General features: G+C 46.9%; 1 protein-coding gene across 1 annotated transcript; it reads right to left on the bottom strand.

The window, feature by feature from the left end:
* Positions 1 to 27,023: 27,023 nt before the first annotated feature.
* On the bottom strand, positions 27,024 to 101,375 carry SLC43A2 (solute carrier family 43 member 2). The gene is made up of 14 exons (XM_086955212.1): positions 101,212 to 101,375; positions 97,316 to 97,515; positions 86,339 to 86,546; positions 82,975 to 83,030; positions 82,553 to 82,629; positions 69,396 to 69,488; positions 67,199 to 67,332; positions 65,103 to 65,305; positions 63,481 to 63,627; positions 52,003 to 52,141; positions 50,437 to 50,569; positions 49,643 to 49,716; positions 33,750 to 33,873; positions 27,024 to 27,348 (listed from the first exon to the last, which is right to left on the bottom strand). Exons 2-14 carry the CDS (start codon positions 97,473 to 97,475, stop codon positions 27,187 to 27,189), a joined length of 1,710 nt encoding a protein of 569 aa, XP_086811338.1. The 5' UTR covers positions 97,476 to 97,515; positions 101,212 to 101,375; the 3' UTR covers positions 27,024 to 27,186.
* Between the last annotated feature and the right edge of the window lie 42,804 nt (positions 101,376 to 144,179).

Genomic DNA, 144,179 nt, shown 5'->3' with positions numbered 1-144,179 from the left:
TTTACTTGAGTTTTTAGTGCTTTTCATCTTCTGTTCTCTGTTCTCTGTTTTTACCTTTAATTTAGTTTTTCCTCTGGAACTTCTTCGGTGTCCATAGAGCTTGATCTTTTGCTTCCGGTGGGGGAACACAGATTTGAAAATAGTAAAGCTCACAGGGGTCTCAGGGATGCACGTCTGACATAATGGGAGGATGGAAATATAGAAAACTGCCTCAGTTGAAGACATCACAAATATTATCTGAAAGGCTACCATTTGGGCAGCATTACATATTTCCACTAAGCACTATAGAGTGGCTATTGAAGCAAGGACTGAGGCAATCATTGTAAAGCTATCCCACAGCTTGTTTTCTGTTGATCCCTTCTCAACTCACAATGGCAGAGATTTTATGTTGCTTTAAGAGATGATATGATGAGGGGCAATCTATACACATCATATGGTGAAAAGCTACCTGCCAGTGGATGTCGAGTCCAATCTCTTGATATTTGCAAATTACCACTTGACTACAGAGGACTAATGTGCAGTCTTAGACAGACTTTTCACACAGACAGATAATCTTAAACTATAAGAATGGATCATTCATTTACAATCACTTCAAATAGCCTAAAGATGCAAGGAACAAAGTACATATTCCAGTAGGTTTTGAACGTGCAGCTGCAACCGGGAAACCTGTGTTGCTTTTTTCTCCTGATCCTCATAAAGGTATACCGGCCTCTGGCAATGGGACGAAAGGGATGAGGAAAGGTGCAAGAAAGGAAGTGAATTGCACATAAGTTGATCAGTAATTGTTTTAGAGCAGCACAATGGGCTTTTTTATACTACCCTGGCACAGCTGGCAAAAGACCACCATCTACGTTGCACGTGTCTCACTCTCAAGGCCTGTGAATGTGTTGCCACACTGTGGAAGCAAGCAAACCAGGAGTTACCGTCATCCACGTCTCATGAATGCTCATATTTCTCCAAGAGGTAGAGGGTTCCAGCCACTCCAGAGAACCCTAGCGGTGGATTGAGCCATACCCCTTCTCAACATGAAACTTGGTTCAGAATAGGGAAATGTACACATTACAGTTTAGTGAAAGAAGGGAAAGCAATTTCTCATTGTTGCAAAGGCATCCTGTGCACTGGGCACCCCCCAAGTTTTTGCTGACTGATGCTGGTGGTAACTGATTTTGACTACCCAGGCCCAGGGCCAGTGCTGAGCTGAAATGAACACATTAGAATACAGTTAAAACACCCAACATACACTAGGGTACACTATGGTATGGTGGGGTACCCCTGTAATTGGCATGACCTACCCCATAGGCCCCTAGTATATAATAGGGCAGGGGATTGAAACAACCTAGAAGTCCCCAGTACCCTGGGGTATGGCAGTTTAGAGACCAGCAGCTTTTTACGCACTAGCATGTGTGCAGTGATGAAGCCTGAGGTAAGTTTAAAAGTAGCACTGGTTGCCAGGACTGCTTTTAACCAGTAAATTGTGCCCAAACTCGACTTTGGTGGTAGCGACACTTAAAAATGGAAAACCTACAATGTTTGGGCATATTAGGGACCCCCAGGGTCTCTCCTAGGTATTTCAGGGGTGGAGGGTTAGTTATCTATAAGGTACACCCTTATAAAATGAGTTTTTATATGCCTTGGTAAAGTGAAATTTCACATTTCACTCCCCACATTGTGTTAAAGTGCTGCTCAAATTCGAATTTGATGCTAGGAGCACTGGGTAAGGAGGATCTACAATTTTTCTGCAGATTCAGAACCCCTAAAGTCTCCCCTAGTTGCACAGGGGGTGGGGGCCCTGTAGAAAGTAGGGAAATACTTATACAATATGTTTTATACGCCCTGGTGCTAGAAAACTGGCCCAAGTCATTTTCCCAATTGCAAATCCCATGGCCCATTGATTAACATGGCAGGGAGTTATTAAAGAACAACACCTGATAGGAAGGAGATAGAGCTACCTTTCAAACTCTTACTAGAATGGCAGGGAAACATCCAACAATATTATATTGTTGAATTTCTCCTCAAGTGTACATACAAGAAGTTATAAGACTTTCTTGTTTGCAAGTCCAAATTCAGCCATCCAGTGGTCTGCCCTGATTGGTCAGAGTTAAGTGGATTAGCCAGGCTGCTTTGAAGAGGTGATAAAGAACCCCTCGGGTTAACAACTCTGCTGGGAGGGCAGTGGGCTGGTCTATAGGAATACCGGGCCAGGGGGTGGAGTCGTAAACCATGCTCTTTAAAGGTAGAGGCGAGACCTGAGTTTCAGTTTCACTCTTACACTCTTGACCCAGAGTCAGGTCTAGGCTTAAGAAAGGTCTGTGCAGATGTTAGGGGGAGAGTCCATGGAAATAAGCCATCCCAGGGGGTGTGCTTAGCCAGCTTTTACCTCCTTGCTGGAAAATCAGCCATTATGGATTTGGAAGATTGGTACACTCTGAGACAAAATAATGCCACACTCTACAGGATGTGGTCATAACTATGAGGAGTTACCCCGCTCTCATTTGTCAGAAGCGACATGGTGCTTGACCCAGAGAATTTTGAATAAGTATCTGAGAGGGGCAGATCCCTCCGATCTGCTGCTTGAAACTTACTGAAGCAAGAAGTGCCCTGTTGTGAAGTTTTACTGTGCAAAGATTTCTAAGGCCTGGCCTCTGAAGACTGCACCAACTGAAACTGCAGCCCTGTGGATTACCTTGCTGCAAAAGGACTAAAGAGTTCACTCCCTGCAAGCTACAGGTTAATAGAGCTCACACCTGGACATCCCCACAAAGAATCCCCAGCCTGGAGTACCAGTGGATTTGCACAGGTTTTGTTCAAGTGGATTGCGTAATTGAAATTTCCCACTTTCAAGGACCCTCTTGGAGATTCCAGAACCTTGGATTGTGTGTTGGATACTTTGGGACCCGCAGGCAGAACTTCAGGAAGGGTTTGTAACTGGACCGCCTGCTGGAGAAGGCGCACAACACATTTGGTGAGATTCTCCAGAACCATTTTTAAAGGTGTCCCTGTAAGAGAAAACAAAAAGACTAAAAGGGGCACTGTTGGTTTCTAAGCACTAGAAAGTGACTAATCTTTAAAAATTCATATCTCTGGTTCCCTACAAGGGATTTTTTGCATTTTGGTGTCATTTAAAAGATAACAATATTACCTATTTTTATGAAATGGTGGTGGATTTTTATTTTGTGTTGTGTCTTAATTATTTACTGAAATTGTGTTTTTCAATTCTTTACATACCTGCCTTTGAAGTTAAGCCTGTCTGCTCGCAGCCACGTTACCAAGGGTTGAGCATAGGAATAATTTTCTAAGACCTATGCTGGGTATTACCATGTGTTAGTGACCTTATTGCTAGTGACAGACCTACATTTGCCCCTACCAATAACCCACTTTCCAACACTCATGCACGCTGAAAAATAGAGGGCTCTCTGCATTTTCAGTGTCCCAAAACATGGTGCACTGAAAACAAAGCAGGGTGGGTGGCGATCCTCTAACAAACTAGCACAGAAAATACAATACCACCAGTCAAGTGCGAAGTGTCAATATGATAGGTTCAAAAAACCTTTTGGCCATGAAACAATGTTGAACTGTATTGTATAGCCAGTCACCAAGGGGCTTTCCGCGCAGTAAAAAAGAAACTAAGTTTAGTCAACACTGGAAACGATACAAGCAAACAGTGGAGTAGCTAGGAAGGGGGTGGAATGGTGGTCCGCCCCAGGCGGCACTATTTTGGTGGCGGCGGTCCTTGGCGGCAGCCTTTATAATTTATTTGGGGACACTCACTGACACCACAGTATGAGTCTGTCCTCAAAAAAATTATAAAGTCCGACACCAATGGGGCCCGTGCGCGGCCCCCGTGCGCATCTGATTGAATTGGAAAGCATGCTGCCTGTAGTGCAGTATGCTTGAGTACCCTGTTTGTGGCTGTTGTGAGTCTAGTGCCAGGGTCTGCTATCTTGTAGTGCGCGAAAGCGCTACCAATGACAGCCCAGGGCATAATGTTTGGTCAGCCCTTCCGTGCAGCGTTGCGCTGAAAAGTAGCGCAGCCGTGAAGTCACTCGCTCCACCACCACGCGCTCGCCTCTTATCCGGCACAGGCACCACAAGGATTTTGCTGCAGGCATCAGGATGATTGTCTGATCACGGCGGTTCGCGTCGGGTGATTTAGATGAGTCAAGTTGTTTCAGGTGAGCCGTGACATGGAAGTCAAGTCATGGAAGTGACACCAGAGTGAATGATGAGTGAATGAGTGTGTTGGGTTGAATGTATGTTAGAATGAGAACATTGGTTATGAGGGGAGTCGTCTTATGCTTGTAGTTGGTATAATTAGATTTTGTTGAAACGAAACAAGCGTGTTATTGATTTGGAAACAATGATTATGTCACAATACATAGAAATAATCGCTGAAACATATAGGTAAAGTGGTCCAACAAATAAACTGTTTATTTGTTTATTTATTTTTGCACAGGCAGCACTCCCAATCATAGTCATTCACTCCAAAATTAGGGGACGTTCACCTGTCAGTTTTAATGTAAGCGATAAAGCGGGTTGATTTTGCGTTATTAGATCTCCCCCTTAGTGAGTTGCAACAGCAGTTAACGGTGTTAGCTAATTATGCCCAAAAAATAATTTAATACCAAAGTTAAAACAAAGTAATCGTCATTGGAGCAAAAGACTTGCAGTCTCATTGCCGGCACATAAGCAACAAACTCCGTAGGTGTGTAGGAGTTATCAATGCTTTAAGTGGGATGAAAAAACTGGGGGGAGGGGGGTCTCGAAGGGGCGTAGCTTGAAACACCTAAGGCTTAAAACACCGAAGCTAAAAATCTGTGTTTAGCATAGTGTGCCACCCGACTTGTATTTTGCTGTTTCTGTCATTGTATCAAAATATATGAAACAAGTAACATCATACCTACAAGTCAGGACTATTGGCTTGTCTATGGTTGTTAGTTGCATAAGATAAATAAGCAGCAAATATGGCTTGTATATAATATTGAAAAATCTTACACTTAAACCTTCCTCTTCTGCCGGTAACTGCTTGTTTTAGGTTTCTTTCTGTAGGGACCCCATTGCAATCATTTAGCGCCGGGACACCCCGTTGGGGTAGCTGCGCGCTTTACAAAACACACAATAATAATAAAGCCCTGGTGACACCACGAAAATGTTGCTCCTCCTGAGTTTCAAAAAGGGAAGGGAAATCCAGAGAGAAATGAACTCTTTCAAAAGGATTTCCCTTCCCCTACAATGCTCACCTGGCATGACGTCATGCCGTAACTTCTCCACTAGTGAGAAGTAAGCGCTTTTGCCAAGGCACAAACCAGAGCCCGATAGAGACCTGTTTCGAGGCCCCCTTTAAAAAACTGCAGGTGCTCAGCACCGGTGAGACCCGGCCCACTTAAAGCCCTGAGAGCTATCAATATTTACAAATTACAATAACCAATACCTTTCCTTAGTCCTCTCATGCCCAATGTCGCTTAGCTAAGGAAAATGAAGTTGGGCGTCGTATTTTTCAGTTTTTTACAACTTTATTAATAGAGACTTTTATTTCTTTTAAAAGAGCTCTCACAAAAAATACTGTTTCTTGTGCTCTACACAATTGAAAATCAAATTCCTAATTTCTCAGCCAAATCAGAAAATGTGGAATTCCACCTCTGGAAATGATTTCTGACCTTAAAAAACCCCTGATCAAGGCTATTCATTATGAAATAAGTTTCCTCTGAATAAGATATAGACACCGGATAGAACACCGAAGAGAAGCAAACTGGGAAGAGCTGTGTAATGATGTTAATTTGAAGTTTTCCTTATCAAACATATGCCCCTATTGCTAGATTTTCTCAGATTTACAAAGAATGATCGTAAAGGAACTGTCTAATAGAGCAGTAATGAAATCCTGGCTAATGTTTCTAGTAAAAAACATTGACAAGAAGTGTGACACACATCCTGCATCAGACACAGAGAATATAGTTGCTTATTTCCCCGTTTAGGGTGAATTGAGATATTTATAAAAGCAGAACCAGATGCGTAGTTAGTAAATGTTGTATGGATTTTCAATTGGTGGGTTTGCAATTGGAGAATAATCAAATTGAAAGAAACACTCAAGAGAAAATTGCAAATACTCGGGGTGCTCTGCGCAGCCCTCTACAACTGCAAATTCAGATAGTTAACACTTACTTGTACTAGCAAATAGACCAATAAAAAACTAGAATTCAATTGATACACAGGAGAAATATTTGTGCTTGAAATTTGACAGTGAGGTGAGATTCAAAATTCGAGTCCGAGACTTAAGCTCATACAATCACAGGGCTGCGGATGCCATGGGCGGCAATCTGAGGGATAGCCCCGGGCGCCACAAGCTCTAGCTAAGCCTCTGCAAGCAAACCACAATGGAAGATAAACAAGTATCCTTTGATTGTGAGCAAATAATTTAATCTCCCCCTACCTAAAAATTGAATGTATCCATCTGTAATGCAACTGGTGGTCATGTAAAGCGCTCTGATCCTTTTGGGTTGAGTTTGCACTACATAACACTGCAAAAAAATTAAATATAGGAAAAGCAGTATTTTGGGGGCGTGGGGTGAGGAACAATGTGCTTAAGACAAAGTGTTAACAAAGGCTGCATACACCGGCACTAGTGCACAAGTGAATGCTGAGACTGTGCATGGTGATCAAAAACCTGCATTTACTGAAATGTGTCAATGAAATCCAAAAGCATTCGTAATTTCAGAGTGTAAGCACAATGTTGTGCCTAAACATTCTGAGCCTGTTGCTTTAGGGCTCGTAGCTCCATTCAATACTATAATACTGCTTTTTAGAAATATATTTTTTGTGTTGGCTGTGTGACAAATAACAACAAACATTGGCTAATCATAACTAGGAGTGACCACGTGAGTAGGAGTAAAGAGAGAGGAACAGGTGAGGAGGGAGCAGCGGTCTGATGCGGCATAACAGCCAGAGCGGCCGACATTGGAGCTGGGGAACCAGATTACAGTCTCGGCGTTGGCTCAAGCATTCTGTGATTGTGCGTAAATCATTTAGTCTCCCCGTGCTTGAAAAATGAATGTATCAATCTGTAATGTAACTGGTGCTTATGTAAAGCGCTCCGATCCCTCCGGGTTAAGTTTGTGCTATATAACACTGCAAAGAAATTACATTTTACAAAGCAGTGTTGTGGGAGGCGGGTTGGGGGGGTGGCTGGGTGGGTGGCGGCACAGGAAGATTAAGTGGCGACAAAGGTGCAAAAACCAAAAAATATAACAAGCATTTACAATACAATCGGCCTCGCATTAGAGAAAGTTAGAGCTATTAAGGCTGCAAATGACAATGGGCCCGATGTAGGTAAATCCCATTTACCGATTTTGAAATACCGAATTTTACCGATTCGGTATTTCAAAATCGGTAAATGGGATGTAGGTCCCAACATCTGGATTCGTTACCGAATCCTTAACAATTCTTTAATTACCGATTCGGTAAATACCGAATCAGTAATGCCCATTCATTCCTATGGGCTTTGAAGCCCATAGGAATGATTAGGCATTACCGATTCGGTATTTACCGAATCGGTAATTAAAGAATTCACAAGGGTGCAGGGGGTGTCACTTTGACACCCTCTAGCACCCCCAAAACGGGCATGTGTGCAATGTGGCACACAGACATGCTCTAAGGGCACGTCTGTCTGTCACATGGCACATTTGTACATGCACAGATGTGCATGTACACAGGAATCGGTATTTTACCATGGATTTGTATTCCATGGTAAAATACCGATTCTGTAAGCCATGTGCCATTAGAAAATTGGATACCCACATAGCATTTTCGGTAATTTTACCGAATCGGTAAATATTACCGATTCGGTAATAATAACGATTCGGTAAAATTACCAAATATGTGCACCTACATCTCCCTAGCCCTTTACCGGTCTGAAACGGCCGAAAATCGGTATTTTTGGCCGATTCCGATCGGTAAAGGGCTACCTACATCTGGCCCATAGTTTCTTAGTTATGTTTTTTTATACAAAATATCTCATCAATAGAATAAGCACTAAAAGAAAGTCCATGAAGCAAGGAAAGGATGCAGAACCACAGGCTATTACTCGGTGTCCCTCTTGAGTAGTTTTGAAGGGGCCTATGTGGTCACTGCCTTTTGGTCATTAAGGGCCCTATTCGGTGCGGTTAGGAAGGCCTCTTAACGGCATTTGCTCCATCCAAAACGGATTGGGAATGTGTCTTTCCAAAAGGTTTCCGACCGACAGAGTACGATGCGAGTTAGGCATTAAGCATATCCCAATCCGAACCTGACGGCATTCGGAATGGCCGAGCCGTACCGAGCAGAATTGTACGTCTCGAGGGCTGCGTTTCTTAGACTGATTACAATACTGGATTCAGACAGCATTTCCGAATTGTGCCGTCCGACTCGAATCAGCACCCGGAATCAGAATTTGTGGGCCCATAGCGGTCCCCACTTGCCAGCCATGCAGTGTGGCAGGCACCTGGGAGTGCCCACCACAGAGTGCCCGATTTTCCCCAGCCATCCCTTTCTTCAATGGGAGCCCATGCATTCGGTCGGAACATAGGCTCTGATTGAAGTCAATGGGAATCCAACCAAATCGTATCTGTAAGCATGCGGTTGCACACGTACTCGATCATTCAGACTCTGCAGATCCGAGTTGGTTGGAAACCATTCCCAAACTGATTAGGTCCGAATTATTTGCAAACCGCATCGGAATCGGGCCCTATGCGTGAAAGAAGAGAAGCCCTGAAGATGGGACACACCTTGCTAAGCATAAAAAGGTATCATATGTCTGGTAAACGCATTTTAAGGACAGAAGTGTAATGGTAAATAATTGCATGATGTGTGTTGGAGAGAAAAAGGCAGGTTTCAACAGAAGACGATAATAGTAACAGGGGTAATAAAAAGTGATACGTTAAAAACTATTGAAAAAAAATATTGTATTTGCACTGTTTTGTAGCCTTTTCAAGTCATACCTGTAGAGGATTCCTCTTTGGGTGTGTCTTTAACTAAAGATACTTGACACCATTATCAGAAAACTGTTTAGTTAAATATTTAGTCACCTTTAAACCGCAAAGGGAGACGGAATCATGAAAAAGAAACACAACTAACTTTCTGCTTAGAACATTTATCCCTCATAATGTAATTCCAGGTTGATATTTTTTTCATACAGTCATACGGCTGATTATATTAATTAATGTATGTCGGCACGGTCCTACTATTGAAGACTTGGGGCGGTTACCACCTTATAATTTATAGCTAATGTGCTGAACAACCAAAGACCGTTTGAAGTGTTCAGTCAGTCTGGAAGCCACATAGGGTACTCAGGGCGCTAAAATACAAAATTACAAAGAACTACAAAATGAATGCTAAGCATAAGGGTACCACATGTCTGCTACTTACCCCCTTGAAAGCAACCTAACATCGTTTGCACCATGCTGATATTTTAACATATGTCATTTTGTCCGTAGTTTTAGCAGATCCAGGTTGCTCAGCAACCAATCCCAAGGCGAAAACATATTCCAGAGTCGTCTAGGAGTGGGTGGTACTGAACATTTTAAAATGTTCTAGGATTGGAGTATTGAAAGGCACGGCAGCCAATCCTAGTACAACACATCAAATTCTGAAGTTCTGATTGCTTTAAGGACTTTGCACGTGCTTTTAGTAAAGCCATTCTCCTGTAGACAGTAGGTGGTCTAGATTGGTGCGGGTCTGATTTGATTTGGACATGTATAAAGTGCTCAATTGCTCTAAAGCATCTAGACGTTGCACGGTGAGGTGTCAGAAAGAAAAAATGGGAAAAAAAAATAGTTAGTAAACAGCCAAGTTTTTAGTGCTTTTCTGAAGGAAAGCAACGTTGGGCTATTCTTTATATTAGTTGGGAGTGAGTTCCACAATTTCACTGTCCCCAGAACAAAGCTTCTTCCACTCCAACGTGCCTTGTTGAATCTGGGGGTTTGTAGGAGTTTGCTCTGCGCTGATATTAGATTTCTGGATGGAGTGGACCAGGTAAAGAGTAAAGGTACTGAGAATCATTCCCGTGCAATGCCTTGAAAGCTTGGCATAAGGATTCAAATGCGATCCTTTTTTTTACTGGGAGCCAGTGTAGCTTTCTCAGTCCATGGCAAATTGATTAGAATTTCTGAATGTCCTGTAGCAATCTGGCGGCTGCGTTCTGCATACGTTGTAGTTTAACCAGATGCTGTTTTTGCAAGCCCACATAAAGGGCATTACCATAATGGAGACTGGCCAGGGCTAGAACTGTCACAAGTGTTTTTACGGACTTTGATGGAATGAAAGACCTAACTTTTTAAATTGTCTCTAGAATAAGGAAGACCGTAGATGATAGCTTGTTAATCTGATGTTGATGAATCAGGTTATCATCAAAGAAGATGCCTAGATTCTTCACCTTCTTGACTGGGACCAGAAAATTACTCAGACCAGCTGGCCACCAACTATGCAACCAAAAGGATGTGTCGGAACCCAGCAGGAGTACCTCAGTTTTTCTCCCAGTTCAGTTTTAGGCAGTTCGAGCTCATCCACTGATTCAGATGAGACATACATCGGTTAAAGCAGTCAGCTGCTTCCTCCAAATTGCTAAAGATGGACACCCCTAATGGAGTTTTGTCCGCGTAGGAAATCACAGAGAAGCCAAACTGCCTAATCATATCAACTAAGGGGGTCACGTATATGTTGAATAATGTGGGGCTCAATGAAGAGCCCTGAGGCACACATCGGTTAAAGCATTGGTTAAAGCAGTCAGCTGCTTCTTCCAAATTGCTAGAGATGGACACCCCTAACGGAGTTTCGTCCGCGTAGGAAATCACAGAGAAGCCAAACTGCCTAATCATATCAACCAAGGGGGTCACGTATATGTTGAATAATGTGGGGCTCAATGAAGAGCCCTGAGGCACACATCGGTTAAAGCATTGGTTAAAGCAGTCAGCTGCTTCCTCCAAATTGCTAGAGATGGACACCCCAACGGAGTTTTTTCCGCGTAGGAAATCACAGAGAAGCCAAACTGCCTAATCATATCAACCAAGGGGGTCACGTATATGTTGAATAATGTGGGGCTCAATGAAGAGCCCTGAGGCACCCCACATGGAAGCATGAACTGCTCTGATAAGGATGTTCTGAGCTGAACATACTGAAGCCTATTGTTCAAATAGGATTTAATCAGTTTATAGGCAGAATCCTTAACCCCTGCTTCTGAAAGCCTTCTGATCAGTATATCATGATTTACGGTGTCAAAAAACCGCAGATAAATCCAATAGGATCAGAGCGGCCTTGGCACTAGTGTCCAGGATTGCTCTGAGCTCTTCTGCTGCCATGACTAAGGCTGTTTCCGGGCTATGCCCTTTCCATAACCTTATTGCGAGTGATCTAGCAGATCCGCCGATTATATGAAGGCTGTTTAGAATTTTTTCCAGGACCTTAGCAGGGAACGGTATCCTGGAGATTGGTCTGTTGCTGCTGGTGTCGCTAGGATCCAAATTAGGCTTCTTTAAGAGAGGTAGAATTGAGACTGTCTTCCAAGAATCGGGAAAGATACCAGAGCTGGTGATCTCTATGAAAATTATGCTGAGTTGATCGCTGATGAGGTCAGGTACCAGCTGAAATATTTTTGGGTAGGCAAGGGTCTGAAGATACTCCGGACTTTGATGTTCTGACCACCTGGGATATCTGTTCTATGTTCGGTGGTTAAAAGGACACCAATAAATTGTCAGATATAGGGAGGTATCGGCTGATGTATTGCCAGTATAATCTGTGACCTTGACGGTAAGGGATCTGTACAAGGTCTCCACCTTATCCTTAAAGAACCATGTTATTGAGTTACAAAATTCCTCGCTGCTGTCCACATTGGTTATTTCTGATATATTAACTAGCCTTTTTAATGAATGAATGAATGAATGAATAAAATGTTATTTGTGGTTACTCAAAACCATTAAAATACGACAACAGGCAATAGGAAAACATTGTTATAAAAAGAGTAAAAGAAAGCATAATTAAAATCTGAAGTTCATTAGACCAATTTATGCTCGCCCATCAATTTTGCCTGGTCTCACTCAGCAGGGCGGGTAAGTCTCGATGGTGTTAGAATTCACAATCGGGGCCAGTGGTTTAGCGATGGGAGGCCATCAATTTCCGGCGTGACTGTTCGATGAATTTGCTGAATGTAGCCATGTCTTTCACTGTTTCCATTGTGAATAGGTGGTATAAGACCTCCTTTATAGATCTGATCCCGTGTGTGAGTAAAATTGGCTTTAGGTAAAGGTTACACTCAGGGGACAACGCTGGGCAACAAAATAAAATGTGTGCGAAGCTATCATGTTTATATTTACAAAGCCGACACTCCGAGTGCCTTATCCAGGGTGAGCTCAAAGGATAGAGTTCTTTGAGGGGAAGTGGATGTAATCTAAGCGCTAGAATCCTATTTAACGCTTGTTTCCCCACCGCCTGGGTAAGGTGGAGTTTGGAGTTCTGTGCTGTGTGTGGAAGTTTTAAGGACTCGTGAAAGCCTCTTGTTTCCAAAGATTCCAAGTCCGAGGAGAGCGAGCAGAGGCGAACCATCGCGCTTTTAATGGCGGCGTACTTAATTAACTCAGGGTCCCAATTCTCCATAGCAAGCTTGAGAGCTTCTTTGGCTGCACAGAGGCTATTTGACCACGGGTTATCTGGTTCCCAAAAAATACTTTTTATAGTAAATTTCAGGGTGTTCTCAGTTGCCGCAAGTGCAAGGAAAAAGTATTTACTCATTGAGCCCAGCTCTTCATATTTTTGTTGTGTCAGATTGAATTCGAGCCGCACTAAGTTGTTTCTGGTGTAGGCAGGTAGGTGGAATAGCTTTTTATATGCCGCGCAGTGGATTTTTTGAAGTGTACTAGGTAATTTGCCAGGGAAGGCCTGTTGTGCGTAGTTCAAGGAAGGTGTTAGTTTCGCCCTTAGTACTCTTTGGATTGCTGTTGTTGTTGGGCTATATAATGTAGCATGCAGCTTGCCAAGGGCGTATGTGATGCTTTTCCCTTTTGCCCGTAATTTGTCAAGGTGTACTCCTGGGCGCCCTGTCTCGCTAAGCCACACTCCCAAGTAAATGTAGTGTTGTGTGCAGTCCAAAACCAACTTTCCTATTCTCCATTTTATCAGTTTTTTTTTCGGATAGGCCCCAAAAATTATTATTTTTGATTTGGATGGATTTACAATCAGTTTGTTCTTGGCGTTGTAACTACCGAGAGACATTAGTGCTTTTTGTAGACCGATTTTAGTGTGGTCTAAGAGCACCAGATCGTCGGCATATTGCAGCAGTTGGATCTTGGTGTGTCCGAGCCGAGGTGTTGCTAATGATGCTCCAGTCAGGGCATTGCTCAGATTTGCGGTGTATAAGTTAAACAGCATTGGCGCTAGGACGCAGCCTTGCTTCAATCCGCGGTTGGTGTCAATTTTCTCCGAAGCTGCCCTATTTGAAAGCTTGATTTTGACCCAAGTTCTTGAGTATAGTGATTGAATGGCTTTTAGTAGAGGGGGGTCGATGTTCCAGCTTTCCAATTTCTGCCAGAAAATGGAGCGGTCAACGCCGTCAAAGGCTGCCGTATAGTCGATGAAGCACGCAAAAATCGGAAGGGTTTTCCGCGCCACAGCCTTCTGTGATAGATATGAGAGCGCTATAATGTTGTCCACTGTTGAGGCTCCTGGTCTGAACCCTGTTTGGTAGAAGGGCAGGAGGTCCTCCTTGCTGACCCACTTTGACAGTTCCACTAGTAAAGTACTAGCGTAGGCCTTACCCTCGATGTCGAGCAGGGCGATCATACGATAATTTTGGGGATTAGATTTCGGCCCTTTCTTATAAATGGGGTGAAGTAGGGACCCTCTCCAAGAGTCTGGAACGTTCCCCATCAGTCGAAATTCAGCATATAGCGTAATCAGATTGTCAGTCCAGAAGTCTGTGTCTTGCTGGAAAAGAGAGCCTGGCAGGCCATTGAGTACTGGCGCCCCATTTGGTCTGATTTTTTTAAAGATTGTGTTGACCGTCTTTTTTTCCAGGAAGATCGGCTGCTTCACAGTTTTTGTAGTGTTGGTATAGTTAGTTAGTTGGGGCGCGTTGTCCAGGTCTATGTATAGTGAATTAATGCTGCCTTCCGCATTGTACAAGGTTTTCACATGGGCTGCCCAGGTATCAGAGTCAATTGAGTTATCCCTCTGGGTGCCTCCTTGATTTAAGGTGTTAAGGTATTGCCAGAACTCTTGCGATTTGCTGGGGCTCAGTAGGCCGAAGATCTTTAGCCATTTCTCCTCGATGTAACCCCGTTTTGCGGCCCAAACTTTCTTCGAGTGTGATTTTGTGATTTCTTGAAGTTGTCTTTTAACCTTAGCTGAACCAGTTTTCAGGTAACCCCTTCGCTTAGATCTTACTTGTCTCGCACTTTCTTTAATTGCAGGGATGTGGCCGAAGTTGTGTGAGGAATGTGTATAAATGTTATGTGTTGTTCCTCCTTGTAGATGTAATGCTAGGTTGCGGGCCAACTGATCCCATTCTTCTATTATGCCCCTTTTTGCTTCGTTTATTGGCCCGTCAGCCCATAATTTTTTCCATTCCTCGAACTTGTTAATGGGCGCCGAGCCCCATTTAATCCTCCTCAACAGTGTAAACAGCTCAGCGTCATTTGATGATCCTACATGTTTAGCGTATAGTGATTGTCTGCTGTAGTTTTTAAGTTGATTATGAATGCAGCATGGTCACTTTCCTTGCGTTGTACAACTTTGTAGCCTATTATTAGTTTTTGTAGCTGGCTGCTTACTAGAATATAGTCAATAGTGGTGTGATTGTTATACGTGGGTGGGCATTGGCTTCCTGGAATGTCCCTTAAAAGTAAGGAGTAAGGAGTGACAGCTGATAAGAACGCATACGGGCATTGAAGGCCTCTGTGGCTGAAGAGTTATTGCTTTCAGCTGACCTGATCCCAATATTGTGAGTATTGAAATCCCCGAGGATTATTGATTCCATGTGGGCATATTGTAGGAGAAGATTCTCTATATGGCCTATTAGCTGGAAGAGATTGTCCTTTTCTCCCGAACCGCGGGGGTTATAATAAACGTTGATTAGCAGTATTGTGAGTGGGCCCTTACATGTTGAGAAACCCTTCAGAATGCCTGCCATGTACATGTTTGATGATGTTTTTATTTCGCTAAATTGTATTTTCCGAGAGAGCCTGATGTATATTGCGATGCCTCCTGAGGGTCTGCCAAATATGTTCTCCTTGACGGCTAGATTATGATAGTCCGCGAACCCCCTTATTGAGACCGGTTTAGTAGCCCAGGTTTCTTGAATGCACATTATGTCTAGGTATGGGCGGAAAATCCGTTTCGCTCGCGGATTTTGCGGATTTTCGGGAAATCCGCAATCCGCGAGATTCGCAAATCTCCCGCAAAATCCGCAAATCCGCGAGCAGCAGATTTTGCTCGCACTGCTCGCACTGTTTGCGTGAGTTCGGGGCTTCCCAGTACAACTTCGCGCCCCGCGAATAAGTGCTAAATTGCAGAAATACGATCTTAGCAAAACTGAAACTACTTGCCAGGTTCAAAAGTTCAGGCTCATCATTAGTAGCCATTTCCTGTAGTGCTTCCTGAGGGGCCCCTCCAGAGTTCAGTTGCCAGTTGCAACTATTATGTGACCCTGCTCTGAACCTCAGAATAGTTACACATATGCCACAAAGGTCCTGAATTACAGCTAAGGGAGACAAGCAGGAGCCAGGCTGGAAGTTAAAATCCATTAATCAGCCCCTAATTCATTATTGTCAGTTGGGGCAGGGCAGGTGTTGTAACTAATTTTGCAACAATGAAAGCACTTAGCAAGTGCAAAAGATCACTAATCAGGGCGCACTAAGGAAGCAGGTGCCAGCTAAAAAAATATTCTGTGACACATTAATCAGCCCCAAATTAATTCAGGTCACTTGAGGCAGGGAAGGTGTGCTTTGCTTTGCCGAAAATAATGTACACTGGACAACCAGAGGGTGTGGTGATGAAACAGAGGGTGGCATGGGTGGGCCAGAGGGTGGCATGAGTAGTCAGAGAGTGGCAGTGGTGACAGAGAGTGGCAGTGATGAAGAAGAGTGTCCCAAACAGGCTGGACACGTAGAAACAACAAGTTCGCAAAACTTGCGACCCGACAGGTAAGTTCGCAAATTGCGAAATTGTAAAAACCCTCGCGAACTGGCAGAAACACGGGCGAACACAAAAACAAAAAAAATCCGCAAATTCGCGGGAATTCGCGGATTTTGCGGATTGCGAGTTCGCAAATCCGCAAAATTCGCGAACGCGAGATCCGCAAAATTCGCCCATGCTTAATTATGTCCATTCCTTCAAGGAACGGGGGTATGGCCGGATGTTGTAGTAGCTTTACAATCCCTGCTACGTTCCAGGACATAATAGTGGCGCTCTGGCTACCAATTTTCTCAATTCTATTTCTGGCTGATGGCTCCACTTGTCGGTGGGGTGAGCGATTCTTAATTGCAGTAGAACTGGAGTTAGGAGTTTTGATTTAAGGCCCTTGACAACCAAGACCAGTCCACGCTGGAAGTGTTATGTATTGAGCAACGCCGGGTCCCTTTGCCCGGGTTTGTGGTGATTTTGATTAAACCGTCACTTGTTAGTTTCGTATTTATGTTTGTACCATGGTTACTCCCTTGAGGAATGGATGATGTTTTTGGGAGTTGCTGAGGTAGCTCCAACAAGTATGCATCTGTTCTTGCCATGTAGAGCTGCAGAGTTACACCCTGTGCATAGATCGCCACCTAGTGTAGGGCCCGGATGTTTGCAGTTTTTGTCCTGAAAAGTTATTTGGAAGTCACGAGATAGGTGACTCCTTCTTTGAACTACATTGCGCATGGGCATCGGCTCCATCCTCAGATTGTTTTTCGCCATTAGGGAAATGATGGAGCTTTGCAAGAAAAGGAAGGATGTCCATGTAAGCTGTATCTATTTAAGATAATACTGGAACAGACAAGGGTTGCCGGGGAGGCGGGTGGGCGTGTGTAACTCTGCAGCTCTACATGCCAAGAACAGAGGCATACTGGTATGTAGCATTTTCTGTTTGAGGCATATGAGCTGCAGATTACACACTGTGCATAGATTGTATAGCAGTGCCAACTCTTAGCGGCGACCACCCTTATCTGTTGCAGTAGTTTGAAATAAGGTTTTGAGAACAGCCTGGCCCACATTAGCTTGTTGCTTAGTTTACACATCTACACAGTAGTGTTTTGTGAATGTGTGCGGTGTAGACTATGTAGCTGCTCTGCAGATATCATCTAGGGGAATGTTCCCTAAAAATGCCATTGAACCTCCTATTTTCCTTGTAGAGTGGGCTTTATGTGGAACAGATAGCGTATGTTTAGCTTTGTGGTAACAAATCTGTATGCATTTATCAATCCATCTAGCTATCCCAGGTTTTGAAATGGGATTACCCTTATGTGGTGGTGAGAAAGACACAAAACGTTGTTTGGTCTTACGAAAGGGTTGTGTTCTCTCAATGTAGTATAGCAATGCTCTTTTGACGTCTAGGGTATGAAGAGCTCTTTCTGCTACTGTCTATGGCTGTGAGAAGAAAAAAGCAGTTCCACAGATTGATTGAGGTGGAAAGGAGAAATGACTTTGGGCAAGAATTTTGGATTAGTACGGAGAACAACCTTATTATGATGCATTTGCAAGAAGGGTTCTTGAATGGTTAGTGCTTGTAGTTCACTAACTCTCCGCGGAGAAGTTATAGCTATTAGGAACGCAATCTTCCATGTTAAAAATTGTAGTTCACATTTATGTAAGGGTTCGAAGGGAGGTCCCATTAGCCGTGTGAGAACAATGTTTAAATTCCACACAGGTGAAGGTGGTACTCTGGGAGGGATTATTCTCTTAAGGCCTTCCAAAAAGGCTTTAATAACAGGCACTCTGAACATAGATTGATGCTGTCTGGTTTGCAGATATGCTGCTATTGCAGCAAGGTGCAGTCTAATAGATGTGTAGGCTAGGTTACATCTTTGGAGGTGTAGTAAGTATCCTATGATGTGTTGAATAGACACGTCTAGAGGATTAATATTGTTGTTGTGACAATATATTACTAAGCGTTTCCACTTAGCTGCATAATATGCTCTAGTGGTTGGACGTCTATCTTATTTTATGACATTCATGCAGTCTGGAGGAAGGTTAAGATATCCAAATTATAGGACTTCAGGAGCCAGATCGCAAGGTTGAGCTGAGCTGTGTCCGGGTGACCGATCTCTCCACGGTTCTGTGTTAAAAGGCATGGAGACAGGTGTAGTTTTTGGTATGGTACTACATACAGTTGTAGCAGTGTGGTGTACCACGGTTGTCTGGCCCACGTTGGAGCAACTAGGATGAGGGTCAGAGAATGCTGCTATAGTTTGCGTACTACTAGTGGCATGAGTGGTAGAGGTGGAAAAGCGTACGCAAATTTGTTTGACCAGTTTATCCATATCGCATTGCCTTTGGACAGTGGGTGTGGATATCTGGTGGCAAAGCTTGGGCATTTGGCGTTTTCGTGGGTGGCAAAGAGGTATATCGGAGGTTTTCCCCACATCTGAAAGAAAGGTTGAAGAACTTGCAGATGAAGTTCCCACTCGTGGATCTGTTGTGTCTGATGACTTAACAGATCTGCTATGGTATTTAATACCCCTGGGACACGTTGGGCTAATAGGAATATGTTTTGAGGTATAGCCCACCTTCATATGTTCTGTGCTAGATGAGAGTTGCAGGGAGTGTTTTCTGCCCCGTTTCTGTTTGTAATACATGGCTGTCATGTTGTCCGTGCGGAATAACATAGCTTTGTTTGATACTTGTTGTTGGAAAGCTTTCAGTGCTAGTAATATGGCTAGTAACTCTAGATGATTGATGTGGAGTAACTTTTGTTGCGGTGTCCACCTGCCTTGCATGGTGTGTTGCAGTAGGTGGGCCCCCCAGCCGGAGAGCGATGCATCTGTTGTCAAGATTATCTGAGGAACTGGCACTAGGAACGGTCGCCCCTTGGAAAGGTTTTTGGTGTTCCACCACTGCAGAGAGCGATGAGTTTGACCGTCTACCAATACTAGGTCTGTTAATTGACCTTGAGCCTGGTTACATTGATGTGATAGGCACTCTTGTAGACGACGCATTTGAGGTTTTGCATGGGGAACTATGAAAATGCAAGACGCCATCATCCCTATGAGCTGCATGAACACTCGTGCTGGAAGGGAGTGTTATGGCTGAAACTTTGTGAGAAGAGTTTGCATGCTGGCTATCCTTGCTGGAGTGGGATAAGCTAGTGCTGTTGAGGTGTTTATTGTAGCACCGAGGTATTGTATTTTGGATGGTTGCAGATGAGACATGACGTGGTTTATTGTGAGCCCCAAGTTGTGGAGCAGTTGGATCGTGGTATGAGTGTGTTCTACACACTGGTGGTATGAGCTGGCTTTTATGAGCCAGTCATCGAGGTACGGAAAGACGTGGATGTGCTGTCTTCGTAAATGTGCTGCTGCTACTGCTAGGCACTTGGTGAATACTCTTGGTGCTGTTGTGACTCCGAATGGGAGTAATTTGAATTCATAGTGCTGTCCGTCTATTACAAATCTGAGATACTTCCTGTGAGCTTTGTGAATGGGAATGTGGAAGTATGCGTCCTTGAGATCTAGAGTAGCAAGGAAGTCGTTTCGTAACAGGAGAGGAAGGACTTGTTGGAGTGTTACCATGTGAAAATGGTCTGACTGTATGTATATATTTAGCAGTCTGAGGTCTAGAATAGGCCTTAGAGAGCCATCCTTCTTTGGGATAAGAAAGTATAGGGAGTAAACCCCCTTGTTTTGTTGGTGCAGAGGAACTGGTTCTATTGCACTTTTTTCTAGCAAAGATATTACTTCTTGCTTTAACAGTGATAGATGTTCTTGTGACATTGGACGCTGTTTGGGTGGTATGTTTGGGGGGTAGACGTTAGTTCTAGACAGTAACCTGACTGAATAATTTGTCGCACCCACCTGTCTGATGTGATGTTGGTCCAGACAGGAAAGAATTGTTGCAGTCTTACCCCCACAGGAGTGGAATCTTGGGGGGGAAGGGGAGGAAAGCCATTGGGTAGGGGTGGAGGCAGAGCGGGAGTTGTTGGTTTTGCCTCTGCCTTTGTTGTTATTACCCCTGTAACCCCCTCTCTGGTAGCCTCTAGTGAATGTGGATTGGCTAGGGGTCTTCGAGGAAGTGGAAGGGCTTTCGGATGAGTAGCCTCTTACGTTGCCTCTATATGATGAGCGACGAAAAGAATGTCTGGGAGTTTGCAGCTGCAAGGCTCCCATAGATTTTGCTGTGTATGTGTCTTTTTTCATTTTCTCTAAAGACACATCGACATTAGGGCCAAATATATGTTTTTCATCAAATGGCTGATTGAGGATGGAATTTTGTACCTCAGGTTTAAAACCTGAAATACGTAGCCATGCATGTCTACATAAAAGGGTACTGGTATTGATTGCCCTTGAGGCAGTGTCTGCAGCATCTAGGGCACAACGAATTGAAGTATTAGTAATATTTTTTCCTTCTTGTATGAGTTCATTGGCCCTATTTTTATACTTGTCTGGTAGATGCCGCATTATGGACTCTAGTTCATTATAATGTGCCCTGTCATAGGGGAACAGCAAAACACACAAGATGATGGACGGAATGTTGCACAATGGCAAAACATTCACCCCCAGTCACAGATCTGGGTTTAATCCATTGTTATTTTGCGCACGAAGCCACGCCAGTTCAGACATGGCCGCCCCGCCCGGTTAGCGCTGCGGCGGAATAGCCGCCGCAGCGAAAGGGTTAATGGAGAGGTTGCAATGTCTCTCTTCTTTGGGGGAGGAGGAAGTGCAGGCGCCTCTAGTGGTCTCTTCTTGGAGCTAAGAGCCAGTTGTCCAGTCTTAGGACCCTTTACAAAAGTCTTTTGAGTAGGATCTGGTGTAAAAAGCTCTTCTGTGTCTGGCAGATCCTTCGGCGCCTAAGTTTTCGGTTCCGGAGGTTTCTTCGGCACCGACTCGGTAGCTGGTCTAGAGTCTTTTGGCATAGAAGTGTGACCTTTTGAAATGTCTTTTACCGAAACGTGTTTTTTCGGTTCCGGCTGTTTTTTCGGCTCCGAAGCGTGAGAGTCGGGACCTTTAGGTGGTTTTTTTACTCGGTTCCGAGTGCGGTTTCGGCATCGATGAGCCAGTGCCATTCTTCAGCACCGAGTGCTTAGGTGTCGGAGCAGTGGTCGGCGTGGTTGAGGAAGATGGCTTCTTTATCGGTGTCTGTATGGAATCGGCACCGGGAATAGGCTGACTCGAGCCTGAGCCGCCTGAAGGCTTAAAAGGCTTCCTTGCCGAGCGGCAAGGCAGGCAGTGGGAAGCAGTCTCTCAGTGTGCACCCGGGCCCGAAGATGAGGGTGTGACCGAAGCCTTTTTTGAGGGTGTCGAGGAAGGGCTGGGGTCGACGGTCTTACTTACGACCCGTTGAGCCGGAGTGATGTTCTCGACGTCTACACTTTCTTTGGCCTGGCACTTTTTTCAGCCTGCTGGTGTTCTGGCACGTAGACGCCTTCTTTAAAGATGTCGTCGGGAATCGACGCTGACGAGCGAGTCATTGTTGTTCGAGCTCGTCGGTCCCGAATCGCTTTCTTGGAGCGGAAAGAGGCACAGGCAGAACAGTCTTTGGCCTTGTGCTCCGGTGAGAGGCAAAGGTTACACACATCATGTAGATCTGTGTGGGGAAACTTCGACCCACATTGAGGACACTTCTTGAATGGCGTCTTTTCCATGAGCCAGAGAGTAAGGCCCAGGTAGGCCCGAAGGCCTTCATCCACGACCGGAATTGAAGACTTCGAAGTGGTGAAGAATCGCGTCGATGTGGAGCACGATCAAAACAATACCGTCGAACTGGGTGAGGATTGCGCGCCAAAGGAAATTCGGTTCCAAACCCTAGCGCAGGAAACACATCCGAGCCTGATGGTGGAAAAAAACAATCTGAGGATGGAGCCGATGCCCATGCGCAATGTGGTTCAAAGGAGGTGTCACCTATCTTGTGACTTCCAAAGAACTTTTCAGGACAACAACAAACTGCAAACATCCGGGCCCAACACTAGGTGGCAGTGGCAATCTATGCACAGTGTGTAATCTGCAGCTCATATGCCTCGAACACTGTTTTTTAGCCAGGAGGTCTGTAGAGCAACTGTCCTTTTAAAGTACAATTTTCGCTAAGGGTGATTCTGAAAGATAGCAGTTCATATCTGGGCTACTTCCTATGGCGGAAACCTTTATTGTCAAAGTATCTTTGAGGATGATAGCTAGCCCCCACCCCGTTTGTCTTGTCGATCACTTCTGATGATCGTAAAACCTGTAGGAATTGCTAAAGCCAGATCGGGGTTGGAAGTACTATCAGCCCACATTTCGGTGAAAAAAGCCATGTTTATTTTATGAGAAGTCATAACGCTCATTAGTGCGCTCCTTATTTATTTAGGAGTATGGAGCAGTAGGCCCCTCACTCTGGAAGGAACGGACAGGGGTTGTGGCCCTGGGCCCGGTCCAGGCGCAAATGGGCACAGCCAGGCTTGCCTTTGGCGCTCCTTTGGAGCGCCCGCTGGATGCATCTGCTGCGCGTCCGCTCCGGCATCCTGATTAAATATTGGATGCAGCAGGAACTGGCGCTCAGGCACCGCATGCCCCTAATGACACAGAAGTAGAATCAGCTTCCGGTCTGAAATGCCCTACGCGCAATCAGCACATGCCACGGCGTGACAGGGATAGGACCCGAATACAAAGGGTGCTGCTGGAATGCCTACTAAAAGTCTATAAGACTAGTGATGGTAAGCACTGCTCGTTAAAATATCTACTATGAATTTTATTTGTTAAAAAGTTTCCAAAATGAAAAAAGTAAAATGCACCAGTAGTACAGAGAATATTTTAAAAATGTGCAGTATGTATCAAATGGCGCCAAACCTACTGCTGGTGTCTACGTGTCTGCTCCGGCATCCTGATTAGATACAGGATGCCGCAAGAACTGGTGCACAGGCACCGGATGCCCCTAATGACCCAGAAGAAGAATCAAACAGTTTCCGGTCAGAAACGACCTCTGCGCAATCGGCACAAGCCGCGGCGGAACAGGGCTATGACCAGAACACAAGGGGTGCTGCTGTAATGCTTAATAAAAGTCCATAAGACTAGTGATGGTAAGCGCTGCTAATTAAAAATCTACTATGAATTTTATTTGTTAAAAAGCTTTCCATAATGAAAAAAGTCAAATGTGCCAGTAGTACAGAGAATATTAAAAAAATACGCAATATGAATCAAATGGAGGCAAACCTACTGCTGGTGTCTGTGTGTCCACTCCGGCATCCTGATTAAATACTGAATGCAGCAAGGAAACATTAGAGACTTTCAACACAAAGTTTCTTCCTGATCCAAATGTGGCTTTAATTATCACACAATTATATTCGAAACATTCCAAAAGAATCATATAAAAAAATTCCTGAAAGTGAAACACACTGATATATATATATAAAAAAAAAAAGTAAAGTACTGTGTGGGTAACGTCTCTGAAATGATAAAAGAACAAAGCAAATCCCCCCACATTTTAAATAATGCCTGAAATTACATTTTTAATAAATGCCTTAGTAAAAAAAAAATTATTGTTGGATACTGAAATCACAATGTTCCATGAAATATAATTGCTAAAGGTTTGGATAGAATTCCAGGGATTGGAAACAGGTGAAGAGCTGAGCCCCTCCCCCTTGCTCAGTTACTTGGCAGTCAGCCTTGTCAGGTATCCAAATAAAGTGTAGAGTCCTCCATCATGTGCCATGTCGGACACCAATCAACACTGGATGGTGTCAGAAAAGGAAGATTCTTTTACACAGTGCAAAGTAATAAGGGTAAATACTAGCCCCGAAAGAGACATTTTCAAGCCCCTACCCACCAAACCTCCTCTGTTCTCCACACAGAAGAGTCGAGTCCCAAAAAAGAAGTTTCCAACACCTCAAATATCTGTTTCTTGCCTTCTGCGAGATAAAATAGTTACTTAACATTCCTAACGATGTGACATCTCGAGAGATGATGTGGTACCCAGGAGATCATTCGTGCCTGTTCTCCAGCATTTTCAGCACTCCCTCACCCCTCTGTGGTCTTTCAAGCTGGGCCGAGACATGGATTCTTGCAGCAAAAGTGCAATTTCTGACCACCTCCTTTAAAAAGTGCTGATATCTGCAATGACAAAAAGTGCTCTGAACGTTGAACTACGTTGTAACTCAATTTTGTTTTGGTAGCGTGTATGCTTTACTGTTGTGTGAATCTCGTTCTAAAATGTGTCAAGATGCTCTTTGTTATGAGGCTTGGTAAACGAAGAACTGAACAAGTCTCTTATTGCACAAGATCACACAGAGTGCCCGCATATGGATATTGCAGTGTCTGGGTGGGATTCCTTTACCCGACAGCGAGAAACAAAGCAAAATAATAATGATGCCAGGTGTTGAAAGAGAGGGTTGGAAAAGGATATGTGTGCGGTGTGGGTAGCTCGTCTGGGCCTTGTTAATATATTGCATGAGCCAAGAAACCATCTGCCTTTCCCGTTAGCTCCCATTCATCTGCGACTGGAGTGCACACGCCTGGGTCTGCATACGAATATGTGGAAGCTATTACTCTGTTCGCTAACCGAGAGTCAGAAACTAGCTTCTTTCTTGAGAATCAAAGAGGGATCCCATTGCAGGTACTGGAGGCCCCTCACTGTAGTAACTCAGAAGAATGCAGGTGACTCCAGAGAATGGTGCCGTGCCCCTTTTCTATGCAGTGATGAAAGGGGACAAGCCTTTATCCACGGTTTGGGACAACAGGAGGCAGAGTTTGCTACAGTAGGTTCTTAGCTCAGAATGTGTCCTTAAAACACTGCTGTCAGACCAGTGTGCCTCTAATGATTAAAGGGCTTATCCAGTCTCGGTCTGGGTAACACACAGAAAACTGTACTCTCAGAAGGCACACAAGATGAGACATTCCATGGCCCTGGATCTTCTCATGAAAGACAGCCACACTACCCTTCTTTGCTGAGACCTGAGACTTTAAGCTAAAGGTGCCCATTTAGCCAATGTATGTTGATTATACTTTGCTGTTGTTACTCGGCGCCTATATCTACCATTCAGTCCTTGCCTTTTGCCGCATGTCTGTGTGGTCAGTTCCCTGTATGTGTTTCTTATTGGCAGGCTTTGTGGTAGACCCTGATGACCTTAACTGTACACACCTGAGAAAGACACAGCGCATTATTCTGCGGAAAGTGCTCGTTTCCACCCTGGGAAGGCTTAGCTCAGGTAGAAGCGCTATTAGAACTCTTGAGGCTGTGCACCAGAGGCTCACCCAAAAATATGTCTGCCCTACTAACCTTTAGAAGCCAAGTGTCAGTTTCATTATCACAATAACTGTCATTTCCATGCTTTCTCCCTGGAGTGCAATTTCGGGTTCGCCTGCAGTGAGATTTCTGGCCCTCCACAAATTCCATAGCCTACACCCGAAAGTCATGGATCCAGTCAGACTATGTCAGAAGGCAGCCCTGTGTGCTGCAATGCAGCACTGGCTACACTGAGAGCATCAGTGTTGCACTCTGAGAATAAGAAACTCAAAATGGCAAGCTGGAGTGCGTAATAGATAGGGTTGGACTTGGCTCTAAAAGAATCATGAAATATTTACCAACTAGCAGGTCTGGGACAGTAGGAAGCAACATTATTTCTCTCAATCAGCAGGTCGTATATACTTAAAAAAAATACTACATAGCTGCTTGTGTGAAAGGATGGATATGGCCTCTGAGCCCTGAAAGCACCACAATGCCCTCTGGCTTCCGGGGTGTACCATTGTCCCTTGTGGCCATACAGCCCTGAGCTGAGTGGCTGCCTCCTTCTGCTGGGGGCTGGGGGGCACCTCTAGTCCGCACCCTCGTTCTAATGGGACATTCTAAACCCAGCTGCCTTGCTCAGTTATTAGTTGGGGTCGGGGGCAAGTATCTGTTTTCCTCTGCAACACCCCTCTGCTGATTTTGGTAGGGCTCCAGGTGTAGTTTAAACAGATACACGAGTAAGAGAAACAAAACAAGCACTCAAGTCAATACCCTGCTCTCACAGCATGGTGCCTGACTGCATAATGTTGAAAATGACTGTGTCTCATCTTACTCAGTGGGGCAGTGACTGATGTAGCAGGGAAGAGTTTCATTGTGGTCACTAAACAGAAAAGCATGGGGCTGTAGTGGAGATGAGACTGGTGCAATACAGCTGGACTAGGGTTACAGCGAGCTACACAGGCATAGAGGAGGACAGGGCTTGACACGGTGGGCCAAGGTGTTTCAGGGTGTGTAACTGTGCAGCCAAGCAGAGGCAGGCAGCACAGCAGGCAATCTTCCAGTTGGGCACAGAGCTATAAAGCGGAGCCTCGAGACATGCAGCAGGCAAGGGGCTTGATAGGAAGGTATCACAGATGGGTAAGGAGGCCGAGTGGGGCAGGACAGTATTGCAGAGGTTGGAGAAGCACAGTAGATTAAAGGACTTAATACACTGGGGCGCGTCATCTCAGGGCACAGAATCCTGTAGCAGAGCAGATACGTCTACAACAGAACTGAGTTGTAGAGCTGAACAGTCATTCAGTTGCAGAGCGCGTGTGATGGAACAGCAAGTTGCACAGGCAGGGGAGGTATACAACAGAGTATCATAGGACAGAATGGATACCTCCATGGTAAGGAGTCCTTTGGAAGGCTGGGCAGATGGACAGGTCTGCAGGAAGTGGTGCAGTATGGTCGTGCTGGTATAGTAGGGCGTGAGTTGTACAGATGGGCAAGGAGCCATACAGAAGGGCAAGGCCTCATACAACCCGGCAAGTTGTACAGAGTATCAGGAAGCTGAGCTTTAGTCTGTGGTGTCGGTGACCCAGATTTCCTGGACTCTGCTGGCGACCTTCCAATGGTGGTCCCCAATGAGGGGAGTGCAGTTCAATGAAGAAAGTTCTTTCGAGCAATTGGCAAATAATTCAAGTTGAAAAAAACGACCCTACAACACTTGGCAAAGAGAAGAAGGTAGATAAAGGGTCAGGTTTTCCACTTCTAGGGACCACTTGTGTGCTATCGATCCCAGGTCGACAGAGCCTGGGCGTGGAAGGCCGTGGGGAGCACCCAAAAAGGAGGACAGCAGTCTCGCCAGTGCTACACAAATGCCTCGTGATTGGGCGAGCCATTGATTTTCTGGAAGAGCTTGGCATCCTCGCTCTTCTGCTTCCTCTGCCGCTCCAGGCGCCGGCGGTAGCAGATGAGGTACAGTGGCAGGCAGAATCCCAGCAAACTCAGTCCCAGCAGACCCACGTTCACCTGCAGGGAAGAAGAAGGCATCACAATGAAGGAAGGGACCGTAGACGACCACACAGAGAGCAGATGGGAAGAATGGGCAATAAAAGCCAAAAGTGGCATGGGAGCATTACAGGATGGAGCAGAAAGGCAGAGTATCAGGGACAGGAGGAGCGCAGAAAGTGGGTGATTTCTGATGAAGGGAAAGTTGAGAAAGAGGGAATGGGTTGATTAAGCAATGTGCGGGGAATGCAGGGAGGGAGGCTGGAAAAAAGGAACAGCTGGGAGCATCATATAAGCACAGATTTGTATCTATAATCCATACCCCTTGTCGATAGCCTTTGCCCTTTTGCACCCACCCACACCATTCTTTACAAAAAGAGAACTTCTAGGGCAACGGTTCTTAACCTGGGGCCCAGACACCTACTGTGGTCTCCTCAACTGTTTAATAAAGTATTTATATATAAAAAAGCAAAATGTCTCTGTAAATGTTTAGCAATTATGACCTAGAGGCTACAAATAAAGTTGGTATCCTTAGCTTGATTCAATAAAGCTGCCCTACTAAAGCAAGCAGAATCTAGTATAGACGACATATGGCCTTATTTGACGCACAGGTATGTGCCGACCAAAGGGGAGCACATATTAGGAGCAAAAACCGGAAGCAAAATAATGTGCTAGAGTTTAGCATATTGCTACGTCTCTGAGAAAGAAAACAAAAAGAAAAGCTCGGAACTTCTCATTAAATTTCGATTTATTCTATATTTTTCTTTGAGTTAAATAAAATATTTCATATTTTGTACATCTGTTTTATGTAAACTTGTTTTTATATTTTTGTGGGAGGTTTTGAGATCCAAATCATGCAAATTGCCTTAGCTTGGTCTCCAGCTTCCAGCAGTGATTCAATGTGGATCCCTAAAAGCCAAAAGGTTAAGAACCGCTGGTAAAGATATAGGAAAATAGATTTTTTCAACTCCCTTTCTTAAGCTTACATTCTCACCAGCAAACTGAGGGCCTGATTTAAATGTTGGTGGGAGGGGATTCTGTTGCAACGTCGACGGAGTTCCCTCCCTGCTAACATGATGGCCAGCCCAGCTATTTAGAATCGAGCAGATGTGGGTTTAACGAAGGCAGGGACTTCTATCTCTGCCATGGCCAACCCCTCTGCCATGGCCTGATGGAGGAAGGGCCGTCGGAGGCTTGGCTTTATGTCCGCCCACCTAATTAAGATGGACGGGCATTCAGTCGATTTTCAATGCCCGTCGCTGCCAGGTAAAACCTGGCGGTAAGGGTCATTGAAATGTGCCCCTACTGGTTGGGGTGAGAGGAGTAGGTGGCTGTGTTTTGGTTTCAAAATAAAAATCCTGCTTTCATATTTGAAAGTTGGCCCCATGGCTCTGTCCTGTTGGTGGAGCTGTCTGTCAAACTTACAAACACATTGGCAATAGCCAATGTGACGGTGGTCGCTGTCGAAGCTAGAAATGTCTACTGGGCCAGTGGACATTTCTAAATTTGGCAGGCAGCTCCTCCGTCAGGGCAACTGAATAATTGATTCCTTTGCCCTGATGAAGAAAAGGATTGCCCGCCAATATATCAATCTGGCTCTCGGTCTCTCAGCAACTTCCATAAACATGGATCCACCTAGCTGCCATCCTTACCCTGGCTTTCTCCAGCACCATTCCTACCTACCTACACTAAGTCGCTCCAAGCACCTTTCCATAGCCAGGGGCATGAACTGTGAGGGGGCGAGAGGGAGACCATAGGACTGTCAGCATTGTGGAGGATATATTTTGATCCCTGCATTTCTGTCCTTGTAGTGCAGTGCAGGCCTGCGGGCACACTGGACATATAATTGGAATAGAAATAACGTGCTTTATTTTCGCTGCAAAACTTGAAAAAGAAATTTTAATGAAGTGCCTAAAAACACTCCCTTGCTGCTTAAAATATAAGTGCTTTAGTATACCTTTGGAGGTGGCCATCTTATGCATACCGTTCTTGTGCTTTCATAAAGTGTTGCAGTTCCGCATTAAAGCAAAATGTTATACGGTAAGCACCTGATCATAGCGTGTAATGCTGTAGATTCACATGCTCTGCAGACTACTGCCATCTACTGTTGAGCTCGCGTGTTTGCAAGTTGTTTTTCTTCAAAGTAAGGCTTTCAAGTCACAGGATGCACTGTGAGTCCACCCGTAAAAGGCAATGCGAATGGGCAGGCACCACGTTAGTTTTTCTCGCAGTGGGTGGGAGTAAGTACGGAAAGGCTAATTAACATAGTATGGTGCACCAAGTGTTTTGTGGAAGTACGTTGAAAAAGAAGGGATGTGCCAATCAAGCCACACGCTTCTGAGAAGGATGAGTGCTTGTGAATCTACAGTACAACATGCTACTAACACATGCTTGCAGCATAAGTAACATTTTCTGTTCATAGCAGGTGTTCCTGTAAATAATAGGCTACAGGTGATGACTAGTGTGTGGATGATGCAGATATCTGACATTAACTTCTTGGGACTGTCTGGCCAACTACAGCCTATGGCAGGCAAAAAAAATGTCCACACAATAATTTTTGGTGAAAGCGTGTTGGATTGACCAAGTAGCTACCTGACAGATGCCAGCTAGAAGGGTAGTGCCAAGGAGGCCTGGGTTGCTACATTCTGGCGTGTATAATACGCCCTGGTGGTAACAGGGAGGGCTCTTTTGCCTTGATGATAGCAGATCTTGATGCACTTGACTATCCATCTGGTAATACCAGCCTTGGAAATCGTCTGGCCTTTGTGAGGTTTTGCAAAGGCTTCAAATAACTGGCTGGACCTGCGGAAGGGCTTGGTCTTGTCGATACGAGAGCCCATTTAGTATCTAGGGTGTGACGGGCTCTCTCTGCTACAGAGACTACTCGAGGGAAAAGACTGGCAGCTCTATATTCTGGTAGAGGTGGAAAGGAGAAACCACTCTGGAAAGGAACTTTGGGTTGTTTTTGAGAAAAACCCTTTCCTTTTGCTTCTTATTGGAAGGTTTTTGGAGTGCTAGGGCATGCAACTCACTGATGCACCTGAAAGATGTTATGGCTAAGAGGAAATCTACATTCCAGGAGAGAAACTGTAAGGGGCAGGAATGCAAGGGCTCAAAGAGGGGACCAGGTTAAGGTTACTTACAGGGCACTGGGGTTTCTGGGAGGGACAACCCTTTTGAGATCTCCCATGCAGTTCTTATAACTGGGATACGAAAGAAGGTGGAGATTTCCCTGTTTTGCCTGAATTAGCCCATACCTGCTAGGGGAAGACATAGAGAAGTGTAGGCAAAGCCTCACTTATGCTGATGGAGAAGATAACAAATAATATCCTGGACACCAGGTTTGAGAGGGTCAAAGTGATTGGAGATGCAGTAATGGACTAACCTCTTCTATTTGCAGCATGGCGGGTCCACATGGTAGGGCTAGGGTATTCTTGTGAGAAGTGTAGGTAGACCTCAGGTGCAAGATTTCTAGATTTAGCTGCCTTGGGTCTGATCTGGCCTTGTTAGAGGGTACGATATATTGGGGATCTTCTTGTGAGGGCTGATGGACATTTAAAGGAATGTTACGTATCAGGGTTGTCTGGCCCACATGGGGGCTACCAGGAAAAGTGTTAAAAAGAGATGTTTGCCCCAACTTCTGAACCACATGTGGGAGTAGGAGAGGCAAAAAAGCGAAGGTAAAGATCCCTGACCAGTTGATTCAAAGTGCATTGCTCAGGGACTGTGTGTGTAGGTACCCGGAGGTGAAGCTAGGGATTTTGCATATCCGGGAATGGCGGACAGTTATATCTGTGGGGTGCCCAAGTGCTTGAAGTACTGGAGTTGGACTTGCATGAACGTGTTGATGTGTCTTGATAAGCAGCTCTACAAGGCCCTAGTGGGAAGCCAAGTGCAGGGTCTCCTGTGTTGGAGGAGGACGGTGGAGTGGGTGCCACCATGCCTCTGAAGGGGATACATGCTGATAAAGTCTGTCTTGATCAGAACTACTTTGCCCTGAATGACTAGAAGGAAGGCCTTGAGAGCAAGGTGTATGGCTAGTAGCTCAAGATAGTTGATGTGGTGCCACTGGTGAAGGGTGGCTCAGGTTCCCTGTATTTTCATATGGTCAAGACGTACCCCCCACCGACTAGAGAGGAGTCTGTGGTAATGGTGACTTGCGGAATGGGGTCTGAGAAAGGCCTGCCCTGCATCATGCTGTCACTGTTCCATGTCTGCAGTGAGCAATGTACGCTGGCATTTACCCGTACTAGATCCTCCCAATGACCCTTCGCGTGTTATCATTAATCCAACAGGCATTCCTGTAGTGGGCGCATGTGGAACCAGGCATGAGCGATGCAGGAGGTGATCCCTAGGAGGCGCATGAAAGTTTTAACTGTGAGTTAAGTATTGGGCTGAAAAAGAGGTACGCGCTACTGGAATGCCAACATCCTCTCATCCTCGACTGGCTGGGGTAGGCTTTGACTGTGACTACACTGACTAACCCCAGAAAGGGTTGAACCGGGACGAGTTGTACAGGAGATGTTGTGGCATTTATAGTGAAACCCAGGCCGTGAAGCATGGAGATTGCAGCTTGGGTATGGGCTAGGCAATATTCTTTGCCTGCATGCCTGCACTCTTGATCAGCCAATTGTAGCGACTGGGGAAACCCTGGATGCTCCCACTCCTTAAATTGGCACCCACCACTGCTAGGCATTTTGGGAAGACCCCTGGAGTGGTGCTAACCCCAAACGGAAGCACTTTGATTTGGTAATGATTGCCACTTACCACAAAGAGGAGGCAGTGCCAGTGGCCGTGATGGATGGGAATGTGAAAGGAGACATCCTTCAGGTCTAGTGCTGATGTCCGAGAGGGATCAACATCCTTTGTGTCCTTTTTTGCATCTGAGGGCTTCGTTCATTGCCAACCGGCACACAAAGGTGATGGGGGCCTGCAGGCTGTGATGCTTTGTGCATGTGGCTTGATGCTCAACTCTCATGGGAGCGGTGCTCTGCCTCAGCTTGAGGCTGATTGGGAGGCTTGAAGTGAGTGACGGAGCCAACCCTACTTTCGATGGAGGTCTTCATTCGCAGGCAGCTGGTCTTGGAGGTCAGGGGAACCCTTCTTACTCTGTTGGACGAGAGATGGTGGGGTAGATGACCAAGGGCCAGCGTCCTCACCATCCGCAGTGCAAAAGGGGTCCTGTTTGCTAAACATGGCGGGCATTTCAACGACAAGCTGATGGTGGAGTTGTTCTTTTACCTGCAGTAGAGGCAAGCTTCACATGGGCAGAGTCGTGGGAGAGGTAGAGGCAACAAATGTAATAGTGACCAGACCAAAGATACTTCGCTTCTCACCTGAGGCAGTACTGTAAAGACGACTGACTTTTCCATTGCCTTTTAGGGATTTGCATTCTCCGGTGTCGGAGTTGATGACATGAAGGGACATGTGGGTCATGGCTTTTGGGCAGTCGATCAGTCACGTTGGTCTTGGGATAGAGTCACGGCGAAGACAAATGCATACAACCAAGGTTTATCCGAGTATAGGTGTCAATGGTTCACCATGCACGCCAGCAGAAACACTAAGAACACATCATGTATCTGAGCCCTGTCAGTAGACATCTGAACCCGATGGCAACATAAAATCAAGCTAACATGGCAAGCACTATTTCCATACAGTGATCCATGTCAAATCAGGCCTGAGTCTCTTCTCACATCTGTTACTATTAAATCCTTATTTTTATATATTAGTCAATCACTAGAACCTTTCGTTTATACACTCTCCCGCAAATCTCCATTGCCTACGGAGTGTCACTGTGCACCTCCTTACACAAAAGGTTTTCCAGTGAGTCTCCCTCACTAGAATGGGTTCCTGCCTAAAGACTTGTCCAGCATCCTTTTTTACCCAAAGATCTTCCAGTGCCCTTTCTAATTCAGAGAATATTTCACCTCTCTCCCTTATCCAGGGACTCTCCTTCAAGCACCTTTCCTTACCAGTGCCCTTCCTACTTGGTGACTCTTCTGGTACCTTTCCATAGCAGTGTCTCTTTCAGAACTCTCCCTTATTTATGGAATCTCTCCTGAGCACCTTTCCTTAAAAATATACTATTCCAGCAAACTTTCCTACCCAGAGATTGTTCCAGCACTTTAACTTGCCCAAGGAATCCCTCTTGTGCAACTGTCCCTTCACAGAGACATGTTCAGTACCCTACCTTCTCCAGGGCATCGCTCTCAAGCACCTTTCCTTACCAGGATACCCTTACAGCAGCCTTCCTTACCCAGTGGCTCTTCCATGCCCAGATTGGCATCCGGCATCTCTCTTGCCCAAGGAATCTTTTTCGAGCTCTTTTCTTTGCCCAGAGACTGTTCTAGCACCCTCCTTCACCCAGGGAATCTTTCTTGAGCATCTTTCCTTACTAAGGATTTCCCCTGACTCTTTCTTACCCAGAGAGGGTCTCCTTCTAGTGGCCCCATCATGGCCAAGAACAATGGCTGTTGTATAAGGGCGAAGAGAGCACTTATGAGAGACTGAAGTCCTGTCAGGCTTCCAAACTGCGTCGAGGGATACCTGGAAGAGAAAAAGTGGATTAGCACCTGAACAGCAACTTGCTTTTAAACATCAAGGAAGGACATTGCTATCCTTCCTAAAAACACATCCTGCCCATTTTCCTCGGTAGAGGCAGATCACGGTATCCCATAACATACTCCCATTCACCCCTCTTACCAGAAATAGCACACCTTATCTCAAAGCACTTCACTCCAGGTAGACACTTCACCAGGCATCCCAAAATATTGTCAACCCCCTTTACAGATACTGCACAACATATGCTAAAATGGCATTCATCAATATTTATATGAAGTTGTTTCTCTAAAGAAATTAATTTCATGTGTGTCATTATTTCTTTGATGTGACCTAGCAGCCCAGCAAAGTAGGAGTCCATTGCTAAGAGGCTGTGACAATGGGTCCTTTTGTGTTCTTCTTAATCTCGGTTGATCTGGTTGCCATATTTAAGGAATAGACCCCCTCCTTCCCCCCCACCAACCGGTCCAACACTACCACTAGATCATTCTAATTTCCCTGTAAATGAGTCCAGATCACCCAACGATTCCTACAGCTGGCGCATACTCAGCAGGGATGTATGACGTTACAACGCATACTTTTACAACGCATACCTTTACAACGCATTTTTTACAACGCAACATCCTTTACAACGCATGCATTACAACGAATTTTCAAAAAACTACCTTTACAAAGCATTCCATTACAACGCATACTACCTTTACAACGCATACCATTACAACGCATACCATTACATTGCATGTATGGTAAGTATTGAATAGTGTAGGGGTAAAAATTACTATTCTTACTCCAGGGGGTGCAATATTAGGGTAAGTGTTGGATAGTGTAGGGGTAAACATTACTATTCTAACTCCAGGGGGTGCAACAGTAGGGTAAGTGTTGGATAGTGTAGGGGTAAAAATTACTATTCTAACTCCAGGGGGTGCAACAGTAGGGTAAGTATTGGCTATGCGTTGTAATGGTATGCGTTGTAATGACATGAGTTGTAATTGTATGCGTTGTAGTGTCATGTGTGGTAATGGTTGCGTTGTAACTGCATGTGTTGTAATGGATGTTGCGTTGTAATGACTGTGTTATAATGGTAGTGCGTTGTAAAAGTTGTGTTGTAAAGGTTGTTTCCCCTCAGCAGTGCTCCCGGCCCAAAGTGATATGCCTGATGCAGTGATGCCAAAAGCAGAGTCATTGACGAAGTTTCAAAGAAAGTGATGGCTGCAAGTATGAAAATAATCCACTTTGAAGTGACTTTCATGTCATTGGAAAATAAATCCATATTCCTTACTGGTGTCATGTTAATATTCTGGATGGCACACACTTTCGTTGGTCACAAAAGCAAAGTATGCCAGGAATCCAGGCTTGTACTCAGCCTCGTGCTAAATCAACCACCAAGAAAGGGTCTGTCACTGGCAAATGTCTTCTCAGCACTGATGTTCAGGGTCTTCTCGAAGCTTAGAAGATACCCAGGTTATTGGCTCGAGGGCACAAGTATGTATTCAACTTTAGAGGCAAGGTTAGGAACCCTGAGCCAATCAAAGTTCTGCTTTGTTCAACATTTTAAAACGTTCTCCCTATCAGGGAGAAGAGCACTGAGATCATTTAGCCTTTGTTTTCACAGGTTACTGGTGCAGGTACAGGCCATAACAGGTGGAACTATGGATACATATTTACTCCAGACTTAGCCAAGCAGAAGCCCACCATTGTAAAGCAATAGTTTGCAGATACCACACTAGCTTATGCAGTCATGCACTCTGTGCTGCCAAATAGACACTTTCTATTTTCCATACACAGTAAAGCAGTCCCAGGCAACAGAACCCACCACTGATGATGAACACAAAGACAGGAGTGTCAGTGGAAATGTAAATGTAAATGTATTGGCATTTATATAGCGCACTACTTACCCGTAGGGTCCCAAGGCGCTTCGACCGCTGCAAAACCCTTCCTGGCTTCCCTGAGAGATGGTCCCTTAATGGGTATCTCCAGGGTGAGACCAGGCATCCCCGGCGGTCTGGTGGGGCCGTTAGTGAAGATGAGGCAAGCTAATGCCCAGAGTTGCCGAGTGTGATCGCTGATCAGAGTGGGCACCGAGGCGAGAGAATTATCGAGTCCGCTGACCCTGGTCCAGAAACCTGCCGCGCCGGGAATCGAACCCTGGTCCCGGGCCGTCCTCTGCTCTCGGGTCTGCCGCCTCTAACCAGTGAGCCACACTACTTCACAGAGGTCCGGGTAAAAATGCTTCTGTCATCAGTCACCTCTTACCAGAGATGAGGAGATAGTAGTCATACTCACTCACATTGGGGTGAAACTTGAGTCCAACCTATGTCAGGAAAGGTTAGCTTGAGCCCAGCTTAGCTCTGCTAATGAATGACTATGCCTAAATGTGGAGCTCCTCTTCTGGACTTGTAGTTAACTCAAGGAAAACGTTTAAGCCAGGGGTTGGGACTGGAATGTCCCCTGGATGTCCCCTGGATGGCATATGGGTATGTTTCCCTGCCCCGAGTGCCCTACTGCATATCTATCTGGTGTTCTGACTTATATTTTGGCACTGGTGTCTGGTGATGAATGGCTAAGCAGAAACGTGGAGCTCCTCTTGTGGAGTCACACTTACCTGGAGGAAAACTTAGGCCAGGTGTTGGTATGGGAATGTCCCATGCCAGTTATAAGGGCATGTTCTCATCCCCTGTGTGGCTGACTGCTTGTGTATCCGGGCTTTTATATTGCCTTGCATCAAACTAAACAAGCATGTGCATAGAGGCTTATGCCTACCACTCACTAAGCAAGGTCCAGGACCTGTCTTGCAGCCTGGAGGGGTGCACTAAGCATACCCTCATAATGAACAGAGGACTACTATCCCAATCTTTGGTATAGCACATAATGTAGCGGTGGCAACATACTATGCCTTGAGACTGATAGTGTGACCAGGCCTTTTTACCTGAGTCAGTGACAGGGTGGCCTACTGACCCTGTGGTATAAAGTTTAGCTGTTGAGTGAATTCCCAGACACTTGAACTGACACCGTGCATGTTTGTCAAGTGTAGTGTGAGTGTAGAATGCGTGCAGTGTATGCGTATGAGTACTGAAACCCGTGGAATCCATTTTGGAGTCTCGTGGTTTGCCACGTGGTCTCGTGGTTTGCCATGGCACAAGATGGAGGAGGAGGATAGCTTTTCTAGGCAGTGGGTGTATTGCATGCAATTCTGTGGCTGAAGGGAGAATACCCTCCAGAAGGATGGAGACAGGACTACCTTCAGAAGTATCATGAAGACTTTGTTAGCAATATGCTGCTGAGTAGTTTTTCATTTGATTGATGGTTAGGGTGTGGGAGTGGGACTGACTTTTCTGTTGTTCAAGGTTAGGAGGGTTTGAGGTCAGCCTGGCCCTTTCGTCTTTCCATGATTACTGCTTCAGAGAAGCTGATGACAGACAGCCAGGTGCAGAAACCTCACTCTTCATTGTGCTCATGTTGTGGGTGACATTGTTTTGGATCAGTCCCAGTGCTACCGGTATGAGTAGCATCACATTACACAAAGGCTGCATATGGAGAACAGCCTAAAAAGACACTTGAAAATGAACATCCCCAAGCCGGTTCAGAGCTTTGAGAAAGTGAAGCAACATCCCCTGTTTAGCAAGTGTGTTTAAAGGTGGGACGTGAACCATGCCACCTTGTTTGACTTTCAGGTTTTTAATAACCAAGAAATTAATTGCTCTGCAGAGTACTCAGAGGACTGCTGTGTAACCGGGGCTGGTGTCTGACGGACTCATCCAGGGGTGAGGGGGCATTGTCTGAGGTCTACACTTCCTGCTAGAGGAGCTGAAGTTCTACCTAGTGCCTAGATGCCTGCCTGTTGAGAGTGGGAAGGAGTCTATCAGACCCTGCAGGAGGAGAGACTGACCAGGGAGAGAAGACCAGTGTGTTTCCAGTCAAAGCTGGACCCAGAGAAAGCAAATGGTTGTAGACCTACGATGAGACTTCCTGGGGTCTCATTGTTACTCTGTGTGTTGGTTGGTTGTTGAGTACTGACCTTGTACCCTCTGCACTAGGGATGTACTGGGCCCAGTGTGCAGATAGTAGGTCGGGCTCCAGTAGTCACCAGTGACAAACGGTCTCAAACACCACTGTTTAGGACCGGTTCTGGTCTTTCCTGTGCCCACCAGCACTCACCCCTCCCCCAGGCCCCTAAATGGGTCAGACAGCAGGTCATTAAAAATGCCAAGAGTGGCACAGATTTCCAAGCCATGCAGAGGACTCATCGCAAACCCCTTCTTTTTTCATGGCTGTTGAAAATTCCTCACCGGGGAGCCTCCTTGAGGGTTTTGGCATCAGCTCTTTTCGGGCTTTGGAAACAGGCAAAAATGTTTATGTCTAACTCAACAAATCTCTATTTTTAACTGGGAATATGTTTTTAAAGTTTAGCCATGCTCAGGCATTTCACCAAAAACATTCTCAGAGAAGGACATCTTCCCAAAGCAATGTTACACATCTGTGGTACTCTTCAGATCACAATAAGGTAATCTACTACCGTGTGCTGGGAGACTTGAGAGGAAAAATCTGCTCTTCATTTGGCAACTGACTTCTAGAATTGTTCCGAGTTATGATGGTCATGTTAAATGAAAGTCTAGGACTGGAAACAAGGGGTACTCCAGACATGGAGTCAACCGCTAGGCCTACAGATGCCATAGAAGGGGCCTGTTTACAGACAACTTCAAGTTGACGTTCACCAAATATATTGATTTTCTGTCTTTCGAGGACTATTTCCAATACAGCTACTAGATAGCAGGCTAATGCGACAGGTCTGAACACTCCCAGCACAGCCCCGAAGCCCTCGCCAAAAAACAACATATCAGAGGGAGTGCCCGCCAACCTGGGCCCAGGACGTCCATACGGGGAGCGACAGTAGACCAGCTTCTAGCCTGGAACTTGAGGTACAGCGAATATTTTCCCATTCATGCTGTGTGAGACATTGCTAGAGCATTGAGTTGGACACTGGTGCTGGCAGGAAGGCAGTGAATGTGTGCCTCATCATAAAAATCTTGTTAGCGGCTCTGTGGTGCACCTGTAGCAGGCAGATGGCAATGCTGGGCAAACGATGCACAGGCTCTTTCAACATTACAACCCTGAAAACCTGGTAGCCCGATACACTTGACTAGTGAATGAAGAAATGCTTTGGAATGATCACGTTGTTAACACCACAGTGAAACCTACGTACACGCTCCATTGCCGCCCTTTCTGGTGCGATCATACACGCGTAGCTCTAACATTCAGGACCTGAATCTCCACAATCCAATCATGGCTCACAATTGAGGACCGCTCCAAGTCCACTCAACAACATGGATCCAGGCCGGGGTTTCTGCTGACAAATCCGTCATCAGGTGTGTTTGTACAAATGGTTGCATTGACGATTATGAAGACTGATTTGTAACATGAAATCCCAGGCCTGGAAACATCTGGTGTGTAGTGAGCTGTCTCGTCCGTAGTTAGTGTGCATTAACATTACCAGGTTTGTTTTCTGTAAAAAAAAAACAAAGCCAAACATGTAATGTTGAGATTTGCACTTATTTCTGTTTCGATTCTTTTAAAGGAATTAAAGGTGTTTATTTTGTAGGCATTTTGAATTAGAATGAATGAGAACAGCAAGCTGGCTACAATATGAATTGACATTCATTTTCTGTGTATACATTAATTAGCAGATGAGAAGGGTCCAATAGAATGAAACATTTCAGTAGAACACTGAGGAAGATAAGAACTGCAGCACAACTCTGAAAGTGATGCCTTATTACAGTCAGGCCACACAGTGATATTTACACATGCTACTGGAGCAAATGCATGTCCCTAAAATGGACTGGCTGGAGAAGGGCCAACCACTAATAGCAGATGAGACATTAACTTGGTGCAGCAGCTAAACCCTATTCCTCTTGCTTGGCCCTTGCAGTTCTCTTTTTATGCACCAGTTAGAAATTTTTCAATTCCGTACGCCGTATACAGCACCCTTCTGACATCTCCTAATAAACATTGTCATAACCATCTTCCATACTGAATTTTCTCGTTTGCTATGAGTGGTCGCAGTAAATTACTATCAAGAAGCCAGTAATGTGTCCTGCGTACATTTGACACAGAGATCGGGCTCCTCTAATGAGAAAGAGGAGATATGGGCACATTAGGAGTCTAGAAGGGAATGAAGGGTAGGTTATCACCATCCATCCTCCATCACTAATAGCATGTGGGTAATAAATTGGTAAATTGATACTTGTATAGCGCACTACTCACCCGCAAGGGTCTCAAGGCGCTTGTACGAATACTGCTGTGGAACCCGTCCTGGCTTTCCCTGTGAGGCGTCCACTCCTGGGCACCCCCAGGGTGAAGGCCAGGCATCCTTAGCGTTGTGGGGGCCGTTGTGGAGATTAAGCAAGCTATTGCCCAGAGTTGCAGAGTGCGACTCCATGATTGGAATAGGCACCGAGGCGAGAATTATCAGGTCCGTGGAATTTTAAGCCCAAGACCCGCCGAGGCGGGGAATTGAACCCTGGTCCCGGGCTAGACCTCTGCATCAAGGTCTGCCGTTCTAACCATTGAGCCAATCAGGACCAAGTTTTCAGGCTTCATCAACAGAAAATGTGAAGTCAAAGGAAATCTCTCCACATCAGAAAGGGGGGCCGAGGAAAGTTACACACAAGCAGAACAAGTAAATGAGTTGGCGTATGAAGGAACTGGTAGCAAGGTGAATAGGCTCCACCAAAAGTTCAGGAAACGTGTAAAGGGGTGACATCTTTCTCAACAAACACAGCATTTGGTGCAGAGAGCAAGGGGAGTTAGCTAGGCTTACTGACTGCCAATTAGTGAAAGGGGTAGAGAAAACGTAGGGCAAACAAATGTTGGAAATCAGTGTGTATCTAGCAAATGGTTGTAGGAAGGTACCTCCTGACTATGGTTGCCCCCAACTTTTTGCCCTGTGTTTTAGCTGGTTTTTGACATAGTCGACCTGGGGCCCTGCCAATCAGGACCCCAGGCCTACTGCTCTCTCTGTAAAATGGATTCCATGAACCCTAGGTACATTTCCAATTGGTACTGGGCCACCTTATCAGACCCTGTAACTCAGGGCATAGGTGTACCCAGGGCCTACCAGGAGCTGAAGCATGTATTATGCCACCCCTGGCTGGCCTCCTAAATTTGACACAACTGGCTGCATGACAGCTGGGGCAAAGTCGTGTAATCACCCTTTGCTGTAGATATAATATACCTATATCTAACCCTAAAATGGACACACAGATTCCTATCAGTCACTCCTATGGCAGGCCTTAACAATCCTGAAGGCAGAGTGCTTGGAATCGTGTGAGATGGTGCTCTGGCATGAGCTGAGCCTGTCTGCAGCTTGCGGAACCAAGTCCTAATAGCTGTTCCATGATATCGCATACCATATACTCTTAAGTGCATTATAATCCTCGCGGTTAAATGCTAACTTTGGTATTGCTTTATCAAAACATGTCGAGTAAGGTGTCATACGAATTGGAATACTAACCCCTCGCCAATTCTGGCGACGGGGTTAGCATTCCACCCTTCTAGAGGGACACGACATGTATGTAACTGTGAACCCCGGTTAAAGTTAAACGAAGCCTCAGCTCCACAAAATGGATGCTGCCACCACAGACACGAGTCTGACCCCCTGCAGCTGGGAGTCCTTCCAGCGAGGGGAGCCTGGACAAAGGGTTTCCTGTCAGGGGCGGTGCTAGCACCGTCCCAGACATGGTTTTGTGTATCCTGGGTAGGCAGGGCTTTTCAGGAAGGTGACTGCTGAGTGGCACCCCGGTGCTCACTACGCATAGGCCAGTCTGAACCAGTTCCAGGGGCACACCAGCCCCTGGCCTGGGGACGTCCGGCATGGCAGAGGGGTGTAACCACCCCCCTCCTAGTCCCACCCATAGGCAGGACCTAGTCACCGGGTCAGCCCCCTTTTTTAGTATAAAGATGGGAGCGGGCCCCCTGTTCAAATTAGATCATCTTTGGAATCAAGACTCGACTTTCTGCGAAAGGACATCAAGATTTCTTCTTCAAGATTCTCCCTTGTGGCTAAGGAGTAGTCACCCTGCATCCGCAGGCACCATCCTAAGAACACTGCGGTCTGCTGCAAGTCCTTCCTCACGAATCCGACGACCCAGCTCGACGAGACCCGGCTTCCCTGGCACCTCTGACCTCTACTCACCTCTACAGCAAAGCTGAGAACCGTGAGTGCGACGAGACCTCGAGGGACCGACGATCGCCAAGACTGCACGACTTCTTTGCAACAAGCCCACCGTGTGCTCCACTGGTGAGTGCTTTGGGGTCCGAGAAGCCCCGACCCTGAGCAGCTCCAGCACCGAAGATCAGCCCTCCAGCATCTCCACGATCTGCGTGGGGCCCTTCTGCTTTTGCGTGCTCATCGCGCTGTGTGGCTACTAGCCGGCTGGCTTGTGGCCTTCTTCACGACGCCCGACGACATCACTGCTGCTGGTCTGGTTGCTCCAGACTGGCCCTTGCTTCCTTCTTCAAGAGAGGCACCCCGGACCCTCCTGGTCCACTACAGACGCCATTTTGAGCCTACGTCGTGGGCTTGAATTTGCCAAGGCTTTGTTGCCCAATCCTGGGTCCAGCGACGCCGACAGCTTCATCCATCGTGGGACAGCTCGCTCCTCCATCCTGGTCGCCGACAACGCCTCCTGGTCCGTGAGATCTGCGAGCACAGCGTCACCCACTCACCTAGTCGAGGTGACTACCATCCGGTGCCCTCCTGGTGCCACCTGACTACTGGCTAGTAGTCTCGAACTTGGTCCCCTCTGCTTTCAGGTGTCATCTTCCTTCGATCCAGGCTTGGATCCATCGAACTTTCTTCACTGGTCGCCTGCCAGCAACTTCTTTCTTCCAGGCTCCTGGTCCGTCTACGAGGATTCCCGACGTCTTTTGAGACCTATGCAGCTGCAGCCCCTGGGCTAGGTAACTTCGGCATTTCGGTGCCCCAGCATAGCCTCACTATCCAAGGGTCAGGATCCACTTTCGTTTTCCTCCTACCAGGTCGGGTTCGCCCGAGAACACTAACTTTGTCATTACTAGCTACCATAGACTTTGTCCCGCATCACGCGTGAGAGTGCACACTCTGCACCCGAGTCCCCTAGGCCTCCTATAAGTAATCTGAAGGTTCTATAGTCAAGTCCTAGCGATTCCTAAGCCTATTAGTACTGTACTTACCTGCTAGTAATTTCGCATTCCACTTTCAGAGTATATGGTTTTCCGTGCCCCTCGGGCATTTGTATATACTGTGCTAACTTAAGTATTTTCGTAAGAGTTTTGTTGTGTGCTTAGTACCCTGTCCTCATAAAGAGTACAGGGCTGTTGTGATTCTTAATAAATATCCTGTTTATTTTCATAACACTTGTGTGGTGTCCTTTCACTTGGTATTCAAGGGGTATATGTGTGGTAAACAGCTGGCTTAACACGCCCTCTCGAGTCTTTAGCCTTAGACTGCTCGTATCCATGCTACTAGGATAGCTGGTCTATAAGGTTGACTTACAACCAATCATCAATAAGGGTTGCTGGACTGATACATAGTGTTCACTAGAATAGTGACCACTGCATATCAGGCCACCTTCTCACATTGGTGAGCAGCGGTTGGGATTTGAGCTTGCTGTTGTTTTACCACACGTATCCTAAGAATATCTTGTTGAAAGATCACATAAGTACTGTTAGGTACATATAACTTAGCTTAGAATACTCTGAGTTCTACTGAACCAGCTGTTGCAGCTCCTCAAGGCTTAGCACACCTTGGCTGCAACTCTTAGCAAGGGATCAGTAGGCAAACACATAGTGTAGGTAGGTGCATCACTTACACCACACTAGAAACAGTATGTCAGACAAAGGAGGAAACTCTGAGTCTCCCCTTGTGTCAGTGGACCCTCCACAGGTCCTCACTTCCAGATATACTGTTCTTAGCTTCAGGGAGTTGAGACAGGTGTGTACCTCCAGGAAGATAAGACAGGGGTCTAACCCCACAACTTCCTTTCTGATTGGTCTCTTAGAGACTTATGATGCCAGTAGGGCTGGTAACCCAGGCCCTTCTAATCCAGATGGGAGTATGCCCTCCTTACAGGGACCCTTTGATAGCCAGGACCATCCCCTCCAGGAAGCAGATGATGCTGAGGATGAGGATGAGGATCAGTTGTCAGGGGATGAGGCAGATAAGGGACAGGTAGAAGTCAGCAGACTAACCAGGTCCAACTTAAGCAGACATGAGAATGGTACTAGGGGACCCCTGGGGCCACTCTCAGGTCAGCTTAACATTGGGAATGGACGAGCTAGGTCTCTATCCAGAGGCTCTAGCAGATCCCTTCAAACCAATGGCTCTCAGGACTCTGCTCTGAGGAGGATGACCTCCCCTCAGAGGAGAGTGTATGTAGCTAAAGAAAGGGCAGCCAATCTGAGGATTGAAAGGGAAGAACTTGCCCTGGCCAAAGAGAGGCTTGCCTTTGCTAGAGAGCAACAGTTAAGTGGGGTAGTTCCCACTGGTGGCAGCAATAAACCTAGCAATAGGGAAAGGAGTTTTGATACAAAACACCTGAATAAGATAGTGCCCCCCTTTAAACAAGGGGATGACATCCACAAATGGATAACTGCTTTGGAGAGGGCCTGCACTGTGCAGGGTGTTCCCCAAAGTCAGTGGGCAGCTATCTTGTGGCTCTCCTTTGAAGGTAAAGGTAGAGATAAGCTCCTCACTACAAGAGTGGAGGATGCTAACAATTACCAAATCTTGAAAAATACACTGGTTGATGGGTTTGGTTTAACCACTGAACAGTACAGGTTGCTGTTCAGAGACACCCAGAAAACTCAGTCTCAAGATTGGACTGACTTTGTTGATTGTGCCACTAAGGCTTTTGAAGGCTGGCTACTGGGTAGTAAGGTTACTGATTTTAAAGGATTGTACAATCTAATTATGAGGGAGCAAATCTTAAGTAATTGTCAGAACCAGTTATTACACCAGCACCTGGTAGACTCTGATCTGACCTCTCCACAGGAATTGGGTAAGAGGGCAGACAAATGGGTCAGAACCAGGGTCAGGCCTAAAAACCAGGGTGGTGACCAAAAGAAGGAATCAACCAAGCCTCAAGAGAAGGGTGGGGATAAATCCACAGAGAAGACTTCCCAAGGGCCCCAAAACTCCAACAAGGGTGGTGGGTCCCAGAACACTCCTTCAGAACAGAAGAAACCTTATTGCCATACCTGTAAACAGGCGGGCCATTACAAAAGTGATGCCAGTTGCCCTAAAAATGGCAATAAGGGAAATATACCCCCAGGTAATACTCCTAAACCTCCTGTTACCACTAGTGGTAATCCCCCAGGTGGTGGGAGTGCCCCCAAGAATGTGGTGGGCATTACTTTGGGCAATCAGGAGGACTATGGCCTAGCCAGGTCCCCTGACCACACTCTTGTCTGTGAGACTGGCATGGGGTTTGCCAACTTCACTACTGGACCCCACATCTTGGGGAAGTATAGACAAGAGATCATAGTGAATGGTCAGAAAGTTGAGGCATTCAGAGACACAGGGGCCAGCATCACCATGGTGATTGACCATCTGGTCCCCTCTGCTCAACTGACCCCTGGTTTTACTTATCAGGTGACAGACATTCATGGAGTGAAGAGAAGGCATCCCATGGCAGTAGTCAAGCTCAGCTGGGGTAATGTCACAGGGCCCATGAGAGTGGCAGTGACAGATAACCTACCTGTAGATTGCTTACTGGGGAATGACCTGGAACTCTCAGCATGGGCTGAGGTGGAACAAGAAACTCACTCCAGAATGATAGGCCTATCCAGACAGGTTAGTGGGGCAGTAATAGCTACAGCCCCAGTCCAAGCACCATTCCTCCCTGAAAAGGTTGGAAGGGCAGTGGTAGCCACTGCCCAGGCTCAGACAGACTTTCCAGAACAGGATAGGAGGGCTGCGACAGTCACAGCCCAAACACAAACTGAGTGCCCTCCTGAAAAGGTTGGCAAGGTTGAAATGGTCTCAGCCTCTACTCAAACAGATAGTGAGGTTGTGAAGCCTGAAACAATGGATCACTCCACTCAGAGAGCATTGAGGAGGAAGAAGAGTCTTCCCCCTCCCAGACACTAGGTGAGAGCCAGCCTCCTCAGGGAACTGACTCTACCCCTGTTGAAGGAACTGCCCCAGAGGTAGTCAGGCCTAGCCTGGCAGAGCCCCTGATGGCAGTGGACCCTTCCCAGGTGGGACCCAGTCTGGAGCAGGTAACCTGCACCTCTCTACCCTGCCTCAGTCAGCCCAGGGCTGAAGAGGTCAGGGAGGCCAGTGGTGGACCCCAAAGGGCCCCCTGTCCAAAAGAACCCCTTAATCAACAGATTAGGATCACTGAAGCTGGTAAACCTAGCCAAGTGAAGATCAAACAGACTCCTGAGGGATCCCCCTTAAAAGTAGTTAGGGACCTCCCACAGCTGGACACTGTTGGGCACAGCCAAACATGGGGCCTAAAAACCCCAGACCTGACCTGTCCCTCCAGTAAGCCAAACAGAGGGACTCAGCCTCCAGCTTTAGGTAGCCAGAGGCTGACCCTGAGAGCTCAGTGCATCTCAGCTAAAGAAAGAAAGGCACACATGATGAATGGTGATTGGAGGAAGTTGAGCCCAAAGGTAGAGGAGCCTCACTTCAGTACTCCATCCCAGCATCAGCCTTCTTCTTTCCCAAGACACACCAAAGGCAGAGATTCCCTATGGTGGAGACCCTCAGATACCCTTAGGGTGAGGGGTTGCCTAGTGGACCATGACACAGGGGGAAACCAAGCCAGAGCTGGTCCTTCCTTATATGGCCACTTAGGTAATAGAGGCTTACCTGGACAAGGATAGCCTTATCTCCTTTCGTTTGGGGGGGGGTTGTGTAGGAAGGTACCTCCTGACTATGGTTGCCCCCAACTTTTTGCCCTGTGTTTTAGCTGGTTTTTGACATAGTCGACCTGGGGCCCTGCCAATCAGGACCCCAGGCCTACTGCTCTCTCTGTAAAATGGATTCCATGTACCCTAGGTACATTTCCAATTGGTACTGGGCCACCTTATCAGACCCTGTAACTCAGGGCATAGGTGTACCCAGGGCCTACCAGGAGCTGAAGCATGTATTATGCCACCCCTGGCTGGCCTCCTAAATTTGACACAACTGGCTGCATGACAGCTGGGGCAAAGTCGTGTAATCACCCTTTGCTGTAGATATAATATACCTATATCTAACCCTAAAATGGACACACAGATTCCTATCAGTCACTCCTATGGCAGGCCTTAACAATCCTGAAGGCAGAGTGCTTGGAATCGTGTGAGATGGTGCTCTGGCATGAGCTGAGCCTGTCTGCAGCTTGCGGAACCAAGTCCTAATAGCTGTTCCATGATATCGCATACCATATACTCTTAAGTGCATTATAATCCTCGCGGTTAAATGCTAACTTTGGTATTGCTTTATCAAAACATGTCGAGTAAGGTGTCATACGAATTGGAATACTAACCCCTCGCCAATTCTGGCGACGGGGTTAGCATTCCACCCTTCTAGAGGGACACGACATGTATGTAACTGTGAACCCCGGTTAAAGTTAAACGAAGCCTCAGCTCCACAAAATGGATGCTGCCACCACAGACACGAGTCTGACCCCCTGCAGCTGGGAGTCCTTCCAGCGAGGGGAGCCTGGACAAAGGGTTTCCTGTCAGGGGCGGTGCTAGCACCGTCCCAGACATGGTTTTGTGTATCCTGGGTAGGCAGGGCTTTTCAGGAAGGTGACTGCTGAGTGGCACCCCGGTGCTCACTACGCATAGGCCAGTCTGAACCAGTTCCAGGGGCACACCAGCCCCTGGCCTGGGGAAGTCCGGCATGGCAGAGGGGTGTAACCACCCCCCTCCTAGTCCCACCCATAGGCAGGACCTAGTCACCGGGTCAGCCCCCTTTTTTAGTATAAAGATGGGAGCGGGCCCCCTGTTCAAATTAGATCATCTTTGGAATCAAGACTCGACTTTCTGCGAAAGGACATCAAGATTTCTTCTTCAAGATTCTCCCTTGTGGCTAAGGAGTAGTCACCCTGCATCCGCAGGCACCATCCTAAGAACACTGCGGTCTGCTGCAAGTCCTTCCTCACGAATCCGACGACCCAGCTCGACGAGACCCGGCTTTCTTGGCACCTCTGACCTCTACTCACCTCTACAGCAAAGCTGAGAACCGTGAGTGCGACGAGACCTCGAGGGACCGACGATCGCCAAGACTGCACGACTTCTTTGCAACAAGCCCACCGTGTGCTCCACTGGTGAGTGCTTTGGGGTCCGAGAAGCCCCAACCCTGAGCAGCTCCAGCACCGAAGATCAGCCCTCCAGCATCTCCACGATCTGCGTGGGGCCCTTCTGCTTTTGCGTGCGTGCTCACCGCGCTGTGTGGCTACTAGCCGGCTGGCTTGTGGCCTTCTTCACGACGCCCGACGACATCACTGCTGCTGGTCTGGTTGCTCCAGACTGGCCCTTGCTTCCTTCTTCAAGAGAGGCACCCCGGACCCTCCTGGTCCACTACAGACGCCATTTTGAGCCTACGTCGTGGGCTTGAATTTGCCAAGGCTTTGTTGCCCAATCCTGGGTCCAGCGACGCCGACAGCTTCATCCATCGTGGGACAGCTCGCTCCTCCATCCTGGTCGCCGACAACGCCTCCTGGTCCGTGAGATCTGCGAGCACAGCGTCACCCACTCACCTAGTCGAGGTGACTACCATCCGGTGCCCTCCTGGTGCCACCTGACTACTGGCTAGTAGTCTCGAACTTGGTCCCCTCTGCTTTCAGGTGTCATCTTCCTTCGATCCAGGCTTGGATCCATCGAACTTTCTTCACTGGTCGCCTGCCAGCAACTTCTTTCTTCCAGGCTCCTGGTCAGTCTACGAGGATTCCCGACGTCTTTTGAGACCTATGCAGCTGCAGCCCCTGGGCTAGGTAACTTCGGCATTTCGGTGCCCCAGCATAGCCTCACTATCCAAGGGTCAGGATCCACTTTCGTTTTCCTCCTACCAGGTCGGGTTCGCCCGAGAACACTAACTTTGTCATTACTAGCTACCATAGACTTTGTCCCGCATCACGCGTGAGAGTGCACACTCTGCACCCGAGTCCCCTAGGCCTCCTATAAGTAATCTGAAGGTTCTATAGTCAAGTCCTAGCGATTCCTAAGCCTATTAGTACTGTACTTACCTGCTAGTAATTTCGCATTCCACTTTCAGAGTATATGGTTTTCCGTGCCCCTCGGGCATTTGTATATACTGTGCTAACTTAAGTATTTTCGTAAGAGTTTTGTTGTGTGCTTAGTACCCTGTCCTCATAAAGAGTACAGGGCTGTTGTGATTCTTAATAAATATCCTGTTTATTTTCATAACACTTGTGTGGTGTCCTTTCACTTGGTATTCAAGGGGTATATGTGTGGTAAACAGCTGGCTTAACACGCCCTCTCGAGTCTTTAGCCTTAGACTGCTCGTATCCATGCTACTAGGATAGCTGGTCTATAAGGTTGACTTACAACCAATCATCAATAAGGGTTGCTGGACTGATACATAGTGTTCACTAGAATAGTGACCACTGCATATCAGGCCACCTTCTCACAATGGTGTTCTAGGAAATTCTGTAATCCCAGCCACAGGACTGAAAATCATTCCTCTCGTCTCGTATCCAAGCATCCCAGGCATCTTATACTCCACATGCACCACCTCCCAGTGTGATCTAGACAACGAGTAACTTACACAGCTGCATAGAGACCTCCGACAGCAGAGTGGATAAATCCTCTCACAATGGTGTGCAAAATAAAGGAGAGAATCTGGAACAAAAGTAGGAAAGAGAGGAATTAAACCCTTTCTCCTAAAGGCCGTGGTCCACCAAACAGAATTTGTCATGTCAGCATTTGTCCCATCCTCGCACTTGCTCTACCTCCCCTGTCCACCCTCCTCTGCACCTACACCTCCTTCTACCTCATCTAACGATCTGCTCCGCTCATCTTCCTCAACACACCTGTTCCCACTTGTTAGTGGTGCATGCAACCCTCTCTCTCCTCCGTGACACTCGCTGCTCGTAGCAACCAGCTCTAGGGACTGCGGCTACTCCAGTCTGGGAAAGGGAAGGTCTCTTTGTTAATTCCTTCCCTCCTGTCCATTGCCACCACTCGTCTCTTCCCAGCCCATCAGTTGCACTCCAATACTTACTTATAATCTTACCCAATTCTACGCCTGCCTCTCAAGCACACAATGCAAACCATGAGCCATTCTGCAGCCGTCCATTCAGCAGTGCTGTCCACCGTCAATGCCAATTCCCACCTTAGTCCATCCATCTCCAACCACCGACTATCCGCTAATATCTCCATAAACTATATGTCCTGCACCTCTCTGCTCGTACCCTGCACTCCTCGCCCTATGCTGACTCTGTACTTTTCAGACCTTCATCAGTCTTCCTAATCCATATCCCCTGCACCCTGCATCATCCCCTCATAGCATATGCCTTGCACTCACTCACTGCCTGCATCCACCTCCAGTGCAACCCTCACCTGTAAAGGCAGATTATTGACAAGACACGTGAATCCAAATCCCACCAGCAGGAGGTTGGTAAAAGCAAAAGCTCTGGTTGCGTTTGTGATCTTCTGGATTTGACGGTCTCTTCTTTTTGGTTTCTTGTCGCCACTAGGAATGGAAGTAAATTTAAACAGGCAGTGAGTTTTCAAAATAGGACAGGGAGAAGCAAGCATTGTCCACCCGTGGGAAAGGGTGAGCGGTTGAGGACAAGTGGCACCATGACCATGTTAGGTATACTCTATCAGCTGCCATGGTTCCAATTCCTTGAACTCCCCCACTGACAGCCTCGCCCACCCAATGTTCCTCAGTGACATCACCCAGCGCATCCGTGAAATCTCCTCTCATTACGTATCATTCATAAGCTCCACAATGTCATTCCTTTATCTACGTTCCTTCTCCAATGCATATGAAATGGCATCTCCAGCACTCTTCATTATATCACCAAGCACATCACATCCTGAAGCACTCCAACCAGTCATTCCAAAGACACGCCCTCTGACATCCCCATGGCATCATCCCTCGGCCACAGAACGATTTTCTCCAGCTGCCCAGTGGAACTCACTGTCAAATCCTCAACATCCACTAAACCCCTCCCTCTGTAGCTCTGACAGGCTCTTAGTTTGAACTCTGACCCTATTCACATCTACATGACCTCAGCCCCTTCCCCTGCCCCAAACCTTCCACCTTGTATCCTCCTGGAGCTCCTGATCTCATTTCATCTCATCTCAATAGTGCTTGTGCTAACATGAGCTAGCAGTACACCCGCGTCAACGTCTGGGACTCCTCCTGCATACTTCTGAACACAACATCTGTCCTATACTCCTTCTACTGTACCCACACTGAGTGGCATTCCCAGCGACAGGGCCATAAAGCTCCAGGAGCCCCTGGGCATCCTCTGGCACCAGATGTGCAACCTGTCACCCTCCACCCGTGCCACTCTGTGTATTCCAAGATGAAGAGTCCCATGACCTCGCGCTCTGGTTCCACTCTATATCTTGTGTGCAACTCAGTGGCATGGTGAAAACATTTGGTATGCACAACTGTCTTTGCAGTTCCATGCCTGATACTCCTAGTCCACAGGCATTGGATAAATCCATCTACCCGAACATTAAAAGCGCCAATGCACGCACTACTCAAGAAATGTAAAAACGAATCCAACCTTACACAGTGTTTTGGGCTCCTCTCTCTTCACCCCCTCCCCTCTACCATCTGAAGGCTCTGTTCTGGGCCCTCTCCTCTTCGCCCCCATAGCTTATCCATTAGACACATCATTACTTGATGTGCTGTTTCTCCTTTTCTTATTGATGGGATAGTGTAAACCCCCTGGGCTCTACAAAACCATAATTATGATCCCTTTCCAAGCAAATATTAATCTCAAATGATCATCTCTCTGTGCCCTACATCACAAGCCCTCCTGTGGCCGTGTCTCTAATTCCATGGCAATGCAAAAGTTGCTTCCAAGGATCAAGCAGAAGCCACCTTCTCTAGCAGCACAGTATAGTCTGTGTACAGAAATTAGACCCGGGTCGTTTTCTACGTACGCTGTGGTGTCTTTATCATCTGGCTCTTCTGTGCCGTCCTCGCAGTCCTTTAGCTTCCAGTCCATGATGTACCCGATCACTGGGGCTGTGAGCAGGCAGAGCAGCTGCAGGACACCAAAGATGGAGGTGTACAAACTCACTGTGGAAAAGCCCATCGAGAAATCAGTACAGCAAGAAACAAACTTTGTGAGGTTACATGAATGAGGCTCTACAACAGGTGCTCTATCTTAATGTTAGTAGAAAACCCTGCCTTCTCCAAAATTTTGAAGGCCCTACTCTCCTGTCCCTTAAAAGGGCAGGTTTCCCGTGCCCCTTTCTCCGTCTCTGGCAGGCCCTTTTCCATAGACCCCATCACATGCATCTGCAGTCATGAAATGAAACCCGGGAAGGAAAACGATACTTACCCTCTAAGCATTTATTTGTAGTGTGTTGTGTTGTGCTGTAGATTCACAATCTTTGCATATTCCTACAATCTACAGCTAGGCTCAGACAGTACAAGTTGTTTACTTTGAAGAAGCTTGGAGTCACAGAATATGGAATGACTCCTCCCTTTTTGCGTTTTTTTGGGTGGTGAATAGGTTGATGGAGGGGGTCCCAATAAAGAAAGTACCTCTGGAGGACTTGTGGATGATGTTCCCACTGGCAGACTTGATATGTCATGCTTAAGAGGTTTGCAAAGTTAATGTCTACCCCCATTTATCCATCAAAAGAGGGATATGTAGCAGATTGCCCAGTGCCAAACCTGTTGAGCTAGTTCTAAAAGTAGAGGGGAGTGTATACCCCCTTGTTTCTGTGTAATTCATTGCTGTCATGTTGTCCATGGGTACAAGTACCACCTTGTGTGTCATACCATCGAGTGGAAGGCTTTGAGTGCTAGAAAAATGGCCATGCGCACCAGGTAGTTGATATACCTGTGACTGAGAAAGAGTGAACTGGAGACTTTAGCAGAAGTGGAGGGGATGTGTATTATGGGCATTGTGGGGGCAGTAGAGATGGAGATAGGAGTGAGTGCCTGGGGGTAGAAGGCTGTGGAGGACGGTTTGTAGCCTTGGCAGTGTGTCTCTTAGGCAGTGGGTATAGAGGTTCCTTGAAACCCCGTTCTTCCTCAAAGGTAAGCCTGTGTCTTATGAATTGGGGGAAAATTGCTCAAAGCGTTCTGATGGGGCGGCATGGCAGATAACTTTCCAGTCTCGGAGTGGATAAAGAGCCCAGTTGTCTAGCATCCTGTTCTTCTACTATCCTTTGGAGAATGGGTGCTATAGATCTCTTTGATCTTGGCATAGAGGGTGTATAATTGGGCCCGAGAATGGTTTCAGCACCGACTTCAGCCCCAGCCGTGGCATTCATGGGCAACGGTATCAAAGTGTGGTGGTGTTCGACACTTTTCCTTGGGAGATTGCTCGACTTTGAAGCCTTATCTCGGTGTTTACTAGAGACCAAGGTGGCAGTGCACCAAAAGTCAAGGACTTCTTTCCTGTGTGTTCATGGCTCGATGCACGACTCCATCTGGAGTGGTGCTCTGCCTTGGTGCAAGGGCATTTCAGTGAGTGGATCTCTGCACCAGTGCTTTGGTGCCAGGTGATACTCACTGTGGTCCTAAGGTGTTGTCTTTTTTTCTCAGCCCCATAGGCATCGATGTATAAGGTGTCCAGTCAGAGGGGCTTGAAGATAAGGTCTACGGACTGCGCAACGGCTGGTTTGCTGATACTGCAGTGGGCCCTGTACCTTTTCCTCAATGTCACGAGAGTCTTCTTCGCTGAAGATATGAGGAGCCTCTGCAGCTGACTGTTACTGCATCTTTAGATGTTCCTACTGTTCCTTTTCATCACCTTAGAGCATTTTTACAGCTGAATGCAGTACAGAACTTGTAGGAATTATGATCTGGCTAGAAACAGATTGCAGAATCTGTGGCAATCAGCCCAAAAATAGTTGGCATTGCACTGTGGGCAAAAATGGCAGGGTGCTTGCGCCATTCCTTTCTGCCTTCCCACATTCTTCAAGCTGTTTTCACAGGGATCAAAAAGGACCTGACAAGTCTTAATCTGTTGCATGATGTATCTTCTCTACAGCGGTCATGGTTGGTCATAGAAGTCGGTAAACTACATGCAAAAATTGTTCTCTGATCGTCGGTGTTGAAATTAAAGAACAGTCAAGCCCAAGCAAGCACAAAGAACTTGTGGATCTCTTAATGAACACATCCAAACTTGGTGGCGAAAAAACATTTTAAGGGTGGACTCGTGCCCATATGCATTGTGGACTGCGGGAGGAGTCTGTCCATATACAGTGACCTGAAGCTCCTTTGAAGAAAAGCAACTTGCAATGGCTGAGCCCAGCATTAGATGGCAGGAGTATGCAGAGCATGTATATCTACAGCCACACATGCTAAGAACATATTTCACTTAGAAACGTCCATGACACTGTATGAACCCTGAAAGTCCCCTTGTTTCAATTACTGATTCCTTGACAGACAACATTAATAAGACCATGCATACTACAGTGTAAATCCATGAGAATGTTACACACTGCTGCAACACTAAGCAGCCGCGAAAAGACAGACATACAGTTAACACAACATGCAAAATACTAACGGGTTAGGCAATGTTAGCACGTTAAGAATCTGAGAACTGCTTACCCGTGCTCATCACTGCATCAGCAGCAGTGAGCGAGAAGAGCCGCCACAGGAGCAAGAAGCAAAAAAAGCAAAATTATCAGAAATATCTCAAGGGTGAAGGCATACAGATAGACAGGCAGCTCAGAAGTCATTTCCAGGGAAACAGCGCATAAGCCACTTTAAGACAGCCATACAAAGCAAACTGCATAGGGTGCTGGAACGGATCGAGAGGGAGAGCAAAAGGTGGATATGATTAGGTAGAAATCAATGCAGGGTGAAAAAGATGGTATTTCTTAACTGTCAACACCACCACGTAGCATCAGTGAGACGCATTCATCTCTCATTCAGCTTCATTTGAATTTGATTTGTTATATTTGAGAGTTCAGATCTACTCCAGTCACTGGCACTGGGGGTCCACGCGTCACTTTGGTAGAGGTGACAATCTATATCTGTGCGTCTAATGCTCCCATCCTGCTGTAAAAACTGCATCGGATTTGATGGTGGTGATGACGAATGATGTGCGTTTAACAGATGCCTTCACAGGCTCGCACACTGCTTCTTTCCAACCTTGCTCTAAGACAAACATTTGGGAAGCGGAATCCCTAAGTCTGGTGGTATCACTCGTGTTCACTTTTGACTAGGACTATGAATGTTTTAATAAGGGTATGACATCACTTGTTATTGATAAGTGTCTAAGAGTGTAATTAAAACAAATGATTTTCTATTCATTGGAGAATATTCTCCTTTGTAGACCTCTATCCTCTCTTTTCCGAGTCCTTGCTGTAATCTAGACGCTGGTTGATCTCTTCCCCCAAACTCTGTCTTTTGATGGTACAACTAGGCAAGCTGTGCATCTCAGAAATATTCTGTTGTGAATTGGCCTCCACCCTCTCACCCTCGCTTGTAATACATCCATAGTATTTTATAAGAACTCCTTATGTATTCCATGTGTATGTTTTTTGTTGGTACATTTAAAAAAAATATTTCCGGTGCTTTTCTGAACTTTTTAGGAAAAGGCTTGCTCTATCTGTGATAGGAAGACATAAATCGACTCACTCTTACATGTTACAGAATGACAAATCGACTATCCCAAGGAATCGGCAGGTAATGTCTGTATAAGTTGCCCGATTAGTGCTATAACCAAGCATCAAACCAGTTCAAAACCACTTTTGCTAAATGCCTGGACCTAAGGCTTTATCTTTCCATTATTTTTTCTGCAAATTTTTTTTTGATCCTCTAAAATGTTGGTGACCGTTTACATAAAACCCTGAACCCCTCATGGGCTCTTCCATCAGTTAATGGCCAACCAGTCTGTGACTATTAACCAGCACTACCACAAGCTTAATTTCCTACATTGCTTAGTGTTTTATTCGCCTGCTTTGACATTTCATGTATCTTCTAACTGATACCACTGTTAGCAATTCCTAGAGCAAACTTAACTATTGAATTATCATTGTTGTGTGCTTACAATTGGAGAAAGAACCATGCTCTACAATGCCAAAAAGGAAAGTAGCTCAGGTTAAAGTTGGCAAACTAGTTCTGGAAAGTGCAAGCTACTGGTGGGGCCCTATCTGGCCTAAACTTAGCTTTCCGCTGCAGCTTCCACTCTGCTAGTGATCTCAGTAGGTTATATAACCTTTGCGTAACCAACATATGCCTGGAACAACCCCTGCTTCAAACCATAAGTCATTGATAACACCTTCGACTTATGGTAACAGAAAAACTTTCATCTTTGGATTTCCTATAGGGACCTGTGGGCAGAAAGAATACCACGACTCACAGCAGTTTGGATGGAAACTCTAACCTTAGATACAAAGGACCCCTAGGTTTGTTCTCGGCACAGAACACACATTGGATCACATGCGACCCTCAAAGCGCGGAGCCCACCCGTCCTGAGGTTGAAGAGCACAAAGCTTCTCTGAACCTTGATCTTGGACACCGCAGCATTAGTTTTATTGGGTCGCCACTGAGGTCACTGGAGGGACATGATACAGACTCCAACGGACAATGCCCAAAATGTTAAACTTCAACATAGATGCAATTTATTTGAGGCCCAACAACAAGATTTCAAGATGGTGAACAGCATTGTGAATCTATAACAGATTCATCCTTCAGACACTAGTGGTGTCTGAATTCAAAGTTTAAAAGCGCTCTCATTAATGACCCTGAGACAAAGCACCTCTCTGTATTCGAAGCATAGGGCAGGGCCTCTTTGATTCCCTGATCTCAGGAAACAAAGCTACTTTGGATGTCGGTCTATCCTTTTGACAACTAATTCTCTTTTCCCTCTCCATTGATCATAGAACATGGTCTCAGACACTTGACCTCTGGATGCCTCGGACCCCTGACTTCAGAACCAAAACTCTTAAACCTTTGATGCCAAGACACACAGTAGCTCAGAGCTTGGGTGACCTTAGTATACAGAGTTAAGTCCAAACCTCTTGATAATTCACCTCTGAACCAGGGTCACTATGGCTACAGAGTCCCTCTGAAGCATGACCTCTCTGTTTTCCCCCTCTGGTACTCGGCTTGGCATTGACAGGCACCACTTTAGGCACATGGCTGGTGACATTTCTATCAGTGTGCATCCATTCGTGGTGTATGCGTCACTTGTGGTGTGAACATTCTGATGACACATCAGTCGGTAGACGAAGTGAAGCTCGCACTGCTGAGGTCAGCTGCTCCATTCCTAAAATTGCACCATCACAAAGAGAAGGAGATACAAAGGAGTGGGTGGAGGAGCGAGCGGTCCAGTGCTGACTAATGAGAGGACCCCTGGCTGGACGCCTCCGCCAGAACACGCCGCCCCTCAGGACACGCTCTGTCCCACGCTGACACGCGAGGCCCCTTTCTGGGAATGCCAGAGTGGGAACGGAAGGTTAGGTCCGTGCGAGTAATAAAAGAGAACGGAACTGAGGGCGGAGGCACTCGCTACGCAAGCGGCGTCTGTGCGTCACTGGGGACTGGCAGCTGCTTCACGTGACAACATCTGGAGCACTCCACACACGCCACCCTCTCTCTTCTCCTGCTAATCGCCCAGACTGCCCCTGAACTCCCACTCTCTCCCCCACTTTATCTATTTTCTTTATCTTGCCCTTTTCTAGCTTTATACTCATTGCCCCGTCCCTTCACATCTCTCTCTCTCCCTCCACCACCCCACCTGCCTCCCTCTGACCCTCACAAATCTGCGCTTGACTCATTCCCGGCTCCGGCTCAGACAGGCCCTGGCCGGTTCTCTCTCAATCCCTCATTTCTGCCTCTTCGGCTGTTTTGCAATCTGGATATTTTTAAGACGTCAACTGTTCAGGAACTTAATCTTTCCGTTTGGCCGATGAAATCAACCACTAAAAATACTTCTTCAGTCTGGAGGCGGCAAAGAAGCAGAATGAACTGTCTGAGAGAGTGCAGAGAAAGGAGGCGCAGAGGCGCAGGAAGAGAGAGGACAGTCACGAGACAGCTGTCAGAGACGGCCGACCTGCTGCAGAGCAGGAAAAGACAGGAGGCTGTAGACCTGGGACAAGACCAGTGCACAGAGAGATAGAGAACAGACAGGCAGAGACTGCTGCTCTGAGACATAGCGGATATAGAGACAGACAGATGCCGAGCCGTCGACGCCTGGTACCTGGAGACTATAGACGCGTGCGCCGAGACACAGCAGGCAAAACCGACAGGTGGAGATAGTGGATTTGAGACAGGGCAGGTATAATGATAAACCCTGCCCTGTTGTTACAGGGTAGATTCAGAGACCACTGTCCCGAGACACAGACGGACAGGCCATCACAGAGCGCAGGAACGTGCAGAGGTCACTGCCCGGAGACAGACAGATGGGCAGATGTAGTGACAGACACAGACCCATGCATTGACTAAGGACAGGGCTTGGTAGCTGGAGACAGGGAGACCTCTCAACACTCTGCTTCTCTGCTTACTGTGACTAATAAAAACAAGCATTGGCATAGCCAATAGGCCTCGCCTTTGGGACCTCATAACTGTTTTGACGTGCAGCACATTATCTTGGGTGCTGTGTCATCAGGGATTGAAGAGCTATACAGTTACTACACACTGGGTCATGCTGTCTGGTTCCGGAATACATGCGTGCCTCAGGAGACATTTATGGACACATTCCAAGGCTTTTTAATGCAACACCATTCTCACCAACAATGCACTGCACTCTGAGGCCTCACATGAGTGGATGACCCAAAATCATCTAAAATGTAACTCAGCCAAAACTGAGATTGTTCCTTTTGGCCTCAATAATTGTTTCTCTCCAAAGGACTAGTGGCCGGAAATGGTGGAAGCCCCCCCCAAGACAACTAATTCTGTTCGAAACCTGGGCATCAAGTTCGACAATACCCTCTCTTTCAGACTACAAGCCAAAGAAGTAGCTGGGACTTGTTTCGGAACCATCAAAAGCCTTAGGAAATTTTTTGATTTCCTTCCCCTAAGTGCCAGGCGGACAGTGGCTGTAGCGCTCATAACGTCCAGACTGGACTATTGCAACAGTCTGTATGCAGGGCTGAATAAATCGGCCCTGCACAGACTGCAAATGGTCCAACACGCAGCAGCCAGGCTTGTACTGAAACTACCCAGAAGGTCCTCAGCATCGGCAGCACTGGATGCATTGCACTGGCTCCCGGTGCATAAACGCATCCTCTTTAAAGTACTCACCATCACCTACAGAGCCTACCACAACCTAGGCCCGCTGTACTTGAGGAAGTACTTTCAAGCATATCAGCCGAAACGAACCCTCAGGTCATCTACTACTAACCAACTTCAAGTCCCTAGATTTAGGTTAACGACCAAGGGAGGAAAATCTCTTGCAGTCATCGGAGCAAAGGCCTGGAACAACCTCCCCTTGTCTCTACGCCAAAATACAACGGAACTCAGTTTCAGGAAAAACCTAAAAACCTGGATCTACTCCCTGTCAGAATCAGACTATAAAGCATTGCTATGATCCCCTCCCTGCACGCTCACCAAAACATCATTACCTCTCATCTCTATTTAACATCCTGGAGTCGTAGCGCCAAGATACTCCTTGGAGTGGTACAGCGCTATATAAGAACCCAATCACATCACATCACATCACATCACATATACAACCAGTGCACTGCAGTCAGACATGTCACAGGCACCAATGTGTAATGTAAATGTTGCAAGCACTGACAGCCTTCCATAATGTGAAAAATCACAAATCCTAAAAAAAATGTCCTGCCATCACAGATGCCATAAAGAGGTATGACAAGATGGCTGACTGATTAAAAACTGTCTGCTGGCATCTGCTTTTGTCTGCAGGACATACATTTGTACTGAGGCAAGTCCAATTCAGCTTTCCATCTCCAAGGTCAGTAAATTGAGCACCATGAAATTGGGTAGTACGACTAACACCTGTTATGTGCAGCGCTTAGAAACAGCAGAAGTGCAGTTTGAAGTGATATGTAAAAGCAGGTTATTATTATAAGCTTTGGTGCTGAGCATTTCCTCAGATCACATCACTTCCCTGCCAAGATGATGCCACATACCACACTACATTCCTGTCCCTGAAAATGCTGCTGCCCCTGAGGTGCCCAAGCATCAGCACTTTTAAGCCCCCATAGAGGTCCTGCTGCCAGCCCTGCCTTGCCCACGAGTTGCCAAAGGTGCCAACATTGCCCTACGATCAGACATACCTAAAGTACTAAACCTGATTTCAGAGATGCCACTGACTCAGATCAGAGACCGCCCTGGCATTAAATATGCAGTCATCAGAGATGCTGCAAGCACCCACACTGACCTGGCATCAGAGCTGCCACAACTACCAACGCAGCCTAACAATTGGAGATATGGCAAGCAGTGTTCCTACCCTGCCCAGAGATGCCACACATACCACTACCGCTCTGCCCTTGCAAATGTTACAAGCATTAACACTGTCAGAACGCAGTCAGAAAGCCACAAAATGTTCCCTACCGCTGTTTGTCCACAGACAGCAAGTTCTTGTAAAACACCCAGACCCTAAGGGAGTCATACTGCTCAGTCTATAAATGATGATCTCCCGGAGAGTAAAGCAAGCAGCAAGAACGTACCAGATACACAGCAATTACAAAACAATACAAGCATTGGCCATGCAATAGGTCTCGCATTTGTGAAAGTTAGAGCTATCGGCATTGTAAATGTAAATGTTTTTGACCTATGTGTTTTGGAATGGATGTATGTGGTGTGTAGTGGGATTATGTGGAATGGTGTGCAATGTGGATAGTAATTATGCAGCGTTTAGTGTATTGGAATTATGTGGAGTGTGATTGTGTGTTATGGAGAGTAATTATCTGGTATGGTATTTTGTGTTGTGGAGTGTTATGTAGTGGAGTTTAATTATGGGGTGTGCTGTTCAATTTTGTGGTGTGATGTGGAAATATGTGGTGTGTTATGTAATTGTGTTAATTTGTATTTTGTGGTTTACTGTTAATTATGTGGCGAGGAATGGAAACGTGTTGAGTTGATTTGTGTGGCATGGAACTGTGTGGCGTTGAGTGAAATTATACTAATTGGAATTATGTGGCATGGTGTGGAGTGTATTTATGTGGACTGTTGTTATGTAGTATAGATTGGTTTTATGTGGGGTGTACGTATGTGGTAGGGAGTAGAGTGTTATTATTTAAAGTTAAATTAAGTTGTACTGAGTGCTATTATGTGTACTGTAATTATGCTAGGTGGATCACGTGCCCTCCCACCCGAGAGAATTAAAATAGGTGAATGTCACAAATGCTCGTATTATCTCCACTCGTCAGTGAGGTCTTTTTTTTTAAATTAGAACCAAATCTGAGGACGCCGAAAGCCAATCCAACGTTTTTAGATGATGGAGGCAGAGCTACCTTTGACTCTAAAGAAAGAAGAGTCTCATGCTAATGAACGTATGTTCTAAACTAACTCTGCATACACTTTAGAGTGACAGTCAGAGTGGTTTAACAATGTGGATGTTTAATAGACACTGTACTCAAAGTCTACCTCGAGTAGGGTCAGTCCATCCTGAAGTCTGTGTATAATGGAAGAAAACAATGGTCAGCCCACCAAATGTAAACAACTTCAACTTGAAGGAACTTGAGCTTCAAGTAACTGCTCGTCTTCCTGGAAGTCACTATGCCTGCTTAGGCAATGAGCAGGTGACCATTTTACCACCGCTGCAGCCATGCAAATAAATTCAGGGATGCATTTAACGCCTATGGCTCTGAACATCGCCGTATATTTTCGCTAACCCTGGTGCATACTACAAGCGGGTACACATATGCCTCAACATTCTCTGGTAGTTAAGGTGGAGGTGCCGGCAGAGAACCGTGCCAATGTCACACAGTTACCTTGCTTACCAGGGACCTGTCCAATAATGGCAATTATTGTCTGACAAGACTTATGTCGGCTTGGTCGCATTTTAGCTTTGCTAACTGGCATGAAAGTGACACTAAAGCGATGTCGGAACCCCTTACGTCCGATGTCAGTTAAATTATGGCCCTATAGCTGCGTGGGGCGAAGCTCGGCAATTTGGGTGCCTGCTCGTTGCAGAGGTTGAGTAAAATATGGACAAGTGGCTGCGTGGAGCGCAACGCAGCTATGTAGGGACCACTCGGGTTGAGAGTAAATACTTTTTGGGAGGCAGCGGTGAAGCCCTCGTCTCAGCGAGTGGTAGCTAGGGCGGCCATGGCACCGCTGAGATCTGTATCAGTCTCCTGACTCCAGTAGCGGAAGGGACAGCCATGGCGTTTGGGATCAGACACTAGGATTCTTGCCGCCGCCATTCGAGTGTAGAGTGTGGTTTCAATATGGAGCGCAGAATGACCTCCTTACAAGCAGCGACGGGCGGGGACAGTACAGGGGGAGCCGAAGCTGAACACGCACCAACACAAGCAGAAAAAAGCAGCGACCTTGGAGAGGTGGTGGGGTTGGGCACGTAGTGTTGTGGGTGGGAGGTGTAGTTGGGTGGGGGGTGGCACAGGGAGATTAAGTGATGGGTTAAGCTAAAACACAGAAGAGGGTCGTGAACGTTTCATACATGCAGTAAACAAAACAGAACACTAAACAAGAGCAGAGGTAGGCCAACAAAAATAAGAGTGCTCACAAAGTATCCTAAATAACCTGAACAGTAAGAGCCCATGTAACAGGGGTAGTCCTCATGGGAGGATACAAAAGTCCAGAAGGAGGGGCTACTAAGCATCTTTACCAAACAAAAGCTGGCATTCACAAAGGACAGTAAGAAAAACCAATGTAAAACATTGGGGGGTGCTTTAGGCTCATATTGTAGATACTGCATGTCCAGAAGAGACAGCGCGCATGCACTGCCTAGGCAAGACATAAAACATCCCTGCTGTGAAACAAAAGGGGGTGATGGACGGAGCGTTTGAGCAAATCAAACACTCACCCCCAGTCAACTGATCTGGGTTTAATCCATCACCATTCTTTAGCTCACTCAGCCACCCCAGTTCAGACATGGCCATATGCAATCAGTCTGACCCTGTGCCTCATGGGAACAGTCCAGCCCGAACTGCCAAGCCATGTCTTCCCTGGACCGGAAACAAGCATCCTGGGACCGGTTTCGGACTCATAATCCTCATCAGCCAGGCTATCTTGAATCCAGTGGCCAAGTGAGCAAGGGACTCACGTCTGAGCATACCCTGCCAACTTAGGGCGAACAAAGCGAAACAATAGGGGGGTGAAACAAAACTAGACACAGGCTGAGGCCTACACCATAAAAAGTGGCGGAAACAAAGACAGGACAAAAGTTAAAGGCAGGGACTGCTTTCCTAGGCTAGGGAATGGATAATGGTTGGCAGACCATGCTTCGCTGAGGCAGAGCAAGTACAGTGATGGACAGAAACTGCTACCTTAAATCACAGAAACAAGTCACTTACCGGTCTCCAGGTCGCCTTCCACAAGAAACTCCAGAATGTTGTTCATAGCACCCATGTAGAAGATGAGGCGGAGCTGTGTGATGCACATGGTGATCAGACTGAGCAACAAGATGGGGCTGAAGACACTCTGCATAAAGGATGGTGATGCTGCAAGGGCCAAAACATCAACGCACAACTTAGTGAAAGAGTAAATCAGCACCAAAAGATCACAACGTAACTTTGCACATAAACGCAGAAACAAATGTTCAGTTCCTCCAAACGAGCAATTCCTTAATAATACTCACACAATCCGATTAACATCATGGCGAATTTGAAAGCTTTAGAATTGAGACATGCTGACGCCACAAGACATCTAAGTAGTGTCAACTTTGATTTGTTTTTTTAATTTCATGAAATACTTCAAATTGGCACTCAAAGTAAACCCAAACCATTGTTGGACTATCTTCAATACCACAGACATCCCGCAAACTGTCAATAAACCACCCCACATCATATCTCTAAAACCAACTTCATATGCTTCCCAAACAGAAAAAATATAACCTCAAAATAAAAAATACCAACTGAACAAGCTCTCCCTTAACATCTCTCTAACTGCACAAATGACTCCGACTACGTCTCAAAAATAATCACGGAAATATTCACATTAAAACAATAGTTAGCTATTCTTGAACCAAAACAAGAACTTAAACAGACCTTAAACAAACTCTACATCACTCCAAGAACAGCCATATGGAGAGCCTTAAAACTTTATTCACACATTTGCAGAACTGCAATAGCACGACAAACAATATTTGAAACAATCTCACATTAACTGTCAAACATGCTCCACGAAATTAGTTAAAGATCTGCAGAAGAAACACAGACTCCAAAAACAATACTTAAACATACTGAAACTATATCCTCCAGCACTCCCAAACACTTTACGGACGCCTACAGATATGCTAGAACATTAAAGAAAATATAAAAACAGGTGCTCAAACGTTTCTAAAAAAAATACTCAAAGCCACCTAAGAAGATGTCAGTTTCGTGAGGGAGGTGTTTGAGTGAAATATATGAGTGAGGATACAGGGATGCGTGAGTGTCTGTATGGTGGGTGTTGGAAGTCATGTTGGTGGGCTTGGTGTACACTAGTGATGAATATGCATGCATCAGGTATTTTGCCAGCGCTCTACTCTTCTCACTCACCCCTGAATATACAGTGAACATGCATAGCTTACAACCATCCTGCTAAGAGGGGCAAGTGTGTGTAGTGGTGGTGTGCCCAGCACATGGAATATAACCCATTCCTCACCACTTACTCTTCTAATGTATGTCAGCGTGTATAGTGATATCTCGTTGTAATGGTGGTGGATGTTTTCAGTGAGATAGTGTTATGATTTGCCCAGGGTAGGCCACTTTGTTATGTCTTTTTCACTTTAATTAAGGCCCACTGTCAAAAGGGCTCTGCATGCAAGGTGCAGAACACTGCCCTTCTAAAGAAAATATTTCCTTTTTTAAGGGTTAGTTTTTAAATGTTGTTTATTTTACCCTACGTTTCTCCTTTGGCGGATTACTACAGCATGCTTTTGTGTAGAGTAGGTGTGTTTGGTAATGGTAGGTGTGCACATTGTCTTCCCCTTTACCTGCACTTTGGCTTTCACATTTCACCTCTAGGTCTACCGTGGACAGGCACAACTTGCTGCCATCTTGCAGGGCTGCCAGTTCTTTGGGGTTCTTCATTGAGCTGCCTACGCTCAGTCGCCGGCCCACTGTGGTCACTTGCTTGTAGAACTGCTTGCCCGTTATCTTGTGGTCAAAGCCCAGCCAGCTGAACTTAATTTTCACCCTGGAAAGAGTCAGATATTCTGTGAGCACAAAGCATGGCTTTTAAAGGCTATAGAATATTTTCTGCAACTCTCATTGACACGGCTGGTTGAATCTAGTCCATAAACTGCACCATACTTTACTGTCATTAGTAAACATAATTTAATCTTTCTAACACTCTCCAGCATTAATAATTCCATTTACACTGCATTGAGCTATGTATTGTTGTAGCATCTGTACTCAGATCGGACCATACCCACACAAGGAGAAGTAACACGCAGAGTTATGCAGAGAATGAGACGTTAGATGTTGGAAACGCACCAGAGACATGCTGAAGAATGGGTCCAATAACAAGACAAGCATTGGCGAATTCAATAGATCTCGCCTATGGGACCTATTGACTTTGGCAATGATTTTAGCCAGGCTGTACAGCAGTACTGCAGCCATGGGCTGAAACTAATGCCCAAAAATCAGCTGAGATGTGGCATCATTTTATAGGGCTGTGCCAACACGGATGTGCGCACCTACAAAATCAGGCGTGCATTTTTTCTTTTTCTTTGCCTATCTTAGATGGATTTGTAAATAAAAGATTGCGCAATATAACACTAATGCATTAAAAAAAGGGGGTAGTGGGTTGGGGGAGGGTTGCCGACGGGAGTGGAGCAACATGGATCAGGAAGGGTGCAGGTGGGCTACATAAGAACAAGTCAGAGACAACAATGAGGAAGCACACAGGCAACGCAGTGCAGAGGAGGGGGAAGCACACGGACAATGGAAGGTGGGCGGGCAGAGGTGAGGAAGCACAAGGTCAATGGAGGCTGGGTGGGCAGGGATGACACAGACAACGGAAGGTGGGCAGGCAGATATAGGGAAGTACACAGACAACAGAGGGTGAGCCGGCAGGTATAGGGAAGCACATGCACTCTTGTAGAGTGCTTTATCAAAAAGAAAAAGATAACTTTCCTGACTTTAGTAAGAGAACAGGTAGCGCCGCTGATTTTTAGAGCATTTCAAAACCAGTTGGGGCAAATAACACTCATTTTTAGGGCCCAGTGTTTGATCAGAGATGGCAGCTTCCTGTTTCTAGTTGGTAGAAATATAATTAGGGATCAGGTGGAGCTCTTACGAGCAGTTCTCTTCTAAGGATCCAGCCACCAACACTTGTTGGCGATCTATGTACATTATGTGATCTACAGCTCAAATGCCTCGAACATATAATTATGGATTACGTAGAGCTCTTACGAGCATGTCTGATGCCCGATGGAGCTACCTGGTTTAGCTATAGGGGAGATGGGCCGTGGATTCCCTCTTTGATCGTCACCTACCCAGTCGGAATTTAGACAGACTTCCTTTCGTCTCTCCTTGTTGTCTCTTCCCTTATCCCCCCTTTCTCACCTCCCCTGCCCCCTCCACTACTTTTTTCTCTTTTCTCTCCTCTTCTAATTGTATTGCCTATTTTTTTATGTATTGTGTAATTGTTGATCTTTTTCTGTTACATTGTTGATTCTCATGTAAAGCGCTCTGATACCTACGGGTCTAGCCAGCGCCATATAAAACTCTTTAAATAAAAAAATATATAAAATAAAATAAATGTATTTATTTATTTATTTATGAAGTTTTATATAGGGCAAACTTGATTCCGGAGGATATCAGAGCGCTTTACAACTTAAACACTAACTTTCTCCAGAAAGAAAATACAGGCTCAGTGCCCATCCCAGACTATATCAGAAAACAAGCGAGCAGAGTGATGTAGCAAAACACTGCTCTTTAAAACATAAGCCTCATCATTAGGTGCCCAAATGCAGTGGAAAAGTTCTCTTCTAAGGATCCAGCCACTAGCTAAGAATTGGTACCCGGTTTCTGAGTGTTCCCTACTGCAGTGCTCAGGGCCTGGCGCTCAGAAGGAATCACTTACGTATAGTCCATGTCCTCAGGGCCAGGGAAAGGCTCCAGGGGCCAGTTGAAGAAGCAGTTGAAGAAGACAAGGCCAGCACAGGCCGCCCAGACGATAAGGATGGTGATGAACGGGGCTCCCAGGTCATAGATCACCTGCAAAGGAAGTGACAGAGAAGTCACAATGGAGGGCAGGACAGAATGAGAGATATCTTAATGAAGTGAGAGAGTTGATAGCTGGGCAGAGTCATACACAGACCCTACATTGGTGAAGACAAGTCACCCTAGAAGCTAGGAGACAGTCCGCGACCACAATGACGTCCAGTAGAGCTACACAAGATCAAAGGTAAGCGGAGAAGACCAGAGGATGCACTTGAGTGAACAGGAATCATCTCGTCCCTGCCTGCGCAAACGTGTCTGAGTAGGAAGAGGCATTCCCCAGAGTACACAAGAGTTCCTGTGAGCTGTCCAGGTGTGTAAATGTATGAGTAAGCAGATATGAGAGTAGTAAGGCTGCACGAGTTTGTCCTGCACTACACCATTGTAGCAAAGTAAACATTCAGAAGTTCAACTTTTAATAGTATCCTTTAATCTGCAATTGACACAGCCTTCAGGTGTGGAACTGAGAGTGTGACATTGCGTATGTGATGTTCACACTGTCTGCAAGCGTGGCAACGTGACATAGACCTATTCTTTATTTACTGGAATTTCTCGCCTATTGGTAACTGCGACTTCTGAGACATGGCCGAGGCATTTTAAAGAATTTGGCAAGTCATGGCTCACTTCCACTACTGATCTGGATCAAAAAAGCCATCCGACTGCTTAGGATACCCTAGGGCACCTCTGTCACCGGCCCTCAAGAGGTATAGGTTGCCCACTTGCTGACTGCTGCCCACTATCACTCAGCCACACCTGCACGGGGTGTCTATGATGCATGTGTGCTCTCTATTCCCTGGCACAGGGGAGCCTCCATGCTGTATGTGGTATTTCTTGATGACTCAAGTCTCTTGACTTCAATGATTGCCACACCGCGTGGCCAATTAAAGTGCCTCACCTTGTTAATGATTCAGAGCGTTGTTACTCAATATATTCTTGCCACGCCTCTCCACACCTAGTTGCTGAACGAGGGGAGTAGTAGGGGCTCACCTAACAAGGAGCACTGTGCAGCCATGGAGGTGTTTGTTATCTGGACTTGGCTTCCAGTGGGATATGTAGGGGGCAAAAGGACGATCCAAGCATAGTCATACCCAGGCCATCTCAAGTCACGAAAACTCTTGGCCCTTCAAGGAACTGAAAGAGGCATGCTACCTCGGCCATAGGGATTGATGTGGTGGTCTGCAAAATTGCCTTTTTCCAGTATTTTAAACATTCTTTATGTTCTCCTCCTGCATCACTGTAAACAAAGCTAGGTTTACTGCCTCGATCCTGCCTGCTAATCGCGATTGAGTGCACGCTGTAGAAACTCAATTTGAACGCGATGGATGGAGGAACATGTCTGCTGTGCTGTCAAAATATTTCCCTGGTGGTGGGGACAGTCTTGGGGAAGGATCCCTGGATCAAACGCATCTCCCATCATTAGGATTTCCGAGACAAATACAAAGGGAAGGCTAAACCATTACATGCTGTGCTTGCAAGTTTAACGCTGCCAGAGACTGAGGGCCCGATTCACACAGGCACTTACGTGTAGTAAAGTTACGAGTGCGGAGTCTCCGCACCTGGGGTGGAATCTCCGCACGGCGCATTCTCTACAGTGTGCTGTGCGGAGATTACGCCCAAGTCGTGAATCAGGCACCAGGCGCGTTGCACTCTGCTGTGGAGTGTTACACGATACCTGTGAATGTAAACTGCCTGTAATGATGACAGATGTACACTAGCACAGGTGTGAGAGTTTGAAAGTAGGGCACTCTGCCTATGTGTGTGGCACTGCGCCTGCAGGTGTCACTCGCTATCCAGAGTGACCCTCCATAGCATGTGTGTCTTTGATGGTGTAGGTGTGTTTTGTGGTGTGAGACTACTACAGTGATACAATGTGTGCCAGTGTGGCCCCACCCTGTGCGTGGTCAGTGACTGTGCCTGCCCACTCGATGCTGCTAGGGGACATCTGATAACAGGTGTTCTGCCAGAGATGGCGCAAGTCATTCCGGAACGTGCGCCTGACCGGGCGTCTATTGCCAAGAGTGATGCTGAGCAGGCGTTCAAAGTGCAGGCGGATTGCTCACCTTAATTCCAGGAAAGGTAACTGCGGAGGAGGCGTACGAGCCAATCATCAGCGCTATCAAGGTGGAGCGAAGGTCTCCGAACATATTAGGGAGCTGCAGGAGGAGAGAGCAGAAGTGTCAAAGGCCACGACTGGAACGCGATAACAAAGATTTAATAATCTTTTAACGCCCAACATCTAAACACGCTGCGCGCTGCAAACCTGCAAGATTGTCTATGTGCAGGGTTGGCACGAGCAGCCGTGCTGGACAGTAAAACTTTTAACAATAGCACAGAAGACAGAACACTGTGTACCCTCCATCCCCTCGGTTTGCACAACAAAGCCATCAAATGCTCAGCAACACAGACTAAACAGCTGAGAAACAGGACACTGTGCACGGCATAACATTCAAAGTGTAACCAAAAAATGACAATGCGCTCACTCAAGGACAAACCATGATATTACAAAGACTCAAGCAAATGCGTGGAGCATTCGCAGAGAATCCAGCGAGTTTTCAAGAGGTGAAGAAACCACACCCGGATGGAAGCATATGGTTAAAGGGTGTTGATGTCAGGCACGCCTTCCTTTGCTAAGTTGCTGACAGACTGTGGACTGACTGTAGCCCCTGAAAGCTAACATGCCTTGGCCCTAAGAATGCTAAGACCATGTGTGCACTGAATGCAAGAACAGTCAGAGTCAGGAGTTGTGTCAAGGAGCCCTGATACTGAGGAAATGTTTACAGGTGGCAGCGCACACACGTCCCTAAAGAGACAGTGCCTCCCTCCTGCTCCCTTGATGAGCTACCAGCCCCCTCATTGGTCCAGCAATTGCTGGGCTCCTATTGGATAGCACCCCTTTACTTTTCTGCGTCTGGGAACAGAAGATAATATGGGCAAGAGGACTGGTGGGAGAAGAAATGCGGTGGGTGTCTCAGATTATTCAAATGAGATGCAGACAATGAGTCAATTTACAGTCTCTGAGCCATTGACAGGGTTGGGGAAGGGCTATGGAATAGGACTTAGGATGCCCTCACATTCGCTGTCACCCAACGTCATGTAGGTTATGCAGCGCCGTAAGGGAAGACATCATCCACTTGGTTGGCATATGTCCACTTTCAAAGAATGCTTGTATTTTATTATTGAAAAACATTTTTAACGACAGGTGCATCAGATCCTGTTGGATGTCCATAATAAAAGGGCTCAATCCATCTGACCCTCAGATTAACAGTACATTGATACAAGTCCTGGTTTTATACGAAACATTGTTTAAATGAAACATCCTATTACTGGAAACAATTTTATATGACTTCTGTCGATTTTATGGTAGTGACCTAAGCATAATTTGACCGCTTGATGATTTACTGATTTTCCATCAACTGGGTTACCATACAATAATTAACATACGGCTTGATGTTAAGTTTTAGCAATCACTTAGGAAGAGTTGGACAAAGTTGTGTTTATAATTGTATTAAACCACCAGTGTGTACCACATTTCTTAGAGATATTATGTGCTTCTATGTTTTGCGTACATGGCAATATTGTGATGGTTTTTATTAACTTAAAACAATAAAGTTTGATTGACTCGTGGAGAGAATGCAACTGAACCTGTGGCTAGTAGGAATTCTCCAGTGATCAGGAGACGCGCGCAGCCATCTCAGGGACAGTGCCTGAACGACACATGATACTCTCAGAGACGTCAAAAAGGACAGATATGGCAGGATATTACGGAGTCAAACATCTGAGCCTATCCTGAAGATAGGCAATGTGTAAAGAGACAGAGCCTGGTTATCAGAAAAATTCTCTATAAATAAGCTAATTGTTTCCAGCCATTTTATCCACTGTGTTCTAGATGCATAATTAACTGGATATTGTTACAATGGTTATAATAATGGATGAAATGTCCACAGGCACGAACTATATTGAGGCAATCTTCCTTCTTTAACAGTGGTCATGTACCTTCTCTTGAGGCAGGAGATTCTGGGTGTTCTAAGCAATTCAACTGTCCATCACACCTGACCTCCAGACTCCCACCTCATATTGACAATCATCAGCACCATTTATGGCCAGGCCGGGTCCTGGCAAATTGAGCAGTCGAGCACAGAGCTTTTAGAATTGCAGAATCCTTAGGTTGTTACAGTCCACTTCCTACCTAGCAGACCCTCTGATGCTCACAAATTAGCTGTAGTTGGCAGGTCTGCTCAACTGGTGATATCTTAAGCCACCCACCCTCTTGTGTGGCCTGGATAGATACCGTCGCCTGAGGAAGGCTGGTGATTTACAGCCTTGATCATGAGGCAGACTTGATCTAAACCAGAGCTAACCAGCAAATGAGGGGCCAGTCCAGGGTGAATATTGCTGTGGGTGATTGTAATGGAGAACGAGCTTTACCAGCCCTGCGCCCATCCGCAAACAGCCACACTCTTTTCATGGAGTCCCTAGAACACAGAGGTCCCTGGGATGGTTAGGATGTTTTAAAGACAAAAAGCTTCACAGACCATGGGATGTTAGGGAGATGCCCAAAATACTGGCGCGCGGTCACTGTCGGATTATATAGTGGCCTCAAAAGGCTGCCGGATTGGGGACCCCGGGATGCTGGTGCGCATGAGGAGCTCCCAGGGACCCTGCACACCGACTGACAAGCACACTGGAGAGACATCGGGGACCCCAAAATCCAGACATGCTGTGGTATGCCAGAGGAGCTGCCCTTTTTCCGAAGAACTGTCTAGTGTTAGCAGTCCCAGGGCAGGGCAATCACGGGCATCAGGCAGATGACCCGGGGTGAGCGATCAATAAGGATCATACCAGACCCGGGCAGCTTGTAAAAGACTCGAACTCAGCATCCTGCCTGCAAAGAGTTAATGCTGAGGTTTGCCTGCACGACTCGGGAGGCTTAACCACTGGCCTGTACCAGATTGAGACTGATACCACACAGAGCAAAGTTTGGCCACTTTACAGGAAATGAATGTTTTCAGAGACGGCTAAAAGAGGAAATGAAATGTCTATGCAGCAGCTTCGGATGGACTCTGTCTACAGCGTCCCTGGAACTCGGCTCTTCGTTTAAAAAACAACGTGCGACGTGCAGCAAGTGACAGGTGAACGTGCACTGAAAAACACTGCTCTTCAATAACCAATCCTGTGAACAACTCCCAATGGAAAGAGGTATCTGTCCTAAGACATATGCAAAGATCCCTGTAAATGTACTGCATGGAGGGGAGCATTGCAAATGGTGGTGTAGGAGGGACCCCACATCATTAGCGTTCATCTGGGCGGAACAGTTCCAAGTTAAAGAGCAGCAACCTGCCTGCCTTCGAAGTTCGAGGAGGAACCAAGAAAGAGCATGAAACGCCCCAGGATGTTGGGGGGTGAGGCAGAATAGAATCAAAGAGGCGTGCTGCCCTTGCCTGTGTAACGGCCTTAGAAAGCGGGGTGCATACTACCCTGGGTGTGCAAGTAAGTCAAGAAAAGGGGTGCAGAGACCTGGAATACTGGGGTCAACAACTGCTCGAGATGTTTGTGAGGCGAGCCAATAAAAGAGGGCTCCAGCCAGTCAGAGGCGGGAACCCACCAACTCCCGGAACAGTGATTGAGCAGTTCTGGGTATGTTCGAAATGGAGGGTAGAACCAGGGTACAGGTTGATGGCAAGGGTCTATGCAATAGGGGCACCTGTGCCGAATACTATTGTTTATTTCCAAAGCCACGAGCCCCTCTAAGTGCACACAGTCCAACAAAGTCCTGATTTTAATTAGAGAAATCTGTGATCTGTGTGAGAGCCTTTGAAGTACACAAATGCTGTTTATTCCTCTCCTGATCCAAGACAACCCTCCCCCCACCCCCCCGTATACGCGTAATGCCCATGAATAATTCACAGGATAAAATGCAGGTCTGGCGTAATGGTTCTCCTCTGTAGTGAAGGAGAATTTCAGCTTTCCTTAACTCAGGTGTTGTGGTAAGGGGATCGCGGAGTCCATTTTTGTGGTCATTGGTTTAGTGATGTTAGGGTCTCTTTCCTTACCACTCTGTCCTCAGGCCCTGATACATATTCTTTATGAAATTCTTTGAAGATTCTGGGACTCCCTCTTGTTGTCCTGCATAATGTTGGCCTTTCCTTCTTGAAGGACAATCTTTGGCCGGACAATCTCCATGGCTTGGGTGAACACCCTCAAAATTGAAGTGAAAAGGTAACCTTTTCATTTTTTCTTCTGCACCGGTGCTTGTGTGCAGAATTATGCCTGGCCATCTAATGGCATAAGCAAAACTTTAGCTCTGGGGCAGTAAACTTGAAAGCTGTAACCACAGAATGTCATTTCAGCACCTGTGCGATCCCAGCATGGAAAGTCAAGAATCCGTGCCAACCCATGGTGCTGAGGAGATGATTGGGATTCGTCTCTGGTGGCGTATGCCCAAGGAAAGCGACTGTTTCTTCCGAATAGGGCAACAACCCTGGAGTCCTCCAATACACACCCCAGATCCTCTTGCATCTGCCACTCATCCTGAGATATGTTTTCTGAATCTCTGAGAATCCCACATCGGCGAATATCCTAATTCAAAATTACCTGGAACCTCCTGATGAGGATCCAAATGTTTGTCCAGCAAAGAAATGTTTGATTACACACCGTCAAGAGTGATAGTTGGAAAATGAAACCTGAAATTACCTAAAACTAAAGTCATTCCAGAGTTGTGCTTTCGTTATGAAGCCATCATTATATGATGGAATAATCTGTAATTGTTGGTACCTGTAAACCTGTTTCTAGTTCTTCTGGTTCAGAATGAAGACAGTGACAGACACAAACAATCAGAAGATAAAGCTGAATCCTGGAACATTATGGGTTTACAGTCAACATCATAGAAGTGTCTCATAACAAAATAAAGTCCACGAATCAAATATCCCCCGTTTAATTTTGCGAAAAACAACTTGCAATTCCCGGCCCAACCACCAGATGGCAATAGTGTGTTTAATTGTGAATCCATAACAGATTCATGCAATAAAACCTTTGTGTGAAGCTCAACTCTATTCTTCTCGGTAACTCTGCGAGTTTGCACGTGTTTGTGCGTGCGTGTACAGGGTTCTATGAGTCACAGGAGGTATAGCGAACATTATTATAGGGTAAAAAAAACAACTTGCAATTCCAGGCCCAACCACCAGAAGGCAATAGTGTGTTTAATTGTGAATCCATAACAGATTCATGCAATAAATCTTTGTGTGAAGCTCAACTCTATTCTTCTCTGTGACTGCAAGTTTGCACGTGTTTGTGCGTGCGTGCGCAGGGTTCTATGAGTCACAGGAGGTGTAGCGAACATTATTACAGGGTATCAATTTTCTCTTCAGGCACATCCGAACTAAAAGACCACCTCCTCCTCAGTTCTGTCTGTTATTCCTCATTCTTGGATCAATGAAGCCCTGTTGTCTTCCGGTACATCCGAGGGTGTGACCTGGACAAAATCAGGGCATCTCACAGGTTTTTCGGCTTTTGAGAAAGGGTGTTAGAGGAAATGGAGCTCAGCCCCAAATTCCCATTATAGGCCAGTTTCCAGGCAATCTATTTTGCTCCCCTATGCTGGATGTTTGGGGTTTGCCAGGACCTTGTTAACAGACATGTAGATCAGCAGGGTCGGTCAACGCCAATACTCCTTTGAATGACAAGGGAGATCAGAACCAGCAATAATGCAATGGCAAAGAAAGGGTTGGGAAGTGAAACACCCTGAATGAGTCCATTGACTGCACCTGAGAGACACAGAGTCAACACAGTGAGGAACCAACAAAAGGAATCAAGTTACGTGATTAACCATGGGCCTGAAGTTATCTCCCCCCCTCCCCCCTCCACCACTTAAGTTTAACGTCTGGTGGGATCCTTCAAAGAAAGCACAAACCTGCAGTGATGAGTTTAAAAAGAGGCACCTTTGTGGACTTGTTTCATATGCAGCAGGATTTTACAAGCAGCACTGGACTCTGGAGCCAGTCGGCAACAAACAGAAGCTGGCATCGAATTGAATGAGTAAAGGACATTTTCTGAGCCATTCATGGCTCTTCAACCAATGGACGAGGAGAGCTTCAAAGGCACACTTGCTTATGCACTGCTTGAACCAAGAGCATGCTGGCAGTGCCCAATATATGCAGAGCCCATGTTCACTGAAATTTGCTTATATATGCAGTGTGCTATACATTGCCTTGCTCTCACTGTTCAGTGTGGGCAGTGCTGCAGTCTACTATTGTGCTGCTTTATTATCACTGCTGAGGTCATTAACTGATTCGGCGTATGCTTGAACTACCTTCCATTTCCATACTTGCTGCATGCAGTTTAATATGATCCTACACCACGCTGGCCCCCTGCGTGCCCCACAGCAATATATAGTGGCACTGACTGTTGCTGCAGAGTAACCCGGCAGGGACCAGCTGCATTTTGTTCTGGACACTACTCGCACATTGTTGCAGTAGGTCCAGCTGTCAGTTCTCTGGCATGTGCTAATGTTGCAGAGTCATCCTGTGCCCTGGGCACCCCCAACTGTTAGTTGGCTGGTACTGGTGGTAACTGACTCAGACTGACCCTAGGCTCTGCCTAACCAGGCCTGAGGTCAGTGCTAGGCTGAAAGAGGCACTTAGAATTCAGTGAAAACACCTACCTACATTAATGTACACTATGGGTTAAGGTACTCCTGTGATTGTCATGACGTCCCCTTTAAGGCCCTAATAGGGCAGGGGGATTAAAACTACATTTAAGTCCCTAGTATAGAATAGGGCCAGTGCTTTAAATGGGCTGGTACTGCCCGGAATACAGGCACCTTTTTATTTTGAGAGGGAGAGTACTGGCACTTCTCAAGAGTAACGTAATACTTTTAATTGGAAGCAGGTTCTCTGGCACGGAGTACCAGTACTTCTATTTTTCCATTTGAATGACTGAATAGGGCATGGCAGTTAGAGGCCAGCAGCCCTTTCTTCACTTGCATGTGTGTACTATGAAAGCCTGAGGTCAGTTTAAAAGCAGCCTTGTGTTGCTGCACTGCTTTTAAACATGCACATTGTGCCCAAACTCGACTTTGGCACTTAACAATAGATAACCTACAATGTTTGGGCATATTAGGTACCCCCAGGATCTCCCCTAGATGTCCCAGCGGTGGGGAGTCAGGTATTTATAAGGAGGACCCTTGTAAAAAATGAGTTGTATCTGCCCTGGGTTAAGTGATATTGCAAATTTCACTCCCCACATTGTGATAACGTGCTTCACAAAATCGACTTTTGTGCTAGGAGCACTGTGGAGGGACGATCTGCAATATTTTCTCATATTCAGAACCCCTAAAGTCTCCCCTAGGTGTTCTAGGGGTGGGAGAAGTCCTGTAGATATAAGCAGGGTTCTTCTAAAAGGGGTTTTTATAAGCCCTGGTCGCTTTTCCGATTGCAAATCCCCTGCCACATAGGTTAACATGGTAAGAAGTGATTAACTAATAAATCCCACTAGGAGAATTACAAAAATAGCATTCAATGACTTCCCAGAATTGCTAAATCCAACAATATGATATTGTTGAATTTCGCATAAAATGTACAGACAAGAAGTTATAAGACTTTCCTGTCTGTAAGCCGAAATTCCGCCTTCCAATGGTCTGTCCTGATTTGTCAGAGTTAAGTGGATTAGCCAGCTCTTCTGGGAGGGCAGGGTTCTGCTAAACAGGAATGCCAGAGGAGCGAGAGGGGTCGTAAACAATATACTTCAATGGAAGGAGGAGACACGTAGAAGACACAGGATCTTTTACACTTCTATTTGAACCCAACAGACAGTATATCCCGAGCTCATTTTCTCAATAATCAAAGTCTTTAAACACAAGTTGATCTTCTCAATCTTCATTTATTTCGTAGTACTTCTTCAAAGCAAAGGTCTAGCCGCCAACACGTGTTTCGTCTTGTGTGGTATAAGCCACAGACTTCCTCAGGGCAAATCACCCTAAAACCTTCTTAAATGACCAGCAACATGAGCAATAGTAATGTAAATCAGTATATTGAACATCCAAAATATATCAGTTGATCAAATCAAGGACGTGGTTGTATGCCCTCTCCAATTATCTCTTCTAGTAGTTGCTATCCATCAGCTACTTTTCAGAGACGACCGTATCGAACAATGTGATGAGTATTGGGTCATTGATAGATAGCAACTACTAGAAGATATAATTGGAGAGAACATACAACCACGTCCTTGATTTGATCACGGTCGGCCTAAAACTTTGACTTTGACCCTGTCTAGCGCGATCAGAAGTCCCAATAGGAGCGACAGGATTCTATGTGCCATATAGTGCCAAATCTTTAAAAATTCATATCTCTGGTTCCCTACATTGGATTTGTTTCATTTTGGGGTCATTTTAAAGATAATAATGTTTCCTATTTTTATAAAGTGGTGTTGGATTCTTATATTGTGGTGTGTCTTTATTATTTACTGAATTGGTGTTTTTAAATGCTTTACATACCTGTCTTTAAAGTTAAGCCTGCCTGTTCACAGCCAAGCTACCAAGGGTTGAACATGGGAATAGCTTTCTAAGACCTATTTTGAGCCCTAGACTGTGTTAGTTGCCTTTTTGCCTGTCGCAGATATAAATTTGCCAACAGCCATTTGCCAAAATAATTTCTGGGAAGTTTCAGAGACACAGGCACACTGCAGTGGAGCAAGAGAGCCAATCTGCACTGCAGTGCTAATGCCAACTACACACACACACACACCAGCCGATAGGTTACACCAGAGGTCTTCAAACTTTTTGATGCCGAGACCCCCTTGTAAAACCTTTTTAGGCGTAAGGACCCCCTTCCGACGAAAGATTCTAGAAACTGGTACTCCTCATCATAAACAACTATCGACAACCATAAATGCGCCTGTTAGACCTCATCACATCCATCCATCCATCATTCATCCACCCACACTTCCACACATCCATCCATCCTTCATCCATCCACCCTTTCATCCTTCCATCCATACATCCATCCTTCGTCCACCCACCCTTTCATCCATCCATCCACCCATCCATCATTCATCCCCCACCTTTTCACACATCCATCCACCCATCATTCATCCATGCAACCTTTTATCCATCCATACATCCTTCATCCATCCACCTTTTCATCCTTCCATCCATACATCCATCCATCCATCCTTTACCTACCCACCCGTCCATCCATCCACCCATCATTCTTCCACCCACCTTTTCACACATCCATCCATCATTCATCCATGCAACCTTTTATCCATCTATCCATCCATCCATACATCCATCCATCCTTCCTTCATCCATCCACCCTTTCATCCTTCCATCCATACATCCATCCTTCATCCATCCAACCTTTCATTAATCCATCCACCCTTTCATTATTCCATCCATATATCCATCCACCCTTTCATCTATACATCCATCCTTCATCCACCCACCCTTTCATCCATCCATCCACCCACCCATCCATCATTCATCCCCCACCTTTTCACACATCCATCCATGCATCCATCATTCATCCATGCAACCTTTTATCCATCCAAACATCCATCCTTCATCCATCCATCCACACTTTCATCCTTCCATCCTTCCATCCATCCTTCATCCATCCACCCTTACATCCATCCATTCACCCATCACTCATCCACCCACCTTTTCACAAATCCATCCATCATTCATCCATGCAACCTTTTATCCATCCATACATCCATCCCTCATCCATCTACCCTTTCATCCTTCCATCCACCCTTTCATCCATCCATCCTCCATCCACCCACCTTTTCACACATCCATCCATCCTTCATCCATCCATCCACCCTTTCATCTTTACATCCATCCACTCATCATTCATCTACCCACCTTTTCACACATCCGTCCACCCTTTCATCCTTCCATCCGTCCATCCATACAGCCATCCACCCTTTCATCCATACATCCTTCATCCGTCCACCCTTTCATCCATCCATCCACCCATCATTCATTCACCCACCTTGTCTGTGCCTCTCTCATGGGGGGTCAGTATCTCTCTGCTTCGTCTTCCTCTCTCATGGGAGGGCATCTCTGTGCCTCCCTGCTTGGGGGGGGGGGGGGGGGGGGGGGGGGAGGGTCACAGCCGGCTGTGAAAACATCTCGCCGTGAAGAACAGACTCTCAGCCACATTTCTCCTGCACAGGCGCCAGGTATGAGGGCTCGTGGGACTTGAACCAATGATATGATTGTAATGTCCTTCTGCTGTCCTTCTGCTGTTTACTGTGTATTTGTAAAGCGCTCTGATACCTACGGGTTAAACTAGCGCCATATAAAACGTTAAAAGTAAAAGTAAACCCACAGCTAATTCCATTGAACTCGAAGGGCTACAGCCTCCCCCCCCCCCCCCCCCCCTCAGCTCGTGCATGTCAGCCTGGCTGAAACAGCTTGGACACACACAAAGGCACACCAGGGTACTATCACAGGTCTTTAAAAGACCTTTACTTGTTAACGAGGCTTTGATGTTTTTCACACCTTGGTGTGAATTAGGCGGCCTCCGCCTTGAGCACCCTCGATCAGCCCGAACTGCACTCTGGCAGAATCTGCGACCCCCTTCCCAGGACTCCACGACCCCCCTGGGGGTCGCGCCCCACAGATTGAAGACCTCTGGGTTACACAAAGATAGCTATATGGAACAGACATGCAGTGACGCTCAGGCTCCTGTAGTGATGTACCTCCTTTACCCTATATTTTCAGCCTCCTTCAGGGCAGGCATTCGTGAGCTGGAACCTCCATTCTTGCAGTTTCTATAGATGTGAGCTTAATTAATCATTACCCTGAGCACAGCCGCACCTGTCACAGTAGGATGAACACCAGGAACTCTGAGGGAGGTCGTGCTGCATGCGCCATGACACTCTCGTTGCCTACTGCTGCAGTGCAGCAGTGTGCCCGGAATCTGTGCAGCTCTGACTGCCCAGTGCTGTCCCGATGCCATGTACTTTGACATGTTCAACGCATGCACTGCTGCGGTATGAGCGGTCTGCCTCACGCTTCCCAGGGAGTCACCTGTGTGCACCCTGTGTACTGTGCAAACAGAGAACTGCACCCGTGAGTCAGCATCCTTCTACCGAGGTGTCCAGGGTTCCGGCCCCAGCCCTGGATGTCCCCGCCCCTGAGCCCGGGGTCAGATCCTGTTCCTCACCTCCACAAAGCAGACAGTAACGCGATTCACGTCCTCGCGCCTCAGCGTGAAATGACCTTCCTCCCTCTCTGCGGGCATTAAAGGTCGAAGAAACTGTGCGCGGGCCTGTCGCTAAGGCCCACTATGGTCCGACCGAAGCTATTGGTCATCTAAGTCTACCTATGGATACCTCAGACAACACTCCAGGCAAAACGGACCTGGCACTGTGCCCATGCCAATCCTCGAAATGGCAGATGAAAGTCACAGGATAATAAAATGTGTGGGTCACCTTACGCCATGCTATGTTACCTGAATTCACAGAGCACGCTTCCACCGGCTCGTGGTGCTGTGGCACTTTAAGAATCGCGATGCTCTTTCTGCGAGGTTCTGTTTTTTTTTACCTTGGTTGTCCTCTTGGTGATCTGATGTTATTACTGTGTTTTGTCATTAGGAAAATATCGCCAAATCTGAGCCCAAGTTTCCGAATCAAACCCACCTGTTGCTGGTGAAGTTTAAGGCTCCATCGTTGCGTTGCTCTCCTTCATTGGGGCGCATTGTGAGTTTACGGTCAGAATAACCACAAGTCCAGCCGCCGGTCTACGGTGGAACTGAAGCCCAGCGAAATGGTTCAAGCAAAGAAGAAGCTTCACCAAGGCCAACCCAAGGATGGCAGAAGGATGCACCAAAAGGCCATCAACAATATATCCCCACTCTAAAACCTATGTTCCTATAGTTTAAAAGGCTCGATCTATATGATGCACAAAAGCTAGAGAGCCTGTGGCAGCAAGGGAGCTCCCCCTTCCTCTCTCGGGGTCTGTCAGGCAGTGTGAAGGCCGTTCAGGAGGCCCGGAGACAAAAAGAGGTGCGCAGTTGTAGCGAAGACCAGAGACGATCGCGAAGGAAACCAAAGATTCCAGAAATCAGAGGTTTACATTGGTAAGGAAAGTGTGACTGATCTGTTATTGCAAGTTTGCGGATGCAGAAGATCCAATCCTAAGCACACTTCTGCTCTCTAGTGGTGGGTCTGTAATATTACAAGTTGTTTTTCAAAAGTCTATTGAGTCAGATTCAGGCTTCCTAATATTTACTCGCGAGCATGTAATCCTTAAATCCACAGTACACTGTGGCACAAACCCAATTTTATTAGCTGTAACCTAGGCTCCCCCGGCCTATGAATTGTATGTTTTCTTGTGAAACGCATTATGATTGCTTTCCTCTTCTTATCCTCTCGCTCGAAAGATGGAGGAGCCAGGTGAACGTACAGGCTGCAAACCTATGCTTACAGGTAGAGAACCTTTACCATGTCCAGCATCTTTCTGTCATAGACTCTCAAGGTATGCATGACCTTTGAAGCCCGCTGTTGCTTTCCTGGTGCGGGGGGGGTGGTAGGGAATGGCTGAGGAGCCGAATAATGACACCTATTGAGGCCTCTGCTCTAGTGGGGTCTCTTGTCACCCGCGCTAAGCAAGGTCACCTCAGTGGGAAGGGGTTCGTGGACACGTTGATAGTTTTATTGTTATCATAACATGAGATTACAGCAGGTAAGAATGTCAAAGAAGGCCTGGCAGAAAGAGTTCATCTATTTCAGGAAGACAACTTTCCACAGCAATTCCTCGCGACGGCGGGAATGGACTGCTTCAAAAGTGGAGCAATAAAGTTTTGTAGGATTCACATTAAAATCTCATGACTCGATGCATGCACGCCCCTGACTGCTCTACCCATCAAGCAGTCAGTCCCACAACACTTGTAAGTAACGTTATGGCACTCTACCAGAATCCATGAGCTCCCCCCCTGCTGAAGTGCATCTTAGGAGCGTCCGAGTGTCTTTCCCGCATGCGCACTGCTTGTACTGCCTGGCTCGGTGTCCTCTGCCCTGGAGAGGAGTTTGGAAGGAGCTGTACTTGTCTACTTAAAGCCCACGGCCGTGTCCCCTGTGCTCGAGAGCGGGAAGGCTCGCGTGAGCCTCGTCTCTGCATTTAACACACTGCCGTGAGGATGTCCGCTCCGATCAGAGCCACTGTCAGTAAACACTTCACACAGGCTGAGCAACGAGTAAGAGAGTTTGCACTTACGGTGAGTGACGTGAAGGTCATGCACATCCCGCCGAAGCCGTTGAGGCTCAAGGAGACGAAGATGAGGACGGAGAGAGCTGGAAAGAGCAGACACTGTTTCATTATTAACGCAGAACCGAGCACAGCATCAGCTACACCCCCCATGCAAACGGCAACAAGCCGCCAAGCCACCCAACACAATACACTCCCCCACCCCCACCTCTGCGGGACAGACAGTGCCTTCTTCTTCAGATATTCAGAGAGTCTAGTAATGTAATCCAAATAAAGAAACAAGCCTGAACTGAACAAATACCAGCGCTGCATAGAGTGGATGTCATTTCCGCTGCTTTCCCCCCACTCAATCCAGTGGGCCCTCGCACCCCTCTCCCCCCAAAATCCCCCAATGCTCCCAGACTAAGTTACCCTAAGAAGGATGGACTCACAGTTTGGGTTACTGGCGGCGTAAGCAATCATCAGACACGACACCGCGAAGCAGGCGCTGCAAGAGAGAGGATGAGCAGGTTGGTTCAATACAGCGGGCTGTCACCACCCCAGGAATAAAACACAGTGCACAATCACCCTGATTACCCAGGAAGACATAAACATCTGTTATTCAGCGCCAAGATACCCAAGGGTGAACGTGCGCTTTACAAATACACATGTTATGTTATGTTATGTTATGTTATGTTATGTTATGTTATGTTAAGACAGCAAGGGGTGATTGGGAAAAGGAAGTAACAACTAGGGGTGAGGAAGAACAGGGAACTGGGAAAGATGAGGTGAAGGAAGAGAGAGAAAGGGGTTCGGTCCTCAAAGGTGAGTGACATATCTGAGATCGATTTTCTGTCATTCATTGTTATTTTTGAGGAATAACACACAGTTCCATAAGATAGTCAAAGGTGCTCTTTGTAGGAGCAGATCTCTTAAATGTGAAAACCACCAAGATTATTTACATATAATAGAGACTGCTTATTGCTGAAAGAAGCTGGTGGCCAGAGTGGATTCTTTCTTTCGGCTTCCACTCTAAAGTGACCATTTGAGCTCCAAGAGCCTGATTCACATAAGACCCCTGCACTCGTGGCGGAGTTAATATGTTCTTGCTTCAAAAGAAAGTCGATTCAGAAAAGGGGGAGGTGATGGACAGAGTATCTGAATTAAGCAGAACACTCCTACCCAGTCAACAGATCAGGGCTTGATCCATCACCGTTTTTTAGCTCACTGCACCATCCCAGCTCAGAACCTGGCTATATGCAAATTAGTCTGTCCCTGGCCCAGTGCATCATGGGAACAGGGCAAACCAAACTACCAAGCCAATTCTTATACTGGGAAGGAAACAAGCTTCCGGGGACCGGTTTCTGGCATTTCAGCCGTCTTCGGCCCGGCTTGCTAGAATTGAATCCTGATGGTGCAATCATCACATCTGAGTATACCCTTCCACGCTTATGGTGGACAAAATGATTCAGAAAGTCATCAATAATGAACCCAAGATTTTTTGCAGATTTCTATGGGAGAGGCATGTTGCCCAGAGGTTCTGGTCACCAGGAGGCAGCCCACGTCTGATAGGCCCCACGAATAGCAGGATCTCAGTTTTGTCTGCATTTAACTTTAGACAATGGTCTGGCCTTTGTTTAGTCCGGACTTACTACTTTGGTAAAGTCACTGGTGAAGTGGCTGGACTTTGGTTGTGTCAGGCCTTTGGTTAGTCATTCAGTCTGCCACTTCGGTGAGGCACTTCTGTAGTTTGCCATGTGTTTCCTCTTAGTACTCTCCTAGTGAAATGATCAGCTGGGTAATGTCAGCATACGAACATACGTTGAAACCTCATTTCCTTACTATTGTAGCAAAAGAGGCCACATAAACATTTAAAAAGTAGGGCTTAGTGAGGAGCCCTGTGGGACTGCGCATTCGGATTTATGGGAATTGGATCATAAAGAGCCCAGTTGAACTATTTACGACTAATTTTTCAAAAACGAGCCAGCCATTGGACAGCTTTGGAATGCATGCCAATGTCAACAAGCGCATCAGCAGGCGAGCCCTAACAAAAAGGTTGTTAATCAACAGACAGTGAGACACAGTGTTGAAAGCTGCTGAAAGGGCTAGTAGGATCAGGGCTGCAGACTTGCCCTGATCAACTTCTCACCTATAGTCTGGGATGGGCCCTGAGCATGTATTTTCTTTCTGGAGAAAGTTAGTGTTTTTGTTTTCTGGATAAATTGACGGACAGACAGTAAACTGATTTCGGATAAACCGTTAACATTAATGTTTAAGTTGTAAAGCGCTCCGATATCCTCCGGGATCAAGTTTGCGCTATATAAAACTTCATAAATATATAATGTCTTCCAGCACAGCTAACAACATAGACTCAGTGCTATAATTAGCCAGAAAGCCCGGCTGCTAACTCAGTTGTACTCACTTTACCGCTCCAAAACACATGCTTGAGGTCCTCTACCATCTTTCCATTTCATGCCCTACAATCGCTTACAAAAGCCCTGTGACCATTGTAGCTAGGATTAACGACATTGTGGCTTAGACTCAAAGGATGAGGTGAGCACACGTAAAGGTTGGTCCCTAACTGGTCTAATCCTAAATACATGTCCTACTGTGCCCCCAACAGCCCCATTCACTGTGGACATCAACACTTTCATAGAACTTGCCCGTTGCTACTTGAACACTGCAGGAACTTGGGTGGGACCCCAGTTCTAGTGGGTGGTGGGATTTAGGGCTAACTGGACTTAGGAACTGCATTATTAGGAGCTCAGCAGCAGGGTCACCAACCCAGCTGCCTAACCTCGGATATGAGCTGCTGAGACAAGAGAACTAATGGCTAGACATATCATAGCCAGGTAACAGCCATTTCATGCCCCTGCCTGGAACCTCTGCCTCATTGATTAGCCACAAGTAACCAAACTGTAGAAGAATTGGCAGTCTCTGAAAGTTTTCAAACACGCTTCAACACAGGTAAAACGCTGGCCACGGGGCACAATGTTAAAGAAAATCAAGTGCATCAAAGGTACGAATACGTTTGGGCTCGTGTATCTTTCTTTTAACTGCTCTTTTTATCTGCCTGTGAATGTAGGCCTATCTACCGTGGCAGTAATAGCTCTAGTTGGACATTCAATTTATTGTATGTTATTTACTGTAGCATGCTGCATCTGTTCCGGCAACAGTACCCACAATTAATACCACAAAAACCCCAAAACCTCAAAAAAGGATGCACATTCCTCTAAAGAGTAAGTGACGTTCGCAGATAGTGAGGGGTCCTGCCTTTTCTGGACGGCCCCCAAAGAGGAAAGCTTGACATCCGCTGCTGTGCGGATGGTGACAGACCCCGACTGTGCAAATGAGAAAAAATGAGAATGGGGAGGAGGCAGGTCACTGCCAGGTGATGAGGGCTAAGGGTAGGGGCTGCAAACAACAACAAAAATCACAGGCCTCCAGACAGCCCAGCAAGTAGCTAAGGAGAGGGAAGTGCCTGAATGGTCCCACAGGTGGAAATTGCTGGCCATGGATGGAGGTGAGAGGCACTGAGGGAAGCGTGACTTTATTTAAGATATGTGAAAAACCAGCCATGTGTAAGTAGATGACTGGCCCTGGTACTCAATCTCCGCTGTGGGGACTTGCTCCACTGTACCCATCTCATACAGCCTTCAAACTCCGCACTTGCTCATGAAAGTGGGAAGTGATAGTCTAGAAAGAGCCCACTTTGAAGGTGGCTAGCTCTGGGGACAGAGAGGATAGGTCGAGCAGAGGGAGGCCGCCCACCCTAGGGAGATTCAAGTCCATGGTCCTACAGACAGCAGAACTCACCTGCCCAGCAGACGCAGCTTCCGTGGTCCATACTTGTCCATGACAATACCCAGCGGCAGGGTGATGGCACTGAGCAGGAAGGAGCCCACTGTGAAGGCCAAGTTGAGCATTTCGTCCTGTTCTTTACAGACCAGCCACCCGTTCAGCTCAATCAGCATCGTCTCCTTCTCTGACTCGTTCCCCGAACTCGAGCTGTTGGTGGAGTTTTCTGCAGGAGTGGAAGGGAGGAAAAGAAAAGGAGAGATGGTAAAATGATCGCACAGATGTGGCAATAGACTTCACTGTAGGCCAGAATTCAGGGCCCAGTACTAGCAGGCACCAAAAGAACCCATAGGAATTACTGAGCCAAACATCACCATGATGGTAGAAAAGGAGCGATGGTCGCAGCCAGGGTGAGTGAATAGATAACAATGTGAAGGATGTGATGTGAGTGACAATACTGTAACTTGATAGGAGGTTCAGTGATCTCTTTGGGGAGAAGGAAAATGAGTGAATAGGTTGTTACCTTAATGGAAAACGCAATGAGAGTCACAAGGCTCTCCACTGAGATGCAGGGCCCCAAGGACGGAGGCAGAACAATGTGTTTAGTTCTTTTGTTGACCTCTGGTACATATGACAGCTGACACAGCCTAGGGTATACTAAGGTTGTGAGCACAGCCAATTGTGTTGCATCTGTTGTTGGAGGTCAATAGCTGGGGTCTGGCTCCTCAGAGAAGAGGCAGGGTATCAGAGTATCATCAGCATATATACAAGTGCTCCACTCTACAGGGCTTGGGCAAGAGGGATCCTGTACATGGTAAAGAGGCTGGGCCAGTGAACATCCGTGGGAGAAGCCATAAAGGACATCTGTGACCTTGTGAAGGCCCCAGCTTGACCTTGGTGGGAATGGCTTGATCCCTTCAATCATAGCAAGACGTTCACCGCCCCCCATGTTTCAGATGTGCTCCAGGCAGCAGAATGCTGTAATCAGGAGGGAAAGAAATGGGGCCACTTATCAGGGAGGAGGCACATACACGGGAAGACGGGCACAGGCCGTGAGGGGGCAATAGTTGAGAGTGGGGCAGTGCTTGAAATGGAAACATAGAAGTTTTTTGAGAAGTGCTGGTAGTCTCCAATTAAAAGTATTGCATTTCTCTTGAGAAGTGCCGGTACTCTTCCTCTCAAAATAAAAAAGTGCCGATACTCCGTACCGGACAGTACCGGCCCATTTGAAGAACTGGAGTGGGGGCGCGACCTGGGCTCACAAGGAGAGCAACGCACAGAAGGAGCAAGACGCGGACTGAGATGGCAAGACATACCGGGGTTAGAGGGGTGGTGCGGTGAACGAGCAGAGGAAGGGGCTTGGAGTGAGAGAAGGCAGGCGGCGGAGTTGGGATCAGCCGTAGGTAGCGGTGCAAAGACAGGCACAGTCAGGGGCTGGAGAGAGCTGGGCACCCAACACTTAGGATGGCAGGGCAGCCAGAGGATGAGAGGGTGGGGGGCGAGGGTGGGGGGTGCAGGTGCAGGGCCGCTGGGCCCGGGCAGACACTGTGTGGAGAGAATTCTATGAACGGGCAAGGAGGGGTGGATGGGCCCGCAGTCAAGGGAAAATCGGGGCGGGACACCGAATAAATGGCTGTCAAACATCAGGTGGAGTGTAAAAAACACATTCCTGAGATGACTTCACGCAACTGGCCAAGTAAACAACCCGGCGGGAGTCCAGCAGCTGAGTGACCTCCGCTGACCTCTGTTGCAGCGGGAGCTCAGCCGGGAGCTCGAAGGGGCCGCCCCCGAGCAGAAGCTGCTGTCAGCGCCTCACAAAGGAGCCGCAGGGCCCCCCCTCACAGCCACAGAAGCTCCGACCTACGTATCTTTCACTCAAGCCACTGGGCCTACCAAACAGCCTTTTTTGTCCCCTGCCCTCTCTGGGCCTTACAAGTCACGGAGCCCTCTCAAACAAGCCCCTATCCCCCGCCACAGAAGCCACTTGGACCCCGCTGAAAGAAACACGACCCCCCCATCCCACAGCAGATCTCCGGGGTCACTCAAGCAAGTAACTGAGCCAAGCTCAAAAGAAACGTTGCCTTTTCTGTGACTCCCTAACCACCCCCACAAAAAGTGCCCCCGACCCCCATCGAACACGCCACTGTGAATTCGCCCTTTAAATAAGGTCCTGCCCCCCGCAAAAGCCCTTTGCCCCCTATCAAAGTGACGCCTGACCCGCCTCACACACCAATGAGCCCTTCTCAATAAAGCCCATAGAACTGCCCGCAGCCCCTTTTCGAAGGCGTGACAAAAGAACTGGTTTGCGGGCAGGGGCGTAAGTACAATTGGTGCAACAGGTGCAGTGGATAATTGAACCCCCGACAGTGCTGTATTTGACTACGCCAACAGCAGTCAAGGGGGTCATTTCTCCTTGCTTGCACCAAGGCACTGTTTGCAGTTTGGCTCGGGAACTCCTCTCTCTAGTATGAGGGACCCCATATTTTGATTAGACATGTTTTTGCTTTTTCCTATAGTTTTCTCAGGATGAGAGTGAGTTTTGCCTCCTTGCTGTTTCTAAGAAACCTTTCCTTTCCCAAGCACAACACGCGAGTTTCCCTAATAAAGGCATGGTGGTGTAAAATACAGGGCCTGGGTACCCAATTCTCCCTGACCAGGCTGTTGGCAGATTTGGGTCTATCGGGGACTGTGGTCTGAACTATGTAGGAGGGCCAAACTTTAATTCCGGCCTTTGGTCACTCGTTCTGAACTTGGCTAGCATATGTCCAAGACCGTTATTTAATGGGCCATCTAATAAGTGATGTCACAATGTCTTTAACAACCCAAAGAGGCATCAGGAAAAAAGAGTCGGTCCAGAATCCTTATGGTTGGTGACCTCTGATGGATGATGCAAGACTGGCTAAAAGGGCAATCGTTGTTTTTTCATTTCAATGGGTGGCCCCTATAAGATATTGATATTTTGCAACTTTCTTATATCGTGCATCTTATTCGAAGCAGCCCAGCTTGTTTAACGACCCTCTGTTCCTAGCAAGTGGGGCTGTACACCTCTGCCCCCAGCTGTGACCGCTAGAAGACTATTTAATCTCCTGGCAGGGTACCTCAGTAAGCCTTGCAACACTCTTGGTGTGTCTCATAAAAAGCTAAATAATTGCATTTTGGGAGTTACTGTGCAATTTCTATTAATTTATTTGGGTTTCTTGATGTAATTCAGGCTGACAACTTCTACGGTGAGAGGTCATTTGTTGGTTCACTGGGCACCAAGCTGTGCTGTTGAGAATGGTTAGTTGATGGTACTGGGGATTCTAATTAATGCTGCAGTGGGGTGTTGTGCGGTGATGCTTGGAGGTTCTCAGTGGTACTCCTGAGCTGGTGGTCACAGAGGAGGTGGCCAGGTCTGTTCCCAATGGCCTCTGCAGTGCGCTGTCAGGCTGCGCTGCTATTAGGCCATGCTGGGCTGTACTAGCTGAGGACACGCCAGATGCAGCTGTTCTTGGTAGAGGTTGCGCTGGAATATAGGACTACAGACGCTCCTTAATGAGACTGATTTTATGAGCACGTAGTGTCTGGTAGTAGAAGTTATTTGGGTCACTCTTCTTAATATAGCCCCAGCACATGAATAGGTGCGGCACTCATCATTGGTGCAGAGGGCACCTCCCTGGCTCTGATCTGGATGTGCCCTTTCTGATTAGAACTTGTTGACAGTCTGACCCTGCAGATGTTCCCGTCAGAGGGTCGAGGTATATGTCTGCATACAACACCCATGCTATTTCTGAGCCGTCTAGCAGATGGCCGCCATCTTCCCTTCCATCTTCCGAGCAGCGCGGATCCCCCCCCCCCCCCCCCCTTCCTTTGCCATGTTCCATCTTTAACTTCACTTTGTTTATTTGCTCTTTCCAATTGTCCATTCGTTTTCCCACTTCCCTTCTCAACACTTGCCTCGATTTCCAATGCAACACAAGGCACTTTGTCGGCATGGTAAGCCGATATCGTCAGGGGAAATGCACCCAAAATTGTTGTTCATTTATTACATTTTGGCGCACATGTTAGTGAGAATATAGCACGCTACAGTTGATGGAATGATAAAAATTGAATAGTGCGCCGAATTTACAATTGACATTGTGTGAGAATGCATATAGGAAGAGCATATTAAAAGTCATGACTGTCTGTAGAAGCGAAAATAAATTTATATTTGCTGTTTAGAATAATGGAGAGCGTAGCTGCTTAGTGAGTTAAGAGCCCTTATTCACGGAGTGTACATTCTTTCATTCCTTTTTTAAAGTCAAGGTTTGAGGGGGCTGTTGGTTCCTTGGAAGGTTATGCAACATTTTGTGAATATCCCTCTCTTCTGTGTACACAGAAGCACTTCAGGCAGTGTGAGATTATAAATACAGTAGTGGAATTTGTAGTCCACCCCTAGTTTCCAAATAATTGTTGTCCACTGCAGCATCTCTCTGCGCCTGCCTACTTGCATCACTGCCCTCCCCAGGCCCCAGTACGACACAATACAACGTATTTCACTGGCAAGAAAACTCAGGCAAGTATTGGCAAAGTAAATGCGCGCAGTATACAAAGTAATACATGAGTATCAAGGATGCTTCTGAACTAGGCCGCATTTCTTTCAGGCTATTCTCTCTCTGGTCCACGCTGTTTCCGGTATCACCCGAAGACACGAAGACTACCTTGTGGCTCCCTTGTTCCTGCCTTTTCATCACCTCCCGACTCCCCTCCCCCTTACTCATTTTTTTGAGCTGTTTGCTACCCACCCCCACTCTTCAGACAGGCAGGTTATCAGTTTGGATAGGGTTACAACAGGAAACAGATGTGGGTGAAAGGTCGGAAGAAGCAGAACAACAAGACGCAGCCCAGGCTGAGTCAGCACAGAGAGCGCGGCTGCGGCGTCGGGGTAGGCGCGAGCTGTCTCTGCGGATCCTCGCGCCGGGCCGGGCCTGCGAGCTCGAGCTGTGCAGGTGATCAGCTGTGCCGGACATGTGCTGCGCTTAGTTCTGCTGGGCATGGGAGACCACAAAGTCGAGCTGTGTTAAAAGCAGCTCTTTGTCTGTATCTTAGTCCTGCTCGTCCTCTCGCGGTCATTATTTGTGAGGTGAATCCCACCCGAGATAGCAACATCAGAAGTGCTGATAATATACGCCCATCAAAACTGAGGCGTGTGACTTTTTTACACTTTCAATAGAAATTACTTGCAAAATAAAAAATAAATAAACTAGCATTTTGTGCACATTAGATGGATGCAACCAGACCTGGAAAGCCCTCCTTTTTTTTCGAGTCCTGCTCAGTGGTCACCGCCAGGATCTGCGAGGTCGTCGGTGCCTCTGCAAAACAGTTTGGGATTAGGTGGGATGCTGTGCGCAAAACAGGCGCAAGCACCCTACGTGGACATTTACTGACTGATTTATGCTCACGTTTGAATCCGAGCAAACTGCCTCTGCACAAATGTTGAGTGCTTCGGAGTATTTGCAGTCACAGTTTGTCCTGGCTGCTTGGCAAAGAGCTGTGGCACCAACACACTAGAAAACGACATGTTTCAGCTGATTGCAGGTGAACTTAAATCAACATATGTGTTTTATTTACTTTGAAGCACCTGGGCTTCTGAGAGGCATGATGCAAGTAGGCATCAACACAATCAAAAATGCAAACACTTTTTGGCTTTTGCTTCTGGCCTTGAAACAGTAAATACCTTGTGGTTGTTTACCATGAAAGAGCTGGACAAGGAAGGTCATGGCAGCAGCATTTTACTTGTGCAATCATCTTTCTTGCTGAACTTCATGTTGGAACTTAGTGAGGGCCAAATACAGCTCTTTCAACACAGAAAACACAAGTCACATGTATTGGCACTCCCACAACTTTAATAAAAGCTATATACATGTTGCAATACAATACGAGAAACATCTGTTCTAGTAATAGAACCAGTCCAGGTTACCCTAGAAATGTCCGTTCCCTGCTCTATTTGTACAGCACTTGGCATGAAGGAGTCTTTCCCTGTTGTTCCGCAAGTATTATAGAACACTGCCCCAAAACCAGCTCTCGTCGCCATTAATGCAAACAAAAGACCGGACCAGACTTCGACACCTGTAGAAATGGCCTACTGACAGCACAACACCCACCACAGCCCATCACTACTCATCTTACTTATTCACAGTGATGAAGCTGCACAAACAAGAAAAGAAGCCTGCAACACACAAAACATGTGGATGGTAAGTCAATCACTCCAGCCCTTAATACTAAGGAGACGTGGCCTTTGTAAAGTTAAGGCTCTGCATTGAAGTCACAGGCATTAATTGGATCCTGTGCCTCGCCTCCCCAACAATGCTGTAGGGCGGCGGTCTGGATACTGCGGTGACTGCTCCGAGCATCAGTTTCATCAGCATGTTCCAGTGTACCATTATTTGTTTGGCCTTCCTACTCTTAGACGGCGTTGCTAGTGGTGGCACCAAAGCGCCATGTTCCTTCCATTTCTCCTAAAATGAAGCCTGTACGGAAGAGGCAGCAGCGCCCTCACACATATGTAGTAAACTTTTCCCATCGTCACCTATGTATAGACTGAGCTGGCAGGAAGTCAGGCCCAGGCTCATCTCACAGACATTTCTTTGTTCCAAAAAGCTTGCAGAATCCCCCTCCCCCACTGCTTTTGGTGGCTGAACAGGTGTCCTTTGATCAGTGCTGCAACTGGCTTGCAGACAGTGCCTCTTGGGGTTCGCCTTCTATCACGTCATCTGTGCAGCAGGTTCAGGAATTACCCAGTGGTCAGTGGAAGTCTCTTTGGCCACAAGCAGGAGATTCCCAAACCCCACAACTGCCATATGTTGTTGCATCTGGTCTCGCGAGGTTACGCCTGAGATGGGCAAGCGCTGATCTCCCAGCCTGAGTACACATGGAAATACTCTGTTAATAAGAATGTGACCTGGGATATCCGAGAGCTAAGAAAAGGGTCAAAGTTAAAGTTATGTGGGCATGCCCTCCAGTGCACTGACATTGCACACTTCCTTTCTACAATGCACGTCCTTAACACTTATATTTACCATGGCAGTGCGATGTACAGCATACCATGCACAGTGCAAAGCAGCACAGGCCATTGTATTTACTTCACATATATCAGACACATCACTTCTACGAAGTACAGCAGTGCAAGGTGTCCTGCACTTTACAATACACTGAGTGGTGCCCGCCCCTCTAAAGGCTGATTCACTTTCATTGCGTGTGTCTGAGCAGTCTGAGCATGTCATTCAATAAACATATATATATACATGGTCCTGGCTATGCAATCCAAAACAGATGCCTTGTACAATTCACCTGTGCAATAATCTAGAATAGCAAAGCTGGGACAGCTTTCATACAAAGAATTCTGAAAACCGAGTATCCTTTATAGGGGCATGCTGTGCTCAATTTAAGCTGGTGGTTTCCGGTGCTCGACAATGGTACTTAATTATCAACACCAGCACTTGTGGCAGTCTGCCACACGGTGGCACTGTTTGTGCAATTTATAGATGAGCACAACATTAGATGTTTAATAACTTAATATACATTAAAATGACTAAAACCTGCCGCCCAAGACATTCTTTTAGTTTTTGGGGCCTGAAATAGTCTGGATTGTCACACTTGTAGGAGTATGACAGTTAATAGTTGTGTTGGTACTGTCATTGGAAGCGCTGACTGGGAAAATGGGTGGTATAAGCTGCAGTGGCCTCTTGTCAAGGGCCCTGGCACTTATTGTTTTTACAAATTAAGCTCTGTAATGTATGTGAACTTAAGTGGCCTGTCCCTATTATCGCTGGCATTCACCCTCCCATGTATCTCTCCCAGGGCTCTTGAATATCTATGGTCCTTACAGTAAATGCATTTTCCGGCTCCCGAGTACTTTTGTTCTCCCTACAGGCCCTTCTCTTTCTGGACTGTGGTGTAGCTCTGCTCTCAATCTGGCTGCTCTCTTTTTGGACCCTGATATCTCTACCCACCGCCTGCCCCCTTCTGACGTACTCTGGAGTATGTGTTCCTTGTTCTGCTACCACCAACCCCCTCCTGTCTTTCTGCATCATAGATTTACTCCAGTATTTGTCCACCTCTGGCTTCAGGAGCATCTCTGTAAAGTGCACAGCCGCCTACCCGTGTGCTCTGGTGTGCCACTGCTCTCTGCTCACCCTAATTTTGAACTCTGCAGCACTTTACCCTTCTTTAAGGTATTTCTGACTCTAGCTTCGCCCACTCCTCAGTGAGTTCTTTGAGTGTCCATGGCCTCCTGGCCAGCCATCCTGCTTTCACTGGACATTGTTTTGTTTGTGCAAAGAGATCGGAGTTCACACCACCCTCCCTACCCGCTGTCTTGTGAAATCCTGGCCCAGGATTTCACATCTCATATTGCTGGCGAGGTAGTTCCTTCTGTCCCCAACGTCAGCACTTTAAGCAGTTTTATGATCTTCGTGCGTCAGGCTCCAGAAGTCAGGCCGCACCCCATATTCGGATGCACAGAGTCATCAGATCCTGCTAAGCTTTCAGTAGGCAAGAATAGCAAAACCCATGCACATTTTAACAGCTCAACGCCCACTATTATGCCTAGCTTGAGGGTGCACAGAGGCCATTTTGGCTGCATGCCCAACAGTGCTATAAATACTGCTAAACACTGACAACTTACTTAAACCAGTGACCAGTGGACCAAAGTTCCAGGGCCTTAGGGGATGCTAATATGGACAAAGATGGGATCCAGCAAGGAAAAATAATAGACTTAAGAAAATGAGGGGAGCAAGGTCCATGAAAACAAAAGGGAATAAGGTTGGAGGAGAGGCGTAGCCCTTTGGCAAGCTCTGATATTACTACAAGTTACTACAAGTCTAAAAGCATAAAAATGACATCCAGAGAAATGTCTGGTGACCCGTTTCTACATCAAACTGAGGCCAAACAAGGCAGAGTTTTGACTCTAGTGACTTTTCCTCGATGTTATCCTGGCTAAAAATAGTAGCCACTCAAGGGATTGCCCACTATGGTTTCTTACGCTAAGGCCCTGGCATTAGACCCGACTCTATCAATCACTACATCAACAGAATCTACAAAACAGCACTTCTTACAAAAACACTGTATCAGAATCCCCTCTTGTCACTCAAAAATATCCAAGATCAGTGGCTCCAGACCAGCGTGCAGGGCTTCACCAAAACCTATAACTAAATGAATAAAATTAAAAATGCTATATTCCTCCCTCCATGAAACACTCGCCCCTCCTCCATATTTATCTGGAGAACTCGCGTAAGGCTGCATTCGCCCTGTGAAGCTATCTAGGTTATATTGTTACACTGGGTACAGTTCTGGTCTCTTTGAAGCGCTTTGCTGGCCATGTTGCAAATTGTGTGCAATATAATGTTTCAATACAATATATAAACTTCTGGGAAACAAAAGGGGTGGAGAGGTTCCCTTATATCAAGGAGGCAGGGTTTGGGGTAGTACGAGTAAACAAACTATGGAGAGGAGGTTGGTTAGGATGGACAGGGCGTAGTCAACAGTCACAAAAACCGAAGTGCATGAAAAGAAGACGCAGCGCCTATCTAGCCTGCCAGCAAGCGCCACCAGGAAATGCTCCTCAGCAGAAAGTAGAAGCCGACCCTTGAGCTCTATCTCCGAGCCAACAAGCAGATAAGGAGCTGCCAGAATCTTTCTGTGGGGATCTGTTTGTAGGTGTCTGTCGCTTTTTCTATTCCAAGGGTGCACCCGAGCACTCACTCTATACATCCAGGGTAGCACCTTGCTCTCTGTTGCCCAAAACACCTTGCTCTTTTCTCTCAGCTCCAAGCTCTTTACTCCAAGTGGGGTAAATTGTGCTCTAGTTTACAAGTAGTTGTATGCCCTCGCTCTCTACCCCAATGTGCTAATAACCAGATTCTTATTTGCCTTCAGGGGTTCTCCAACTCTTTCTCAGCCCCAGACACTTTTTAATCTTCTCTCCCAATCATGGGGTTCTTGGCCCATCCCTTACGGCTGTTTAGCAGCTCTCAAACCTCTCTGTTCCCAAGTGCACTCTAGTCACCTTAAAGGTTATCCCCAGGGGCTCTCTTATTTATGGGGGGTATACTGTCCCTTACACGTCTTCGAATTGTCCAGAAACTTCCCAGCGTCTCCTATGGTTTCACCTGGTCCCCTCCTGTCCAGAGACACCACTCCACTAATTCTACGGTAATGTGCCGAGCATAGTGCTTTCCAGGTATCTAAAGTGTGGCCACATATCTGGGTAAACTCTTTTTCCTCACTTTCTAGAAAGAAACAAGTGAAACAGACAGTGTCTATCAGGGAAACTTACAATAGGTAAATGCACGAAACTAAACAGTTTGCTCTGCCACCACTTCACTGTAAATAGGTGAAGGAAACATAGCAAAGATTGGTGCATTGTAAATGCCCTACAGTGAGGGTACTGTTATACTCCTAACAAAGCCCCTGCACTTCCAACCGTTCCACAATATAGGCAGGGGTCTCATAAGTCAGTAACGAAAGAAAATACCATTCATTGGTATTTATTTCTCCAGAGAACAGCAGCGCCCGCACCCTTCCCTCCCATGCACAGTAATTATTAACTAGCAAAAGAACTAGTGAATGGAAATTTCCTCTTTTCGTCTTCCACCAGCGCTTTCTCTGGAGCCCAGTAACTGTGAAATCTACCTTGGACAACAGGCATTGAAGGGCAGAGGTGGAGGAGGAAGTAAAAAGGGGGGGTCGGGAGTCCAGTGCATGAAAAGTGCAGGGAAGGCTAGCAACAAAGAAGAAGAGTGCGGCACAGTGTCACTTCAGAGGGCAGGAGATGCTTATCTCAAATATGCCAGGCACCTGGCTCCCTAAGCAGAGACCTTGGACCTTTCCACCATGTCCAGTTGTCACTGGGTTCCCTCCTTGACCTGCAAATTCAGGTGTGTTCTGCTTATGGAAATGCTTCCCCTTCCAATGACCTCAATGACCCCAAGAATGCTCTGACCAGGCATAAGCTTGCTCTGCCGATGCCCTGCTTACCTGGATAGTGGCACAGGTAGGAGTAAAAGCCCTCTGACTTCAGCATAATGAGCAAGGAGCCCCAACCCAGCAGCACAGCTGAAAAGAGGAGGTTCTCGATTACGGCGGTGGAGGCCATCCACCAGCGGCGCTGGTGGGCCGTTGCTAGTGTGGGAGCCATGTTGAATGTTTGAAGAGGGGTCTTTCTTCACAGCGTAGATCTGAAAAACAAAGAATAGATCAGCCTTAATAGGGTTGCTCTTCAAACCCTTATTGCACTGCCACGCATCCTGCCACTATTGACTACAGCACCACTGATCACTCCTACTATGACACCCACCACAGTCAAGAAGAGATGTACAATACTTCCTGCAGGCGACAAAAGACCTTTATTAACCCCTTCAATTCAAAATGAATGCCTGTGCAGGAGCAGGGTGGGAGAGAGGGTCAGGAGTTGTATGGGTAGAAAGAGAAAACAGGTAGATTAGGACAAAACCTGACATTCAAAATGCAATTCTACTGATGGTGGGGGAGGGGCGGTAGGTGCACACAGCTCTTTTGTATTATAAGGTCACCTCAGGGGCAAACAATATAGTCGTTCCTCAACCTCCCCTGGAATGTTTCCCCACTTTGCTGAAGGCAACGAGTCTCAAGAGCAGGCACACGCCTGTTTTCTACCCAACTAAGTAACTGTGCCCATCAATGACAAACCCCACTCGCCCCCTTCATCTCTGGGCAGCTCAAGGAGTCAATACACAATGACTAAGGTGTTCTGCTGATGGAGTGGACTGACTAAGGTGTTAGGCTGATGGAGTGGACTGACTTAATGTTAAGGGAGACACAGGGGACAGAGATGTGCATATTCTTTACCGGAAATATATAGAACCAAAACAGCAGAATATTGCAGGAATATCTGCCATCCATATCTGACTGTCACGGAAAAAATAACGTAATACCACAGGTACCCTGGGAGTGTGGCATTCCTGTGTAATAGGTTATGTTTTAATATGCTTGCATAAGAAGCAGGGGCTTATTGAATTCTGCTTTTATCAGCCAATCACCATGAAGTCCAGTGGTTTTATATTTCAACCGTGTGGGCTTGACAATGAAACAAAGGTGAGGCTATCATCAGAAAGGAAGATTAATTCAAATTATTCATGGTAGACTCCTCCAGGAATAAAGTCAATCAGAAGCCAAATGTGAGAAGAATGATCTCTCTGATGCATCCATTATCAGCTCTACGTCCGAAGTATGGCTTCTCCTTTGGGCCACAAGCCCTTATAGTACCTCCAGACGACAACAAAGCAAACCCTTAACATTGCAAGTTTTTTTCTGTGTAGTTAGTCAGTGTGCATTCTTGTAAATAAGGTTTTCATGTTTTTGTACTTTTTATTTTTAGGGTGATTTAACACTAATAGACATTTGGGTGTGTCACTGTTTGTATTATTCCTGTAAACAGCTACAAATCGTCCTACTTTCCACACTTTCAGTAGAAGTCTACTTAAAGCCATTCTGTAGGGAATTGGAGCTATGAGAGAATAGAAATAAAAGGGCAATTCTGCACAATGACTTTCGTTCTTGACTTGAACGGGTCTGTGGAAACCAGAAATGTCAACTAGCCAGAAATAGGGGAGCCATTTTTCTCTATTATTGCTTAAAATATGTTGATATATTCAGCCTATTTATAATTTGAAATCAACGGCACCCAGGAGTCGCATTAATGTCAGTTGATCAATAAAACTCTCATGCCATGCAAAATCACCCTGGAGTGTTAAAACATTAGCATGCATGGGAAGAATGGGATACAGAGGAGAAGGCGAGGGGCAAGGAAAGGGATGACAAACCAGGCCTTATAGCTTGTAAAACAGTAAAAACATAGGCATTTAAACAAAAGAAAAGGTATACGACCAAAGTCAATAACTCTACAAAATATGTTCTACACGGGGTGGGGGGTCCCTTTAATGAGTAAGCGAATGAGTTGTAATACAATTATTTTGAGCGACAGTCTAAAAAGGCAGAGTTGGGAAGGTTTGAAAAATATTGAAGGAAAGGCATGCGAAATTGTCAACATTCTTACCAAAAAATAGGGAATGTTATTATGCCCCTCGAAAGGAATGGTAGAAACAATATACTATGTTATCTATATTAACATCTACCATCCCTACTGCCCCACCGCGCTACTTTCTTCACTTTCCTATTAGCTAAACCTATACAATGACGCGCGTTCCTGAGATCAGTGGATCGGCCTCTGCAGCCTCATAGGCTGAGACACTCAGCCTCGGCGCTTCTCATTGGTGTGCCGGACGGTCGCTAGGCTGCGGCTCCCACGCCTGTTCAGCTGGAGCCGGTTCGAACCGGCAGGCGCGAGAGAGGGGAGCCGCAGAACAGCCGGTGCACGCGGAAGGGAGACACTGCGCAGGTGCCCGGGCGGCGCGCGCCTTGCAGACTGAGCTCATCCTGCGGGACAAGGGTACAGCGGCGCACGAGCCTGGCCGGCAGTGCACGAGCCTGAGCGCGAGCTGTAGGACCCAAGCGCCGAAGTTCCTGCTCCAGCGCCCATGCAGGGATCATACAATTTGCTTGGTTATTGCCCCATTCTCCAGTCACTGTCCCCGTGTGCGTTATATTCTCCCAACTCCACACTTTATTCCTAGCAGGCTTGCAACTGTCCCCGATGCTTAATTTGATAGCTGTTGAGCTGTCACTGCCCAAATTATTACCACCAGTAGTGTCGGCAACATTTATCTTGTTGTCGATTGCTCCTGCTTTTGTGCGGGATACTCAGTATGCCTGCTGTTGTTCCTTATTGTCTGTCATAACGCAGAATATCCCCTGTATTATGGCCAATCGTCAGATATTGCCACGCTTCTGTAACCTTTCTCTCCACTGCTGTAGTTAATGTCACTACAGCTGCTTTGGTACGCATTGGTCCAGCTAATGCCCCAGTGCCCCCTGCCTATTATCTCAATACTTGTCATTAATCTGTTTTTTCACCAGTTCCACAGTTTTTGTCCCCAGTGTGTTTTTAATTGTCGCCGCACCCCATCAAGGCTCACTAGACTCATTATTGCCCTAGTTCTTGTGCTATTATTACAAAAGCCCAGGCTATTTGCCCAGGGCCCCCCAGTGAACCTGGCAGGAAAGAGCTGGTGCCCTAGTACTCCTGTCAATGTGCTAGTCCTACACTATTAACCACATCCCTCTCGTACACAGAGCAACAGTTACTGTTCCAGGTCTCACTGCTATTATGTAGATTCTGTGCTACTAACACGGTGTTCAATACATTAAAACAATCAACTATCTGTACCCCCGTGCACCTCTCACGTATTGCCAATGCTCATAATATCCACGTATGAACTACCTCCTATTACCCTAATAATCATAATACTCTCACCCCCAGTTATTGCACCAGTGCCAATGCTTCTGTGGCAAACGTTCTACTGTCTTCGTGGTCCTGCGCTCTACCAGTTAGGTATTTATTGCCCCAGTGCCCGTGCGACTGTCACAAAGTTATTTCCACAATGTATTTCCCCTGAGCCCGTTATCGCTCCAGTAGCACTGCTATCCTATCTCCCAAACTATCCTAGATGTCCTCGTCGTCCCGCGTCCCCAGTGCCTCCGTAGCTGCCCGTGGCTCCAGATTATTGCATAAGTGCCCCTGCCATTTGCCACATTTGCGCAGTTATCGATCATCCTGGTGCACAGATGTTCCACCCATTAGTCCTAATTCCACGCAGTCCTCGTCCTAAAACCCGCAATTGCTTCGTCTAATTGCCCCTGTCATCCATTTGCCCACTTGCTATTTTTATTGCCAGCACACCAATGTTTCCATATTTGGTATCTATCTTCGTAATATCCCAGCCCCTGTCATGCCTATCTAATTGCCCTCTGTTCTCCTTTAACTGCCCTCTCTTTACCTTTGGCTGTGATGGAGCTGTTGGTCCTGCTCCCTTTGTTCCTTCCTGGCCGGGCTAACCCTCTCCCTAGCCCGGTGTTCCTTGCCGGGCACCCCCTGCCCCTCGGACCGGCTTCCGCGTCTTGCGCCCGTCCGCACCTTTCCTTGGGCTCTTTATTCCGATCCTCTTTTATTCATCTCAGTCTGAAAGGCATAAACACGGCTTGTCGCCGATTGGCTTAGCGGACCACAGCTGTACGCTGATTTGAACAATGAAATGGTACTGCTTGCTGATTGGGTGGTGGCTGTTTCCAGCCCAGACTGAACGAATCAGCTGCCGGAAGCAGAGAGAGACAAACAACTCTGAGAAAAATACTTTCTGAGAAGAGAAGGAACGAAAACAAGAAAGCCGGTGACCCCCACCCAGAAATATTCCTCTGCCGGATAAGTGACATTTCCATGCCGCGATAACGCGCTTCCAGACAAAGACCCCCTTCAGAGATAGACGTGACAGATTTCCCTTACCAAACCCTAACCCGTTTCGGGTTAAATCGATCACCCTACCACCATCAATTCACCTCCAGAGCCCCTAAAATCTCATAACAGTTTGCCATCCAAAGCAAATTAATAACGCTCATCTCAAACAAACCTCCACAGCAAAAGCCAGAAATATACCACTCTTGTTGATAGGGAGGCAGTGGCTTGGCAAGCAAAAAAATGGAATTCAACCCAGATCTGTGTCTAGGGGTAAATCTTTGATTTGTTCAGCATTCCGTCCATCGTCTGTTCTTTTTGCATCCATCAGAGGACAGGCTCCATCTATCCAAGCCTCCAAAATGCTGCACAAATGAGCCCTCAACAGAGCCCTCTGTATAACATCCAGCTACATCTGCTCATTAAAGCCCCCAACATAACCCTCCACCACAGAACCTACAACTCTTCAACATATTCTGAATGGTATTGTATTGCACCATTTATATAGTGCTTAGTACCCTCTATGTGGAGCAGTGAAACGCTTACCTTCATGGGCAGTATGATACACTGTACGTTATGTGTTGGAAGGGTTCTGCCTTTGTTTTTGATCCTATGTGGGAAGTGTGCTTCCATGTCATGCCTGAGGACCACGTTATAGGATGCAGCACTAAGCAGTGTGGGGGATAAAGAGGTATGAGAGAAAGGTGCGCAATTTACGGTTTTCAGTAGGTCAACAAATTTGAACAACTCTGCAGGTCCGTTTATGGTATTTCTTATGGTCAGAATTAATTCCAAGTTATTCAGTTTAAAAAGTTATAGTGCAGAGAGGCACTTTTGGAGGGAGAAAGGGTGGCGTTATCCACTGGAATGGACTCCGCTACTATCAATCTATATCTGATTGTCATTGTGAGATGTAAATAAGTGATTATTGTATGTAGATAGTTGGGACCTGCAGTGGTGGACTAGATTAGAGTTTTCTGATTGGCCAGCGGTATGTGGCATCTCTTCAGATATTCCATGCCTGTTCAGTTAGAGATGGCTTTATGGGTTAGTACAGTACTGGGTCATGGACCAGGACTCCTAATAGGCCTGTCTTATGTCAGTGTAGCAGGATTAAGCAGTAGCATTACAGGTAATATTATGTAGCCTGTATGAGCTACAAATGTCTGCTGACTATTGAGTGTTATGGTATTAGTATTCGTGTGAGTCAGTATGGTTATTATTATTTGACATTACTGTATAATGTCCAGACTAGACATAGGTCAGCCCGTCTTACCGTATGTGAATATTGAAGCTAATGTGCAGGTTGAGGTGTCAACAGCTAAGGAATGTACATTGTGATTGTACTCGAAGGTGTAATTACCAATTTATTTTGAGATGATCTACTTATCTTAGAAGTAGTCATATTTTCACTTCTCTCCTGAAGTGTATATGCTCCCAAATGCTTCAAATCATTGCAGATAGCAAGGTCCAGAGATTGGCAGCTTCTACTGAGGAAAGTAGTGCCTCGTATGGAACATACATGGGATCCATGATGCAAGTCTGGAGCGTAGTGCCAGTTTTGTTTGCATCGCTTTAATTTTACTTGTATATATAGTGATCATTTTTATTGGACGGTTCTGTGGACAATGCAGAGTGTCTTGATAATGGCACTTCTAGCTAGAGGTATCCATTGGTGTGATTGTGTGACTGGAGTTATGGGTTCTCTTGAGTGAAGGTGGAGACTGAATCTTGAGGCACTATTTAGGATTAGTTGTACTTTGTATATGATGAAACCGGGAGTTCGATACTATTGGCAAAATCAAGTTTGGAGATTACACGTATGAGGATCGTTTGTAGCTTTGTTGGTATCCAAGGTTTGGGAAGATAAAATATTTTTTTAATCGCAATTTGGAGGAGATTTAAGGCAGGGAGATTTAGGTGGTTCTATCATATTAGTGAGTCTGGGCAGAATTCTTATATTGAGTTGTTTTTATACTAACTTCAGACATATCCAAATATATGTGACCTTTAACTCTATTCCTTGGGTCTGTGGTTTATGTGCAATCTCGGCTGATTAGTTTGGCTTGACACCAACTCCCAAACTGAGACGCCACTGCGTCATATACGTAAGATGCTGGACTGAAACAGGGATTTGTGACTGGCAGCAGTTCTCATTTCATTAGATCTGTCTGCCTGCTTTAGTAGACTAGCCAATGTGAGTGGATAAATGGCTGCACTGCTCCTTGAAAGAAAGGAACGAAGAATGGATGCTGGTCGAGTGTTTGTTTGCAAGAAGTGCACAGAAAGGATCTTTGCTGCAGAGAAGAGGCTTGCCACAAGCCCCTCCCCCACATCTCACGCCTCTCCATTGGATACATGGAACTGGTAGTTGTGGGTAACCATAGAACATAATCTAGATTTCCATTTGAAGCATGTTTCTGAGACCGAGCTAAATTGTTCAATTAGAAAGGACTGTTTCATGGACATCTAAAGCAATTAGGTTGAAAGAGGCTGTTTTCATTAAAATTGGCATAACGCAGGTAGGCACCAATGTCTGCAAAGCTCTCCTCTTCAGATCACCAGAGCAACAGCCCAGGGAGGCACCTTCTACACCCCCAGCAGTTAAGAACCTGGAAGTGGCTGGTGACGGCATCTCCCTCACACAATATAGTATCAAAAGTTGTTGTGGTATGCAATTACAAACTGTTGCTAGATGAAATCGAGGCACCATGTTTAGACACTTATCACAATACAGTCCCTTCAGAGCAGTCAATTGTCGAGGTCGACTTGTAAATCAAGCTGTGCAATTGTTGAAGCGTGTTCAGTATCGAGAATCAAGCAACAGTTATCTTTAGAGAGAAAACATGTAAACAGGAGGGCAGTGCTGGCAAACTCCAGAGGTTAGCAGTAGAAAAGGGACTTGACTTCAAGGAGATCAGAGAGCCTTCTGGGGCAGAGGGAAGGCATGTCTTCTGAAATGGTGGGTCTATGTCACTGTGAGGAGTGACATAAACAATGAAACCTTCACACTATGCGGAATTTGAATAAAAGGCGAGCTGATGAATGGTGAATTAGACTTTAGCAAACGTATATTAACAACAACAAGAACCTTTGCAAAGAAAACTCCACTGTCCTAGTAATGAATCTCGGGTAAAATACTGTAAATCGTTATTACAGTTGCTAAATTGTTATGAATTGGATGCATACAATTTAAAAACAAGCCGTAAAATAAGGAATTGGGCCCAAATACCTACTTTTAATAGCCAGTTTTGTGTGTCTACTGTTACCAGACCAAGAACCATCATTAGCTAGTACATAAGCACATGCCTCCAATATCTATAAAAACAAGAGCCCGCCACGTCACTTGCACTCTCTTAGTAATGGTTCCATAATAGGTCTGCCTTCGTTGTTCCAGTCCAAGCCACTATGGGGACTAAGAGCTCCTGCCCCTGTACTGCATCCCAATCCAGCCAGGAGCAGGTCTGCCATTTGCACTGGTGGTGTCACCCTGTTCCTTGGAGGCAGGCTACCTGACCACCAGCACACATCTACTACCTGAGACACCTCAGCTGCCTTCCTTGCCACCCGCTCAAGGCCCAGATGTAAAGAGGCTTTATGGGGCACCTAGTAAGCTGGACCAGTCACATGAAGCTGGCCACCATCTACGTATCATGGACTGAAAAACACATATCATGGAGGAGAGGGGCCCTGCTGATCCAACACTGGGTCAAAGGTGCAGCCTGGGAGAGCAGTGGTATGTCGGGCACCCCGGTGCCTGCTCCAACCGACTGCTATGTCTCTGCAAACTGGGCCAATTATAACCCCTCCAGAATTTGAAGGTAGCAATTCGATGGTAGCAATGACAAGCAGTCACAGGCTTCTCAGGAAAGTAGCATGGGGTCATCAGGCTCAGAACTCAGCAATCAGCTAGCAGTAGCAGCACAATAGTGAATTGTCCAAACCAGTGCTTGTCCTTTATAAAAAAGAAAGTACTTTAATACACTCAAAAATGAAATATTAAGGACTACAATATGCAGGTATGAATATCCACTAGCACAGGGTTACTGTACCCATAGATCAAGTTCTTCTTACTACCACATTCCCCTAACTAGATATAAAGTATTTTCAGCACATTTCAGGCACATGTGCAGTGCAACCCCATCGTTCAGAGTTCACGCATTCAGTTTAACAGTTCTAGAATGTAAAGTCCATCAATGCAAGTCCTTTTCTCCTGTTGGTCGTGGTGGAAACTCACAGCTCATTCCTGGTCCCTCCTCTCTCCTTTGGGTGAAAGACACACTGACTGCGGTGAGATTCCTGCCCCATCTCTCGAAGCGGTACAAAAGGGGGTGGTGATGGACGGAGCATCTTAACCAATCAAACACTCACACCCAGTCAACAGATCTGGGTTTAATCCATCACCGTTCTTTAGCCCACTCTGCCACCCCAGTTCAGACATGGCCATATGCAAATCAGTCTGACCCCGTGCCTCATGGGAACAGTCCAGCCCGAAATGCCAAGCCATACCTTCCCTCGACCGGATTCAAGCTTCCTAGGACCGGTTTCTGGCGTTACAGCCGTCTTCAGCCAGGCTTGCTTGAATCCAGTGGCAAAGTGAGCAAGGGACTCACGTTTGAGCATACCCTGCCAACTTATGGCGAACAAAGCAGTACAAAAGGGGGTGGTGATGGACGGAGCATCTGAACCAATCAAACACTCACACCCAGTCAACAGATCTGGGTTTAATCCATCACCGTTCTTTAGCCCACTCTGCCACCCCAGTTCAGACATGGCCATATGCAAATCAGTCTGACCCTGTGCCTCATGGGAACAGTCCAGCCCGAACTGCCAAGCCATGCCTTCCCTCGACCAGATTCAAGCTTCGTAGGACCCTTGCTCACTACGCCACTGGAGTCAAGCTATCCTGGCTGAAGACGGCTGATAGCCAGAAACCGGTCCTAGGATGCTTGATTTCAGTCCAGGAAAGACAAACCCAATTAAACCCAGATCTGTGACTGGAGGTGAATGTTTTGCCATTGTGCAACATGCCGTCCATCATCTTGTTTGTTTTGCCATCTCTGGAAGCAGCAGCTGCAGATGCCAATACCCACAGTCTGGCTGGCAGGTAAGCAGGCTTCGACGTCGGTGTCAGTCTCCAATCGTTTGCAGACCCTCTCCAAGCGCAGTGTGAGTCAGGTGGGGTCGGAGGCCAAGGGGCGGCGAAGTCTATTCTAAAGGTGGCAGTGCAGGTCCAACATCACTTGCAGCTGGGGGACATCAGCTAAATCCACACAGGTTTGGTTAGTAGCCAGAGCAGTGCAGTTTGGTCAGGAACACTTCAGGACAGTGCCAGTAGTACAGGCCATTTGTCGGGCAACAGCGGTGCAGGCCGCTTTGGGCATACTTTGGGTCAGTCCCAATTTGCCCACTGCTTTCAGGCCACTGCGCCACAGTCAGCTCTGGCACACTTTGGTATCCCCACCATGCATTTCAGACCTGGAGCATGCCGGTCTCTCTCTCAAGTTTCCCTCGCAGGCGGACCTCTCAGCTCTGGGGTCAGCTGCCCCCGCTCACACTAGTGGTCAGCACTTTCTGCAGAGTTGGTACACTCCTTCCTTCCTCTCCTCAGGCAGGTCACCAGCCGCTTCAGGACAGGGAGGCAGCTCTTCCTTGCAGGGACTGTCCACTCACCTCTGAGAAGCCAACTCCGGCTACACAGGAGTCTTCTGGATACTCTGCAGAACACCACCTTCCCGGGTCAAATCGACATTGAAAATGGAATAAGTAGGTCATCAGCTTCCACTTTTATGCAGACAAAGCAGAGAGGGTTTGTGGATTTTCTCTCCGCACTCTGAGAACTGGTTTGGGTGGGTTCTTCTTTCATGTGTCCTTCCAGGTTGCCTTGCAGACACAGCTACTGTGAAGAGTGTTCTCCTCACAACAGGGTCAGCCACAGCACCTACAAAAGAGGCACACAGGGGTGGGAGCTTTCTGCACCTGATCGGTGATCATGGAAGGAACAAGAGGACGACCTCCTGTAAAGGGCGCTTCATGATCTGAACAACAGTGGGCGAGTAGACCTTCGCTCCTATGACACAGATGAAAAGGTCTGATCACAACTACTATTTCTGCAAAACACAGTACGCTACCACTACAGCTCTGCATGTTAAACCCATAACAGAGATGGTAGTCCATTGGAATCCAAGGACAAGCGCTGGCCTGGCTAAAATCGTTCCTTGAGGATAGGATTCAGGTGGTCTATCTTCTGCCATTTACATCTATTGCAAAACCTCTTTGTTATGGGGTCGCACAGGGCTGCGCATTAAGCCCAAGGACAGTAGTGACTGTAGGTACTGGCAACATGCGGAGGGATGTAGTGTACAATCACTAGCCGCCCAGCATGTGCACAACATTTTTGTGACAATCTCATTGGAGCAGGGAAAGGGATAGACCCATGAACACTGGCAAGGGAGAGGGATTTAAAGAGAAACAAAGGGAGCATGTACCTGTAGAAAGATGTTTTTTTAAGTAGTCACACCAGGCAAAAAGTCCAGACAACCCTTATTAGTTTACAGGGCCTACTTTAAAAATCCCAAGTGCTCTATTTGTGGTAGTGTGGTCAAGCAGCTTAGGCTTATCAGAGGGGAGTGTTACTCATTTGTGACACACACAGTCAATAAATGGTACACGCACTCAAGAAGAAATCCAAGACCAATTTCGAAAAATAGCACAGAGTTTTATATAATTTGAGACACCAAGATCCTCGGAATCAGGTAAGGACTATTGGAGTTAGGAAATTTACAAAGAAACAGTACAATGCTCAAATAACGTTTTTTGAGGTATGATCCTTGAACGCAGTAATGTTATTCTATAGGAGGAAAGACATATACTACATACACATACTTGCAAGCAGTTGTCGAAGGTGCCCTTTAGGACTTAAGGTGTTTGGGGTTAGGGTCCAAAGAACCACCAGCAGTTCGAGGTTACTTGTCCTGGTGTGTCCGGGTACAGGGGTGCTGGTCACAATGGTAGCTCCGAGCGCTAGACAGTTTAGTCCAAAGTACTGGTAACAAAAAGGCTGCAAGTAGGAGCTTGTCAACAAGTCCGCTGGAACCCAAAGGGGGTCTCGGTTTGTTAAGACCTATGGAGCAAGGAGACAGAGTAGGTTTCGGTGAACCCAGGCTGTGGGTCTCAGGTGCAGAGGGGTTTTGCCAGCTGGCCAATTGAGTTGGAGGCTCCCCCATTTCTTGGTCTTGACCTGCAGAGGGTAAGAAAACAGACAGCAGGGTCTCTTTCAGTGTGAGTATTGTCAGTCCTGATGTCCCTCGGTGGGCAGGGCGGTTTTGGCAGCAGTGGTGTCTGGTATGGACACTCAACAACCTTGGTTGTGGCAAATGCTCTGGTACCCAGGATATTGGTGCAATGGGCTCCTGGAGGGTGTAACGTCTCAAAACATGCTGGCGATATGGGGCTGACCTCTTGAAACCACAGTGAGCTCCTCCAGGTGAGATGCTCCCTCAGTGGGCCGGATAGCCCCCAAAAGAAAGTACCAGCAAGTGGGGACGGTGCCTTCAGTTCAATTTCAATTTCAAAAGTGCTTTATTCGAGTGTATACTCATAAAAGCAAACATACACAAAATATTGACAATGTTAAAATAGAATTACATTTTCAATCAGACACATTTACATAGCACTATTAGATCCATAAAATACACTTAGTTAAAACAAAATCTCGCAGTAGTTACAAAAATATTTAAAAGAAAAAATTCATAAGAGATTTGATTTATACATTATTATTAAAAGCATATACGATTTAAAGAGCGAAAGTGTCAATTTCGTAGGAACAGATTTTACATACAGAGAATAGTCAATTAACTAGCAGTCTCTGAACAGCTACCAAGTTCATTATTAATCTGAAAACTAAAGGATGATTCATAAAAACAGATTTTACAGACAGAGAATAGTTGAGTAACTAGCAGTCTCTATCTGATCACCCAGAGAATAGTTAATTGACTAGCAGTCTCTGTCGGATCGCCCATGCCCAGCCAATATATTTAGCTGTCGCTATTAATATCGATGTTAGTGGGCTTGTACATATAATGCGCAGAGCAACGGAACTGCAAGTGGTACCAAGGTTCCTACACATAGGTGCTAACCAAGCGCGCCTTGGGACACAATATGCTTTACAAGAGAACAAAAAATGTCCAAGAGTTTCCTTCCCCGTTCCACAGGCTGGGCAGATATCACACCCCCCTGAGCCCCATTTGGCTGTCAATGATCTTATGGGGAGGGCTCCGGCTCTCAATTGGAATAGGAGCTTCCTGTCTCCCGGTTTTGAGATAATATCCCAGTACGACTCCAAAACCGGGTACAGTTTGACCTCAAAGAATCCCGCGGACATAGACCCATTACTCGGATTACTCAAACTCTTATTAGCAACATGTTCCCAATATATATTTTTTAAAGTAGACTTGGTAGGGAATGATGCACCTGTTGGATCAAGCCATATAGAACTTAACCCAAGCTCAAACAGTATTGCCTTCAGTGAATTGAGCCAACTAATTCTATGGAAACAGTCCGCCTTTATGACATCAATAAAACCTTCGGCATAGTGCGCAAGCTCGGGAGTAGTCCAAAGTCTTCGCCAATATAAGATTGGTCGTAGTATGGCTAGATCCCTGATTTGCTTCCTGCCAAGCTCATATCTTAAAGGCAGGAGAGGAGTACATTTCGGGGTGCCAGTGAGTAGTCTTAAGAATTTATTCTCTGACCCTTGTAAAGAATTCAAATTTTCAAAGCCCCACATTTCCGCACCATAAAGTGCGGACCCTATAGCCTTTGCTTCATAGACCAGCAAAGCTGGCTTAACAGGTTTGGTCAAAGATTTCCTATGTTCCGTATTAATGGCACCCGACAATTGCTTATGTCGCAGGGTGGCAATGTTTATATGCTGGCTCCATCTGTTATTATCTGCAATGAGAACTCCTAGGTATGTAAATGAGTTTACCACCTCAAGAGGTCGCCCACTCATGACAATATTAGACTTACAGCTACGGTGTGGTTTAAAAGCCATGAGTTTAGTTTTAGTGGCGTTCTCCTCTAACCCATGTTCCCCACAGAAATTCTCAAAAATGCACAGAGCACGCTGCAGACCACTAGGCGTTTTTGACATAATAAGCGTATCGTCCGCAAACATTAATATAGGAATTTTTAACCCTGAAAGAGATGGGGCATCTACAGGGGCTGTTACCATACGGGGGACAACGCCATTTATGTACAGAGTGAACAAGGTTGGGGCCATTGAACACCCTTGCCGAACCCCCCTTTCAACTGGAAATTCATCTGTGACCATATCATGGACTCCCCACTGGATTTTAGCAAAAGTAAGCTCGTGTAATCGCATTACCAAGGTCTATAGTTCCTCAGGAACCCCCAGACTATGTAGAACTTGCCACAATTTTGCCCGCGGCACCAGGTCGAAGGCAGCCCTCAAATCGACAAATGCCGCATATAGGCTGCCTCCTCCCAGCACCACAGTCTTCCACTGAAGCAATTGGAAATGGAACACTTGGTCCACCGTGCTAGTTGCCCTTCGAAATCCTGCTTGGTACGGTGATAGGATATTGTTGTCCTCTGCCCAATCTAGGAGCCTGTTTACAACCACACGGCCGACTATTTTTTGTACAGTGTCAATAAGGCTTATTGGCCTATAATTAACCGGCTGTGCACGGTCTCCCTTTTTAAAAACAGGGATAATCACAGCTCCTCTCCAAGAGCCCGGGACCTCAGCGCCCTTTGCAATAAAATTGATAAGTAAATGGATATATTTGCACCACCGCTCTTTATCGTTTAAAAAAATGTCTTCGGGAACGCCATCTGATCCAGGAGCGCGTCCTCTATTCACAGCATTTATAGTAATCAAAATCTCTTTATCATTAAAAAGATTACCGTGAGAAAAAGACATAGTAATACTGTCCTCACCTGTAATCAGTGTGTTAAGAGCATACTTCGAGCTAAAAAATTCAACCCAAGCTTCCTGAGGTACATTATTATTAGGGCATTCTTCAACTCTCTCACTACCCCATTTAACAATATTCCAAAACGCTCTTGAATCCTTTCTATCACTAGCTTTTTTCAATTTACACAGTGTAGCTCGTCCCAGGCTCTTTTGGCTTTCACTATGCAGGCTTTATAACTCTTTCTGGCTAAACAAGTGTTTTCAGCCACCCTCTTTTTAATTGCCTGACCTAGAGCCAGACGTGCAGCCCTACATTCGGCATTATACCATTTTGCATCTTTACTAGCTCTAGCCCCATTTCGCCTAACGGGTTTCAGGAAATGTTTTTTAATCTTGGCGAACAGGGTATCATGAATATTAACCACTTCCTTCAGGCCAGAGGGGGAAACACTGGTTGTTTCCAAAACAGCTATAGCTTTGTCAGTTTCATAATTGATATTATCAATAGCCTGCTGATTGGTCACAACACTGGCCTATTTAAGCCTACGCATGTTATTTTCTGGGATGAGCAAAGGCGGAACAAGAGCGTTTAAGCAATTAGGATTTGTCCCAACGGGCCACCATTTGTGCTCGACACATAAAGGATTGTGATCGCTCTCGGGTCTCTTAACGACCTCCATATCACGGACAGATGACCACAGCAATAAGCTGCAAATGACATAATCTATCCTACTTTTGTGTCTTCCATTATCAAAGGTCATGGAGCCTTTTCTGTCCAAAGCTGTATGTCCGTTCAAAGCTCTCAGACCTTTTTCTAGGCACATTGCATTCAGATCTATAATGTCCTCAGTCCAACGAGTAACTGGCTTCAGATCTAACGCAGAAATACCCCAATGGGAGTCCTCTTCTGCTCCAATGGAGAACTCAGACAAGACCAGAGGTTCAAAAGCCCGATTAAAATCGCCTGCTATCACCACATTATTACTAAGAGGAAATTTATCAAGAAGATTACCCAATGCAATTAAAACATCAGATCTACCACCCTTGACACTCCTAGCATATATGTTATATATATCTAATGGCCCTGTTACATCACTGGTTACCCTAATCAACTGGATGTCATTATGGCTAGTCTCTATGTTTTTATGGTAAGTTTAAGGGACTGGCGCACCCAAATTGTAAGACCCCCAATCGGTCTCCCTTTCGGACCCTTAATTGCTGGCACTGAAAAATTTAAATATCACAGATGATGTCAGTAGACCTTCGTTGTGGCGGTAAGAGATTGGGCAAGATGTTAGTTAATACCTCAGGATCTGAAAAATTCAAAACAACACAGTCGCCCCTGAATCTTTTTGGGCTGCTACCTATCCATTCCACCCTCCTGGCCATAACTAGTACCTCTGCCAGTTGTTGCTTGCCCCAGGGGGTTATCACCATGTTATTGGTTAGCCAGTGTAAGGCTTTAGACAACAATGATGGGGTAGTTTCTTCCTGTCCTGGAGCCAGTTTTGGGACATTAGCTAGGACAAGGACTAAGGGGGAAGCCTCAACTATAAGCTCAACCGAGCCTTTCACATGTTCCGAAGCTGGAAGTACAACAGGAGGGACAGCTACCCCTTGTGCACCCTCCCCTAGCGCTACCCGTGGGACCACAGGATGATTAGACAGGGGGAATGCACCTCCATCACCCTCAGAACTAGATGTACTATTCTTTAGCTCAATCTTGTTTATCATTTCTGCAGGCATTTTTTCTATTTCCTCCAGAGTTTTGCTCAGAAGGCCCCCTAGTCGTTTAACCTCATTAGTGAGCTTGTCTATCTTTCCCACCAATGGCTTTACAATTCCCTGAATCTTGGTGTCTATCATGGCCAGCAACTTCTTAAATTGCTCATTAGTTAACGACACTCCGACTTCGTCAAGTACCCCTTCTTCCTCCACAACAATGTTACTTGGAGGGGAGGCTGGCTTCTTACGACTTGAACGAAGCCCACCACGCTTTGGCTGACCTTTTCTTACTCCTCTGGTAGTGCGTGGCGCAGGTACTGGGGTAGGGGCTTTTACCTCTTGTGGGTGTGATTCAGCCTCGTTTTCGCTATCACTAACTTCAAGTGCACAATTAGTCTGATCCAGGAGAGCAATGTCGTCAAAATCAGATATTACAACCAGACAGTTATTAATAGCTAAATCAGGGGATTGAACAGTGTCAGGTGCCGGAAGAATAGATGAAGGAGACTTAGGAGATACACCCAACCCATGTGAGGATCTCATCTCACTATTAATTTTAGCAACTACCTGCACTAAGTAGTTATCCATAGTATTTTTTGCCGGGGATAGCTTTTTACTAGGCATAGTACACCAATAAACAATACCCTCTCAGATGCACAGTGATGATACGCAGGAAATGTGTACCTCAGGCCCTCAAGACAGTGTAACCACAATGCAAAAATAGGTCAATGTCTACATATGTCCTGGGTCGGCCTCGAGCAATGGGGAAGTCTCACCTTAAAGTTACGGGCAGAGTAACTGGCCCAGCCCAGTCTCTGCCTGTCTCGGACTGTCTTAGACTGTCCGCCCTTAGTCCAGGCTTCGTCCGGCGCGTCCCGCGCGCGTCCCGCGCGCGTCCTCGCGGGACGAGGGACCTGCCGGTGCTTTAAGCGCCTCCTGGCGCGCTCGTTACAGGCGTCGTCGTCGCAGGCCCCTGAGAATGCTGGGGGTTGTGGTCCGGCCGGCGGAGCCAAGCCCGGCCGGTCGGTAACTGCGGTGATTAGGCGGAGCCAAGCCCGGCCGCTGTACAGGAAGGACAGAACCTTGGTGAAGGCAGCAAGCGTGTAGAAAAAAAAGACAGGGGACTCGGCCCCTGCCGGTGCTTTAAGCGCCTCCTGGCGCGCTTGTTACAGGCGTCGTCGTCGCAGGCCCCTGAGGATGCTGGGGGTTGTGGTCCGGCCGGCAGAGCCAAGCCCGGCCGGTCGGTAACTGCGGTGATTAGGCGGAGCCAAGCCCGGCCGCTGTACAGGAAGGACAGAACCTTGGTGAAGGCAGCAAGCGTGTAGAAAAGAAAGACAGGGGACTCAGCCCCTGCCGGTGCTTTAAGCGCCTCCTGGCGCGCTCGTTACAGGCGTCGTCGTCGCAGGCCCCTGAGGATGCTGGGGGTTGTGGTCCGGCCAGCAGAGCCAAGCCCGGCCGGTCAGTAACTGCGGTGATTAGGCGGAGCCAAGCCCGGCCGCTGTACAGGAAGGACAGAACCTTGGTGAAGGCAGCAAGCGTGTAGAAAAGAAAGACAGGGGACTCGGCCCCTGCCGGTGCTTTAAGCGCCTCCTGGCGCTCTCGTTACAGGCGTCGTCGTCGCAGGCCCCTGAGGATGCTGGGGGTTGTGGTCCGGCCGGCGGAGCCAAGCCCGGCCGGTCGGTAACTGCGGTGATTAGGCGGAGCCAAGCCCGGCCGCTGTACAGGAAGGACAGAACCTTGGTGAAGGCAGCAAGCGTGTAGAAAAGAAAGACAGGGGACTCGGCCCCTGCCGGTGCTTTAAGCGCCTCCTGGCGTGCTCGTTACAGGCGTCGTCGTCGCAGGCCCCTGAGGATGCTGGGGGTTGTGGTCCGGCCGGCGGAGCCAAGCCCGGCCGGTCGGTAACTGCGGTGATTAGGCGGAGCCAAGTCCGGCCGCTGTACAGGAAGGACAGAACCTTGGTGAAGGCAACAAGCGTGTAGAAAAGAAAGACAGGGGACTCGGCCCCTGCCGGTGCTTTAAGCGCCTCCTGGCGCGCTCGTTACAGGCGTCGTCGTCGGAGGCCCCTGAGGATGCTGGGGGTTGTGGTCCGGCCAGCGGAGCCAAGCCCGGCTAGTCAGTAACTGCGGTGATTAGGCGGAGCCAAGCCCGGCCGCTGTACAGGAAGGACAGAACCTTGGTGAAGGCAGCAAGCGTGTAGAAAAGAAAGACCTTCAGATGCAGGGGGATGGTTCCTCCACCCCAAGAGAGATGCTAAGTGGTTGTTAAAGTGTTGGACATAACTCCAAAGGTTTCGGGAGGATGTTCAGCTTCTGGAGGAGTTGGTCTGGAAATGATGGCTCTTACCAGCAGCCAGGCTGGGTTTGACACCAGTTTCGGAGCAGGCCCTCTGTTCTTGCCATTTCAGCTCTACTTTGTCCTTCGTCCATTCCCAGGTAGACAAATCTGCAGCCTTGGGATCAGGGGGACCCCTAACAACTGAATTTAGGGACATTAAGGGGGTGTAGGGCAGTAGCCAATGGGCTACCTTCCCCTGGGGTGTCTACACCCCCTATATATGAGCACTTCCTGCAAGGAGTGGGAATAATCTTGATCCAGAGTTTCTAGTTTCACCAAAACCAAATGGTCAAATACTTCGTTGATTGTCCACTTCACGTGGCCCACTTAGGGGTGTGTCTAACCTGTAAGTGTGACACGCCCTGTGGCTATCTAATTTCCCACCTGCTCTGCTGCCAAATGGGCTTCAGCGCAGAGGGTGGAATTCCTCAGGTCTGGGGAAAGACGTGGTCACACTTCAAAGGAGGAAGAGGCTTTGAAGCCTCTGGCTTGAGATACAAATCTGCTAGTCATCCTGCCGGAAGAGATGTGATCACCTTCTGCCGAACAGGCATTGTTCCTGGCCTAAGAGAGCATGGACTCTCACCTGCAGGGGGACAAAAATTAATCTTTGGGGGCAGGCTGGAAGGTACCAGTCAGCCACCAAACTCTGACTAGTAGGGCTTCAGGGGGCACCTCTAAGGTGCCATCTGGGCGCATGCCATTATAAATCCAGTACCGGCATCAGTATGGATTTCTTAAGACAAAATGTTTGATACCTAATACCAGTATTTTCAGTGAACCCATTAGGAAGATGGGTAACTTGTAATGACCAGTGCCCAGTAAATACCTTAAGATGACTTTCTGATCACTTGCAATGCATAGCAATAGAACCAGGCATTTCAGGGACACATCTTCTCATGCAAATGTGCCCTCACATGGAATATAATGCATCACACCATAGGGATCTAAGTCCTGCAGTTGGGGTGACATTCATATAATACATGCAATGTACATGGGCATGGTACACAGTTAGTGTGGCATTTCATGTTTTCAGAATGGTTTGCACTATTTCACGTATCCTGCAATATCAGCCTGCATGCAGTTTCTGTGTGGGTCCCTTAGGAAGGCATAATACATGCTGCAGCCCTTAGGGACCCTCTTTAGTACCCATTTCCTAGGCACCAGAGGTACCATTTTCTAGGGACTTACAGGGGTGCTAAAGTCCCTGCCAAATGGGTTACCATTGAACATTTATCTTGTTTTTAGGGAAAGAGCACTGGTACTGGTGCCTGGTTAGCAGGACAGCTGACTCCGGAGCATGGGTCTTGCAGTTCGATCGCCGGCGGTAGTGCAGCTCAATATCATGTGACTCTGGGCAATAGCTAACTTAATCTCCCCGATGGACCCCAGTGCCTTGAAACCCTTAAGGGTGATATGTTCACGCTTTACAACTAGGAATACATTGGAATTATCATGTGTGCACCTGGTTGTCTGACCTGGTGCAGGGAAACAAGCTCAGCATACTGCCCCAGGACTTGCCTGCAGTCACTTTGCTGTTGGAAAATGAGGCAGTCTGACAACACAACTCCTTCAACAGACCCATCTTTAGGGTTGTTACAGAGGTCAGGGAGAGGTTCATTCTCCTCTTCCTGATCCTCATGAGTGACCTTGAGCATGGTCACATAAGCCCTGCCATGAAAGGGTTTAAGGCAGTTCAAATGGATGATCCTCACGGGGCTCCTGGAAGTGCCAAGGTCCATCAAGTAGGTGAGTTCCCATTTTCACTCAAGGATAGGGTAGGGTGCACTCCATTTGTCCTGGAGGACCCTAAGTGCCATACACTCCAATACCCATACCTTTTGTTCTGGTTGAAATTCATCCAGGGCACAGCCTTTTGGCCAAACCACTGCTCCTGGAGCTCTTGGCTTGCTTCAAGGTTGTGGCTGGCTTTCACCATGTACTCAACCATCCTTGAACGAAGGCCAAGAACTATGTCCACTTTTGGTTCTTTGAGAGGCTTCTCCCAACCTTCCCACACCAGACTTCTAACAGGATGGCCAAACAGAAGCTCAAATGGACTAAATCCCACTCCTTTCTCTGGTACCTCTATGAATGCAAAAAGCAGGCATATCCTTCTGAGTTTATCAGGGAGTCCCATAATCATGCCTTTCATGGTCATGTTAAACCTCTCAGCAAGATCATTGGATTGTGGATGAAAGGGCGTGGTGAACTTGTAAGTCACCACACACTCAGTTCACATTGCTTTCAGGTAAGCAGACATGAAGTTACTAGCTCTGTTTGAAACCACCTCCTTAGAGAAACCCACTCTAGTAAAGATACTTAAGAGGGCCCTGGCAACTGCAGGAGCAGTGTAAGTCCTAAGAGGACTAGCCTCAAGATATCTGGTGGGATGATCCGTTACTACCAGAATAAAACTGTTGCTTGAAGCTGTTCGAGGGTCCAGCGGGCCACCAATGTCGACCCCTACCCTTTCAAAGGGAACCACTGGTAGTGGGATTGAAGGGGCATTTGGTTTGCTACCTGTCTTGCCAATGGCTTGATAGGTAACGCAAGAGTTACAGAACTCCTTCCCTTTCTGGGTCATGTTTTGTCAGCAGAAGTGGGCAACCAACCAACTCCATGTTTTGCCTGGCCAAGATGCCCAGCTAGGGGGGTGTCATGGGCCAAAGTGAGTAGGAACTCCCCGTTTGTAACACCAGGTTTGGGATTTCTATCCACAGTGTTAAGCAGTCCTGCCTCCCAATAGGTCCTGTGGGAACCACTGGCATCCCCACTTTTCTATGCAGCAGCTTGATGTCTCAGCTCTCAAGGGTGGGACAGGTTTTTTGTCTGTGGCACAGATCTTCCCTAGAGGGTCACCCTGGTCCTAGATGCTCTTCCATGTAAGGCCAAAGTTCCTATGGCTCTATTCCCTCAAGGGCTAATAGGTCTTCTTCCTAGGGAGAGGGGACCTGAGCTTGTGTATCCAAGAAAGTTGGTTCCCAGCCTTCCTGCCTTTTCTCTTGAGGTTTTGACCATTATCCCAGGCTCCAATAACTCTTTTTCACCCAGGGTTTTGTTTCATGCTCTTGTTTTACACACATCCATTCAGGTATTCCCACCATTGCTGCATTGGTTCTCATCTCTAGCTCAGTCCATGCTGAGGTCTCCTGATCCTTAACTAGCAGACATTCTACTGATATGACACAGGGCACGACCACCTTCTTTTGGCTAGTAACCCCTCCCCACTCTAAGGATAACATAACCATTGGATGCACAGTGGTAAAGTTATCAGCATTGACAACTGGATACGTTTTTCCAGTTGAGTACTGTACTTGGGGTATCTGTTCTTCAGTCACCATGGTGACACGTGCACCTGTACCCCTCAGTGCTTCTACCTCAACCCCATTTATGAGTGTCTTCTGTCTGTATTTCTCCAGTGTACTGGTCCAGACAGCTAGGGGAGCCATATCCATTCCACCCCTGTGATTAAAATAGCTTCAGTGTGCTCTCTGACACCGTCAGGGTACACCAAGTAACCCATCTGGAGACTAGCAACCCCTGTGGGTGCTAGACTAGTGGTAACCCTTTTAGGACAAGTAGAGCCCCCAGTTTGGTGACCATCCTACTTACAGAGATGACACCATGCCTTCTTGGGATCCCAGCTTTTACCCTGGTACCCACCGTTGTTTGGGAAGAGTCTCTGGGCCTACCTTCCAGAACAGGTTTTTGGGTGTGTTAGAAATAGGGGTCTCTAGTTGGCAGTGACTCGCACCCTGTCCAAGTATGGACCCATTTTTCTAGTCAGAATAAGGGAGTTACACACCCAAGATAATCCCTGCTCGCTTCCTTGGTAGCTTGGCATGAGCAGTCAGGCTTTTCTCAGAGGCAATGTGTAAATCATTTGTGCAAAACAAACACAATAGCACAGTGAAAACACTACAAATGGACACCACACTAGTTTAGGAAAATATCCAATGTTTATCTGAATGAAACAAGGCCAAAACGTCATTAAATCCAACATACACGAGCAAAGGTATCACTTTAAAAGGTTCAAAATACTTCAGTTCAAAGAAAACTATGGATGCATCACTTTTTAGTGCACAGTACATTGGGAGGCATCAAAATCAAAAGACGAAAACAGGTGCAGGGGAGATGAGGCACCGAAAATAAAGCGATGCGTAGATTCCTTACTCTCAAGGGAGGTGATGCTTCGATTGCTTACTGTCAGAAGAGGTGATTTCTTGATTCCTTGCTGCGGAGCAGAGGAGGTGGTGCGTCGATTCCTTGGTGTCAGGGGAGGTGATGCGTCAATTCCCTTATGCGAGGGGAGGTGATGCAATGAGTTTCGATCACGCAGCCTCGGTTCCTTACTGCTGGGCAATGTTTATGAAGACTTGGCGCACAGGTACGATACGTAGAAAATCTGGTCGCGCTGGGTCGATGTGGCAGCAGCTAAACAGGCTCCGCGGCGGTTCCCTTGCCATGATGCAGGTGATGCGTTGAAACTTCAGCTGCACAGCAAAGTCTGCGTTGGAGTCGAAGCAGGTGGCTAGGGAGTCGGAGACACAGTGCTCAGGACTCGGGCTGCGGCGATCTTGGAGTCGCACAAACGGTGCTGAATTGATTCTTCTGCTGCACTGCAGCAATGCATTGGTTTTTCAACCACACGGCAAGACTGCGGAAGGATAAACAGGCGCTGAAAGTTGGTGCGTGGATTTTCTTCTCTTCTTGCAGCTGAAGCCACCTCCAAGGGCCCAGAACTGTAATTGGCACCTCTTGGCAGGTCAGAACTCCCAGCAAAGGAGTTCAGGGGCTGGAGATGAAGTTTTTGATGGCCCTGAGACTTCTTAACAGGAGGCAAGCACACACACGCCCTTGGAGAAACCTGGCAAATAGGATGATGAAAACAGTCCAGACCTTTCAGTCTCCAAGACAGAAACAGCAAGCAGTAGGCCAGCACAACACAGCAACAATCAGAGTGGCCGTTACCCCCCTTCAACGTCTCCAGCTCTTCTTCTTGGCAGAATCTCCTCTTAGTCCAGAAGTGTTATGAAGTTATGGTGTCACAGCTCAAGTACTTTTACCAGTTTCTGCCTTTGAAGTAGGCAAACCTCATAGGAAGGTATTTGTAATGAACAAGACTATGCCTTTCCATGGTTCAAGACACACTACGGGGGTGGGGGGTGGAGACAGCTTTGTGTGAGGACAGGCACAGCCCTTTTCAGGTGTCAGTGACAACTCCTCCCACCACTCTTGGTCAGGAAAACCCATCAGCCTGATAATGGCCCCATAGGAAATGCAGGGCACACCTCAGCTCCCTTTGTGTGACTGTCTAGAGTGAATGCACAAACAGCCCAATTGTCATCCTACCTAAGACGCAGATTCCACAGGCAGGTTGAGGCACAGAATGGCAAATCAAGAAAATGCCCACTTTCTAAAAGTTATATTTTCAAACACACACTTCACTAAAAGGTGTTTTTTTTAATTATGAGTTCAAGGATATCAAATTCCAAATCACTATCTCTTCCCAATTGAAAGTTACACTTGTAAGATGTACAAGGCAGATTCAATTATAACCTATGGGAGAGATAGTCCATTCAATAATGAAAAATGAAATTAGCAGTATTTCACTGTCAGGACATGTAAAACACACCAGTACATATCCTACCTTTTAAATACACTGCACCCTGCACATGGGGCTACCTTGGGCCTACCTTAGGGGGTGACGTACATATAGTAAAAGGGAAGGCTTGAGCCTGGCAAGTTGGGGCACTTGCCAGGTTCACATGGCAGTTCAAAACTGCACACACAGACACTGCAGTGGCTGGTCTGAGACATTGTTACAAGGCTACTCATGTGGGTGGCACAATCAGTGCTGCAGGCCCACTAGTAGCATTTGAATTACAGGCCCCGGGCACACACAGTTCACTTTACTAGGGACTTGCCAGTAAATCAAATATGCCAATCATGGATAACCAATCATAATCGCAATTGAGACAGAGAGCATTTGCACTTTAGCACTGGTCAGCAGTGGAAAAGTGCCCAGAGTACTAAAGTCAACAAAAACAGGTCAGAAAAAATAGGAGGAAAAGGGGATAACTCTGCAAAAAGGGCCATGTCCAACAGAGGGCCTTTAGAAGACACCTTTTGTTTTTCCCTGTTGTGTCCCACATCATTCCTGGAGGGAGCGCGGGGGAGGTAGTAACCAACCCCTTTATTTGGTTAATTCCACCCTGGGTCTTTCTGGACACCCTTACTTTGACACAGTGGTCAGCCTTCTTGCCCAACTCTTGAGGAGAGACTAACCCTAAGTCCACTAGGCACTGTTGCGGTTTTTCAGAAGTACAGTTAGTTAATAGATGTTCCTTCATTACCAAAGTATAGAGCCCTTCATAAACTTGCACCTTTCTGCCTTTCAACCAGACACCCAGTGTTTTGACTGAGAAGTCAACAAAATCTACCCAGGACTGACTCGAGGTTTAGTGAGTCTCCCTGAAATTAATCCTGAACTATTCAGTGGTGAGTCCAAAGCCCTCAATCAGGGTATCCTTCACATGGTCATAGGACTCAGCTTTTTCATCATTAAGTATTAGGAGTCTATCACTGCACTTTCCGGAGAATACCTCCCACAGTAAAAAGCCCTAGTGTCTCTGGTGTAACTTCCTCATTTTACAAGCCCTCTTAAAAGCTGTAAACCACTTTGTGATTTGTCATCACCCTACATATTTAGGGACAATCCCTTTGGGGATTTTGGAGTCCAAAGTTTCCTCTCGCTCCCTATTTATTTTGTTGCTGCCAACACTCATGGGCTATAGTCCCATCTCAGCCCTCTCTCTTTCTACAGCCAGGATTATGTCTTCAAGGGCTGCTCTTTTGGCCAGTCTTTCACGATATAAATCTTTTTACTCTATCTCTTCTATGTGCATTGAGTGGCCTACCCCCTGAAGGGGAAGGCACTCTAGGTACATGTTTAGGACAGAGGTTCCTATTGGGTTCCTCATCCTCTTGGGTTAGAATGGGAGGTTAAACTCTGGAGTACTGATTGCGGTCTCGTTGCTACTGCGCACTCCCTCTTCAGGGGTGTCAGGATTATTTGCTATCTAGGCTGCATGAAATTCTAAAAGGGCATCCTGGAGGCTTCCTTTAGTAGGGTTGAGCCAGTAGCAACTTTGCTGGCTTTACAGAGATTCCTTAACTGCTGCATACTAAGCTGCAGATAAGGGGTTGGGTTGAGTTCCTGCACAATCTTCTCTATGCCAGACATATTTAGAACAGTTGGTATCTCTAGAGAAATTCGAGAAAATATTCTAAAAGGCTTTTAAGGCCTAACTGTCTAGTACACTTTTTACATTTCTAAAAGCAATGGACTGAGGGCATAATACAAGGCCCTAACAGTTCAATTTGGAAAATGTAGAAAAATTGCAAATTTAGAAAAAATATTTTTGGCTAATGTCAATTGTGTATTTCTTTGTGGAGGCGCCTATTGACCAACCGGTATCAGCAAATGCAAAATCTTGTATTCCACCGCAGAACCATCAATGTAGGAAGCTGGCTTTTTATGTAGTTTGCAAATTTAGGGGTTCACCATGCAAAAATCCCAGACAATTGGTTACAGGATTTACTTTAATAATTCCAAGTGCTTTATTTGTTGTTGTGTGGTCGAGCAGCTTAGGCTTATCAGAAGGGAGTGTTAAGCATTTGTTGCACACACAGAGTCAATAAATAGTACACACACTCAAGAAGAAATTTGAGTCCAATTAAGAAAAATAACATAGATTTAAAAAATAATTTTAGACACCAAGATCATCGGAATCAGGTAAGACTTTCAGAGTTAAGAATTTTACAAAGAAACAGTAAATTGCTCAAATAACGGTTCGTGAGGTATGAGCTTCGAACGCGATAATGTTATCATATTGGAGGAAAGACATATACTGCATATATATACTTGCATGTGGTTGTTGAAGGTGTCCTTTAGGATGTGAGATGCTTGGGGGCCAGTGTCCAAAGAACCACCAGTCGTTTAGGTTAACCTGCCCTGGTGTGTCTTGGTGCAGAAGTGCTGGTCGTGATGGTAGGCTCAAGTCCTACACAGTTTAGTCCAAAGTACTTGAAATTGAAAGGTTACAATTGGAGACTTGGGGGCAAGTCTGGCAGAACCCAAAGGAAGGCTTGGCTCTTGAGTGTCTTGAGAGCAAGGAGGCACAGTCGGCTTCTGTGAACCCAGGCTGTGGGGCTCGATTGCATAGGTGTTTTGCCAGTTGGCCACTTGACTTGGAGGCTGACCTGCAGAAGGGAAGAAAACAGACAGCAGGGCCACTCTCAGTGTGAGCCTCATTGGTCCTGGCATTCCTCGATGAGCAGGTCAGTTTTGGCAGTGGTGGTGTCTGGACCAGACACTCAAAAAGCTTTGATTGCGGCAAATGCTCCGGTACCTAGGGTTTGGTGCAGGGGGGCTCCTGGAGGGTCTAGCGCCTCAAAACTCACTGGAAAGACAGGACTACACTCTTGAACCATGTTGACCTCCTCCTAGCGAGATGCTCCCTCTGTGGGCCTCATGGCCAGTAAAACAAATTAATGGTCGGTGCCTGCAAATGGAGTGGGATGGCTCCTTCACCCCAAGGTAGAGGCTAAATGGTTGTTGAAACACTGGACAGACCTCCAAGGATTTGGTGGGGATGTTCAGCTTCTGGACATGTTGGTCGGCACTGTTGAGGCTACCAGCAGCCAGACAGGGTTTAGCACCAGTTTCAGAGCAGGTCCTCTGATCTTGCTGTGTGAGATCATCTTTGTCCTTCTTCAATACCCAGGTAAACGAACCTACAGCTCTGGTGTCATGGGGACCCCTAAATACCCTTGGGATGTATGCACCCCAGTAATGACCACTTCCTGCAAGGAGTGGGCATAACCGTGACCCATAGTTCCTAGTGGCACCAAAACCAAAATGGTAAAACCCTTCTTCGACTGTCCACTTCAGGTGGCCCACCTTAGGGGTGTGCGTAGCATATAAGTGTGACATTCCTTCTGACTATCTAATTTCCCACTGGCTCTGGTGCTAAATGGGCCTCTGGGCGAGGGGGTCGGGGCGTTCCCCAGGTCTGTGAGGAACCCTTGGTCGCATGTCAAAGGCGGTAAATGCTTTAGGCCTCTGGCCTTGAGATGCTAATCTGCTAGCCATCCTGCTGGAGGAGGTGCGATCACCTTCTGCCAGAGAGGCATTGTTCCTGGCCTCAGAGAGCATGGGCTCTCACCTGCAGGAGGTCAGAAACTCATCTGTTGTGGCAGGCGGGAAGGTACAAGTCACCCAGCACACTCTGTGACTAGTAGAGTTTTAGCACCTCTAAGGTGCCCCCTGGGTAGTGTCATAATAAATCAGGTACTGGCATCAGTACAGATTTATTAAGACAAGATGTTTGATACCAAACATCAATATTTTTAGTGAAGCCATTATGTAGCTGGATAACTCTTAATCACCAGTGGCGAGTACATACCTTAAGATGGCTTCCTGATCACTTGCAATACTTAGCAATAGAACTAGGCATTACAGGGACACTTCTGCTCATGCAGATGTGCCCTCGCATGTAGTATAATGCACACTGCTGTGGGGCTCTAAGGCCTGCCGTAGGGGTGACATACATATAATACATGCAGTGTACAGGGACATGGCACACTGTGAGTGTGCCATGTTGTGTTTTCAGAATGACGTGCACCATTTCACTCACCCTGCAATGGCAGTCTGCATGCAGTTGGTGTGTGAGTCCCTTAGGCTGGCATAATAAATGCGACAGCCTTAGGGACCCTCCTTAATACCCGTGGTACCATTTACTAGGGATTTACAGGGGTGCTAAAGTCCTTGCCAACTGGGTTACAATTGAACAATTGTCTTGTGTAAGAAAGTGACTCTGTATATACTGGACCAAAGTACGGTACAGTGTGCACTGAGACCACAGTCCCCAGAGGTTTGGCAGAGGCTAAAGTTAGATATAACCTTACTCTCTAGAGTGGTAGCTTGGTCGAGCAGTAAGGCAGTATCAGAGGACAGTGTAAAGCATTTGTTGTACACACTCAGTCAGCAAATGGTCTGACACACTCAAGAACTGAACTCTAAGCTAATTGTTTTGTATCAAAAGATATAGTTGTTTTATTTTAGAACCAACAAGGTATCAAAATATACTTTCTCAGAATGGATTACTTTAGTTAAATAGTTTTCAAATAGGCAATAGACTTTTTGAGTACAATAGTTACAGTTTGATGCAATAGGCAACACAATTTCAAACACAATGCAACGTTGAGCTCAAGGGGAATTTTTAGTTAAATGAAATTAGTTACTTTGTAGATTACTTTTCTAACCACAGGACTGGATCCTAGATTCAGTCCCGGGACATGAGATGTAAACTGTTAAGTAAAAGCATTTTGGTTACAGTAGTGATTTTTAAGGAATATTGTTGTATTTTAAAAGTTGACAGAAACTTTTTTCAGGTGAAATTACCAATGTTATCCTATGGAAGTTAATTCAATTTGCAGGTAATGTATGTTTGCGCTACTTTTGTAATCCAGTGCTGGGCTCCTAGGTTCAGCACTGGGACATCTATCTTATACAGGTAAGTAATTACGTTTTTATTGTTGGAACGATTTTTAAAGAATATTTGTAAGTTTCAAAAATCGACACTTGGAAACGTTTTCAGCAAAAAGCAGGCAATGATATCCTATGGAAGTAAATTCAAGTTATCGGTAAGTACGGTTGGGATTACTTTTCAGGGTCAGTACAGAGCTACAAGATGCAGCACTGAGGTATCCCCTGATACCAGGTGAGTAAATCGGAATCCGTTGTTCGGCTGATTTTAGATGAATATTTTAAAGTTCCAAAACTCCACACTTAAAAAGAATTTCCAAGTGAAACCAGTCAATGCTAGCCTATGGAAGAAAAGTGAGTTATCGGCTTTTAGGTAAGTACTCGACTGGCAGAGTTGAGGTTCTGGGCATAGACTCAGGGGTCTCCCAGGGTCAGGTAGGTACAGTTGGTACACCCTCAGCGGCACAGGGGCAGCCGGGTGCAGAGGTAGTTAGGCCAACTGTTATCCAACGAGAGGCAGGGGGCCTTTGGTTGGTGGCTTCTGGCAAGCGGGCCTCGCGGCTGTGGGAGCTGGGCTCCTGGTCACTTGCTCAGGGCAAGTGGGTAAGTAGATTAGGAAAAAGGATGCACTGCCAGGGGCACTCGGGTGACTGGGTGCAGGGTGCTTTTGAGCCGTTGGGCGCTCAATGTTATTCAATGGAGATCTTGGAAAGTGAACAAAGGCTGCAGGCTTGGGGACGGAGGATCTTCTGGAGCGACCAACACTTAGAGGTGTAAGTTGGGATCTAGGAGGATAAGTAGGCACCCCGGAGTTGGTCACAGGGGGCCCGGGGGCACCGGATGCAGGGGTGTCTTTTGGCGTCGGGAAATCTTACGCTCTGCTGGTCGCGGTTGGGGGGGTCCCTGGTTCTGAGGCTGCAGGCGTCGTCTGGGTCATCAAGGAGGGTTCGTGGGCAGTGGATTCCAGGTCAGAATCGCCCAGGGGACGTCCTAAGGGTCTTTGTCCACTCGGGCACAGGCCGGGCTCGGCGGGTGCAGAGTGGGCTGGATTCGGGGTTCCTGGCTGGCACCAGAGGTATTGTTGTTTAAGCAGAACCACTGCTCGTGGGAGTCCCAGTCTCTAAAAGGGTCAAGGCAGGTAGGTCCTCTGGGTTTCTCGAGGTTGCTGTCCGCAGGAGATGCCGGGATTTAGCAGGAGCAGGTTCAAGGATCAACAGGCCTTTAGGACTGGGGCCAAGTCAGTTGGTGTTGTCGTCTTGTTAGCAACTGCACGGCAGGTCTTCTTATTCTTGGTCTTCTTTCTTGTTTCAAAATCGGGATCTGAGGAAGGAAGATTCAGAGTGCCCCTAAATACTAAATTTAGAGGCGTTAAAGGTAGGGAGAGGGCAGGGACCAATGGGTCCCTTCCCTGGGGTGAGTACACCCCTATCCCGCTCCTCTCCGGTGGGAGAGGGGCAGGAACCTAGCTGTGATTGGGCAGGGCTCCCCATCCTCAAGATGGCCAGGGTCCCGAGTTGTGCTTCATGTCGCCTCTCCCACCTAAGGGGTGGAGTTGGCACAGGCTGGCACACCCCTTTCATGATGTAGGGTTTCCCGTCAGTCTTCCCGCCAGAGTGGGGTCAGAACTGGTGGGGGCCAGTTGCTGAGTACAGCACGTGGTCAGGAGAAGCTCACAAAGGCGGCATGCCTTTGAAGCTTCCCCCTGCCCATCCTGAGGGAGGAGATTTAGCACCTCGCCCAGAATGTACATTGTTGCAGGCTCAGGAGAGCAGGGGGCTCTCCACCCAGGGGTCCAGCAACATGTCTGCGGTGTGGCGCTTAGGCAGCCTCTCAGACAAGACGTGGATTGTAGGTTAGGTTTCAGGGGGCAACTCTAAGATGCCCATAGTTGTGCATTTAACATTAAATCCCACACTGGCATCAGTGTGGGTTTAACGTGCTGAGAAGTTTGATATCAAACTTTTCAGTCTTCAGTGTAGTCATTATAGAGCTGTGGAGTTCGTAATGACAACCTCCCAGCACCATATACTCTTAATGGCATCACTGCACTTACAGGGCCCAGGAATGGCCCTTGGTGCTGTAGGGGCACAGGGCTCATGCACCTGTGTCCACACCACTGGCATAGGGCACCCAGGTAGAGGTGTTACTGATGTTTGCCAGGGCAGTGTGTTTGTGGGCATGGCACACAGGGATATGTGCCATGTCGACTCTTTCTTTAGTTCTGCACCAGGACACTCATTCTGCAAAGGCAGTGTGTGGGTGTCAGGGTGCAGGGCCCCTAAGGGTGGCACAACAAGTGCTGCAGCCCTTGGGGGTCTTCTCTGGTCACAATGCCCACCATTTACCAGGGGCTGACATGTGGCCAGAGATGCCAATTGGGTTTTAGCTTCAATACAGTTTCAGCGAATGAACACAGGCCCTGGGCACCTGATTAGCAGGAGCCCAGGGAACACAAAGCACATCAGCAATTCAGCAAAAAGTGGGGGCATACCATGCAAGAAAGATGGCACTTTCTCACATCTTGCTTTAAGGGAAAGAGCACTAGCACTGGGGCCTGGTTAGCAGGGACCCAGTGCACTACCAATCAACACCATCATTACCAGTGAGCAAAAAGTGGTGGTGAACATGTCAAAAGTGGCACTTTCCTACAGTACCTGCCATGTCAAGATGTGTAATTAAAAGCACTCAGTAATATTGATACAGAGAGGCAACCATGAAACAAATATAATACTAAATATGCATATAACAAATCAATGAATTAGGCCTGTCACTACAAAACCCCCTTCTTTATCTGGTTGCACTTCTCAAGTGATTATCAAGTGATTATAATATAGAAAGACATCTTCTAAAATTGTTTCAAGAAACACATGTTGCTGCAGGCTAATTATCAAGGCCAGCTCAATTCAGTCACCACTGCTGAAGAAGAGAACAAGTATTGGCAATGCCAGTAGGTCTGGCTTATGAATGGAAGAGCCTTTTGGGTCATTGATGAGTTTAAGCAGTCAATAAGTTACCATACATGCACTCTGACACTTATGCATCCTTTAATCCATCCACTGACTCATGCTTGTATTCACCCTCAGACACAACCGCAGTTAAACACACACTCTCAACAACATATGCAAGATAAGTTAAAAGAATACAAGTAGAAAAAAGAAAACACGGTGGAGTTTAAACACAGCGAACGTGTGTCTGTAATAACAAAACTAAATATGGTACCCGGTACCCCTCTTGCAGAACTATTGTACATAGCCTTTTGTTGTTTGTAATGTTACAGAATGCTCACCATGTTTAGAACCAACATGTTGGCCATCTTGGAACTGTAAAACACTTATACACTACGAAGGCTAGCATTCTGTAATGGTCGACTCAATTAGAGGTAGCCATGTGGGGCGTGGCACACTGTTGTTGAAATAAAAGGTAAGCAAGCGACTCAGTAAAGAGTTGTAGTATCCTCTTAAGAAAAATGTTAATGAAAAGAAGAAAAGCAAAAAAATAAAAGGAGAAAATGAAAAACTAAAGGACTTGCCAAGCAGTCCTGAGGCTGAAGCGCATTAATTTCAGGTGGATGTGCACATCTGATATGAAACTACTGTCATTCACAGGCCAAGACAGCCAATAATTCATGTGAACTAAACCACTACCCCAGGGATTACACTGTCATGGATGGAAGCAGAGTGGAAATGACTCTTGGACAGACCGATGGCAGACAAAGGCTGACCCCAAAGGCCCTATATGTATCTTTATTGATATATATTTGTATATATAGATGTATTATTTAATGATTTTTTTTATTACAAGAGCCTGACAGAATCAAGAGATTCTATTAGGAATTATTACAGTAGAAATCTTCTAACCCTGGGTTTTTCAGAAAGGGAAACCAAAATCCTTCCGCCCAAAGGCAATTTGCGACATTTTATGTTACAACATACCAATTTGTAAGCTTTAATATAGAGTAGTACCAAATCACCATTAAATGGCTACTGTTATGTTATGTGAATTTGTAGAGCGCGGCAAATCATCCATGACAGTATCCAGGGGCTGAGTAAGACATGTCTGAGAGTAGTAGGAGCAGAGCATATCTATTTTGTTTGGAAAAGCCATGTCTTGAAGTTCCATCAGAAGTCCATGAGGGAGGTTCTGAAGTGTTTAGGGAGGTCGTTCCAGCTCTTGGCTGCGAGGTATGGGAAGAAAAATCCTCCTCTTCTGGTCTTCTTTTTTTAAATTTGTTTTTATTGAAACCGCAATCAAATGGCATCCAGATTGGGCATTTTGGAATACAATTGACAGTAGTAACATCACATATATCGTTAATACATGGCGTAGCATATTCATCCTTGTTGATACTGTTCAGGAACCCGCCACCCCGTCACTCCCTTCATTCCGACTCATCATATCTGTCCTGCTTGAGTGGTTCACCGAGAAAGCCTCTAAATTTGTTCCAGGCACCCAACACTTTCTCCCATTTTCAGGTGCATCCACGGTGCGTGTATACCACTCTTTCCGCCATCATAGCCGCATCCATATCCTTGCACCTCCCCGGACCCAGTTTCTGGCAATATTACTTTTGGCAAACATTGCACCCAGTGTAATCCAGTCTTGAGCAGAGTGGGAAAGATCATTCGGTTCCCATATATTCATTAGACAACACTTCGGTTCCGGAGACAACGGACACCTCTACCACCTGTGACATTGTTCGCATAACTTTGACCCAATACGATACAATCTGGGGGCATTGCCATATAGCGTGAAAAAAAGGTTCCCACCTTCCCACAGTTTCCCAAGCAAAAATGGTGTGTGGCCCTCCCTATGGTGTGGAGGGTAACTCTGGTGTAGTACACGCAATTAAGTATCTTTAGCTGCACTAATCGGAGTCTCGAATGTATGGCTACTTCCCGTGGGGATGACAGCGCTGTCTGCCAGTCCGCATCTTCGATCTCACACAAGTCAGTGGACCATTTGCACTTAAGTGTCAGCGTCGGGTCCGGAATGTTATTGATTAGTTTACTATAAGTGAATGAGGTCGCCTTTTTGGGCATGAGTTCAGTTAGGAGTCTGTCTTCTAAAGGGGTGGCCTCCAGGATATCGGTACCTGGCGGGAGAACCGAGCCAAGTGCATGACTGATCTGTATGTACCGAAACCTCTCGGTGGGCGCTAGCTCATATTGGGTCCTAAGCTGTTCAAATGACACCATTGCACCCTTCTTCCATAAATCCCCCACCGTGGAGATACCTATCAAGTCCCACGCCCAGAATCCCTTGCTGTTTCGAAGTTGTCCTAGCTGCAGTGTCGACCAGAGTGGAGTCATTTGTGTGATAGTACCTTTGCATTTGAGACGCACCTGCGCGGCATACCATATAACAATTGTGTGTGCCGTCGGTCCTACGAGGGAGGAAGTTCTCCCTTTATCAAAAAGCACGGAGAGAACACCTGCCTCCCCCAGCCCCTGTCTGTCTGCTTGGAATGCTGGTTCCGTCTGAGGCGTGTGTAACCATTGATTAATTATCTTCAATTGGGCTGCCCAATAATATAATTGAATATCCGGCAGCCCTATTCCGCCTTCGTACCAGCCCTGAATCAGCTTTCCCCGTGCTATGCGTGCTGGTTTGCTTCCCCAGAGCAGGCCCGAGACAACCGCCTCTATTTTCTTGAAATACTTTAGTGGAACGGGAAACGGGGTGTTCTCTAATACATACAGAAACCTTAAAAAGGGCTGCCTTGCCCAACAGGGTCAGCGGTAGGTCATGGCAATGTTCTACATCGCGCCGAAACTGCTCAAGGGGGGCCTCAGATATTTTTGGAGAAATTCCTCTGAGCTGGGTGTCACCCAAATATTTAAAGGAGTCTTCCGTGATTTTGAGAGGGCAGTCTGCCGGGAGCAGTGGGGGCGGGCCTCACAGGATAAATAAAACCGATTTGGACCAATTGATGGTGTACCCCAATGCCCGACCAAAGATTTTGCAAATGTTCAAAAGTGCTAAAATAGAGCGTCTGGGGGGAGGTCAGGTATAGGAGCACGTCATCTGCATGCAAAGAGATACGGTCTTCCCAGGGCATTGTCCATTCAAGTCCCCGAATCATAGGGTCCCATCGAATCCAAGCTGCCAAGGGCTCCAGTGCTAGTGCAAACAGCAATGGAGACAGTGGACAGCCCTGGCGCGTGCCTCACGCCAATGGGAAGTCTCTGGAGATATGACCATTTGCCACCACATGCGCCAAAGGGTGCGAGTAATATAAGTGCACCCATGCACAAAATTTGGGGCCAAAGCCTAGATGTCGGAGGACCGCAAATTAATAAGGCCATTCCACCGTGTCGAATGTTGTTGTTATTGTTATTATTATTGTTAACTGAAGCTTATGTAGCGCCAAATCACTGTCAGGTCTCTAGGCGCTCAAAGCTTAGATGTCGGAGGATCGCAAATTAATAAGGCCATTCCACCATGTCGAATGCCATCCGAGCATCGAGGGAAAGGATAATTGCTGGCTCTTCAAGACATGGCATGCGTGCTAGCACTGCCTGCACTCTTCTGAGGTTAAGTGCAGTATTCCTATTGGGCATGAACCCGGACTGGTCCGGGTGACCCAGGGTCTCAAGGTGCAGGGTCAGGCGTATGGCAATTAGTTTAGCAAGAATTTTAGCTTCGGCGTTGAGCAAAGATATTGGTCGGTATGAGGAGCAATCATCCGGGGGTTTACCAGGCTTCGGGACCGCAACTATGGTAGCAATTCATTCATCGCGTGGTAGCTCCCCTGCCTTCAAACTGTATGAGAACATTTTTAAAAGATGCAAAGCAGTTAGATCAGACGTTCGTTTAAAAAGTTCAATGGGTATTCCATTGGGTCACACAGCCTTTCCAGACTGCAGGAATGGATGGCAGTCTGCAGTTCCTCAATCGTGAAGTCGGCTTCTAATAAGAGAGCCTCTTCCACTGACAGAGCTGGCATTTTGATATCTTTGATGTAGGTCTGAGCCTCTTCTGTCATCATTCGTGAATCAGACGCGTATACCTGCTCAAAATACCCGGCCAACGTATCCACTATGTCCTGCGGAGTGGTCACTATATCCCCAGACGGAGTACGCAGCTGTGCTATCGTTCTCTGTGCTCTTTCTTTCCTGTCCAGCTACGCTAGAAGCTTGCTTGCTTTGTCCCCTACTTCGTATACCGTGTGAAGGGTAGCCTCCAAATGCATTCTAACCAGTTTATGCTGGTGTTCCCTAAGCTCATTTTGTTTAAGGCGTAAGGCTTGTGCCGTTGCTGGGGAGGGATTCTCAGCATGGCGAGCATTGACCTCTGCCAGTTCAGTTTCCAATGCATCTAATTCGCCCTGAGCTGCACGTCTATGGCCTGTTATGGCGGCAATAGCCTGCCCCCGCACCACAGTTTTGTATGCTTCCCACACAATACTAGAGGATTGCACAGAGGACACATTTTCGTGAAAGTAATGTTTTGTGACTGCAACAATATCTTTACGTATCCTGGGGACTTGTAAATAACCCAGCTAGATAGGGAAGATTCACATTTGCGCCTTAATGTATATCGCGTAGGTCAAAGAGATAGGTGAGTGGTCTGAAATGCCACGGGGACAAATCTCGGTGTCTGTCAAATGGGGCAGGCTGTCAGCGGAAAGTAGGAAGTAGTCTATATGGAAGAGGCTGTTATGCACCCCTGATTGAAAAGTGTAGTGGTGGGATGTCTATACCTCCATGCGTTCGTGAGACCCAGGGCATCAATAAATACCTTCATACGGGAACTGCCTGGTACATCTGACTTAGGGGGGTATCGGTCCCTAGTGCCATCTAACACTGTATTAAAATCACCCCCCAAAAGCAGCTCTCCCTCCGGTAGACTCAATATAAATGCGCTAAGCACCGGGAAGGCCACAGCCTGGAAGGCGGGTGGAATGTACACTGACACAATATTAAAACGCCTCCCTTCCCATTGTCATGATATGGCTGCAAACCGTCCCTGGTCATCCATCTGAGTGTGTTGTATAATCAATGGGAATTGCTTACGTACTAAAATGCCCACACCCCTGGAGCCTGATAAAAACTCAGAATGTACCACCATTTTGTATCCCCAGCGATCCATGGCTCTACATGCTGAACCCACCAAGTGTGTTTCCTGCAATAAGGCCACCGCTGGCTCATTTCGCCTCAAATGCTGCAACACCAAGCCCCTTTTTACCTTATCGCCCAGACCATGAACATTCCAGGTAAGCAATGACAAGGGAGTCACCGGGAATGTCGGGGGTCATCCGAACCAACCCCAGAGTGTGTTGACATTGTCCCTACTGCCATAAGTAGTGTGGTGTGTCAAACAATCTCCAATGCAGTATGCCCAAAACACTGTAACAGGCATACATTTCGATGATCACTGCCCTATTCATAGAAACAGCAAACCATGAAACAACTCTTAAGAACCACCCTTCCCCGCACACCCTCCTGCCTGCCTCCCTGCTCGACGGATTTAAAACTACCCGCCACCCCAATAAAGCAGAGTGCTTAATACCCTTTCCCAGTTCTTCAATAAAGGGGGTAAGAGAAAACGACTTCCGCCCCCCTAGAGCCCCCCACCCAAAGAACTTCAGAGACCCCATGTCCCTCTCGAGTTTCGTCAAATATAACCATAGGAAGATAGCCTTCAAAAGCGCCCCTTTGCATCATCATGGCGGGCCACACCCACATTTTATTCTGAAAGTACCTGATCAGGAGCAATTTAAAGTGTCTGCACTTTTAGCATCTTTGCAGTTATCAGTTCAGAGATACCAAAAGTGGAAGAGTCCTGAGGAAGCGAAGCATTGATGTTTTCATGGTACTGCAGATCTCTCCATCATCCAACACCCTACATTTCATCGAGGATACGTGCTCACTCTTGTTCCATGTCCGCCTGTTGGTCGTTGCGCCGTGCATCGAGTTGCCCTATGCGCCCTGTTAGTGTGGCTTTTCGCCAGCCATCCAGCCAGTCTTGTACTTCTTCAGGCATGGAGAAGAACCATGCCTTTCCTTTGGCTTCCACTCGCAATTTGGCTGGAAACACCATGGAGTACTTTATTTCACGTTCCCGGAGACCATTCCTAACGTCGAGGAGTCCTCTGCGTTGTTTCGTGACTGCTGCAGTATAGTCTGGAAAAATCGTGATGGTGGCGTTGTCTATCCGGATCGGAGGGGCTTTTCGGGTGGACTGCAGGATTGCGTCTCTGTCCCTGAAATTAAATATGCGGGCCAGGATGGGTCATGGGGGAGCCCCTGGCTTTGGTCTGCTACCCGGGACCCGATGCGCCCGTTCAACTGAGAAGAAGTTGGACAGACCTCGCGGCTAGAGGTCGTAATTAAGTCCTCCACAAAGAGATCTAGGGCAGGACCCCCTGTCGTCTCCGGCACGCCAATAAGGCGGATGTTGTTCCGCCTTGATCGCCCCTCCTGATCCTCCAGTCGGGCCGCACGAAGCTTGTTTTCCGCCTCCAGTTGCTGGACCTGATTTTTAAGGGTGGAAGTGTCAGATGACAGGTCCGCCGTCGTGGTCTCGACCTCAGACTCCTTGGTGGACATTTTATTGAAGTCAGCGCGGATCAGGGCAAGATAAACTGCGAGAGTCCCAATGCGTGAATCCACCTTATTCAGGGTGGTCATGATGTCCTGTAGGGTCACCTCCTGCGTGACGCTACCATTCGCTCCAGTAGACGATGGGACATCTTTGTCCTGCGCGTCTCCAGGCTATTTTGTAAATGTGAATTTTTCCAACTTCGCCTGATTTTTCCCTTTCACGTTCCTGTTGCTCATGGCAGCCGTAGAAGTGGTGGCGCTGCGTGAAACAAAGCTGTTGTTTGTCGCCATCCTCTGGGCAGACCACTACGCCCGCCGGGTATTTCAGCTCCTCAGTCCTCAGGGCTGCACAGGGACCCTCAGGGACCGTGTGCCACTAAGTGTGTGCCTCTGCTGGATGGCAAATCAGAGGGGCAAGTTCCTTTGCGGTTCCCCACCACTCCACAGGATATGAACGTTGCGACGTCTTATTTATAGGTGGAGTAGCTGTTGTGCAGAAAACAGGTCTAAAGTATCTACGTGCCACTATAACTCTTGCTCTCCCTGACCAACAGGGTGTAGGGCCTTCCTTTCCCGAATAGCATACACTGACCTGGCAACCCCAGGTGCAGATGTTTTCAACAATGTCAGAGGCAGCCCGCAGTAAGTAATCAAATGCAGTCCGTGGGTGAGAGGCAGCCCACCCACGAAGGCCGGTATGCCTCAGCACAGTCCTCGTTGACTGTGAGGCCCCTTCACATTGAGCGGCAGCGCGCAACCCGAAAATGGTGGCAGGGGTCTCTCGTCCACCCTCGCCGCCACGGGTAACACACTATAACGGGGATATCGCCGCACCTTACCTCCTGCCGCAGGTCAGTTTCATCAGGCGCCGCCACTCACTGCACCTCGGGGGGGGGGGAGGTGAGGGGGAGCGCTCCACGAACTGCAACTTCCGTTCCTCCCTGATCCGACCTCCAGGCCGCCGCCGCCGGGCACACCTCAAACTTTAGGTACCGGCTGTCGTCCGCAGTTAGGCCCCAGGACGCCGCACTCCGCCGCCGTCCCAGGGAGTGTCGCCCAGCAACCAGACTGGTGTCCCTCGATACCAGGCACTTTCCGCCACTTCTACGAACTCTTTGGGGGCAAAACAGATCACGGATAATTAGCCTGGGCTCTCTGTCGGGAACTCGGAGCCTCTCTAAGTTGCGGCCATGTTCTTTGGATGCTGGCCACGCTCCCCTCTTCTGGTCTTCTTGATGCAAGGGAGGTATGCTCTTGCCTGGGACACTGCCCGAAGGAGTCTGGTGGGTTGGTAGAAGTTGAGTCGTTGGTTGAGGTAGGGTGGACCAGTGTTGTGGAGTGATTTTTAGGTGTGGGTGAGTAGCTTGAACTTACATCTTTCCAGGACTGGGAGTCAGTGGAGACTGCTGAGGTGTGGAGAGATGTGGTTATTTTGCGGTGTGTTTAAGATGAGTCCAGCTGCAGCATCCTGGGTGGTTTGGAGTCTGCGTAGGACATTTATTTATTTATTCATTTTTATGCTTATGTAGCACAGGATTCGACCCCCAGAGGGGTATCTCCGCGCTTGGTTCTCCATAAGTGCATAAAAGGGCTTTAGGGAGGCACGAGGATTTATGCCTTCAGAAACAGGTGTGTTTTTAATGTTTTCCTGAAGACAAAATAGTTAGCAGTTTGTCTCAGACTAAAGGGAAGTTTGGTCCAGAGGGTAGGGCCCATATACGAAAGTGCACGGCCACCTTGCCTTGCCTTTCTGATTAAGGGAACCTGTAGCAATAATTGGTTGCTGGATTGAAGGGACCGTCCAGGTTTATATGTGCTGAATTTTTGCGACCAGATATTGAGGGCCTATGCCAGAGAGGCTTTTATGTATGACACAACAAATTTTGAATTTAACCCGCTGGCGGATGGGCAGCCAGTGGAGTTTTTCCAGAAGAGGGCAAGAGGGAGTTCTAGGCGGGACATTAAGGACCAGCCTTGCCGCAGTATTTTGGGCAACTTGCAGTCTGCTAGGCACGTCCTCATTAGCAGGTAGAAATAGACCATTACAATAGTCTAACCGACTGACTACAAGGGCCTGGACAAGGGTCTTTCTGTAAATGTCCGACAAGAACAGAAATACGCGTTTCAGGAGTCCAATTACCCGAAAACAGGATCCTGTCACCTGATTCGCGTGTTCTTTTATAAATAATCCCTGGTCCAGTCGCACGCCTAGATTCTTCACTGTCTGTTTAGGACAGGGGACAGGTCCCAAGTTCAGAGGCCACCAGTCCGGTGACCATAGGAGGGGGGCCTCGCCAAAAAGCATGACCTCTGTCTTGCCCACATTATATTGTAGACAATTGGAGGCCATCCATTCAGACACCGCTCTCATTCCTTCAGCAAAAGCGTGTTTGGTAGCAGGAGTAAGGGTCTGGAATGGAAACAGGAGCTGGGTGCCGTCAGCATACGACACTGGAATGAATCCATATGCTCTCACAAGGGGGCCACATACACATTAAATAATGTGGGGCTTAGGCATGAGCCCTGTGGAACCCCCTTGGTGAGTTCCCTAGAGATGGAATGATGGGAGCCCAAACTGACACTGACACTTTGTGAGCGGCCTGAGAGAAAACTCTCAAACCAGGACAGAGCCCGACCTCCTATTCCCACCTCCTGCAGACGACCGAGAAGAATATCATGTGATACCGTGTCGAAGGCTGCCGACAGGTACAACAGCACCAGAATTATTGAGCCCCCTCTATCCTGTGCCATCCTGATGGTATCTGTCACAGAGAGGAGAGCTGATTCAGTGCTGTAGTTGGGTCTGAAACCTGATTGCGTGTGGTCCAGCCCTCCCGACGCCTCGATGAAATTAGACAAATGGGTATTCACATGCTTCTCGGTTATCTTGCTCAAATACGGCAGAAGGGAAATGGGACGGAGGTTGGATAGGTCTGTCCAGGGTAAGGCCGAGTTCTTACGGATAGGATTCACTACAGCTTTTTTCCATTCTTGGGGTACTTGTCCTTCATTAAGTGAGAGATTAATCACTGTCTGAATCATGGGGCAGAGTAAGTTGCCTAGAGAGGCCACCATCTTGGCGGGCAGGAAATCTAAAGGGGACCCTGTTTTGATGTGACATATCAATGAATAGATATCACCTTGACTGACCGACGGAAAGACAGTGAGTGTGCCTCCATTATATGTACGTGACAAGGGAGGGGTACTATTGGCACAACCTTTGAGGTTTGTAACTTTTGTGATTTTATCATAGATCAGCTCTATTTTGTTTTTAAAGAATAACGAGATATCATCGCACAGGGATTGAGAGGAGTCGTCCGGGCTCTCACAGGCTATAGGTTTCACAAAAGTCTGTAAAATCCTTTAGAGTTCTTTGGAGGAATTGCCCGCTTCTGCCAATTGCGAAGTAAGGCAGGTTTTCCTAGCTAGCCTAATGTTTTTATGATATGAGGATAAGGCAGCAGAGTATTCCTTCCTAACTTCCTCAGAGTAATTTTTCCTCCAAGCTTTTTCCAGTTTCCTACATCCCGTTTTCTCCAATCTAAGTTGATCAGTGTACCAAATCTCCTGCTTGGATGAAAGGCGCTGTTTATGCAATTTCATTGGAGCCAACAAATTGACTGCCTCAGTAAGGGCAGTGTTGACCTTAGTTAGGGCGGACTCCACATTGTCTTTAGCTAAGATGGTGTGTTCTACCCATACTTTCTGTAAATCATCCAGTGTCACCTTATGCCACTGTCTAGGCCACTGGGGCGGAGGAACAGGCTGTTTATTAGGTTTGTGCAGGCCAAGGAGGAAAAATTAAACTATGAAGTGATCTGACCAGTTTACTTGGGTCGAAGGTCAACACAATATTTTGGGACAATTAGAGAAAATTAGGTCCAGAGTGTGGCCTCCTATGTGTGTAGGGCCACTGTCCTGTATTTGGAGCCCTAAGAGAGCAAGGTCAGAAAGCAAAGATAGCGCCTCAGGGAGGTTAGGAAGATCTACATGGATATTAAAATCCCCCAAAAGAAGAAAATCTTCATTAGCTTTAAAATACGGGGCCAAGAGTTCGGTCAGAGATAGAGTAAACATGTGCTCGGCCCTAGAGGGGGATAGACTAATGCTCCCTTCCAATGAGCTTTGGAGGTTGAGCTAACCTTGAAGATCAACACTTCCATCAAGGAGCAGCTTCTTTGTTTGATTATAGAAACCTTCAGTCCTTCTTCGTATGCTATGGCAATGCCGCCCCCAGTTTTAGTCGGACGGTCAAGCCTAGAGAGTTTATATCCAGCAGGGATCCCCAAGGTGATGGCAGGGACCGTATGCGGTTTTAACCAGGTTTCAGTTAGGAAGCAGACCTGAGGTTTTACCACAGTGATGAGGTCTCAGAGCTCACAATGATGCTTGGGCAGGGAACGAATGTTAAGTAAAAAACATTTCAAACTATTTTGAACTATAGTCCCCCCATGTTACAGCGAGATAGGGTAGCAACATGAGATGCCTGAAAGCGGCAGTGAATACACGAAAAAGGGCCTTCTGGGCATGGCCAGGAATCACGAACACAACCCACTAAGGGAAGAGGTTGCAGGATTCTAAGGGCTTGGGTTGTGTACCTGATTCAGCGGTCCACCATGGAGTCAGTGCTAACTTGAGCAGCGTCCATAGCACACGTCCAGTCGCGGACGGGTGCAGATGGGCTACTCTTTGGCTACTCTTCGGCGTGTCTTCGGCTCTCCTGCGCGCGAACGCTGCGCGCTTGAGAACAGGTGAGGGCTAAATAGCCCTGGAAATGCACCACTAGAGCGCTAACCGCTCCATTGAGAAACAGGAAGTGCCTGGCTCGCCCTGACCGCCCTCCGCGCAACGGTACTGGCTACCACGTCGGACCGGGGCGGGCAGAAGTGGTGATCGAGCCCAGGCTTCCTCAGCTGCCCTGAAGGTACCGTCCCCCCCTCTCAATTCAGGTTAGGGAGAAGGTAATTTGCAGCAGCGCAACTCGATATAGCGCGGTACAAGCTAGCACACATAAACTTTTAAATCAGTTTCCAAATTAGATTTTAAAATCAGCAACAGAATAAAACGTTTTTAAAATTACTCAGGCACAGCATAAAGCACGATTTAGGCACCTCTGATGAACAAGCGGGTTGGGGAAACTCTGCCACAGTCACCCTACCGCAGCTCGCCGATGTTCTGGCTCAGCCTAAATAGCCCTGGAAATGCACCACTAGAGCGCTAACCGCTCCAGTGAGAAACAGGAAGTGCCTGGCTCTCCCTGACCCACCCTCCGCGCAACAGTACTGGCTACCGCGTCGGACCGGGGCGGGCAGGAGTGGTGATCGAGCCCAGGCTTCCTCAGCTGCCCTGAAGGTACCGTCCTCCCCTCTCAATTCAGGTTAGGGAGAAAGTAATTTGCAGCAGCGCAACTCAATATAGAGCGGTACAAGCTAGCACACATAAACTTTTAAATCAGTTTTCAAATTAGATTTTAAATCAGCAACAGAATAAAAGTTTTTAAAATTACTCAGGCACAGCATAAAGCACGATTTAGGCACCTCTGATGAACAAGCGGGTCGGGGAAACTCTGCCACAGTCATCCTACCGACATGGGTTGTGATTCCAATGTAGAGGGTATTTCCGTAATAAAGTTTACCTGTGGTAAGAGCCTGGGGGACCGGTCGTCAGTGTTCAGTGGGATCCACTTGGAAATATTGCGTAGCATTCGCAGGGTGTGGAAGCATGATGAGGAGACTGCATTAATCTATCTGCTCATGGAGAGGTTGGTGTCAAGGATGATCCCGAGGTTCTTGGCATGGTCCGTAGGTGTTGTGAGGGGGGACACGTTTGGGGGGCCACCGAGAGGCATCCCAGGGAGAGTTGTTGTAGGGGTCTGCTTTTGGCTTCTTAAATAGGGAGTTTACTTCTGTATTTTTCTAGCAATGCAAGAAGGTGGCGGTGGTTATAGAAGCGTGGGGGAGATGATGGTTCTTCCAAGGTTGTATATGAAGTGAGGGCATGGGTCTGGGGGGGCTCCTGAGTGGATGTATTCATCAGAGCAGTGGTTTCTTTGTTCAGGAGGGGCTTCCAGTTACTTAGCTGATGTTTGGCAATAAAGGGGGTGTCCAGCTGGTCTGGGGAGACCATATTGGTATGCTCTGGGTCAAATGTGTTATAGATCTTGGCAATCAACTGTTCAAAGACGTTTGAGAGGTCATTACAGAGTGCTTGGATATGGATGATGTCATTGTTGGCAGCTGCAGGATTGGAGAACTCCTTGAGGATGGTTGAGAGTTCTTTGCCGATGTTGGACCTGGCTTTGAGTCTGAGAGTTAGGGCCTTTGTCTTTGCATCTCGTAGTTGTTGGTGGTAGAGGTGGATGGTGGCTTTTTATGTAGATCTTGTGGTGGTGTTTTGTCGAGTCTCTATTTACTCTCACATTGTTTGCAATGGCGCTTGGACTCCTTGTGGTCGTTTGTGTACCAGCTGGGTCGTTTGTTGTTTTTCTAGGTCTTGTTTCTGGTGGAAGCAGTGCAATTGGCACAGTAGGTGAGCCATTTATTGAAACGCTTGGTGTCAACATCGAGGTTCCTTGTGTGATAGGGCACTCCTGTAGGGTCTTGGTGCAGTTTTCTCCAGATATTTTACCCCAATGTACTCTGTGTTTTTCAGGTGGAGTAGCTTGGTGAGCGGCTATCTTGAATGTATGATGTAGTGGTCAGACCATGTGAGCGGGTCAAATGGGTGGTGATGATCCTGTTGTTGGAGGAGAAAACAGGGTCATGGGTGTGGCATGCTGTGTGGGTTGGTCCTTGGATGACTTGGGTGAGTTTGAGGTTGCTGAGACTGTCGCGGAGGGCAGTAGAGTTAGGTTCTGTGGTGCCTTTCAGGTGGAAATTAAGATCTGTTGGCGAGGAGAGCAATGAGGTCTGGAATGTGGTCGCAAAATTCTGCTAGGGGGCCCGAGGGACAATAGCTGAGGGTTTTCCTAAGGGTGGCGTTGCAGTCCGTTCATATTTTGAAGTGGAGGTGTTCCATGAGGTTGGTGTCTGAGCCCCTGGAGGTGGTGCAGTCAATCATGTTTTTGTAGAGGATCGCAAGTTCTCTGCCTGATTTGTGGGTTTGATTGTGGTATTTGATTTTGTAGGTGGGCAGAATGGCTGCACCAATGACTGGGTTGGAGACTGGGTTGAGCTAGGTTCGGTCAGGAAGAGAATGTCAGGTCTGTTACTGTTGAGGAAGTCCCACATTTCAGTGGCTTGTTTCTCGAGGGATTGGACTTTGAGGAGCATGGTGGGCAGTTGGTGTGGGGAGGTGACATGCATTGGTTGTTTGAAGGTCTTTGTGTTGGTGTCTGAGGTGTCGCAGGTGAAATCACAATGGGTGCAGGAGAAAGGTCCTACCATGGTGCTGGGGTATGTGAGGCAGCAGCATGTGTGCCGGTGAGTGTTGTTGAGATCACGAAGGAGTAGTGGCGGCATTCTTTGGCTCCAGTTGTGGCTGCGCCTATGGTGTTGGTTAAATGGTCATAGGTTCAGGGTTCCTGGCCTTGGGCGCAGACAGGCTTTCCTTTGGCGCACATGTGGGGTGCCCGATGTGCACATCAGCTGCCGGGTAACGCTGTGGCCTGCATTACGTAGATAATGGGTGGGCAGGCCTTTTATTGGTGGGAAGAACGGTGAGCAGAAAAATCTTGGTGGGAAAACCCAAGCAGCAGCGGTGTCAATTGTTCAAAAGGCGGTAACTAGACCAGGCTGGAACAATCAGGAACTGGAGGCCACTAGGAAGTGGCAAGCAGGGTGCCTAGGGGCCTTCTAATGCAGACGCGCTGCAACCTTCATTCAGTAGATCCTGGGTAGGTGGGGCTTCTGTTGGTGGGAAGAATAGTGAGCAGGAAAAACCCGGACAAGAAAACTTGGGCAGTGGCAAAGGCGACAACTGGATCCGGAGTGGCCGTTGTTTGCAGCATTTGTGATTTTCACACTATTTTATAGCATGAATTGAGTCCTCATTTCAAAAGTTGACGCAATAATAAATTTCACGCTAAAATAAAGTGCTAAATAACAATTTGCATTTTGTGTAATTTGCTGAATTTTTGCAAAAGCAAACTGCATGAATTTCACACCCCTACAAAATACCTACTTACAAGCTTTAGCACAGTGCAGTATAATAGCAATTCACCGTTAAAAACTATTTCCTTTAGCACTGCTTTTCATGATAAGTATGTGATGCCTACCTGCTTTGATATAGCTTTTCATTAAAACAGACCAATCCTAAGGAATCTGACATAACTTTGGTAAATGGGAAAGGCCAATGGTAAAGGACTATAGCCTTTGCCATTGGCTAGACACTATAACCAACACAGGTCTAATGAATCGTGCATAAACTGGCAGTCATCACGCATACAGTTAGAAAAGTACAAATATGAAAAATTGGAA

The sequence above is a fragment of the Lissotriton vulgaris genome, chromosome 2_1 (genome assembly GCF_964263255.1).
Source record: "Lissotriton vulgaris chromosome 2_1, aLisVul1.2, whole genome shotgun sequence".
In the NCBI taxonomy this organism is placed as follows: domain Eukaryota; kingdom Metazoa; phylum Chordata; class Amphibia; order Caudata; family Salamandridae; genus Lissotriton; species Lissotriton vulgaris.
The sequence above is the reverse complement of the archived record's forward strand: the minus strand, read 5'-3'. Positions and strand labels throughout refer to the sequence as shown.

Excerpts from the sequence above, each read along its gene's own strand:
- SLC43A2 (XM_086955212.1), bottom strand. The coding sequence starts at position 97,475 with ATGGCTCCCACACTAGCAACGGCCCACCAGCGCCGCTGGTGGATGGCC. Across the intron at positions 49,717-50,436 it reads TCAATAATCTGCCTTTACAG|ATTCTCTCCTTTATTTTGCA; the intron begins GTGAGGGTTGCA and ends CTTTTGTTCCAG. Across the intron at positions 33,874-49,642 it reads GGAGGTCTCTATGCAGCTGT|GTATCCCTCGACGCAGTTTG; the intron begins GTAAGTTACTCG and ends TTTCTCTTCCAG.